Source organism: Labrus bergylta, chromosome 3 (genome assembly GCF_963930695.1).
Source record: "Labrus bergylta chromosome 3, fLabBer1.1, whole genome shotgun sequence".
Classification (NCBI taxonomy): Eukaryota; Metazoa; Chordata; class Actinopteri; order Labriformes; family Labridae; genus Labrus; species Labrus bergylta.
The window spans coordinates 2,699,967-2,844,145 of record NC_089197.1 but is presented as its reverse complement, the minus strand read 5'-3'; the positions used below and the strand labels follow the sequence as shown (position 1 = coordinate 2,844,145).

General features: G+C 42.5%; 5 protein-coding genes and 1 long non-coding RNA gene across 7 annotated transcripts; 5 read left to right on the top strand and 1 right to left on the bottom strand.

The window, feature by feature from the left end:
* Positions 1-31,837: 31,837 nt before the first annotated feature.
* On the top strand, positions 31,838-39,978 carry LOC136178615 (zinc finger protein ZFP2-like). Its single transcript, XM_065953250.1, has 6 exons — positions 31,838-32,133; positions 35,292-36,784; positions 37,976-38,220; positions 38,376-38,386; positions 39,770-39,867; positions 39,973-39,978. Exons 1-6 carry the CDS (start codon positions 31,965-31,967, stop codon positions 39,976-39,978), a joined length of 2,022 nt encoding a protein of 673 aa, XP_065809322.1. The 5' UTR covers positions 31,838-31,964.
* A 14,077-nt stretch (positions 39,979-54,055) lies between these two features.
* On the top strand, positions 54,056-55,590 carry LOC136178556 (gastrula zinc finger protein XlCGF57.1-like). The gene has a single exon (XM_065952485.1). It carries the CDS (start codon positions 54,204-54,206, stop codon positions 55,254-55,256), a length of 1,053 nt encoding a protein of 350 aa, XP_065808557.1. The 5' UTR covers positions 54,056-54,203; the 3' UTR covers positions 55,257-55,590.
* A 12,628-nt stretch (positions 55,591-68,218) lies between these two features.
* On the top strand, positions 68,219-72,745 carry LOC136178555 (gastrula zinc finger protein XlCGF57.1-like). The gene is made up of 2 exons (XM_065952484.1): positions 68,219-68,514; positions 70,807-72,745. The coding sequence occupies exons 1-2, from the start codon at positions 68,346-68,348 to the stop codon at positions 72,036-72,038; spliced, it is 1,401 nt and encodes a 466-aa protein (XP_065808556.1). The 5' UTR covers positions 68,219-68,345; the 3' UTR covers positions 72,039-72,745.
* Positions 72,746-77,807: 5,062 nt separating this feature from the next.
* LOC136178557 (uncharacterized) lies at positions 77,808-79,112 on the top strand. Its single transcript, XR_010665937.1, has 3 exons — positions 77,808-78,207; positions 78,402-78,507; positions 78,596-79,112. It is a non-coding gene; the product is annotated as an uncharacterized lncRNA (long non-coding RNA).
* A 628-nt stretch (positions 79,113-79,740) lies between these two features.
* LOC136178554 (adhesion G-protein coupled receptor G1-like) lies at positions 79,741-93,131 on the top strand. Of its 2 annotated transcripts, XM_065952482.1 has the most exons (14): positions 79,741-79,937; positions 81,979-82,121; positions 82,200-82,247; positions 82,341-82,395; positions 84,364-84,454; positions 85,467-85,595; positions 87,577-87,732; positions 87,811-87,865; positions 87,960-88,051; positions 89,387-89,505; positions 91,306-91,595; positions 92,291-92,393; positions 92,495-92,799; positions 92,890-93,131. In XM_065952482.1, exons 2-14 carry the CDS (start codon positions 82,067-82,069, stop codon positions 93,003-93,005), a joined length of 1,614 nt encoding a protein of 537 aa, XP_065808554.1. In that variant the 5' UTR covers positions 79,741-79,937; positions 81,979-82,066; the 3' UTR covers positions 93,006-93,131. The 2 variants fall into 2 exon arrangements, with proteins under 2 accessions (XP_065808554.1, XP_065808555.1); XM_065952483.1 differs by lacking the exon at positions 79,741-79,937 and having other exon boundaries at positions 81,678-82,121.
* A 27,815-nt stretch (positions 93,132-120,946) lies between these two features.
* LOC136178553 (gastrula zinc finger protein XlCGF57.1-like) lies at positions 120,947-122,801 on the bottom strand. Its single transcript, XM_065952481.1, has one exon. It carries the CDS (start codon positions 122,493-122,495, stop codon positions 121,275-121,277), a length of 1,221 nt encoding a protein of 406 aa, XP_065808553.1. The 5' UTR covers positions 122,496-122,801; the 3' UTR covers positions 120,947-121,274.
* Positions 122,802-144,179: the final 21,378 nt, after the last annotated feature.

Below are 144,179 nucleotides of genomic sequence, written 5' to 3'. Positions count from 1 at the left end.
TTTACTCTGATCATCTACTGTTACGTTAGCACCCTAACGATCATTAATAAACACACGGAGAATCACGTGTCTGCTCAGCAGGAACGTTTACTCTCAACTTGTGTTACACACTCAATGGTCCGGGTGGAAACAACCCGCTTTAGTTCCCTTTACAGAACACTACCCCTCCCTTTGACTTGCATTGTAACCGCGGTTGACCTTTTTCCCGCCACCATATTGCTGTATTTAAAACTCTGGAAACCTATCTTTGTCTGTTTATCCTCATTCACCTCATTGAATAGTGTATGTAACACAGATTATGTCCAATGGGTGGCGCTGCTGTACATAATTATCATTGTCTTAAAACTGTGGAAAATACCGGTAGTGACTCTGCGCTGCACAGCTCCTCAGAAGTCTCACAGAATAAGAGCAAATGTCTGGGTAAAAAAAATATATATATTCACATATCATTTATAGACCCTCTAACAATCATATTTTAGTTGAAGGAAATAAATTTGACAACAAAATATATATCTACGATTCCTCACAAAACATGGTTAACAGCTCGGTTGAGTTGCCAGTCTACGCAAACAGCCTGGCTCAAGTCACTCATTTCTTATTTTGTTCACCTTTTCTAACCATTGCTACTCATTTAATTTGTTGAATAAATTATAAGTTATTTTAACAAGTTCTACTCTCTGTGATGTTTACATATGAAAAAACTAAACATTTTGTTGCAGAAATGAAAGAAATCCATTCATATCCAAAGTAACCCTAAACAGTCAACCAGCTGGTTGACCTGCATATCTGCTTCCTGATTGAGTAATCCGAAAAATATAAACTGAAATGTTGCTTAATGAAGAGGCAGGAACACAATTTTACCAACAAATATTTTTTTGCAAATGGATTTCTTAGTGTGGAAGTCAAAGGGTTAAGTACGCATCCCCACCTGTGACATTTTCCAGCACTCACAGAGGTAGGATAGGATAGGATAGGATAATACTTTATTGATCCCCAGAGGGGAAATTCGGGCGTTGCAGCAGCACAGACAAGTAAGCTCAAAATACACATTAAACAGAATAGATAAGATAAATAAAAATAAAAACAGGGGATATATACAAGTACAAAATGAATGATGAAGTTAACTATGCATGGAAATTGAGACAGTATTTGAGAATGACAAGATAAAGTGACAAGTGATGATTAACGTGACTTGGTATGATAAATAGCAGCAAGTAATGTAAACAGCAGAGACGAGAGGCAGTGTTGTACCACAGTAATGCAGAGTGCAGTTATATAATGTAGTATAGCAGGTTATCCAACACACAATACAAAAAACACAATGTTAGCAAATCTAAACACAATATAATATTAACTACAAAGTAATTAAGTACTAAAAGATATAAAAAATAAGAATGTTCTATATTGGTTGCCAAGCATTTACATTTTGAACCAGACAATATCACATCTGATAAAAATGGGAGATTTATAATTGTCTCAGGGAAACTATTTAATACAAAAGTTATCCTTGCCAATGTCTACGCTCCGAATGCTGATGATGTTAGCTTTTTTGATAGTTTTTTCTCTCTTCTCAATGGCCTAGACACACATTATCTAATACTTGGTGGGGACTTCAACTGCTGGTTGGACCCGACCCTGGATCGCTCTTCCAGCAGACCAGGGGTAGTGAGTAGATCTGCCTCATGTATCCAGTCTTTAATCTCTGAGTTTGGGATTTCAGTTATATTCCTCAACCCTAGAGCGAGACAGTATTCCTTTTTTTCAAATGTCCATCACACTTACTCCAGAATAGACAATATTTTTGTTGACAACAGACTAATTCCTCAGGTCCATTCCTGCACATATCACAGTATCGTCATATCTGATCATGCCCCTGTTGTGATGTCAATGCTATTTCCCAACGCTCCACAGCCTACGAGGCACTGGCGTCTCAACCCAACCCTACTTTCAGACCCCCAGTTTGTTAAATATATAGAAGAACAGATTAGCTTTTTCTTTGAAACTAACTGTACCCCGGATGTCTCTGCTCTTGTGGTCTGGGACGCATTTAAGGCCTACTTGAGAGGACAAATAATAGCATTCACTGCAAATAAGAAAAGACAGTCTCAGAAGGACCAACTGGAATTGATATCTAAAATCCAAGAAACCGATCGACAATATGCACTTAACCGAACTCCAGAACTATATAACCAACGATTGGAACTGAAAACTAAGTTTAACCTTCTCACCACTTACCAAACGGAAAATCTCCGGTTAAAAAGTAAAAGCACCTACTATGAACATAGTGAAAAAACTGGGAAATTGCTGGCTAATCAACTAAAGGGACTAAGGGCTAAACAACTTATAACAAGTATTCACACAGACAGTGGTGATACCACTCTAGACCCCACTAAGATAAATGATACCTTTAAAGGTTTTTACTCTGTGGAATCTTATATTCTTTATACTTTTATGTTTGCTCATTAACTGATCCAATGCATTACACATAGCATTACACATATCACGTATACATGCACCGTGTCCTTATATGACCACTGCAACACACGAACCTTGCACGATACTCACCTCACCACAGGTGTTTTATCTCACGTACACAGACTCAACAACAGCTCCTTATAAGGACTATTTTTTAAACTCTCAAGGACAAGTTACTGCTACATTCACATATTTATACACTGACCACAAGGTGCTGACACAGATAAAGCTGCACCTGTTTCTTTGAGCCTCCTCTGTAAGTTTCGATCACACTATATGCTCAAGTATATAAAGATTGTACGCCCCAAGAGCGGGCAGAGAACTTACTTTGTGTATCCTGTACGCATAGCTGAACTTCTCTCCATGCTGCATGTAATAAACTGGGTGACTTAGCAACTCAACAGTTTCTGAAAGTCTCTTTTATTTGCTCTCGTCCCAAGGGTCGGAGGGTTTCCTCTTTCTGCTGATTTTCTGCAGGCCCAGTTCTACCACAATTACATGGCGACGAGGATGGGATTCCTAACATCAACCGGGTAGTTTCCTCCGAAACAACTTCTCCACCCAAGTCAACTGAGGAATAGGTAAGTCAAACACCTTTTCTAAAGTTTGACAGTTTAGGGGTGGAGAGTATAGAGTTGTGAGAAGGGAGCTCTCGGTTTGGTAACGGAATCCCTGATAAATTTTGGGTAAAGAACCAGAACTGTGTGAAACTACTCTGACCATCGGACGATAGTGAAAAAAATAAAAGAAGAAGAATAAAATAAGGTAAATAAAAGAAGAATAATAAAATCAAGTACCTAAATTTGTATAAAATAGTGGGAACGAATTTGTTAAACTAAAATTCTGGGTTTCATGAGGAAACCTCAGAGACGTTTGAGGGAGTACAGTGAAAACAGAATATTAAACTGAAATTCTGGGTTTCATGGGAAACCTCAGAGACGTCTGAGGGAGTACAGTGAAAACAGAATGTTAAACTAAAAATCTGGGTTTCATGGGAAACCTCAGAGACGTTTGAGGGAGTACAGTGAAAACAGAAATTAAGCAAAGGATTGCAAAAACAAAGATAAAGTAAAATGGCTATGCTAAAGTGATAAAATAAAACAAACAAATAAAAGGAACAATGGGAAAATCAACCAGTAAACTAAAGCCTGATGGCGAAGGTAATACTCCGGATAGATCAATCTTAATGCAAATGAAAACAGGGTACCCTGACATAGATTGGCTTAAAATTTTCAAACGTTGGAACAAAAAAAAAAATAATAAAAATAAAAAATAAAAAATTAAATAAATAAATAAATAAATAAATAAATAGAAATAAAAAATAAAAATAAAAAAAATGGCCGGTACTGGGCACTTGCAACCCAAAGAAATGTGCAAAAGTGGATAAAATGTTGAAAGAAAAGTGGTGGGGAAAAGATGGCAAAGGAAAAGCAGGACCAAAGAAGAGTGAAGACCTCCATTGGGGGCTTGTGAAAGGTCATGTTGAAAAGAAAGCAGCAGTAAGTAGGGAGAGAACAGTGCTGAAAACAGCGGCTGAAATGTCAGAAAAGGCACAGCAGGAAGGTGAAGCAAACGAGAAACTTAGATTAATGTTACATTCAGTTAATCAGCCAGGAGAGCCAAGCAAACCCCCAAAAACAGATAAAGCCAAAGTACAGCTTGGTCTCCGAATAATCCATTTGGTAAAAAGGGCTCAACTGTTAAGTTGTACCCCAGCCTGTTAACAAAAGAAGGCTCTCCCCCTGACTATAGCTCAGATGACGAATTGTACCTGTATAGAAATACACCACGAGCACCCGCACCCAGACAGGGCAGAAGCGGACAGGCTGCAGCTGCACCGCAACAACAGGATGAGCGAGCAGAGGGAGGGGGAGATAGCAGTAAGGAGCTTTCGGGCGGATCAGATGAAGAACAAAAAGCACCGAGACATTCTGAAAGACTTAAACAGCAAAAATTTAAAAAAGAACAAGACAAAAAGGAGCAGGGTCAGAAAGGAGCTAGCGGATCAGGACAGGGAGGCACACACGTGCTCGAAGCCCCTTTAAGAATATTTCCAGGAATAAATGGGGATGGGTCTCTTATCACTGCATACCGCCCCTGGACTAAAATGGAATTAAAACAACTGACTGACGATACCCCAGATCCTAAGAAGGACGTGACTCAGACTATAACATATCTAAAGAGACTGTCTGGATGTTTCCATCCCTGTCAGGGTGACTGGTACAGCTTTTGTATGGCGCGTTGGCCTAAGCTCGAGGATAGATGGAGAATACATCTTGATGCACAGAGCGCAGCTGCAAAAGATCAGACAGAAGAAAGGGGCGAACTTATGTTGGAAGAAATAATGAAGGATTTACAGACTAAATTCAAAGTCAACCCAGATTGGGGTAAACTGTCAGGACTACATAAAAGAAAAGAGGAACAGGTGGAAGATTTTGTGACTAGGTTGCAAAACACATTTAAGAAATACTCAGGCTTAACCTCAGAGCAGTTCGCCCCGCTTCTTCCGCGCGCATTCGTTGACGGATTAGAAAGACATTCCAGAGAAGTGATAAAACAAGACCTTGCGTGGGAGGTAAAAACTCTAGAACAATGTGTAGCTATAGCCAAACACTTGGAAAGAAATCGACGAAATGCTGAATCCTCTGATAGTTCTAGATCAGAGTCTGACACAGATTGTAAAAAAATAAATAAACTAAGACACAGCAATAAGGGAAAGAGAGACAAACGTAAACAATATTCTGGTGCTGTAAAACAAATGATTGTGCAACAGCCCCAGCAGGCTGCCCCTACCCAACCCTCCTCTCTCCCACAGACACAGTTTTTATCTCCAGCTCCCACACAGTGGCCAGTTTATCACCCCTTTCCAGCAGCTCAAGGAACCAACCCCTTTCACAGTCGAGAGCCACCCCAAGGTCAACAGGTAAGACCAGATCAATGTCTGTACTGTGGCCAAAGTGGACATTGGGCCAAAGACTGTAGATTGAAGGCCAGCCAACAAGGGCGTGGCCGAGGAGGAGCCCCAGGTTTAAACAAACCCGCCTACAGAAGTAACTGGGCTCCTCCTAGAGGAGGGGGCGGAGCTGGAGGCATGAATAGACAGCAAATGGGTCCCCCTGGTGGACCATTCCTGCACCCACAATAGGCCAGCGAGGCTCCACACCTAGGCTCACAGGGAAGTAAGCCACCCACACTTACACAAACACTAATTCCCCTTTTATTAGCTCCTCTTTCTGTTTCTCCAGATCCGAAGGCAGTGATGGAAATAAACAGGACCTCAACTGAGATGCTAGTAGACACTGGGGCTACTGTTTCTACCCTGACTCCCTCTGATGCAGCTGCTGCTAATGTTGCACCCACCACAGAAACCCTAAGTACCATAGGAGTGGCTGGAATTACGCAACAAAATTATGTCTCACAACCTGCTGCAGTGTCTTTTCAGGGTCAAAATCTGGAGCACTCTTTTCTACTTATGGGCGACAACTCACCAGTAAGTTTAATGGGAAGAGATTTATTAGGTAAGTTAAAAGCCACTTTGGTATGCCATGCTAATTCTGTTGAATTACAGCTCCCTCCAACTTCCCAGATGTCCATGACAGTTAACCAGCCTGGACTTTTCTACAGCCTAATGTATAATGACTTTCAGTCAGATATTATTATAAGAAGCATGGTGCCTTTTACATTTGATCTATTGCAGGAGTTTCTCTCAGACAGCCCAGACCTCCCTGATGTTTCCTCAGCTTGTGTCCCTCCACACCGCATGCACTGGACTTTGCACGTTGACCCTACAGGACGAGACCTTGAGTATTTCCATCATTTTTCTCCCTTCTTAGGACAGGCCTGTAGTGTTTTTGCGTGTACCATTTTGTTGTGTAAGCAGGGGAGTGCCCTATTGACACATCAATTGGGCCCAGTAGCCTCCAGCTTGTTCCAGCAACCTGACTCCGCCCCACACCTGACTCTCTACACCTGTGAAGGTTACGAGCCTAAAGACTTAGGTCCCATAGCAAAGACCTTACAGACTCTGACTCCAACCATCTCACATTTGTACCAAGGAATGGTGTACTCCCACTATGAGGGCGTGGCATGGACAGTGACAGTAGATGACTCATGGTTAGCTGATGACGAAGATCCTGTATGCACCATTTCACCTTTTAAGACCACTGACATGTCTCACCCTCTTTCTCTGTTCTCAGTTTCTGCTCCTCCTCAGTCCCCTGCCACAGCAGGAGTCCCAGACACATTGTGGTCTCAGTACTCTAATGAGTGTGGCCTAATGTTGTCTCACCCTCCTGTGTCAATTCCTGTAAAATCAGGTCCTGCTCCCAGAAAACAGCAGTACCCCCTCTCACAGGCCTCTCTGGAAGGCATTAAGCCTGTCATCGCTACCCTTTTAGACCAAGGAGTTTTGGTGCCGTGTCAGAGCCCCTGTAACACCCCTATTCTACCCGTTAAGAAACCTAACTCCCCTGACTGGCGGTTTGTTCAAGATCTCCGCCTGATAAATGACTATGTGGCTCCCATGACTCCTGTAGTACCCAGCCCCACCACCATCCTAACCTCTATTCCTCCCTCTACTCAGTGGTACTCTGTTGTTGACCTCTGTTCTGCTTTTTTCAGCATCCCTGTCTCCCCAGAGTCCCAGTACCTGTTTGCTTTCACCTACGGTGGGCATCAGTACACGTGGACTCGCCTCCCACAAGGTTTTATTCACAGCCCCACTCTTTTTGCCCGAGCCCTTCTTACAGATCTAGCTGACGTTCAACTCCCTGGAGGCAGTGCCTTGATCCAGTACGTGGACGACCTGTTGGTAGCCAGCCCCACCAAAGAGGCATGCGAAACGGACACAAGAGCTCTGTTGTTGTCATTGGCTGAGAAGGGACACAAGGCCAGCGCCACGAAAGCCCAGCTGGTGCAACAAGAAGTGATCTACCTGGGCCATGTTCTCAAAGGTAACACCCGCCAAGTCAGTAGTAAACGTGTTTCTGCTGTTTTGAACATTCCAAAACCCCACACCAAGAAGCAGCTGAAGTCGTTCCTAGGCATCCTCGGGTACTCCAGACCATGGATCATAGACTTTGCCCCTCGAGCCAGGCCCCTTCAAGACATGCTCCTGCAGGCAGCTCCTGAGCACCTCCAATGGACGGAGGATGCAGAGACAGCGTTTACTGACTTAAAACAAGCACTTTCACAGGCCCCGGCGCTGGGTCTCCCTGATTACAGCAAACCTTTCCAGCTGTACGTTCACGAACGCAATGGGTTTGCCTCTGGTGTTCTCACTCAACAACATGGCTCTAACAAACGCCCAGTAGGTTACTATTCCACTCGCCTTGACAACACTGAGCTGGGTTTGCCCCCGTGTCTCCGAGCTGTGGCGGCTGCTGCTTTCATGGTAAGAACCGTGTCTGACCTGGTATTGGACTCTCAGTGTAAACTTTATGTTCCCCATGCAGTGAGTGCTCTGCTTACCAGAGCCAGCACACAACACCTTTCCGCAGCCAGACAGAGTCATTATGAATTGTTGCTGCTGTCTATGCCTAATCTTACTATTCACAGATCTCCAACTCTCGATCCCTCTTCTCTCCTTCCTACTGCTGCTGACGGTGAGCCCCATGACTGCCAGGCGACGGTAACAATGACCTACACCATTCGTGAAGATCTCTTTGACACCACTTTGTCTAACCTTGACCTTACCCTGTTCACTGACGGCAGCTCTTCTAGAAACCTGCAGGGCACCCTTGATTCAGGTTGGGCTGTAGTTTCTCCCACTGGCACCATTCTTACAGGTAAACTTCCAGGCCACTTCTCTGCTCAACAGGCGGAGCTAGTGGCTCTCACTCAGGCATGTATCTATGCAAAGAATAAATCTGTTAACATCTACACTGACTCTCGGTATGCTTTAGGTGTCTGCCTTGATTTTGGTGGAATCTGGAGACATCGTGATTTCTTAACATCTGCAGGCACCCCTATTAAAAATGCTTCCCTAGTAGAGGCTCTCCTAAAAGCTCTCCTTCTTCCTTCTAAAGTTGCTATTCTCAAATGTGACGCCCATACATCTTCCAAAGATCCTGTGAGCCTCGGTAACGCAAGAGCTGATACTGCAGCAAAAGCCGCTGCGGTGTCAGGAGCCCTCGCTCCCGTGTTGGCGACCTCAACACTGGTTTCTCCCAGCCCGGATCCCTCCGTCCATGACGTAGCTGCCTTACAGTTAGCTGCCGAACCCTTGGAACGATCTCACTGGCAGACAAAATGTGTTCTTGTAAATAATGTATATTACTCTGTCGACGGGCGCCCGTGTTGCCCTCAGTCGCTCCTCCCCTACCTCTTACAGACTGTTCACGGTGTAGCACACGTGAACAAAGGGGGGATGGAAGCGATAATTAGACGTGTATGGTATGCAAATAATGTATCCCAGGCATGTGCTGATTTTGTACAAAGATGTGCCATTTGCCAACAACACAACGTTGGAAAGACAACAAAAGTGAAACAAGGTGCTCATCCTGCTCCACCAGGACCATTTTCAAATTTACAGATTGATTTTATCCAAATGCCAAAACACGGACGGTTTCAATACGTCCTGGTCATGGTGGACACATTCTCAGGATGGCCCGAAGCTTTTCCTACTGCAAAAGCAGACACAACAGCAGTATCAAAAGCCTTACTCAAAGAGTTCATTCCAAGGTTTGGTATCCCAGTATCCATTAATAGTGACAGAGGGACTCATTTTGCTGGACAAATAGTGCAAGATGTTGTTACAGCACTAGGAATCAAACACCACCTGCACACACCTTACCATCCACAAAGTGCAGGGAAAGTTGAAAGGTTGAACCAGACTCTGAAACTCAAACTAGCTAAAATATGTGCACAGACACAACTTAGCTGGCCGGAGGCTCTTCCTCTGGCCTTGATGAGTATCAGAGCTACTACTAGCAGACGTAATCATTTATCTCCATATGAGGTGATTACAGGACGAGCCATGAGCACCCCAGGATCTCTGGGCACTATGATAGTGCCTCAAGAAATGGCCCTGAGACATGATAGTGTACTAAACTATTGCAAAGCGTTGCACTATGTCTTCTCATCCATTCACAAACAGGTTCGTGAAGGACAACCACAACCCCTGAACGAACCAGGACATCCACTGCAACCAGGTGACTACGTGGCTATAAAGATCCACCAAAGGAAGACTGCACTGCAGCCCCGGTGGACCAAACCTTATCAGGTTCTACTCGTCACAAACACCGCAGTAAAGGTCGAAGGTCGACCTACATGGATCCACGCATCCCACTGTAAGAAGGTAACACCACCTGCTGCAACGGCTGACAAGACAGCATTAGAGCGTTGAGGAATTAGTCGACAGGAGTGTACGACGTGCTCTGCTCCTACAGCAGGCAACATGGCTCCAACTCCAACCCTCCTGCCATTGACTGAGAGGCAGCCACGCGGTCAGAAGAGAGACAGGCCCAGACCATGGCATCCTTTTAGAAATCATAAAGGCCTGTGTGGCCTCCGAGGCACGACATGTATCCTCCTAATTTTTGCTAGCATTGTGCTAGCACCTTGGTTATGGTATCAGCTGCAAGAAACTAACACTAAATCTGTAACCACTCCCACTAAACCCTCTCTCACCAACTCTACAGCACCCGATGTTAACACCACTTTTTCTCCGCAGCAACAACCACGTGAAAGACGGTCTGTATCCTCTACCACTGTCTCTTGTCTCACACCTTCTCCCAAACAAACTCATAAGACCATTCCTCAGATTTTCCTTCCTAGAAATCAGCATTGATGAGCAATTTGTTTGGTAAATGGAAAGGTCTAATTATGTCTGTCCTACTTTCAATTGCAGTCATGGCTGCGATTCTCATTCTCTGTGGTTGTTGCTGTATCCCATGTATTAGAGCTCTTATGACTCGCTTGATTGACCGTGCTATTTCACCCCCACATCCTGAAGATGCTGTGCAAAATTTCCCGCTGCTAGCGGTTAATGGTGATGCTAATGACGCTGATGATGAAAATGAAGGCTACCCCGATCTCAGTTTCTTCCCCTTTGATGAGTGATGTGTGAAGGATGTTTTATGTTTTATTTTGTTTTATTGTAGTTTGTTCTAAAGAACAAAAGGGGGGAATGTGGAATCTTATATTCTTTATACTTTTATGTTTGCTCATTAACTGATCCAATGCATTACACATAGTATTACACATATCACGTATACATGCACCGTGTCCTTATATGACCACTGCAACACACGAACCTTGCACGATACTCACCTCACCACAGGTGTTTTATCTCACGTACACAGACTCAACAACAGCTCCTTATAAGGACTATTTTTTAAACTCTCAAGGACAAGTTACTGCTACATTCACATATTTATACACTGACCACAAGGTGCTGACACAGATAAAGCTGCACCTGTTTCTTTGATCCTCCTCTGTAAGTTTCGATCACACTATATGCTCAAGTATATAAAGATTGTACGCCCCAAGAGCGGGAAGAGAACTTACTTTGTGTATCCTGTACGCATAGCTGAACTTCTCTCCATGCTGCATGTAATAAACTGGGTGACTTAGCAACTCAACAGTTTCTGAAAGTCTCTTTTATTTGCTCTCGTCCCAAGGGTCGGAGGGTTTCCTCTTTCTGCTGATTTTCTGCAGGCCCAGTTCTACCACAACTCCCAACTGTATACCTCACAATTTAATGGTGACGATGCAGCTATTAAGGCCTTTCTTGACCCTTTGTCCACCCCAACCATTCCGCCAGAGTTGGTGGAGAAAATGGAGGCTCCTCTGTCTCAGGCGGAGATAGCCCTGGCTATATCATCCATGCAATCCGGGAAATCCCCTGGCCCTGATGGCTTCCCAGCTGAATTTTTCAAGAAATTTTCAGCACTCCTCTCTCCACGCCTTGCTACTGTCTTTTTCGAGTCTCTTAGGCGAGGCTCACTTCCTCAGTCGATGAATGAGGCTCGTATAACTCTTATAGCTAAAAAGGGTAAGGATCCCACATACTGTGCCTCGTACAGGCCAATCTCCCTGCTCAACACAGATGCGAAAGTCCTCGCCAAGACACTAGCACACAGGTTGGAGGAAGTTACCCCCTTAATAATAGCGCAGGGTCAGACTGGCTTTATAAAGAACCGACACTCCTTCTTCAATGTCCGACATTTATTTAACATTCTATACTCAAGCTCTAGTAATGTCCCCGAATGTGTCATGACACTAGATGCAGAGAAGGCGTTTGATCGCGCTGAGTGGAAATATTTGTTTAAAGTTCTGGAAAATTTTGGATTAGGTCCGTTACCTATAGCCTCGATTAAATTATTGTATGCTTCTCCCATTGCTAAAGTTCAAACAAACAGCACAATCTCTCAGCCCTTCGCAATGGCTCTTCGGAACAGCCAGGGTGTCTCTGGTATTTGGAGAGGGGGTACAGAGCATAGGGTGTCTTTATATGCAGATGGTCTCCTATTATATATTTCAGACCCAAATACCTCGCTTCCAGCAGCTCTCTCCCTGCTTGAGCAATTTGGATCTATATCTGGATACAAGATCAATATGCAGAAGAGCGAACTGTTTCCAATTAACAGACAGGCGTTTGACTTAGACTACAGTGGCATTCCATTCCAAATTGAAGAGAGACAATTTACCTATTTGGGAGTGGTTGCTACCCGACAATTTAAGAACATTTTGAAAGACAATTCTATAACCTTGTTAAACCAGGTCAGAACATCACTATCAAAGTGGTCCCCCCTCACATTATCGCTCGCTGGGCGAATAAACTCCATAAAAATGAATGTTCTCCCAAAATTTACATATTTGTTTCAGTGTGTCCCAGTACTTGTTCCAAAATCGTTTTTGTTTCATTGGATTCCATTATCTCCTCATATATATGGCAGGGCAAGAGGCCTCGAATTAGCAAAGCTCTGCTTCAGAGACCCAAAAGGGATGGAGGTATGGGGCTCCCTGATTTCCGTCACTACTAGTGGGCTACCAATATTCGTTGTATTGCTTTTTGGACTCGCTTTTATCTCCAGTCCGACGGTCCAGACTGGACATCTCTGGAGCTAAATTCATGCCGAGACATCTCCCTCCCTGTACTCCTCGGTGCGCCGCTTGACTGCCCCTTACCAAAATCACTGGATAATCCAATGGTACGTCATACCCTTTGGGTGTGGACCCAATGTAGGAGATCCTTTCGATACGAATTCTTTTCCCTTCTGAGTCCGATTGCCTCAAACCATCTCTTCACCCCCTCGCGCTCTGACTCAACTTTTCGGACTTGGCATGAAAGGGGCATCAGATCGTTTGCGGACTTGTTTGAAGACGGTTGTTTTGTTTCCTTTAATCAATTGACTGAGAAATACAATTTACCCAAAACGCACTTCTTTCGGTATTTACAGGTCAGACAGTATGTTCGTTCGCACGTGCCTTGTTTCCCTTCAGTACCCATAGCTAACCCAATAGATACCTTTCTTTCCTTTGACCCACTGTCTAGAGGTGCGCTGTCCAAGTTACACAATATCATTTTGATGCTGATATGTTCACCACTGGACAAGATTAAGACGGCCTGGGAACAGGACTTGGGACACATCTCTGATGACCAATGGGACTCCATTCTTTTATCAATACATAAATCCTCAATCTGTGCTAGACACTGTCTACTTCAATTTAAGGTGGTCCACAGGGGTCACATGTCCAAGGTTAAGTTGTCCAGCATGTACCCCGATATAACTCCCACCTGTGACAAATGCAATTTGGGTGGCAGTAGCTCAGTCTGGGCGGCAGTAGCTCAGTCTGTAGGGACTTGGGTTGGGAACCGGAGGGTCGCCGGCTCAAGTCCCGGTGCGGACCAAATATGGAAGTTGGTCTGGCAGCTGGAGAGGTACCAGATCACTTCCTGACCACCTGTCACAGGTATATATGTACGTCACTTGTCAAGGTACGGGAGGTGTTTGACCCCGGAAGGGCTTATGGTTTTTGACCGCTGAGGCGGCAGGCGGCATGGAGAAACCGCAGCTGTATTGTTTGTTTGTTTGTTTAGTTCAAAAGAATGGAAACTGATGGACGCTGTATTCACTTCATGGTGCTGCAATAAATGGATTGTATTATGCTGCAAACCAAAGACACGACTGCAGAAATCTTCTTGATCGACAAACAGCAAACGGGATCGTATTGACCTACGACAGTACGGCGCGTCAGCCAGGTCACTCCTGGGAGTCAAAACAAAACGGCAGCTTTAGTATTAGACTAAGCTTCTATAGTGTCCCTCATGTATGTTTTGTTTCGAGTGGGCGTGAGCCGTCGGCAGGTTTCACCCATTCCTCCATCTCCAAGTTCTCCTCGATCGTCTTCAGGATGTCTAAACTGATCGCGGTGCTGTGGGGGACGCACTGAGGAGAAACACAGACGAGCTCTGATGGAACAAACACCACATGACTTCAAATAACACGTGAACTTTATCATTCATGTGGAGGCAGAGCAATAACATAGAACACCTTGTTCTGGCTTCTGGCCTTACAATAAACTACAAATACACCAGCTGGTACCAGGAGATACGTTTTAAATAATTCACTACACATGAAATAAAACAGCAACTTTGGTTTGAATTTCACTTCAGAGAACATGTGTCTCTGACACTATACGCACGCCGTGTGTTTGTCAGGAGACTTCTCAGAAAACATATTTATATTTTCATTTCATTGTACAGTGTTCACCTTTGTTATTTTTTGTATTATATCTTTGCTTTAATACAGTGTATAGCTTCTGTACAGTTTATTTAAGCAAATTTACCCTCTTTAATGAGTTGCATTTTGTACTTTTCAAGCTCTAGTTTTCTTTTTTGTTTCAAATGTTAAACCTGCATCAACAAAACGAGGTGTAATGCCTGCCCCTAAAAAAAATAGCTTTCATAGGATTGTTACTCATACACAGAAACCATTGTCAAAATCCCAAGTCAAGTCTACCACTGATTAAATACCAAGTTTAAAAACCAACTTAACCAAACGTCTCAGAAAATGTAATGTAACAAGGTAATCAGTCCAACAAACAAAGAAAATATGCTGCTTTACTTTACAAGCTTTATGGAGACACCCCAACAGCTACACTAATAACTAACTCACCTAAGCCTCACTTCTTCAATGGCTTGTCGAGCTCGAGGCGTCTCCCAAACTCGGACACCATCCCTGAAGACCACTGACCGAGTCACCTGAAACATACCGAATTTGGCACACCCCCTCCCCAGAGTTACCACTAAAAATAAAAATGGCAAAATAACCAAGTGGCAAGTCCTGCTTGCCCGGCGGCTTGCTGATCAGGGTGCTCAAAAATAAAACTCTTGATGGTCAAACTAACAAGTACAACTAATGCTCTGAAGAAAGTCAAATCGTTAAATCTTCAAACAAATTGTACCAGTAACAAGTCAGAGAGGTTACTTACCACTCTACACAGATCAAGTTCCAAACAAACTACACAAACAATCTGATACACAACTAATTAGATTTACAACTACCAAGTATCAAGCCAAATCCAAGTTCAGAAGTCAGACAAGCCCCCATTTTCTCACAACCCAGGCAAATCCTCCTAATCAAAGAATGTGCAAACTGTAAATCAGTGGTGATTGTAATGGTGAATGTGTGTAGTGTTGACGAGAGAGAGACAGAGGCTGTATCTGAATTGTCAAGTACATACTCAATCTTTCAGTAGACAGTACCTACTATCCATGCTGTATACTGTTTGTACCTACTATTCAGTAGGCGCGCACAGTAGGAAGATATTTGTTCCTACTTCTTCTGATTCATTCAGTAAAGAAGTGATGTCATTTACATTTCCCGAACCGGCCGCATTCACCCATTTTTTTTTTGTTTTTTGTTTAGCTTTATTCAAGAAGAGTAATGCACATATACAGTCAGGTAAACAAAAAACAATATTACAATGTAAATAAAGTAAAAGGCAGATTAAATAACTAAATAACATACAGTACATAAAGGAAAGTACAAATGAAAGACAGTAATATACAGAATATAAAATAAACCAATAAAGACGCATTTAAAGAGTTAAATCATTATTTAAATAGAGGGGGAAAGGTTTTATAATAATGCAGATATTTGTTATATTTTCTGTTGTTAATTAAAAGTAGTGATTTCAGACGGGACTTTAACTCTAGATTAAAAATTGATTAAATTAATCCACGCTCGTTTGTTTTGATCTGGAGGCAGACGTGAAGTGACGATTTATGTTTAGTTTCGCACTGCATTGTGGGTAAAATACAATTCATTTCCTGAAAGCACGCATCCGATCCATGTTGTATAAACCCCGGAAATTAGTATCCATACTGAAATGTTCAGTATACTGAAGTTAACCCAAACAATGCATACTGAATGACCACGAAAGTTCAGTATACTGAAACTCCTACTAAAAAGTACTGCCTACTGAACTGTGGCTATTCGGAAAGGGCCCAAGAATAAGAAGCCACTTTAAATACTGAGGCCCTGTGTGCCCAGGTGCACAAAATCAAATGAAGTGGCTCCGCCCCTCTTTACCTGAAGGCAACCTGAGTGGGGAGAAACACAAGGCAGCAGAAAGAGCACTGACTGGGTGTGTGGTTATGGTGCACCACAAAGAGTGCACAGTGATCTGGGTCGGAACTTCGAGTCCGAGGTGTTCTAGAAAATGGGCTCACTGTTATTGAGAAAATGCACAACACACCTTTTCGACCACAGTCTGATGGACCGGTAGAAACATTTAACTCCACCCTGCAGAAGATTCTGGCCACAACAGCCGAGCGCTGACACGGGGACCTTAGGATCCCCTACGCTGTCATGGCTTACAGAGCAACCAGGCACAGCGCTACCAGTTTCACACCCAACTTCATGATGTTCAGCTGTGAAGTTAGTGAACCGGGGGACCTGGTATCTGGCCTGCCCACCGACCCTTAAACAGCTCCTTCTTCCCCTGAGTATGTCCAGCAAACTCCGGGAGAGTCAGAGTGGAGTTGGATCATCGGATTGCCAGAGATGCACTGGGGGAGTCAGTGAAGCAGCAAAAAGGAAGCCAAAGAGAGAAATGATAACAGAACAAATATACACACAATTGAAGTGTTTTTTCCATATACCATTTAGTTATACACACTGAAGGCTATAATGCATTTCTATTGTTTCTTCTAACAATATGTTGAGTAAATCCAGATGACATCTACAAGTGTTGTCATTCAGTTTGGGATCAAAGGCTGCAGCAGTTAGGTGCCCAGTGGCCTCTGCACTCTTAATTAATCCTGTGCATGTTCAGGTGTCATTGAGATTTTCTTTATTTTGTATTCTGACAGCAGGATTCTTATTAAGGGTTAAAGGTTTTCAGTTAAATAAACATGGACCTGATCTGACTGTGGTCGCTCTGCATCAGGATCTGCTGAGTTCCTTTTCTTTAACAAAGAGAATTTAGGCACTCGACACAAAATAACACAAGTAGATGAAAGTCTTTCTCACTCTACATCAGTTTATTTATTACAAGGTGACACGTGAGCTGTCTGAAGAACTTCTGCTACCCAACCCAGAGGCATCCAAGGAAACAGAGTGACAGAAAGAAGAAGATATCAGGAGAGAAGAAGAATCCTTACACTGTAACTGTTTCATATAAACACTTTAAATTCAAACGTCATAGCTGATCCCAACTTACTGGTTCATATGTCAGCAAAACTTCAATGTCAAAAAAGTAGAGACAGATTTATGTCTTTTATCTCTTTTTTGTCTTATATACACAATAGTGATGTGAAGTTGGAATCCTTTGGATCAGTTTTACCATTGCACAGGATTAGCATTTCTCTCCTGCATGAACTAACATGTGTCTGGTCAGAATTTCTTTCCGGTTAAACCTTTTACCACACTCAGAGCAGCTGAAGGGTTTCTCTCCTGTATGAACTAACATGTGTGTGGTCAGACTTTGTCTAAGGGTAAAGCTTTTACTGCAAACAGAGCAGCTGAAGGCTTTCTCTCCTGTATGAAGTAACATGTGTCTGGTCAGAGACTCTTTCCGGTTAAACCTTTTACTACACTCAGAGCAGCTCAAGGGTTTCTCTCCTGTATGAACTAACATGTGTCTGGTCAGACTTTGTCTATGGGTAAAGCTTTTACTACACTCAGAGCAGCTGAAGGCTTTCTCTCCTGTATGAACTAACATGTGTGTGGTCAGACTTTGTCTATGGGTAAAGCTTTTACTGCAAACAGAGCAGCTGAAGGCTTTCTCTCCTGTATGAACTAACATGTGTCTGGTCAGATGCCCTATCTGGTTAAATCTTTTACCACACTCCGAGCAGCTGTGTTGTCTCTTACCAGTCTTTAGTTTCTTATTTTTCAAGTTTAATTCTGACAGATCTTCTCTTGTCTTTTTCCAATCATCACTGTCATCAGTCTCGACCTCAGTCTCTGGTTGTAAACGTCTCTCTGGATCTGAGTCTCTCTCTGGTTCTGCTCCTCCACAGTCCTCTCCATCAACTCCTGTTTCCATCTGTTCAGTTTGTCTCTGATGAAGCTGTGAGGACTGAGGTTTCTCTTCATCATCTTCACTCTTCATAGAGACAGGAGTGAAGGGGAACTTGGTGGTATCAGCCTCCTCCAGTCCTTGAAGGTGTTCTTCCTCCTGACTGATCCACAGTTCCTCATGTTCTTCTTTAATGTGTTGGGGCTTAGTGTCCTCCTTGTCCAGAATGTGGCTCCACTCCTGCTGCTCAGGTGGAAGCTCTTCTTTACTCACCAACAGCTGCTGGACATCTGCAGGACACAGTAAACAAACATTAACGGTACTTAAACTGCTTTTTAAATATTAATAAGGGCTGTCAAATGATTTCATTTTTAAAGGCTGAAAATCAATAGTTCACTAGAATTGATCACATTTTAATCATGTTTGGAATTCACTCATTTTGCATTTAAAAAACGTTTTTAATGCTTTTATTTTGTAATGCCTTAAGCTTAGGTTACTTTACTTCCTTTTTGGATACAAACCTACCTTTATTTTGAAAGAAAATAAGGAACTTGTCTAAGGCTGTGAAGATTGAGGTTTCTCATCATTAAGTCCTGGAGAGCGGGCAGCCAAGGTTCGAAACCGACCTGTGGCTCATTTCCAAAACGGCAACAGAAAGGCTGGCGTTATGTAAATGAGCCATGTGCTGCTGATCACTTCCTGATTATGTCAGATACTACCTCTTCACACACCAAAGTGCTGAGCTAGCTCAATCTTTAGGAAAGAATAAGATATGTGTCCAACAGAGAGTTTTTGCAATTAAATTGCAGAAATTGCAACAATTATTTGCATTTTTTTTTAATACAAAAAATCAAGACTTTTTTCATTAAACTATGTTCTTACACACACTTTGATGTAGGGATGTAATGATTCACGAGACTGGGTTCGCGATACGATTCTTTCACGATTTATTTTACAAATTGAGACTGAAGAAACATTTTGAAATAACTGAAAAAGATTCCTTTAATTTATTCATGAAAACACCATGGGGGGGGGGGGGGGCACAGACCCTTAAAGGGATCATGGTGTTCATGTGTTTCTTTGAATGACAGCAGTCAAAACAATTATTTAAACTTTTAACGGTCTGTCTAGCTTAGTTTTTGTTCCTGCAACTCCCTTTTCTGAGGGCACCTGAATGCATCTCTCATTGTCTGAGCACCCCTGAATGCAGCATGGTCACAGCGCATTTTCTGAGTAATGGCAGAGAGAGAGAGACATGCCCAGAAAAGTCTGAAGTAAGCTAAGCGGCCTACTTTATTTTCTGATGGTTCTTGAGGACTTTTTATTATTGTGCACACCCAGGCCTCCGCTGGTGAAAGTGTGCTCACCTGTGTGTGTGTGCAAGTGTCTGTGTGTGTGTACAGTGTAGTGTCTCAGCTACAGACATCACACCCCCAGTCTCTTATTCTCATCTCAGGAGACTTGAATCACGCTTCCCTGTCTGCCACTCTCCCTACTTTCACTCAGTATGTTGACTGCCATACCAGGGACAATAAAACTTTGGACTTACTGTATGCAAACACCAAGGATGCATACAGATCATCACCCCTCCCCCCACTGGGCCGCTCAGACCACAACCTGGTGAGACTGTAGCCCATTTACATACCTATGGTGAAAAAACAACCCCCCCACAACCAGGTATGTGAAGAAGTGGTCTAAGGAGGCCACTGAGGCGCTGCAGGACTGCTTCGACACCACTGACTGGGAGGTGCTGAGAAGCCCACATGGGGAGGACATCGACGGTTTAACCCACTGCATCACAGACTACATAAACTTCTGTGTTGAGAACACTGTACCCACCAAAAAAATACAGTGTTTCTCAAACAACAAACCCTGGGTGACCCCTGAGCTGAAAACCCTGCTCAAAAAAAGAAGAAGGTTTTAAGAGCTGGAGATAGAGAGGAGCTGAGGAGGGTGCAGAAGGAGCTCAAAAAAATCAAGGAGGGGAAAACCAGCTACCGGGAAAAGATGGAGGAGCATTTACAACAGAAAAATGCAAGAGACGTCTGGAGGGGTCTGAATAACATCTCAGGTCACAGCAGAAGGCGTGGGAGGGGCCCTGAAGCAGGAGACAGGGAGTGGGCAAATGAACTGAATCTGTTCTTCAATAGATTTGATTCTGCTCCCAACCCCACCTCCACCCTCCAGAACGCAGACCAACCCACTTTTTAGACACTCCATCTGACTACCCTGAGTACCCTGCCACCCCCCTCAACAACCCTCTCCTCCTCTTCTTCCTCCTCCACCGACGGCCTCTCCATAACAGCTGATCAGGTGAGAAGTCAGCTGAGGAAGATCAAGGCGAGGAAGGCCAAAAGGTCCCGACAGCATCAGCTCCAGACTCCTGAAGGACTGTGCAGACCAGCTCTGTGAGGTTCTTCTGCACTTCCAAATATTACATTTCTGTATTATTTAAAATTTAACTTAGAACAGTAGTATATATATTTTTTGTCTGTCCGTATGTTCACGTCAACTCTGTTACCTCTGTTATAAAACTGCATTAAATCTCCAAAGTGTTCCCATAAAACGCATTTGACCAGCGCACAGTGATGTCACTTCCTGTGGTGGGAAACCTCTGGAAGACAGTGAGGTATGTCCATGTTTCTTCTCTCATTATTTAGTAATATGTTGAGAAATCATCAACAGTAGATTAATTCTTCGTCAAATCTGTTGTGTTAATATTCAGTGATTATCTCAGTCAATTGAAAAAGTATATATACATGATAAAAATCTATTAAATTTGGTTTTAAGAAATGCTAGCTGATATCTGGTGTGAGGTTAGCATAAGGAGTAAAAGTACAAAATGGTGGAAAATGTCAACTCTGTTACTGTCAACTCTGTTTATGTTTTAAACAATTTGATCGTAACAGAGTTGACGATATGTAACAGAGTCACATATCACATTTAAGTATTTGGCAATAATTGATATTATTGATAATTATTATTGATTCTAGGTTATTTTACTGCAACAAGTACATCTGTGTTATACAATTTCAGGATAAGGAAGTCAGTCATTTATCTTCTAGGGAGATGAATCTTTCAGCAGCTGAAAGGCAGCAGCAGTACAGGGCCCGGCGAAATGCCGGAAAATAAAACGGGAGAACTCCAAATTACAAAGAGAAATCAAAAAATTTAAGATTTTGCTGAAAAAGAAAACAACTGCTGTCCGAAAATACCAGAAACGCATCCAGAGACTGACACCTGTGTCTGACTCCCCTCCATCAAAAACACAAAAACAAATAGGAAAACATAAAGTCCCTGCAGAAATTCAAAGAACTATCCTTTATCACAACGTGCTGATAGAAAATATAAGAAAGAAGTATCAAGACACAAAAGAAGAGAGAGTGTGTCAGATGATATCACGGATAAAAACCTACAAATTACAGAAAACAACACAGATCTCACTTGGTTTTTCAAGAAAGCGGTTTGGAAAGAAAAACCAAAGGGACCTGTCTTTTCAAAGAAGAAAATATAGATCCAGACAAAGCAAGCTCCAGAAGGAGGTAAAAGAATTCTTTTTGAGAGATGATGTCAGCCGCTTGACTGCAGGACAAAAGTCAAAAAATCACAAGAGGAAAAGCAAAAATGCAGAAAAGGTTTCTAAATGATACCATAAAGAACCTACATCACAAATTCATTCTTGAGAATCCATCAAGTCAGCCGTCATATGCACTTTTCTGTTTCATGCGACCTTTCTGGGTTGTCCACCCATCCATGTCTGACAGAGAAACATGTCTGTGTAAAATTCACGAGAACTTATTCTTCATTGTGCAGAAGCTTCATACTCTCCAGCTTCTTGGCACAACTGACTTCGAAATCATCTCCAACTCATTAAGTTGTGATGCTGCAAGCAAAGAATGTATGTATGGAGCATGTGACAAATGCAGAAGCAATGTCTATCAGTTCAGCAGTGACTATGACGCTGAAACACCGGTGAGGTTCACTCAGTTGACAACTGAACTGGCAGAAAGGAGGAAGAAAAACAAAGACAGTGAAAAAGAATCACAACCAGTCTGAATGACTGTAAAAAAGGAGATGGAAAGTTGTCTAGGAGACCTTAATGAGATGTTTCAAAACCAGCTGAGAGTTTTCATGAGACATCAATTCAACATCAAAACACAATACATTCACTACCGTGAGCTCAAGAAAAACATGAAATCTCATGAGTATTTGATCCACATTGATTTCTCAGAGAATTATGCATGTAAATTGTCAGCAGAGATTCAGGCAGTTCACTTTGCATCCTCTTAGAAGCAGGCAACTCTACACACTGGGATCCTTCATGTGGGTGAAGTGGACAAACATTTGTGCTTTACATCCATCTCAGCATCAAAAGAGAAAGGTCCACCTGCTATATGGACACACCTGTCCCCTGTTCTGGACCACATAAAAACCCATCACCCATCAGTAACTGTCGTTCATTTTTTTAGTGATGGACCGTGTACCCAATACGGCCAAAAGGGCAACTTCTACTTGTTGAGCACGGAGTTGTACAAGAAGGGCTTCAAGAAAGGAATATGGAACTTCTTTGAAGCAAGGCACGGAAAGGGAGCTCCAGATGGAGTGGGGGGGGTTTTGAAAAGAAGAGCAGACAGATTAGTTAGTGCAGGGAAAGACATTCCAAATGCCATGCAGCTGTATGAGTGTCTTCTGAGTTCCCAGACCTCTATAAAGCTGTTCTTTGTTGATGAGGAAGCTGTGGACAAAGCTGTGAAGAAGATGCCAAAAGTACTCCCAGTAGTTCCTTCGACAATGCGCCTTCATCAGCTGATCACTCTGACACCAGGAAAGGTCATCTACAGAGATGTCAGCTGTGTCTGTTCAACTAGGCAGATACTTGAGTGTGCATGTCACAACACACAAAGGTTTGAATTTCATGTCCAGCCCAGCCTTTATGTCCCCACTGAAGAGCAACAAGTGCAGGCAACACATGACATCATGTGGGACGGCAGAAATGTCATTGGCCAGTGGTGTGTCATCAAATATGATGATGACATTTATCCTGGGACCATTATCGAGGTCAACGGGACCCATGCAAAGGTCAAATGCATGCACAATGTGGGGAGGAATCGCTTCTTTTGGCCAAACCGCCACCATACCGAATCATTCCACAACCAACCGCCGTGACGGGACGTCATGTGGAGATAGACCCAGAAATATGGGCCGAAATTGCTGCCGACTAGCTCAAAATAGTGAAACATGGATGCCACGTTTCCTGAATGCATAATGGTCTTGGATGCAGGGTTCTAAATTAACTTTTTTTGATCACCAGCCAATCAGAATTGTGTTTTATTGTGATTGCCACTGGTTTTGGGCTTAGTTCTTGGCTGTCAGTATTGTACGAGACACACACCGTTATTATTCAGATTCCTGAAATATTTATATCCCAGATGTATTATTTAGGATTAAAAAATGTTTCTGTATATAAAATGTTGTTTAAATGTTCAAATTAAGCCGCAAGTTAAAGTGAATGTGTAATAGTTTTTTGGTCTTTTAACTATGAGTGGTCAACTCTGTTATGCTCGTCATCTCTGTTACCATCAATGTCAACTCTGTTTGTGTTATGTTTTGATTTAAAAATGATGATTCTGATTCTGAAGTGGAGGCTGGCTTGACCGCAGTCTGATGCAGAGGGTGGCCTGAAGTTTGTGTGCCCAAAGATACAATTGAATAGCATATTGTTAAGGTTTCTAAAACGTATCTCCAATAACCAGATCCGTTGCTGGATTCAATAGGTGAAGACTTAAAGAGTCTTTTAGTCCAGTAAACTCAATGATGTTGTTAGCAGGAGCTAGCTGCAGCTAACACTGTGCTGTGTGCGTCTGTGGAAGTTAGCTAAAGGCTCTGCTATCTGAAACATGAGCAGGAAACACGTTTCCAGCAGTGGAAAGAAAACCAACCTGTTCTCTGTAGCTTGATTTCAGGAGTTAAAATCACATCCAGCAGTTTTCTTTGTCGGTGGAGCTCCTCTTCGTATCCACTTGTTGTTCTTTCTTCTGTTATATCTCTGATAACCGCAGCGAGCAGCCGTCGACTGAATAACTCTTTAAGATCCTTAAACCCGGCCATCTTACACACATCCAAGAGTCACAGAGGGGAAACTCAACTCAGCGCTGACGTCTTTACAACTTTACTCTGATCATCTACTGTTACGTTAGCACCCTAACGATCATTAATAAACACACGGAGAATCACGTGTCTGCTCAGCAGGAACGTTTACGCACAACTTGTGTTACACACTCAATGGTCCGGGTGGAAACAACCCGCTTTAGTTCCCTTTACAGAACACCTCCCCTCCCTTTGACTTGCATTGTAACCGCGGTTGACCTTTTTCCCGCCACCATATTGCTGTATTTAAAACTCTGGAAACCTATCTTTGTCTGTTTATCCTCATTCACCTCATTGAATAGTGTATGTAACACAGATTATGTCCAATGGGTGGCGCTGCTGTACATAATTATCATTGTCTTAAAACTGTAGAAAATACCAGGAGTGACTCTGTGCTGCACAGCTCCTCAGAAGTCTCACAGAATAAGAGCAAATGTCCGGGTAAAAAAAAAAAATATATTCACATATCATTTATAGACCCTCTAACAATCATATTTTAGTTGAAGGAAATAAATTTGATAACAAAATATATATCTACGATTCCTCACAAAACATGGTTAACAGCTCGGTTGAGTTGCCAGTCTACGCAAACGGCCTGGCTCAAGTCACTCATTTCTTATTTTGTTCACCTTTTCTAACCATTGCTACTCGTTTAATTTGTTGAATAAATGATAAGTTATTAAGATCTTCCCTCTGTGATGTTTACATATGAAAAAACTAAACATTTTGTTGCAGAAATGAAAGAAATCCATTCATGTCCAAAGTAACCCTCAACAGTCAACCAGCTGGTTGACCTGCACATCTGCTTCCTGATTGGATAATCCAAAAAATATAAACTGAAATGTTGCTTAATGAAGAGGCAGGAACACAATTTTACCAACAAATAATTTTTTGCAAATGGATTTCTTAGTGTGGAAGTCAAAGGGTTAAGTAAGCATCCCCACCTGTGGCATTTTCCAGCACTCACAGAGGTAGGATAGGATAGGATAGGATAATACTTTATTGATCCCCAGAGGGGAAATTCGGGCGTTGCAGCAGCACAGACAAGTAAGCTCAAAATACACATTAAACAGAATAGATAAGATAAATAAAAATAAAAACAGGAGGTATATACAAGTACAAAATGAATGATGAAGTTAACTATGCAGGGAATTGAGACAGTATATAAATAAGTGATGATTAAAGTGACTTGGTATGATAAATAGCAGCAAGTAATGTAAACAGCAGAGAAGAGAGGCAGTGATGTACCACAGTAATGCAGAGTGCAGTTATATAATATAATGTTGTATAATATAATATAATATAGTGCAATATGAACAATATAGTGAAATATAATGAAATGTCATATAATATAGAATAATATAATAAATATATATTCCTTCATCCTCCTCTCAGCCATTGACTCCAAAGTGTCCAGATCCAGACCCACTACAGAGCGGGCCTTCCTCACCAGCTTGTTCAGCCTGTTTGCATCACCAGTCTTGATGCCACTCCACCAGTACACCACAGCAAAGAAGAGGGCGCTGGCCACCACAGACTGGTAGAAGGTCTTCAGGAGTCTGTCGCAGACACTGGATGATCTGAGTCTCCTCAGGAAGAACATCCTGCTCTGTCCCTTCCTGAAGAGGGCGTCAGAGTTGTGAGACCAGTCCAGTTTTATTGCTGATGTGGACCCCAAGGTACTTGTATGAGTCCACCCTCTCCCCTTCCTCCCCCTGGATGATGACTGGGGCAGGGGGCCTCTTCTTCTTCCGGTAGTCCACTACCACCTCCTTTGTTTTGCTGATGTTGAGCTTCAGGTGGTTGCTTTCGCACCATGTGACGAAGCTCTCTAACAGTCCTCTGTACTCCTTCTCGTCGTCATCAGTGATGCACCCAACAATGGAGGAGTCGTCGGAAAACTTTTGAGGTGGCAGGAACCAGAGTTAAACCTGAAGTATGATGTAAAGAGAGTGAAGAGAAAAGGTGCCAGAACAGTTCCTTGAGGTACTCCTGTGTTGCCCGCCACTAAATCAGAGACACAGCCGTTGACTCTGACATACTGTGGCCGGCCCGTGAGGTAGTTGAAGATCCAGGCTGAGTTGTCAGGGCGCAGCTGCATATCCAGCAGTTTGTCCCTCAGGAGGCAGGGCTGGATGGTATTGAAAGCACTGGAGAAGTCAAACAACATGACTCTCACAGTGCTTCCCTGCGTCTCCAGGTGTGACAGGGCTTTGTGGGTCAGGAAGATGATAGCGTCCTCCACACTAATGTGCCTCTGATATGCAAACTGCAACGGATCCTGGAAAGCAGTGAGCAGGGTCCTCAGGTGCTGGAGAACCAGCCTCTCAAATGTCTTCATGACATGTGACGTGAGTGTCACAGGTCTGTAGTCATTGAGAGCGCTGGGACGACCTTTCTTTGGAACTGGGACGATGCAGGAGGTCTTCCACAGGTCAGGCACCTTCATCAGCCTCAGGGAGAGGTTGAAGAGGTGCTGAAAGACTCCTGCAAGCTGCCCAGCACACACCTTGAGGATCCTGGGACTGATGTTGTCTGGTCCACTAGCTTTTCTGATGTGGAGTCTGGAGAGTTCTCTTTGTACCTGGCTGGTAGTAAGAGTGAGAGTGGGATAGTGAGCGGGGGAGGGGTGTAGAGAACTGTCTATTGTCATGCAGGTCCTGAAGGGAGGGAGCAGGGGGGTGAGGGGGGGCTGTCCTTTGAAGTTGCTGGTGAGGAGCTGAGAGGGGGGGGGGGAGGTGGTCAGTACCCTGATGGGAGGAAGAGCAGAGTCTCCAGCAGAGGTGTGAATGGGGGCTGAGGTGGTGGGGGGAGACCTAGACCCACTATTCGAGCTCACTGGGTCGGGGGATGTGTCAAACCTACTGAAAAAAAGGTTCAACTCAGCAGCAAATACTGGGTCTCCTTTAATTCTGGGTTCCGGCCTGCTGCAGCCCGTCATCTGCTTCATGCCATTCCACACCTCCTTTGAGTTGTTCATCTTGGCCTCAGTCTTGTCCTTGAAGTTGTTCTTGGCCTCTCTCAGCTTCTTCTTTAACTCCTTTTGGACAGCCTTGAGCTCCTCACGATCCCTAGTCATGAAGGCCCTCTTCTTTCTGTTGAGGAGAGCTTTAATGTCTTTATTGATCTATGGTTTGTTGTTTGAGAAGCAGCAAACCTTTTTGGTAGGGACTATGGTGTCCTCACAGAAACGGATGTAGTCTGTAATACAATGAGACAGACCTTCAATGTTATCACCATATTCCTCCTTAAACAGTTCCCAGTCTGTGACATTGAAGCACTCCTGCAGGGCCTCCTCTGTATCCTTAGACCAAACCTTCAAAGTCCTTGTGTTGGCCCCCTGCTGCTTCACCAGGGGCCTGTAGGTGGTCTCAAGGTGGATGAGGTTGTGGTCTGATTCCCCAAGAGGGGGGAGAGAAGAAGAGCTGTATGCTCCCTTCACGTTGGCATACAGGAGGTCCAGGGTTTTATTCCCTCTCACAGCACAGTGCACATACTGTTTAAAGTTCGTCAGGACAGGGGAGAGAGAGACATGATTAAAGTCCCTGTTGATCAGTATGAGGGCGCTGGGATGCTGGGTTTGTAGTCCCGCGATCATAGTGTGGATGACGTCACTCGCGCTAGCGGCTACAGCTGATGGTGGGACGTAAACAGCAACAGCAATAGCATGTGAGAACTCCCGTGGCAGATAGTACGGGCGTAATCCCACCGCCAGCATTTCAACGTCTGGGGTACAGACACAGTCCTTCACAGTTACATGTCCGGGATTACACCATTTAGAGTTAATAAAGACAGCAAGACCTCCTCCTCTCTTCTTACCGCTCTCTCTCCCCCTGTCCGCTCGTACCAGCGTGAAGCCGGCCAGATCGATGTGACTGTCCGGTATATTCCCATGTAGCCATGTCTCCATGAAGCAAAGTAAACTGCACTCCCTGTAGACACTCTGGCTGTTTACTAAAGCTGTGAGTTCGTCCGCTTTGTTGGCGAGTGACCTGATGTTCCCCATGATGACCGACGGTAGAAAGGGTTTAAATTTCCTGTCTCTCTCAATCCGCTCCCTGACTTTAGCGCCGGCTTTCTTCCCCCGGCGGACACCTCTCCATAACTCCTCAGGGATGTGTGTAGGAGGAACACCGGCTCCATGCATGAAGCTCAGTAGTTCCTCACGAGTGTACGTGATCATTCCAACAGTAGAAAAAAAAAGTCCCGAAAGAAAAACGTAATTCCACGAGTAATACCGCAACTAAAACGCTGCAGGAGTATCCAACAATAAACACCGAAACAGTGCAAAAATACTTAATAAAAGCAAGAAAATAGACGAAATAAAGAAAAAAGAGTCGGAGCTGCTGCAACAGGCTGCCGACTCTCAGCGCCTGTAGAGGTGTGTGTTATCAGTTATTTGTCAGAGCAGTTAGACTTTGTCAGTGTTAGCAGAGAAATACATTAACAAAGTTTTATCCATAAACTGTAAATAAATGAGACATCCAGAAGAAATCAATATTACAAAGCATACAGTTCATGTTCTGACAAAAAGAGGAATGTCTGTGTCTTATATTTACTGATGTCAACAGCGATGAGGTGAACATGACAATTGAAAAATGAAAAATTTAGTATTTATTATAAGACATTTGTTTTCTATAGAACCTGTGAAGTCATGGAGTCTGTGGACAGTGTCAGCTTCACACCAGAAACTTTAAGTATTAGAAAAAATTGTTTAAGACTGGCATCTATTATGATGAGTTGCAGCTACCTTGTTCAATATTATTCCTGCAGATGTGGCTCATAACAAAACAACAGCCTGAGCTGTCACATGTAGTTAACTGTACATTTTGTCTTGTCTGAGGCATTAATTGAACACCTTTGTATTTCTCCTATAGACACAGTGTGGATTATTGGTGACTGGTCCGTCAAGGTGCCCAGAGAGCTGCAGAGACAGAGGAAGAAACCTGAGCCTCAACAACATCTGTATTTGTTGGTTCTTCTGGGGTGGACTTCAGTTGCTTCTCTTCAACAGCTCGCTGTGAGGGAGGTCTCCCCCGGATGGACTGAGTGATGTCACCCACAGGCTGAGAGCTGAGGCGGGTTTTAAACCTCCTGACAAACCGTTACACCGCACCCACCTGTCAAGCTGGTCAGCTACACGCCTTATTGTGAATAACTCTTATCCTTCATCAAATCAAAACTGATGAGTCATCAAAACATTCCCCCCCCGTACAGTGTGTGTCCATGGAGACATGAGCTAATCACACCTATTTGTTTGTTTTGTACCAAGCTGTAAACATGTTCATCTCTGCTGTAAAAACAGACTTTTTTTAATGTTGTTTTTCATATTAAATAAATATTTCTATATAAATGCACTCCTTTATGTCTACTTATGAGTATACATTTCAGATTTGAAATGACAAGACTAAAATGTGCATTAATGCTCAACTCAATAGCTTAGGGAAGGAAGTCTACTTTTACACAACTTCTTATTCTTTCGACATTTGTTTTTACCAAAGACTAATGCAGTTCATTTCTGAAAATGGGATGGAACAGAGTCATTGCCACATTTGCCCTTAAACACAGCCCCATTCTTAAATCAAGATACATGGAGAGTAAATAAGATCAATAACTTGTGAATAAAAACACAGTTAAACATGATTTAGAAATGTAGTCTTCCCAGATCAATATCACATAATATCAACTTCTCTCATCTAAACTGGACAAAGGGTTTTAAAATGGGAAGAAAATGGTTTGATTGCAAGTTGTTTGGAGGAGATCTAGTTTTATTTGAACAGCATGAATACAGTCTTCCAAGGTGCAAACCCTCCTCCTCCTCCTGAAGCCTGTGGAGCTCCTTCATGTACTGCTGTCTTATCTGCTGGACATCTTCTCTCAGCAGAACGTCGACTGTTGAAAAGTCATTCAGAAGAAGCTCGAGCATGTGACATGGATCCAGGAGAACATGGACTTTTAGGTCGGGGTCTTCAGGATGACAAAGAAAGAGAGAAAATATCAGTTATTCATTAAATCATTTTTTTGTTCTCATATATTTTTCTGTATTCATCTGTGTGTAAGAGCACATTTATAAATTCAACAGTGTACTACCCAGACAACAAAGGTCCAGTATTCAGGTAATCAACATCTATTCAAAGTTAAGAAGATAAACATTATTGTAATCATGCTGTTTTCAGCTCTCTCACTCACACAATGATATTCTACATCAAACTGTCTCAGATTTTGGAAAAATTAAGCAGTTTATTGTGGATAGTACTTCATCTTAACATGAAACAAATATAACCTGAATTATTTAAATCATTAACAGGTCCCAACTCTCTGTGCTTTAGTACAGAACATACAGTAACTCATTTATTATTAACATGAGCTCAGTACATGGCTGTATTCTTCAAACTATTTCTTATACTTTATATCTATGTGCTTTATATCTTTTTTTCATTCCATATGTTATTTATATTTTATATTTCTACAGCTATATTCTGTGTATGAGTTCAGTGAAAATTAATATGGTTATTAATATAGTTCTTAATGGTTACAGATGCTCTTACAAAGTGAAGTTTTTTATTTGTTAACAGTTTGCTCAAATCTTAAGACACTACATCAACCATGTAACTTTAATGTCATCCTCTATAACCTACACAGCACATTAGGTTTAGTTCAGTTTATGTTACTGACGGATAATTACTACACAAAGTTTGTTTTTTAATGTCCACATTTAGGTGGAGTAAAACATTCATCATAACGTCAGATAACCACCGAGATGAACCTTTAGCTTCTAACATCACACAAACTCATTATTTTAAACAACAACATCTTAACAACAAACATTTCTAAAACATTGACCGTAAATAATGTAAATAATGAGCTACACTGAGTACAGTTAGCCGACTGGTTTAAAGCTAACTCTAAACAAGCTAGGTCCGTAAATATAAATACCGACACTGAGTAAGCAGTAAATATAACACTACTATATCACTTACCGAAGAAAACTGAAGCATCAACTTGTTGGATGGTTTGTTAACCGCACAGCAAGCCATGTATGTTGTCAGATATGTGTTAAACAAACTCTCCAAACGAAGTAAAAAAGAGGAGAAATCCGATGGATCAAGCTATTAGCCTCCTGACCTGCTGACCTGCTGACCTCCTGACCTGCTGACCTGCTGACCTGCTGACCTGCTGACCTCCTGACCTGCTGACCTGCTGACCTCCTGACCTGCTGACCTGCTGACCACGCAGAGTTGTCAATCAAATCTGCCACAACCCTTATATGGGCATAGTCGTTTTCCTTAAAAGAATAAAATCCGATGAGTTATAAAAAAATTCACCCCCCCCACAGTGTGAGGAGAAGGGGCCGTCAACTTCTCAGATATATCTCGTTTTTTGAACCAGGCTGTAAACATGTTGATTCCTGTGGTAAAAACGGGCTTTTTTGGCTGTGGGCTTATGGCACTTCCGGCGCTTCTGCAGCCAGCCTCAAGCGGAGCCTCGAGGAACTGCAGTTTTTTGTACTTCCGCATAGGCTTCATTTTTCGAGACCGGAGGTTGCCCCTTGGTATAAACAGACAAAGATAGGTTTCCAGAGTTTTAAATACAGCAATATGGTGGCGGGAAAAAGGTCAACCGCGTGGTTACAATGCAAGTCAAAGGGAGGGGAGGTGTTCTGTAAAGGGAACTAAAGCGGGTTGTTTCCACCCGGACCATTGAGTGTGTAACACAAGTAAACGTTCCTGCTGAGCAGACACGTGATTCTCCGTGTGTTTATTAATGATCGTTAGGGTGCTAACGTAACAGTAGATGATCAGAGTAAAGTTGTAAAGACGTCAGCGCTGAGTTGAGTTTCCCCTCTGTGACTCTTGGATGTGTGTAAGATGGCCGGGTTTAAGGATCTTAAAGAGTTATTCAGTCGACGGCTGCTCGCTGCGGTTATCAGAGATATAACAGAAGAAAGAACAACAAGTGGATACGAAGAGGAGCTCCACCGACAAAGAAAACTGCTGGATGTGATTTTAACTCCTGAAATCAAGCTACAGAGAACAGGTTGGTTTTCTTTCCACTGCTGGAAACGTGTTTCCTGCTCATGTTTCAGATAGCAGAGCCTTTAGCTAACTTCCACAGACGCACACAGCACAGTGTTAGCTGCAGCTAGCTCCTGCTAACAACATCATTGAGTTTACTGGACTAAAAGACTCTTTAAGTCTTCACCTATTGAATCCAGCAACGGATCTGGTTATTGGAGATACGTTTTAGAAACCTTAACAATATGCTATTCAATTGTATCTTTGGGCACACAAACTTCAGGCCACCCTCTGCATCAGACTGCGGTCAAGCCAGCCTCCACTTCAGAAACGATAGTTTATTCTATCTTCTTTACACGACGGCATCATGTCGTCTGTCTCTACATGGTCGTTTACCATTCTCCTCTGCTCTCTGTGTCGCGCACGATGCACATTCACATATACACACACACATTTTATTAAAATAAAAATAAAAGAAAAAGCCAATTTCAATATAATACACATTTGACTCGTTCAAAAAGGAATAGGAAGAAGCTTAGGCTTGTCAAGTCCTACCCCCATTCTTCACCATTAACAAATGCAAAATCCAATCAAATAAACTAAACAGACAATACAAAAAAAATACTCCAATCGAGTGATTAAGAAAAACAGAACAAAATGAACAGGCGCCATTAACAGCTGTGAGATTTACATTCTCCTTCCTCATTTCTGTACTTTTCAAAGATATATCTTTTGTACATTTAAAAAAAAAATTGCATTATATTCATACTTTGTTTAATTGTTTCGTCAAGACCATTCCACAAAACCACCTCACAAATGGAAATACACATACTTTTTAAATTGGTCCGAGCATAATGCTGTTTCAAGTTTAGTTTCCCTCTAAAGTTATAGCCCCCCTCTCTGTCTTTGAACACTTTTTGTATGTTTACAGGTAGCAGTTTATTTTTTGCTTTACACATTATTTGTGTAGTCTTAAATTCTACCAGATCCCCAAACTTTAAGGTGTGTAATATTAAAAGGTTGAAGATGTGCAGAAGAACTTCACAGAGCTGGTCTGCACAGTCCTTCAGGAGTCTGGAGCTGATGCCGTCGGGACCTTGTGGCCTTCCTCGCCTTGATCTTCCTCAACTCACTTCTCACCTGATCAGCTGTTATGGAGAGGCCATCGGTGGAGGAGGATGAGGGGTAGGAGAGGGTTGTTGAGGGGGGTGGCAGGGTACTCAGGGTAGTCAGATGGAGTGTCTAAAAAGCGGGTTGGTCTGCGTTCTGGAGGGTGGAGGTGGGGTTGGGAGCAGAATCAAATCTATTGAAGAACAGATTCAGTTCATTTGCCCACTCCCTGTCTCCTGCTTCAGGGCCCCTCCCACGCCTTCTGCTGTGACCTGAGATGTTATTCAGGCCCCTCCAGACATCTCTTGCATTTTTCTGTTCTAAATGCTCCTCCATCTTTGCCCGGTAGCTGGCTTTCCCCTCCTTCATTTTTTTGAGCTCCTTCTGCACCCTCCTCAGCTCCTCTCTATCTCCAGCTCTTAAAACCTTCTTCTTTTCATTGAGCAGGGTTTTCAGCTCAGGGGTCACCCAGGGTTTGTTGTTTGAGAAACACTGTATTTTTTTGGTGGGTACAGTGTTCTCAGCACAGAAGTTTATGTAGTCTGTGATGCAGTGGGTTAAACCGTCGATGTCCTCCCCATGTGGGCTTCTCAGCACCTCCCAGTCAGTGGTGTCGAAGCAGTCCTGCAGCGCCTCAGTGGCCTCCTTAGACCACTTCTTCACATACCTGGTTGTGGGGGGTTGTTTTTTCACCATAGGTATGTAAATGGAATGCAGTCTCACCAGGTTGTGGTCTGAGCGGCCCAGTGGGGGGGAGGGGTGATGATCTGTATGCATCCTTGGTGTTTGCATACAGTAAGTCCAAAGTTTTATTGTCCCTGGTATGGCAGTCAACATACTGAGTGAAAGTAGGGAGAGTGGCAGACAGGGAAACGTGATTCAAGTCTCCTGAGATGAGAATAAGAGACTGGGGGTGTGATGTCTGTAGCTGAGACACTACACTGTACACACACACAGACACTTGCACACACACACAGGTGAGCACACTTTCACCAGCGGAGGCCTGGGTGTGCACAATAATAAAAAGTCCTCAAGAACCATCAGAAAATAAAGTAGGCTGCTTAGCTTACTTCAGACTTTTCTGGGCATGTCTCTCTCTCTGCCATTACTCAGAAAATGTGCTGTGACCATGCTGCATTCAGGGGTGCTCAGATAATGAGAGATGCATTCATGTGCGCTCAGAAAAGGGAGTTGCAGGAACAAAAACTAAGCTAGACAGACCGTTAAAAGTTGAAATAATTGTTTTGACTGCTGTCATTCAAAGAAACACATGAACACCATGATCCCTTTAAGGGTCTGTGCCCCCACCCCCCCCATGGTGTTTTCATGAATAAATTAAAGGAATCTTTTTCAGTTATTTCAAAATGTTTCTTCAGTCTCAATTTGTAAAATAAATCGTGAAAGAATCGTATCGCGAACCCAGTCTCGTGAATCGTATCGTGAATCATTACATCCCTACATCAAAGTGTGTGAAAAAAGTCTTGATTTTTTTGTATTTAAAAAAAATGCAAATAATTGTTGCAATTTCTGCAATTTAATTGCAAAAACTCTCTGTTGGACACATATCTTATTCTTTCCTAAAGATTGAGCTAGCTCAGCACTTTGGTGTGTGAAGAGGTAGTATCTGACACAATCAGGAAGTGATCAGCAGCACATGGCTCATTTACATAACGCCAGCCTTTCTGTTCAACATACTGTCTGATCATAGTCCGTTTTGGAAAGGAGCCACAGGTCGGCTTCGAACCTTGGCTGCCCGCTCTCCAGGACTTAATGATGATGAGAAACCTCAATCTTCACAGCCTTAGACAAGTTCCTTATTTTCTTTCAAAATAAAGGTAGGTTTGTATCCGAAGAGGAAGTAAAGTAACCTCAGCTTAAGGCATTACAAAATAAAAGCATTAAAAACGTTTTTTAAATGCAAAATGAGTGAATTCCAAACATGATTTAAATGTGATCAATTCTAGTAAACTATTGATTTTCAGCCTTTAAAAATGAAATCATTTGACAGCCCTTATTAATATTTAAAAAGCAGTTTAAGTACCGTTAATGTTTGTTTACTGTGTCCTGCAGATGTCCAGCAGCTGTTGGTGAGTAAAGAAGAGCTTCCACCTGAGCAGCAGGAGTGGAGCCACATTCTGGACCAGGAGGACACTAAGCCCCAACACATTAAAGAAGAACATGAGGAACTGTGGCTCAGTCAGGAGGAAGAACAGCTTCAAGGACTGGAGGCGGCTGATACCACCAAGTTCCCCTTCACTCCTGTCTCTGTGAAGAGTGAAGATGATGAAGAGAAACCTCAGTCCTCACAGCTTCATCAGAGACAAACTGAACAGATGGAAACAGGAGTTGATGGAGAGGACTGTGGAGGAGCAGAACCAGATAGAGACTCAGATCCAGAGAGACGTTTACAACCAGAGACTGAGGTCGAGACTGAAGACTCTGGTGAACCTGAGACTGTTGACAGTGATGATTGGAAAGAGACAAGAGAAGATCTGTCAGAATTAAACTTGAAAAACAAGAAACTAAAGACTGGTAAGAGACAACACAGCTGCTCGGAGTGTGGTAAAAGATTTAACCAGAAAGGGAATCTGACCACACACATGTTAGTTCATACAGGAGAGAAAGTCTTCAGCTGCTCTGTTTGCAGTAAAAGTTTTACCCAAAGACAACATCTGACCAAACACATGTTAGTTCATACAAGAGAGAAACCCTTCAGCTGCTCTGTTTGCAGTAAAAGTTTTACCCAAAGACAACATCTGACCACACACATGTTAGTTCATACAGGAGAGAAAGCCTTCAGCTGCTCTGTTTGCAGTAAAAGTTTTACCCAAAGACAACATCTGACCAAACACATGTTAGTTCATACAAGGGAGAAACCCTTCAGCTGCTCTGTTTGCAGTAAAAGTTTTACCCAAAGTGGAAGTCTGACAAAACACATGTTAGTTCATACAGGAGAGAAAGCCTTCAGCTGCTCTGTTTGTAGTAAAAGCTTTACCCTAAGAGAAAATCTGACAAAACACATGTTAGTTCATACAGGAGAGAAACCCTTCAGCTGCTCTGTTTGTAGTAAAAGCTTTACCCAAAGTGGAAATCTGACAAAACACATGTTAGTTCATACAGGAGAGAAACCCTTCAGCTGCTCTGTCTGCAGTAAAAGCTTTACCCAAAGTGGAAGTCTGACAAAACACATGTTAGTTCATACAGGAGAGAAAGCCTTCATCTGCTCTGTTTGCAGTAAAAGCTTTACCCAAAGAGGAAGTTTGACAAAACACATGTTAGTTCATACAGGAGAGAAAGCCTTCATCTGCTCTGTTTGCAGTAAAAGCTTTACCCATAGACGAAGTCTGACTAGACACATGTTAGTTCATACAGGAGAGAAAGCCTTCAGCTGCTCTGAGTGTGGTAAAAAGTTTAACCGGAAAGAGACTCTGACCACACACATGTTAGTTCATACAGGAGAGAAAGCCTTCAGTTGCTCTGTTTGCAGTAAAAGCTTTACCCATAGACAAAGTCTGAACACACACATGTTAGTTCATACAGGAGAGAAAGCATTCAGCTGCTCTGTTTGTAGTAAAAGCTTTACCCAAAGTGGAAGTCTGACAAAACACATGTTAGTTCATACAGGAGAGAAACCCTTCAGCTGCTCTGAGTGTGGTAAAAGGTTTAACAGTAAAGAGACTCTGACCACACACATGTTAGTTCATACAGGAGAGAAACCCTTCAGCTGCTCTGTTTGCAGTAAAAGTTTTAACCTAGGAGGAAATCTGACAAAACACATGTTAGTTCATACAGGAGAGAAACCCTTCAGCTGCTCCGAGTGGGGTAAAAGGTTTAACCGGAAAGAGACTCTGACCACACACATGATGATTCACACAGGAGAGAAATGCTAATTCTGTGCAATGGTAAAACTGATCCAAAGGATTCCAACTTCACATCACTAATGTGTATATAAGACAAAAAAGAGATAAAATACATAAATCTGTCTCTACTTTTTTGACATTGATGTTTTGTTGCTGACATATGAACCAGTAAGTTGGGATCAGCTATGACGTTTGAATTTAAAGTGTTTATATGAAACAGTTACAGTGTAAGGATTCTTCTTCTCTGCTGATATCTTCTTCTTTCTGTCACTCTTTTTCCTTGGATTCCTCTGTGTTGGTTCGCAGAAGTTCTTCAGACAGCTCACGCGTCACCTTGTAATAAATAAACTGATGTAGAGTGAGAAAGACTTTCATCTACTTGTGTTATTTTGTGTCGAGTGCCTAAAGTCTCTTTGGTAAAGAAAAGGAACTCAGCAGATCCTGATGCAGAGCGACCACAGTCAGATCAGGTCCAGGTTTATTTAACTGAAAACCTTTAACCATTAATAAGAATCCTGCAGTCAGAATACAAAATAAAGAAAATCTCAATGACACCTGAACATGCACAGGATTAATTAAGAGTGCAGAGGCCACTGGGCACAAAACTGCTGCAGCCTTTGATCACAAAGTGAATGACAACACTTGTAGATGTCATCTGGCATTCTGGATTTACTCAACATACTGTTAGAAGAAACAATAGAAATGCATTACAGCCTTCAGTGTATAACTAAATGGTATATGGAAAAAACACTTCAATTGTGTGTATATTTGTTCTGTTATCATTTCTCTCTTTGGCTTCCTTTTCGCTGCTTCACTGACTCCCCCACTGCATCTCTGGCAATCCGATGAGCCAACTCCACTCTGACTCTCCCGGAGTTTGCTGGACATACTCAGGGGAAGAAGGAGCTGTTTAAGGGTCGGGGGCAGGCCAGTTACCAGGTCCCCCGGTTCACTAACTTCACGGCTGAACATCATGAAGTTGGGTGTGAAACTGGTAGCGCTGTGCCTGGTTGCTCTGTAAGCCATGACAGCGTAGGGGATCCTAAGGTCCCCGTGTCAGCGCTCGGCTGTTGTGGCCAGAATCTTCTGCAGGGTGGAGTTAAATCTTTCTACCGGTCCATCAGACTGTGGTCGAAAAGGTGTGTTGTGCATTTTCTCAATAACAGTGAGCCCATTTTCTGGAACACCTCGGACTCGAAGTTCCGACCCAGATCACTGTGCACTCTTTGTGGTGCACCATAACCACACACCCAGTCAGTGCTCTTTCTGCTGCCTTGTGTTTCTCCCCACTCAGGTTGCCTTCAGGTAAAGAGGGGCGGAGCCACTTCATTTGATTTTGTGCACCTGGGCACACAGGGCCTCAGTATTTAAAGTGGCTTCTTATTCTCTGTCTCTCTCTCGTCAACACTACACACATTCACCATTACAATCACCACTGATTTACAGTTTGCACATTTCTTTGATTAGGAGGCTTTTCCTGGGTTGTGAGAAAATGGGGCTGGTCTGACTTCTGAACTTGGATTTGGCTTGATACTTGGTAGTTGTAAATCTAATTAGTTGTGTATCAGATTGTTTGTGTAGTTTGTTTGGAACTTGATCTGTGCAGAGTGGTAAGTAACCTCTCTGACTTGTTACTGGTACAATTTGTTTGAAGATTTAAAGATTTGACTTTCTTCAGAGCATTAGTTGTACTTGTTAGTTTGACCGTCATTTTGATTAATTGATATTTCAAATTACAATGGTGTAACAAGGTTTGTTTGACAAGAGTTTTATTTTTGAGCACCCTGATCAGCAAGCCGCCAGGCAAGCAGGACTTGCCACTTTGTTATTTTGCCTTTTTTATTTTTGGTGGTAACTCTGGGGAGGGGGTGCACCAAATTCGGTGTGTTTCAGGTGACTAGGTCAGTGGTCTTCAGGGATGGTGTCCGAGTTTGGGAGACGCCTCGAGCTCGACAAGCCATTGAAGAAGTGAGGCTTAGGTGAGTTAGTTATTAGTGTAGGTGTTGGGGTGTCTCCATAAAGCTTGTAAAGTAAAGCAGCATATTTTCTTTGTTTGTTGGACTGATTACCTTGTTACATTACATTTTCTGAGACGTTTGGTTAAGTTGGTTTTTAAACTTGGTATTTAATCAGTGGCAGACTTGACTTGGGATTTTGACAATGGTTTCTGTGTATGAGTAACAATCCTATGAAAGCTAATTTTTTTTAGGGGCAGGCATTACACCTCGTTTTGTTGATGCAGGTTTAACATTTGAAACAAAAAAGAAAAAACTAGAGCTTGAAAAGTACGAAATGCAACTCATTAAAGAGGGTAAATTTGCTTAAATAAACTGTACAGAAGCTATACACTGTATTAAAGCAAAGATATAATACAAAAAATAACAAAGGGGAACACTGTACAATGAAATGAAAATATAAATATGTTTTCTGAGAAGTCTCCTGACAAACACACGGCGTGCGTATAGACTCAGAGACGCATGTTCTCTGAAGTGATGCTCAAACCACAGCTGCTGTTTTATTTCATGTGTAGTGAATTATTTGAAACGTATCTCCTGGTACCAGCTGGTGTATTTGTAGTTTATTGTAAGGTCAGAAGCCAGAACAAGGTGTTCTATGTTATTGCTCTGCCTCCACATGAATGATAAAGTTCACGTGTTATTTGAAGTCATGTGGTGTTTGTTCCATCAGAGCTCGTCTGTGTTTCTCCTCAGTGCGTCCCCCACAGCACCGCGATCAGTTTAGACATCCTGAAGACGATCGAGGAGAACTTGGAGATGGAGGAATGGGTGAAACCTGCCGACGGCTCGCGCCCACTCGAAACAAAACATACACGAGGGACACTATAGAAGCTTAGTCTAATACTAAAGCTGCCGTTTTGTTTTGACTCCCAGGAGTGACCTGGCTGACGCGCCGTACTGTCGTAGGTCAATACGATACCGTTTGCTGTTTGTCGATCAATAAGATTTCTGCAGTCGTGACTTTGGTTTGCAGCATAATACAATCCATTTATTGCAGCACCATGAAGTGAATACAGCGTCCATCAGTTTCCATTCTTTTGAACTAAACAAACAAACAAACAATACAGCTGCGGTTTCTCCATGCCGCCTGCCGCCTCAGCGGTCAAAAACCATAAACCCTTCCGGGGTCGAACACCTCCCGTACCTTGACAAGTGACATACATATATACCTGTGACTGAAACAATAGGACAGCGACACCCAGTGGCACAATCATGAAAATGATTTACAGCTTGACCCAAAAACATGAATATGGCTCTTACACTCCGGTCCCTAATTGTTAGTGACAAGTGGAGCTAACAATTCACAAAATACAAACAAAGAGCCACAAACAAAAACAATGCCATTAATGCATTATCAATAAACATCTTCAGCTGCATTCAATAGACAAAGTTTGGTGACTGGTCTTTCCAACACATTAGACTTTGTTTTAAGGCGAACAGACCGAACAACACCATGTTTGTCAGGAAATGTTTCGATCACTCGGCCGAGCAGCCAAGAGCCACGAGGGGCAGTTGAATCCATGACAATGACAATGTCTCCAGGCACAAGACTCCTCCTTTGTCTGTTCCACTTTTGCCGTTCTTGAAGCAGAGGGAGGCACTCCTGAACCCACCGCTTCCAGAACAGATCCCAGATGTATTGAACCTGTCTCCACCTTCTTTTTGCATACTGGTCCTGTTTCACAAACACAACCTGCAAATGATTCTTCCTGGGATGGTGAACACCATGATGGGGGATATACCAGACTTTTCCTTCTTCACAGTCCAACTGATGTTGAGGGATTTTCTCTGCATATATGTTTTTGCACAGTCATTCCTTTTCCATCCAAATCCTCACCTCTGGAACCTGGAGTATTCCCAACAACTCTGGATAGTCTTTGTTGCAGGGTCTATGGAGTGAGATCAGTCTCAATATTCACAAATGCACACAGAAGAATTCACAAATGTATTTCAATGCACACACAAATATTCTTCATTCTATATAAATTTAAAACAAATCCACAAATAAAAAAATAAGATTCACAAATGTATTTCTGATTCACACACAAATGTTTATAGTTTTGTATATGTGTAATAGAAATCCACAAATGTATAAACTGTTCAGTCTGCATTTACAAACTGTCACTTGTGAACCTCACTGCATTTGTGTGTGGGATTTTTGTGACTCCTCTGCCGTGGTTAGATTCACAAATGCATTTTGTTCAGCAGGGAAATTCTGTAGCCAATCAGATGTCTCCTTCCTATTCAGCCAATTACAGTAGAGTAGATTCAAGGGTATGATTTAATGTGATCACTTTAGCGTTGCATCTGCGCAGACAGCGATTAGCCTAGCTATCAGTCAATCTGATTAAGTCATCTAACTCCATAAGGGTCTTCCTCTCCACCAGTACACAAGTGTAAGTTTTTCTCTCCTTAACTCTAGAGGTGTCTCGTCAGCTTCTATTAAAATTGCATTAGTGGATGTTGTCTTAATAGCTGCTGTGCTCACATAGTGCTCTGTACCGTATTCTGGCCCTCGACCACGCTCGATTGTTGTCTCTTTGGTTGACTAGGACACAAGACAACAGATTGGCTTGGGGGAAAAGAGAAATCCTATTGCAGGGCACAAGAATCTTTTTTGAACAGGACTTCAAATCCAACAGGAACGAAACCGACTGCACCCAATCAGAAAACACTTGCAGGAAAGACAGGTGAAATCCCACATAATCTACCCAGAGAGCTCAGGGTGTTTGAAAAAGACCAAATAGACATCTATGAAGACGCATATGCAGCCGGTAAGGCCCTGGATATACAGATCCCAAGATCTCACAATGCTGACTTGGAGGAGAAGCTGCTTGAAGGAGACTTTTGGAAAACTCATGCGTCCAAGGGGGAACGGCAGCGAAGACACAAGGTGGAGAGGAGTTTCAGTTTCGGATTGTGCTATAGGTAGGAAATCCCTCATGTGGTGTAAACCTGGTAAATAATTAAAAAAGAAGAAGAATTAACTATAGATCTATTATGCATTACTTTAAGTTACTTAAACCTAAGAATGTCGTAAAGACTGAAATATGGCGTCGGACAGAGCCAAGATAGCAGAACACGGACGGAGACACAAGTGAGAAAACTGCTTTAATTATAGTCTGAAGAAGATAACTTCTAACTGTGTACTGTTTGGAAATTGAGAGAAATGCAAGCGATAGAGACTTCAAACCAAATACAATAGATGATACATTTAAAGAGCCCATATTCTGCCCTTTTTGGGGTTCGTATATTTAATCTATGTACCTACTTTTGTACGTTCACAATAGCTAAAGTCCGAAAAAAGTGTCTGTTTTCATGTACTGCTCCTCCTTGCTCCCTCTCCACTCTGAGAAGAGAGTGAAAAGTGTGACAACCGACCCCGGTCTCCCCTAAAGTTGCAGCTTCATCACACTGTCACTCGTTTGACCAAAACTCGTCCTGTCACCTCTAAAGGAATCATCCACACAAATGATTTGCAGATGTAGAAGAAGAAGAAGAAGAATTCCTACCTGTGTTTGAGAATCTCATCCTCGGTGCATGCGCGGACATCGCCTCATTCAAACCAAAGACACGAGAAATCAGTAAGAAGACGAATAAAGACAGTGGAGACATTTTCAGTCTCTCTGTGTGTCTGTCTGTGAGTGTTTGAGGTGTAAGTGTGTCTGTCTGTGAGTGTTTGAGGTGTAGGTGTGTCTGTCTGTGAGTGTTTGAGGTGTAAGTGTGTCTGTCTGTGAGTGTTTGAGGTGTAAGTGTGTCTGTCTGTGAGTGTTTGAGGTGTAGGTGTGTCTGTCTGTGAGTGTTTGAGGTGTAAGTGTGTCTGTCTGTGAGTGTTTGAGGTGTAAGTGTGTCTGTCCGTGAGTGTTTGAGGTGTAAGTGTGTCTGTCTGTGAGTGTTTGAGGTGTTCAGGCTGAACTTCTCACAGAGCAGACAGGAGAGAGGGCGGCTCTTCACGGAAAGAAACTTTTGTTGGAGTTGGAGACCAGCCTGCGTGAAAATGATGAAAGTAGAACTCTTAAAGTAGCCTACCTATTTTATTCGGAAAAGCCACAGTTTCTTTCTTTTCAGGGTGCTGATATTTTAAAGACAATGTGAAGATGATGATGCATGTGTAGTTTCATATCTGCATAAGTAAAGCCCCAAAACAACTATTTGTGTCTGTTATCGGTCTGCCTTGTTAAAGTGTCTCATGTGTAGAGACAGTTTGTGTCCTGTTCATCATTTTACAGATAAACAAGGTCTTGCAAGTTGAAGTGAAAACTTCTCTTGAACTGTTTTTACTGACTACACAAGGAAGTATCCTATTTCCTTATTATTGAAACATTTAGGACAAGATGATCCATGTTTGTCATCTGAGAACAGGATGCTCTTCTGATATAGATAAAATAATGACTTTATTCTTTAAAGACTTTAAGGGTTCTCCTCTCATCATTTTTGCGCAGGCTGGTCTCGAACTCGTTAATTTACGACTTTAATCTCGAAATTAAAAAAAAAAATGACGTGGCCCTAATCCTCCGTCGTACGCTTCGTATTTATCTAATTATCAGTTATTTTGAATTTGGACTGCAGTACCAGTTTTAAACACTAGGTGTAAGAGTTACATATTGCTCCTTTCAAGTTTCTTATGAAGGAAAATATAATTTGTAATGCGATAATAAGTCATGAACTAAGTTTGAAGCAAAATATTAATGTTTCAAAAGAAGCATCCCCAAACTTCACAGAAAGAATAACAAGTCATTCTACAAACTGACGCGTGCGCTAAAACGTGTAATTCATGTTCCGAGGTGGAGCAACAACAAACAACCCAAATTGGCTCCTTTGGCCACAGTAACCTTGTAATAAATAAACTGATGTAGAGTGAGAAAGACTTTCATCTACTTGTTATTTTGTGTCGACTGTCTAAAGTCTCTTTTGGTAAAGAAAAGGAACTCAGCAGATCCTGATGCAGAGCGACCACAGTCAGATCAGGTCCAGGTTTATTTAACTGAAAACCTTTAACCCTTAATAAGAATCCTGCAGTCAGAATTCAAAATAAAGAAAATCTCAATGACACCTGAACATGCACTGGATTAATTAAGAGTGCAGCAGGTGGCCAACACAAGGACTTTGAAGGTTTGGTCTAAGGATACAGAGGAGGCCCTGCAGGAGTGCTTCAATGTCACAGACTGGGAACTGTTTAAGGAGGAATATGGTGATGACATTGAAGGTCTGTCTCATTGTATTACAGACTACATCCGTTTCTGTGAGGACACCATAGTCCCTACCAAAAAGGTCTGCTGCTTCTCAAACAACAAACCATAGATCAATAAAGACATTAAAGCTCTCCTCAACAGAAAGAAGAGGGCCTTCATGACTAGGGATCGTGAGGAGCTCAAGGCTGTCCAAAAGGAGTTAAAGAAGAAGCTGAGAGAGGCCAAGAACAACTTCAAGGACAAGACTGAGGCCAAGATGAACAACTCAAAGGAGGTGTGGAATGGCATGAAGCAGATGACGGGCTGCAGCAGGCCGGAACCCAGAATTAAAGGAGACCCAGTATTTGCTGCTGAGTTGAACCTTTTTTTCAGTAGGTTTGACACATCCCCCGACCCAGTGAGCTCGAATAGTGGGTCTAGGTCTCCCCCCACCACCTCAGCCCCCATTCACACCTCTGCTGGAGACTCTGCTCTTCCTCCCATCAAGGTCCTAACCACCTCACCCCCCCCTCTCTCAGCTCCTCACCAGCAACTTCAAAGGACAGCCCACCCTCACCCTCAACCCCCTGCTCCCTCCCTTAAGGACCTGCATGACAATAGACAGTTCTCTACACCCCTCCCCCGCTCACTGTCCCACTCTAACTCTTACTACCAGCCAGGTACAAAGAGAACTCTCCAGACTCCACATCAGAAAAGCTAGTGGACCAGACAACATCAGTCCCAGGATCCTCAAGGTGTGTGCTGGGCAGCTTGCAGGAGTCTTTCAGCACCTCTTCAACCTCTCCCTGAGGCTGATGAAGGTGCCTGACCTGTGGAAGACCTCCTGCATCGTCCCAGTTCCAAAGAAAGGTCGTCCCAGCGCTCTCAATGACTACAGACCTGTGACACTCACGTCACATGTCATGAAGACATTTGAGAGGCTGGTTCTCCAGCACCTGAGGACCCTGCTCACTGCTTTCCAGGATCCGTTGCAGTTTGCATATCAGAGGCACATTGGTGTGGAGGACGCTATCATCTTCCTGACCCACAAAGCCCTGTCACTCCTGGAGACGCAGGGAAGCACTGTGAGAGTCATGTTGTTTGACTTCTCCAGTGCTTTCAATACCATCCAGCCCTGCCTCCTGAGGGACAAACTGCTGGATATGCAGCTGCGCCCTGACAACTCAGCCTGGATCTTCAACTACTTCACGGGCCGGCCACAGTATGTCAGAGTCGACGGCTGTGTCTCTGATGTAGTGACGGGCAACACAGGAGTACCTCAAGGAACTGTTCTGGCACCTTTTCTCTTCACTCTCTTCACATCAGACTTCAGGTTTAACTCTGGTTCCTGCCACCTCAAAAGTTTTCCGACGACTCCTCCATTGTTGGGTGCATCACTGATGACGACGAGAAGGAGTACAGAGGACTGTTCAGTGTCTGCAACAGACTCCTGAAGACCTTCTACCAGTCTGTGGTGGCTAGTGCCCTCTTTCTTGCTGTGGCGTGCTGGTGGGATGGCATCAAGACTGGTGATGCAAACAGGCTGAACAAGCTGGTGAGGAAGGCCCGCTCTGTAGTGGGTCTTGATCTGGACACTTTGGAGTCAGTGGGTGAGAGGAGGATGAAGGATAAAATCTTATCCACCCTGGATAACCCCTCTACATGGTGAGCTGTGGCAGATGGGCAGTTCCTTCAGCCAACGCCTCATCCCTCCAGGTGCAAAACAGAGCGCTTCAGGTGCTCCTTTGTGCCCACTGCCATAAGACTGTACAACAGCAGCCTATGACAACAATAACAATCCGTCCTGACACAAAACTTCACCCCCATAAAACACTACCCACATGACTTGCTTCATTATTATCATTACTAACATTGTATTATTGTATTATTATTATTTAGCATCAATATATATATATATATATATATATATATATATATATATATATATATATATATACTGTACATTCTATATATTTTTATTATATTAGTCTATATTTTATAACATTCTATTATATTACATTATATTGTTCATATTGCACTATATAATATTATATTATACTACATTATTGTCGTGGCACTCCGTCTCTTTCTTCGTCCTCTGTACCACTTTTTGGAGTCAACTCACAGTATTTGCAACGCGAGCGAAAAGACAGGACAACTTTCCTTCGTTTTAAAGGTTTACTGAAAAAACTTAAAAGTAAAATACAGGTTTAACGCACGGTCAAAAAACTGTGTAGCTTCTATCAATATCGGACTCCAAACTGCTTACGTCACCTCCGTCACAACTTTAACTACGCAGTGCTGTCATAACATAAACATCCAAAAATATAAACAATAACCTTTTTATCATTTATAAATGACTAAATTATGCCTATAAAACAATTTTAAACATTATGAATTTACATGAAATTACTGTTATGAGATTTTAATCATTTTTAACTAGATATTTAGTATTAATCAATAATTTGCATATTGGCTCTTACAATTATATTATATAACTGCACTCTGCATTACTGTGGTACAACACTGCCTCTCTTCTCTGCTGTTTACATTACTTGCTGCTATTTATCATACCAAGTCACTTTAATCACTTGTCACTTTATCTTGTCATTTTCTGCAAATACTGTCTCAATTCCCTGCATAGTTAACTTCATCATTCATTCTGTACTTGTATATACCCCCTGTTTTTATTTTTATTTATCTTATCTATTCTGTTTAATGTGTATTTTGAGCTTACTTGTCTGTGCTGCTGCAACGCCCGAATTTCCCCTCTGGGGATCAATAAAGTATTATCCTATCCTATCCTATCCTATCCTACCTCTGTGAGTGCTGGAAAATGCCACAGGTGGGGATGCTTACTTAACCCTTTGACTTCCACACTAAGAAATCCATTTGCAAAAAATTATTTGTTGGTAAAATTGTGTTCCTGCCTCTTCATTAAGCAACATTTCAGTTTATATTTTTTCGGATTACCCAATCAGGAAGCAGATGTGCAGGTCAACCAGCTGGTTGACTCTTGAGGGTTACTTTAGACATGAATGGATTTCTTTCATTTCTGCAACAAAATGTTCAGTTTTTTCATATGTAAACATCACAGAGAGAAGATCTTAATAACTTATAATTCATTCAACAAATTGAACGAGTAGCAATGGTTAGAAAAGGTGAACAAAATAAGAAATGAGTGACTTGAGCCAGGCCGTTTGCGTAGACTGGCAACTCAACCGAGCTGTTAACCATGTTTTGTGAGGAATCGTAGATATATATTTTGTTGTCAAATTTATTTCCTTCAACTAAAATATGATTGTTAGAGGGTCTATAAATGATATGTGAATATATATTTTTTGTTTTACCTGAACATTTGCTCTTATTCTGTGAGATTTCTGAGGAGCTGTGCAGCGCAGAGTCACTACCGGTATTTTCTACAGTTTTAAGACAATGATAATTATGTACAACAGCGCCACCCATTGGACATAATACACTATATACATACACTATTCAATGAGGTGAATGAGGATAAACAGACAAAGATAGGTTTCCAAAGTTTTAAATACAGCAATACGGTGGTGGGAAAAAGGTCTGTTTATCCCAAAACTCCATGTTGAAGTAGTGAAGAAAATGTCAGATTTCCTGAACGTGTACACAGTAGAGTTGTACGCCATTTTAGTTGCATTAGAATGTGTTGAGCAAATCAAAGGAAGGAAAGTGCTGATATGCAGTGATTCAGTCAGCGCTTTATACAGTATTCAATCAGGATCATCTCACAGTCGTCAAGATGTATTATATGAAATCATATTTACACATTCCCAGGTGGTTAAACAGGGGACAGATGTGATGTTCATGTGGGTTCCAGCACATTCAGGTATAGCAGGAAATGAAAAGGTGGACAGGTTGGCAAAGGAAGCTGTAAAGAAAGAGAGGATTGATATTAACATCAAATGATCTCAGTCAGAGGGGAAACGAGTCACATGGAATAAAATCAAACAGGAATGGCAACAATATTGGAACAATCAGACAAAGGGAAGACATTTATATTCAATTCAGAGGGAAATAGATAAAGTAAAATACAGAGGGAGCAACAGAAGAGAGGAGGTCGTAATGTCCAGGTTAAGAATCAGTCACAGTCATTTAAATAGCTCTCTACATATCACTGGAAAACATCCATCTGGTCTTTGTGAGATATGCAATCTAGCAGAAACAGTTGAACATGTAGTTATTAAATGTAGAAAGTATGTAGCACATAGACAGAACATGATGTCAGAAATGGAGAGAGAGGGACTCGTAAGAAGAGATGTAAAAAGTATTTTGGAGTTGAAGTGTCTGTTGTAACCAGGACAGAGATACTATAAGTTTACAACGGGCGCATCTGGAGATAGTATCTGAAGGAGATTTAGGAGCCCTCTCAGTGGAATGTGTACAATGGGGCCCCTGTGTCCAGAGAGTTGCCCAGGGACATCGGGACAAGAGATTGTATCTGTGACCTGTGTTGTCCTTTGAGTTTATGACATACATATATCTAAGACAGAAACCCCCGCAGTTGTAGTAAGAGGGGTGTCCTGAAAACAAACAGATGTCCCCATGTTGTTCTCCTGTGGGGTGTGTCCATAAATACCAGAGTTTCTGTGTGTTCGGGGGGAGATCACTTTTGGCTGTGTCTCTCCCAGGTCAAACCATGGCGAGCCTGGCGATGCTGTAACTTGTTTGTCAATAAAATGATCATTATGTAAGCAAGTCAGTGTCAACGGAGAATTTCTTCATCATCAAACATATCAACAACAAGGGAATCCACATCAGAGTGTGGGGAGAGGGAAAGGAGAAGATGCTTGTTTAAATCTCTCTTGAGAACAGGTTTATTGAGGAGGATATAGGAATGTGAGTGATAATTAAATCCAGCAGATGGCAGTAATGCAACTTTTTGGATGCCAGCTGCCAATAAAATCCAAAGAAGAAGAAGGAAAAACGGTCAACCGTGTGGTTACAATGCAAGTCAAAGGGAGGGGAGGTGTTCTGTAAAGGGAACTAAAGCGGGCTGTTTCCACCCGGACCATTGAGTGTGTAACACAAGTTGTGAGTCAACGTTCCTGCTGAGCAGACACGTGATTCTCCGTGTGTTTATTAATGATCGTTAGGGTGCTAACGTAACAGTAGATGATCAGAGTAAAGTTGTAAAGACGTCAGCGCTGAGTTGAGTTTCCCCTCTGTGACTCTTGGATGTGTGTAAGATGGCCGGGTTTAAGGATCTTAAAGAGTTATTCAGTCGACGGCTGCTCGCTGCGGTTATCAGAGATATAACAGAAGAAAGAACAACAAGTGGATACGAAGAGGAGCTCCACCGACAAAGAAAACTGCTGGATGTGATTTTAACTCCTGAAATCAAGCTACAGAGAACAGGTTGGTTTTCTTTCCACTGCTGGAAACGTGTTTCCTGCTCATGTTTCAGATAGCAGAGCCTTTAGCTAACTTCCACAGACGCACACAGCACAGTGTTAGCTGCAGCTAGCTCCTGCTAACAACATCATTGAGTTTACTGGACTAAAAGACTCTTTAAGTCTTCACCTATTGAATCCAGCAACGGATCTGGTTATTGGAGATACGTTTTAGAAACCTTAACAATATGCTATTCAATTGTATCTTTGGGCACACAAACTTCAGGCCACCCTCTGCATCAGACTGCGGTCAAGCCAGCCTCCACTTCAGAATCAGAATCATCATTTTTAAATCAAAACATAACACAAACAGAGTTGACATTGATGGTAACAGAGATGACGTGCATAACAGAGTTGACCACTCATAGTTAAAAGACCAAAAAACTATTACACATTCACTTTAACTTGCGGCTTAATTTGAACATTTAAACAACATTTTATATACAGAAACATTTTTTAATCCTAAATAATACATCTGGGATATAAATATTTCAGGAATCTGAATAATAACGGTGTGTGTCTCGTACAATACTGACAGCCAAGAACTAAGCCCAAAACCAGTGGCAAACACAATAAAACACAATTCTGATTGGCTGGTGATCAAAAAAGTTAATTTAGAACCCTGCATCCAAGACCATTATGCATTCAGGAAACGTGGCATCCATGTTTCACTATTTTGAGCTAGTCTGCAGCAATTTCGGCCCATATTTCTGGGTCTATCTCCACATGACGTCCCGTCACAGCGGTTGGTTGTGGAATGATTCTGAGGACATCGTCGAAGAGATACCACAAGGTATGGTCGCGGTTTGGCCAAAAGAAGCGATTCCTCCCCACATTGTGCATGCATTTGACCTTTGCATGGGTCCCGTTGACCTCGATAATGGTCCCAGGATAAATGTCATCATCATATTTGATGACACACCACTGGCCAATGACATTTCTGCCGTCCCACATGATGTCATGTGTTGCCTGCACTTGTTGCTCTTCAGTGGGGACATAAAGGCTGGGCTGGACATGAAATTCAAACCTTTGTGTGTTGTGACATGCACACTCAAGTATCTGCCTAGTTGAACAGACACAGCTGACATCTGTGTAGATGACCTTTCCTGGTGTCAGAGTGATCAGCTGATGAAGGCGCATTGTCGAAGGAACTACTGGGAGTACTTTTGGCATCTTCTTCACAGCTTTATCCACAGCTTCCTCATCAACAAAGAACAGCTTTCTAGAGGTCTGGGAACTCAGAAGACACTCATACAGCTGCATGGAATTTGGAATGTCTTTCCCTGCACTAACTAATCTGTCTGCTCTTCTTTTCAAAACCCCACCCACTCCATCTGGAGCTCCCTTTCCGTGCCTTGCTTCAAAGAAGTTCCATATTCCTTTCTTGAAGCCCTTCTTGTACAACTCCGTGCTCAACAAGTAGAAGTTGCCCTTTTGGCCGTATTGGGTACACGGTCCATCACTAAAAAAATGAACGACAGTTACTGATGGGTGATGGGTTTTTATGTGGTCCAGAACAGGGGACAGGTGTGTCCATATAGCAGGTGGACCTTTCTCTTTTGATGCTGAGATGGATGTAAAGCACAAATGTTTGTCCACTTCACCCACATGAAGGATCCCAGTGTGTAGAGTTGCCTGCTTCTAAGAGGATGCAAAGTGAACTGCCTGAATCTCTGCTGACAATTTACATGCATAATTCTCTGAGAAATCAATGTAGATCAAACACTCGTGAGATTTCATGTTTTTCTTGAGCTGACGGTAGTGAATGTATTGTGTTTTGATGTTGAATTGATGTCTCATGAAAACTCTCAGCTGGTTTTGAAACATCTCATTAAGGTCTCCTAGACAACTTTCCATCTCCTTTTTTACAGTCATTCAGACTGGTTGTGATTCTTTTTCACTGTCTTTGTTTTTCTTCCTCCTTTCTGCCAGTTCAGTTGTCAACTGAGTGAACCTCACCGGTGTTTCAGCATCATAGTCACTGCTGAACTGATAGACATTGCTTCTGCATTTGTCACATGCTCCATACATACATTCTTTGCTTGCAGCATCACAACTTAATGAGTTGGAGATGATTTCGAAGTCAGTTGTGCCAATAAGCTGGAGAGTATGAAGCTTCTGCACAATGAAGAATAAGTTCTCGTGAATTTTACACAGACATGTTTCTCTGTCAGACATGGATGGGTGGACAACCCAGAAAGGACGCATGAAACAGAAAAGTGCATATGACAGCTGACTTGATGGATTCTCAAGAATGAATTTGTGATGTAGGTTCTTTATGGTATCATTTAGAAACCTTTTCTGCATTTTTGCTTTTCCTGTTGTGATTTTTTGACTTTTTTCCTGCAGTCAAGCGGCTGAGATCATCTCTCAAAAAGAATTCTTTTACCTCCTTCTGGAGCTTGCTTTGTCTGGATCTATATTTTCTTCTTTGAAAAGACAGGTCCCTTTGGTTTTTCTTTCCAAACCGCTTTCTTGAAAAACCAAATGAGATCTGTGTTGTTTTCTGTAATTTGTAGGTTTTTATCCGTGATATCATCTGACACACTCTCTCTTCTTTTGTGTCTTGATACTTCTTTTTTATATTTTCTGTCAGCACGTTGTGATAAAGGATAGTTCTTTGAATTTCTGCAGGGACTTTATGTTTTCCTATTTGTTTTTGTGTTTTTGATGGAGGGGAGTCAGACACAGGTGTCAGTCTCTGGATGCGTTTCTGGTATTTTCGGACAGCAGTTGTTTTCTTTTTCAGCAAAACCTTTCATTGTTTGATTTCTCTTTGTAATTTGGAGTTCTCCCGTTTTATTTTCCGGCATTTCGCCGGGCCCTGTACTGCTGCTGCCTTTCAGCTGCTGAAAGATTCATCTCCCTAGAAGATAAATGACTGACTTCCTTATCCTGAAATTGTATAACACAGATGTACTTGTTGCAGTAAAATAACCTAGAATCAATAATAATTATCAATAATATCAATTATTGCCAAATACTTAAATGTGATATGTGACTCTGTTACGTATCGTCAACTCTGTTACGATCAAATTGTTTAAAACATAAACAGAGTTGACAGTAACAGAGTTGACATTTTCCACCATTTTGTACTTTTACTCCTTATGCTAACCTCACACCAGATATCAGCTAGCATTTCTTAAAACCAAATTTAATAGATTTTTATCATATATATACTTTTTCAATTGACTGAGATAATCACTGAATATTAACACAACAGATTTGACGAAGAATTAATCTACTGTTGATGATTTCTCAACATATTACTAAATAATGAGAGAAGAAACATGGACATACCTCACTGTCTTCCAGAGGTTTCCCACCACAGGAAGATTTAATGCAGTTTTATAACAGAGGTAACAGAGTTGACGTGAACATACGGACAGACAAAAAATATATATACTACTGTTCTAAGTTAAATTTTAAATAATACAGAAATGTAATATTTGGAAGTGCAGAAGAACCTCACAGAGCTGGTCTGCACAGTCCTTCAGGAGTCTGGAGCTGATGCTGTCGGGACCTTTTGGCCTTCCTCGCCTTGATCTTCCTCAGCTGACTTCTCACCTGATCAGCTGTTATGAGAGGCCGTCGGTGGAGGAGGAAGAAGAGGAGGAGAGGGTTGTTGAGGGGGGTGGCAGGGTACTCAGGGTAGTCAGATGGAGTTATATTAAAAAAAAATGCAACTAATTGTTGCAATTTCCGCTTGCTTCCGCAGTTTAATTGCAAAAACTCTCTGTTGGACACATATCTTATTCTTTCCTAAAGATTGAGCTAGCTCAGCACTTTGGTGTGTGAAGAGGTAGTATCTGACATAATCAGGAAGTGATCAGCAGCACATGGCTCATTTACATAACGCCAGCCTTTCTGTTCAACATACTGTCTGATCATAGTCCGTTTTGGAAAGGAGCCACAGGTCGGCTTCGAACCTTGGCTGCCCGCTCTCCAGGACTTAATGATGATGAGAAACCTCAATCTTCACAGCCTTAGACAAGTTCCTTATTTTCTTTCAAAATAAAGGTAGGTTTGTATCCGAAGAGGAAGTAAAGTAACCTAAACTTAAGGCATTACAAAATAAAAGCATTAAAAACGTTTTTTAAATGCAAAATGAGTGAATTCCAAACATGATTAAAATGTGATCAATTCTAGTGAACTATTGATTTTCAGCCTTTAAAAATGAAATCATTTGACAGCCCTTATTAATATTTAAAAAGCAGTTTAAGTACCGTTAATGTTTGTTTACTGTGTCCTGCAGATGTCCAGCAGCTGTTGGTGAGTAAAGAAGAGCTTCCACCTGAGCAGCAGGAGTGGAGTCCCCCAGGAGGACACTAAGCCCCAACACATTAAAGAAGAACATGAGGAATTGTGGCTCAGTCAGGAGGAAGAACAGCTTCAAGGACTGGAGGAGGCTGATACCACCAAGTTCCCCTTCACTCCTGTCTCTGTGAAGAGTGAAGATGATGAAGAGAAACCTCAGTCCTCACAGCTTCATCAGACACAAACTGAACAGATGGAAACAGGAGTTGATGGAGAGGACTGTGGAGGAGCAGAACCAGAGAGAGACTCAGATCCAGAGAGACGTTTACAACCAGAGACTGAGGTCGAGACTGAAGACTCTTATGAACCTGAGACTGTTGACAGTGATGATTGGAAAGAGACAAGAGAAGATCTGTCAGAATTAAACTTGAAAAATAAGAAACTAAAGACTGGTAAGAGACAACACAGCTGCTCGGAGTGTGGTAAAAGATTTAACCAGGAAGGGAATCTGACCAGACACATGTTAGTTCATACAGGAGAGAAAGCCTTCAGTTGCTCTGTTTGCAGTAAAAGCTTTACCCAAAGACAACATCTGACCAAACACATGTTAGTTCATACAGGAGAGAAAGCCTTCAGCTGCTCTGTTTGCAGTAAAAGCTTTACCCAAAGACAACATCTGACCAGACACATGTTAGTTCATACAGGAGAGAAAGCCTTCAGCTGCTCTGTTTGCAGTAAAAGCTTTACCCAAAGACAAAGTCTAACCAGACACATGTTAGTTCATACAGGAGAGAAAGCCTTCAGCTGCTCTGTTTGTAGTAAAAGCTTTACCCAAAGTGGAAGTCTGACAAAACACATGTTAGTTCATACAGGAGAGAAACCCTTCAGCTGCTCTGTTTGCAGTACAAGTTTTACCCAAAGTGCAAGTCTGACAATACACATGTTAGTTCATACAGGAGAGAAAGCCTTCAGCTGCTCTGAGTGTGGTAAAAGGTTTAGCCGGAAAGGGAATCTGACCAGACACATGTTAGTTCATACAGGAGAGAAACCCTTCAGCTGCTCTGAGTGTGGTAAAAGGTTTAACCGGAAAGAGACTCTGACCACACACATGTTAGTTCATACAGGAGAGAAACCCTTCAGCTGCTCTGTTTGCAGTACAAGCTTTACCCTAAGACAACATCTGACCACACACATGTTAGTTCATACAGGAGAGAAACCCTTCAGCTGTTCTGTTTGCAGTAAAAGCTTTACCCAAAGAGTAAATCTGACCACACACATGATGATTCACACAGGAGAGAAATGCTAATTCTGTGCAATGGTAAAACTGATCCAAAGGATTCCAACTTCACATCACTAATGTGTATATAAGACAAAAAAGAGATAAAATACATAAATCTGTATCTACTTTTTTGACATTGATGTTTTGTTGCTGACATATGAACCAGTAAGTTGGGATCAGCTATGACGTTTGAATTTAAAGTGTTTATATGAAACAGTTACAGTGTAAGGATTCTTCTTCTCTGCTGATATCTTCTTCTGTCACTCTGTTTCCTTGGATGCCTCTGTGTTGGTTAGCAGAAGTTCTTCAGACAGCTCACGCGTCACTTTGTAATAAATAAACTGATGTAGAGTGAGAAAGACTTTCATCTACTAGTGTTATTTTGTGTCGAGTGCCTAAAGTCTCTTTGGTAAAGAAAAGGAACTCAGCAGATCCTGATGCAGAGCGACCACAGTCAGATCAGGTCCAGGTTTATTTAACTGAAAACCTTTAACCATTAATAAGAATCCTGCAGTCAGAATACAAAACTCCAACTCCACTCTGACTCTCCCGGAGTTTGCTGGACATACTCAGGGGAAGAAGGAGCTGTTTAAGGGTCGGGGGCAGGCCAGTTACCAGGTCCCCCGGTTCACTAACTTCACGGCTGAACATCATGAAGTTGGGTGTGAAACTGGTAGCGCTGTGCCTGGTTGCTCTGTAAGCCATGACAGCGTAGGGGATCCTAAGGTCCCCGTGTCAGCGCTCGGCTGTTGTGGCCAGAATCTTCTGCGGGGTGGAGTTAAATGTTTCTACCGGTCCATCAGACTGTGGTCGAAAAGGTGTGTTGTGCATTTTCTCAATAACAGTGAGCCCATTTTCTGGAACACCTCGGACTCGAAGTTCCGACCCAGATCACTGTGCACTCTTTGTGGTGCACCATAACCACACACCCAGTCAGTGCTCTTTCTGCTGCCTTGTGTTTCTCCCCACTCAGGTTGCCTTCAGGTAAAGAGGGGCGGAGCCACTTCATTTGATTTTGTGCACCTGGGCACACAGGGCCTCAGTATTTAAAGTGGCTTCTTATTCTCGGGCCATTTCCCGAATAGCCACAGTTCAGTAGGCAGTACTTTTTAGTAGGAGTTTCAGTATACTGAACTTTTGTGGTCATTCAGTATGCATTGTTTGGGTCCACTTCAGCATACTGAACATTTCAGTATGGATACTAATTTCCGGGGTTTATACAATATGGATCGGATGCGTGCTTTCAGGAAATGAATTGTATTTTACCACCCACAATGCAGTGCGAAACTAAACGTAAATCGTCACTTCACGTCCGCCTCCAGGTCAAAATAAACGAACGTGGATTAATAGAATCCATTTTTAATCTAGAGTTAAAGTCCCGTCTGAAATCACTACTTTGAATTAACAACAGAAAATATAACAAATGTCTGCATTATTATAAAACCTTTCCCCCTCTATTTAAATAATGATTTAACTCTTTAAATGTGTTTTTATTGGTTTATTTTATATTCTGTATATTACTGTCTTTCATTTGTACTTTTCTTTATGTATTGTATGTTATTTAGTTATTTAATCTACCTTTTACTTGATTTACATTGTAATATTGTTTTTTGTTTACCTGACTGTATATGTGCATTACTCTTCTTGAATAAAGCTAAACACAAAAAAAAAAAAAAAACAGGTGAATGCGGCCGGTTCGGGAAATGTAAATGACATCACTTCTTTACTGAATGAATCAGAAGAAGTAGGAACAAATATCTTCCTACTGAATAGTAGGTACTAACAGTATACAGCATGGATAGTAGGTACTGTCTACTGAAAGATTGAGTATGTACTTGGCAATTCAGATACAGCCTCTGTCTCTCTCTCGTCAACACTACACACATTCACCATTACAATCACCACTGATTTACAGTTTGCACATTTCTTTGATTAGGAGGCTTTTCCTGGGTTGTGAGAAAATGGGGCTGGTCTGACTTCTGAACTTGGATTTGGCTTGATACTTGGTAGTTGTAAATCTAATTAGTTGTGTATCAGATTGTTTTTTGTAGTTTGTTTGGAACTTGATCTGTGCAGAGTGGTAAGTATCCTCTCTGACTTGTTACTGGTACAATTTGTTTGAAGATTTAAAGATTTGACTTTCTTCAGAGCATTAGTTGTACTTGTTAGTTTGACCGTCATTTTGATTAATTGATATTTCAAATTACAATGGTGTAACAAGGTTTGTTTGACAAGAGTTTTATTTTTGAGCACCCTGATCAGCAAGCCGCCAGGCAAGCAGGACTTGCCACTTTGTTATTTTGCCTTTTTTATTTTTGGTGGTAACTCTGGGGAGGGGGTGCACCAAATTCGGTGTGTTTCAGGTGACTAGGTCAGTGGTCTTCTGGGATGGTGTCCGAGTTTGGGAGACGCCTCGAGCTCGACAAGCCATTGAAGAAGTGAGGCTTAGGTGAGTTAGTTATTAGTGTAGGTGTTGGGGTGTCTCCATAAAGCTTGTAAAGTAAAGCAGCATATTTTCTTTGTTTGTTGGACTGATTACCTTGTTACATTACATTTTCTGAGACGTTTGGTTAAGTTGGTTTTTAAACTTGGTATTTAATCAGTGGCAGACTTGACTTGGAATTTTGACAATGGTTTCTGTGTATGAGTAACAATCCTATGAAAGCTAATTTTTTTAGGGGCAGGCATTACACCTCGTTTTGTTGATGCAGGTTTAACATTTGAAACAAAAAAAAAAAATAGAGCTTGAAAAGTACGAAATGCAACTCATTAAAGAGGGTAAATTTGCTTAAATAAACTGTACAGAAGCTATACACTGTATTAAAGCAAAGATATAATACAAAAAATAACAAAGGGGAACACTGTACAATGAAATGAAAATATAAATATGTTTTCTGAGAAGTCTCCTGACAAACACACGGCGTGCGTATAGACTCAGAGACGCATGTTCTCTGAAGTGATGCTCAAACCAAAGCTGCTGTTTTATTTCATGTGTAGTGAATTATTTAAAACGTATCTCCTGGTACCAGCTGGTGTATTTGTAGTTTATTGTAAGGCCAGAAGCCAGAACAAGGTGTTCTATGTTATTGCTCTGCCTCCACATGAATGATAAAGTTCACGTGTTATTTGAAGTCATGTGGTGTTTGTTCCATCAGAGCTCGTCTGTGTTTCTCCTCAGTGCGTCCCCCACAGCACCGCGATCAGTTTAGACGTCCTGAAGACAATCGAGGAGAACTTGGAGATGGAGGAATGGGTGAAACCTGCCGACGGCTCGCGCCCACTCGAAACAAAACATACACGAGGGACACTATAGAAGCTTAGTCTAATACTAAAGCTGCCGTTTTGTTTTGACTCCCAGGAGTGACCTGGCTGACGCGCCGTACTGTCGTAGGTCAATACGATCCCGTTTGCTGTTTGTCGATCAATAAGATTTCTGCAGTCGTGTCTTTGGTTTGCAGCATAATACAATCCATTTATTGCAGCACCATGAAGTGAATACAGCGTCCATCAGTTTCCATTCTTTTGAACTAAACAAACAAACAAACAATACAGCTGCGGTTTCTCCATGCCGCCTGCCGCCTCAGCGGTCAAAAACCATAAGCCCTTCCGGGGTCAAACACCTCCCGTACCTTGACAAGTGACGTACATATATACCTGTGACTTAAACAATAGGACAGCGACACCCAGTGGCACAATAGTGAAAATGATTTACAGCTTGACCCAAAAACATGAATATGGCTCTTACACTCCGGTCCCTAATTGTTAGTGACAAGTGGAGCTAACAATTCACAAAATACAAACAAAGAGCCACAAACAAAAACAATGCCATTAATGCATTATCATTAAACATCTTCAGCTGCATTCAATAGACAAAGTTTGGTGACTGGTCTTTCTAACACATTAGACTTTGTTTTAAGGCGAACAGACCGAACAACACCATGTTTGTCAGGAAATGTTTTTCGATCACTCGGCCGAGCAGCCAAGAGCCACGAGGGGCAGTTGAATCCATGACAATGACAATGTCTCCAGGCACAAGACTCCTCCTTTCTCTGTTCCACTTTTGCCGTTCTTGAAGCAGAGGGAGGCACTCCTGAACCCACCGCTTCCAGAACAGATCCCAGATGTATTGAACCTGTCTCCACCTTCTTTTTGCATACTGGTCCTGTTTCACTGGTCCCGCAAATTATTCTTCCTGGGATGGTAAACACCATGATGGGGGATATACCAGACTTTTCCTTCTTCACAGTCCATCTGATGTTGAGGGATTTTCTCTGCATATCTTTTACCAATGACGTCATTGAAGAAGTTTGCGTACTCCTGATGAAACTGTTCATCTTTCTCAAAACTTTTTGTGAGCCCAAGAATCCTTTGCTTGGCCACCAATAGATTATTTGGAAGCATGGGCTGCTCTTTCCTAAAAGGCATTTTCAGGCTGTAATGCCCGTCCACCTGCTTTGCTGAATGATTGACAATTTCTTCCGCTTCCGTCGCTGTGTGATGTGGCCGCCGGTTGTAGCAGCTCCCGTTGTCCGTGTCGTTATATCGTATTTTTTGATTAGTTATTATTTGTTTTTATTGTGTGTTTTTTGAGTATTAGTTTAACCTATTGTGTGGAAATGGCTACTTTTGCTCTTGGAACTTTTTGCACTGTTTTTCTGTTACTTTGGACACTCTATGTAACGGAGAGCAGCGCACAGCTGAGTGAGGGCATTGTGTACACACGTGATCAGCTGATGGCGCTCTCCAAGGTGCTACTGCCCGGAGCAAGGCCTGTATTTCCGGGGGAGCTGAGGAGGCGACGCCGGGGTTGTAGAGCTGGAGCTAAGAGATGAGCTAAGAAGAAAAAACATAAGCCTAGAACGGGAGGTCTTTGGGCAATAAGACGGACAAACTCGACGCGCTTGTTCAGCACCAGTGGGAATACTGCCAGTGCAGTATTATGTGCTTCACGGAGACATGGCAGCACTCGGACATCCCGGACCACAGCGTGGCGGTACCCGGCTTCAGGAGTTTTCGGGGGGACAGGGACGTTATTAAGAGCGGTAAGAAGAAAGGTGGAGGGATTGCACTGTATGTGAGTGAGAGATGGTGTAATCCTGGCCATGTTAGTGTGAAGGAACGTCTCTGCAGCCCGGACATTGAACTGTTAGCTGCTGGAATGCGCCCATATTACCTGCCCAAGGAACTCACGTACGCCATTGTTATAGCTGTTTACATCCCACCGTCAGCTGATGCCGAGTCTGCGAGTGATGCACTTCACTCTACTGTTTCACAGCTTCAAACTAAGCATGGGCAAATCAGACCACAACCTGGTCCTACTGACACCAGAGTATATCCCCCTGGTCCAAAGACAGCCTTTGACCACAAGGACTGATAGGAGGTGGACACAGGAGAGCAATGAGGCACTGCAGGACTGCTTTTAGTCCACATACTGGGATGTACTCTGCGAGCCACATGGACAGGACATTAACAGCATGACTGACTGCATCACAGAATACATTAAATTCTGTGAAAACACTGCTTTACCGGCCCGGACTGTACGCTGTTTTCCTAACAACTTCACACCTCACTGCACCCCCCCCCCCCCCCCACCCTGTATTTTCTCCCTCCCCCCAACCCACCTCAAACAACACCCCTGTACTTCACACCTTACAGCCTCCCTTTGTATTTTCTCCTTCCCCCCCAACTCCCCATGGTGAACTCTTTGGACTCTGGCCCCGCACCACAGGAATGCACTTCCCCCTCTGAGGTGAATTGCTCCAACTCCCCCTGACTCTTACAACTGGGCAGGTGAAGAGACAGCTGGAGAAACTAAACATTAGCAAGGCTCCAGGCCCGGACGGCATCAGCCCAAGGGTTCTGAAGACCTGCGCCAGCCAGCTGTCTGAGATTCTGCAACACCTCTTCAACCTGAGTCTGAGCCAGGAGAGGATACCGGTGCTGTGGAAAACGTCCTGCTTGGTCCCGGTCCCAAAGAAGACGACACCATCTGACCTCAGGGACTATCGACCAGTGGCTCTCACATCTCATGTGATGAAAGTGTTGGAGAGGCTCGTCTTGACCCACCTCAGGCCGCAGGTGAAACCATCCCTTGACCCTCAACAATTTGCCTCCCAGCCACACCCGGGAGTGGACGATGCCATCATCTACCTGCTGCAGCGTGCTCACTCACATCTGGAGGGAAACGGCTGCACTGTGAGAATCACCTTTTTTGATTTCTCCAGTGCATTAAACACCATCCAGCCACAACTGCTGGAAGAGAAGCTGCAGTTGATGGGTGTGGACTCGTCCATCACCTCCTGGATTACTGACTACCTGACAGACAGACCACAGTTTGTCCGACTTGGCAGTGTTCAGGCTGGAATGGTGGAGAGTAGTACAGGAGCTCCACAGGGACTGTGCTGTCTCCTTTCCTTTTCACCTTGTACACCTCTGACTTTCATTACAACTCCAGGTCTTGCCACTTGCAGAAGTTTTCTGATGACTCTGCGGTGGTGGGGTGTATAAGTGATGGGCAAGAGGGGGAGTACAGAGAGCTGGTGGATTACTTTGTGGAGTGGACAGGAAGAAATCACCTGATTCTGAACTTGGATAAGACCAGGGAGATGGTGATCGACTTCAGAAGGAAGAGGAGAGAGCTACCACCGCTGTGCATCCTGGGAGAGGATGTGTCTGTGGTGGAGGAGTACAAGTACCTGGGTGTCAACATAGACAACAAACTGAACTGGAAGGCCAACACTCAGGCTGTGTACAAGAACAGGGGATGAGCCGACTCTACTTTCTGAGGAAGCTGAGATCCTTCAACGTGTGCAGCAAGATGTTGGAGATCTTCTATCAGTCTGTTGTGGCCAGTGCACTGTTCTCTGCTGTGGTCTGCTGGGGGAGCAGCATTGGAGCTGGTGACACTAAGAGACTGGACAAACTTATTAAGAAGGTCTGCTCTGTGATAGGCTGCAAGCTGGACTCTTTTGTAGTGGTGACAGAGAGGAGGACTCTAAACAAACTGTTATCCATTATGGATAATCCTGATCACCCTCTGCACACCCTACTGGACAAACAGCGGAGCAGCTTCTCTAACAGACTGATCCAACTTCGCTGTCACAAGGACAGATACAAGAAATCTTTCTTACCGAAGGCCATAACTCTGTACAACAGTTCACCTCATGCGAGCAGAGAACTGTCATCATGATAATATCTGTCTCTCCATACTGTAATCTGTTCTGCACACTCATGCACTTTAACTTATGTCAATACTGTCCATTTCCAACTCTGTTTTTGCACATTTACATTTAATCTTTCATATTTAATTTACAACCATTTCCAACTCTGTTTTTGCACATTTACATTTAATCTTTCATATTTAATTTACAACCATTTCCGACTCTGTTTTTGCACATTTACATTCAATCTTCCATATTTAATCTTCCTATTTAAGACTAGTAATGCTTAGTTAAATCCTGGTTGTATATATTCACATTGTTATTTCTTATATTTCAAATATCTTGATTGAGTTTTCATCATATAAACACAAAATACAAAAATAATAATAATAATAATGAAACATAGAAAACACCAGGGTTGGCCAGTAATATTCCACAATGCCACAAATGGTATAGAAATGTGCAGAACAAGTAAGACTTGTCACTGTGGCAGTGACAGTAATACCTGATAAAGTGCAATAGCCCTTCCCACCCTCCCATCCCCAGCTGTCCTTAAAAAATGAAGGCTCACCACACAGAGTCAGATCTTATTTTTTATGTCAAGGGCCGGATCAAAGCTCATCTCATGATGATTTAGTTTGAGTGTTATGAAAGTAAGTTAAGAAAGGTTCCCATGTCTCATAGAATTTCTTCCTCAAGCTTCTGAGAGAAAAACGTAACATCTCAAGTTTGAGACAGGACATTACATCCTGACGCCACTGGTCAAGTGTGGACAGGGCAGCACTCTTCCATTTCAGCAGGATTGCACGTCTGGCCAAGAGCAAGGCAAAAGCGACCATGCGGTGTTCTGTAGAAGTCAGGTGGGGGTTATCTCCCCTAGCAACACCAAACAGGGCAAGGGTAGGGCTAAGGCTTATATTTTTCTTTAATATTGTAGATAAAGTATGAAAAATGTCATGCTAGAATTTCTGCAATTTGGGACATAGCCAATACATATGTATCAGGGTAGCATCAATATAATTAAGATTAAGATTTAAGATTTACTTTTATTGATCCCTGCAAAGGGAAATATTAGTTTTTACACTCTGTAGGTCATGAACACACACATGCAGAAACAGGATCCTATGGACATGCACTAATGGAGAGATGTCAGAGTGACGGAGCTGAGTGAAGTGATCTGGTACCTCTCCAGCTGCCAGACCAACTTCCATATTTGGTCCGCACCGGGACTTGAGCCGGCGACCCTCCGGTTCCCAACCCAAGTCCCTACAGACTGAGCTACTGCCGCCCAGACTGAGCTACTGCCACCCAAATTGCATTTGTCACAGGTGGGAGTTATATCGGGGTACATGCTGGACAGCTTAACCTTGGACGTGTGAGCCCTGTGGACCACCTTAAATTGAAGTAGACAGTGTCTAGCACAGATTGAGGATTTATGTATTGATAAAAGAATGGAATCCCATTGGTCATCAGAGATATGTCCCAAGTCCTGTTCCCAGGCCGTCTTAATCTTGTCCAGTGGTGAACATATCAGCATCAAAATGATATTGTGTAACTTGGACAGCGCACCTCTAGACAGTGGGTCAAAGGAAAGAAAGGTATCTATTGGGTTAGCTATGGGTACTGAAGGGAAACAAGGCACGTGCGAACGAACATACTGTCTGACCTGTAAATACCGAAAGAAGTGCGTTTTGGGTAAATTGTATTTCTCAGTCAATTGATTAAAGGAAACAAAACAACCGTCTTCAAACAAGTCCGCAAACGATCTGATGCCCCTTTCATGCCAAGTCCGAAAAGTTGAGTCAGAGCGCGAGGGGGTGAAGAGATGATTTGAGGCAATCGGACTCAGAAGGGAAAAGAATTCGTATCGAAAGGATCTCCTAAATTGGGTCCACACCCGAAGGGTATGACGTACCACTGGATTATCCAGTGATTTTGGTAAGGGGCAGTCAAGCGGCGCACCGAGGAGTACAGGGAGGGAGATGAATCGGCATGAATTTAGCTCCAGGGATGTCCAGTCTGGACCGTCGGACTGGAGATAAAAGCGAGTCCAAAAAGCAATACAACGAATATTGGTAGCCCACTAGTAGTGACGGAAATCAGGGAGCCCCATACCTCCATCCCTTTTGGGTCTCTGAAGCAGAGCTTTGCTAATTCGAGGCCTCTTGCCCTGCCATATATATGAGGAGATAATGGAATCCAATGAAACAAAAAACGATTTTGGAACAAGTACTGGGACACACTGAAACAAATATGTAAATTTTGGGAGAACATTCATTTTTATGGAGTTTATTCGCCCAGCGAGCGATAATGCGAGGGGGGACCACTTTGATAGTGATGTTCTGACCTGGTTTAACAAGGTTATAAAATTGTCTTTCAAAATGTTCTTAAATTGTCGGGTAGCAACCACTCCCAAATAGGTAAATTGTCTCTCTTCAATTTGGAATGGAATGCCACTGTAGTCTAAGTCAAACGCCTGTCTGTTAATTGGAAACAGTTCGCTCTTGTGCATATTGATCTTGTATCCAGATATAGATCCAAATTGCTCAAGCAGGGAGAGAGCTGCTGGAAGCGAGGTATTTGGGTCTGAAACATATAATAGGAGACCATCTGCATATAAAGACACCCTATGCTCTGTACCCCCTCTCCAAATACCAGAGACACCCTGGCTGTTCTGAAGAGCCATTGCGAGCGGTTCAATCGCTAGATCAAAGAGATTCGGGCTCAGTGGGCAACCCTGGCGGGTTCCACGACCCAGTGCGAAGGGCTGAGAGATTGTGCTGTTTGTTTGAACTTTAGCAATGGGAGAAGCATACAATAATTTAATCGAGGCTATAGGTAACGGACCTAATCCAAAATTTTCCAGAACTTTAAACAAATATTTCCACTCAGCGCGATCAAACGCCTTCTCTGCATCTAGTGTCACGACACATTCGGGGACATTACTAGAGCTTGAGTATAGAATGTTAAATAAATGTCGGACATTGAAGAAGGAGTGTCGGTTCTTTATAAAGCCAGTCTGACCCTGCGCTATTATTAAGGGGGTAACTTCCTCCAACCTGTGTGCTAGTGTCTTAGCGAGGACTTTTGCATCTGTGTTGAGCAGGGAGATTGGCCTGTACGAGGCACAGTATGTGGGATCCTTACCCTTTTTAGCTATAAGAGTTATACGAGCCTCATTCATCGACTGAGGAAGTGAGCCTCGCCTAAGAGACTCAAAAAAGACAGTAGCAAGGCGTGGAGAGAGGAGTGTTGAAAATTTCTTGAAAAATTCAGCTGGGAAGCCGTCAGGGCCAGGGGACTTCCCGGATTGCATGGATGATATAGCCAGGGCTATCTCCGCCTGAGACAGAGGAGCCTCCATTTTCTCCACCAACTCTGGCGGAATGGTTGGGGTGGACAAAGGGTCAAGAAAGGCCTTAATAGCGGCATCGTCACCATTAAATTGTGAGGTATACAGTTGGGAGTAAAAACCTTTAAAGGTATCATTTATCTTAGTGGGGTCTAGAGTGGTATCACCACTGTCTGTGTGAATACTTGTTATAAGTTGTTTAGCCCTTAGTCCCTTTAGTTGATTAGCCAGCAATTTCCCAGTTTTTTCACTATGTTCATAGTAGGTGCTTTTACTTTTTAACCAGAGATTTTCCGTTTGGTAAGTGGTGAGAAGGTTAAACTTAGTTTTCAGTTCCAATCGTTGGTTATATAGTTCTGGAGTTCGGTTAAGTGCATATTGTCGATCAGTTTCTTGGATTTTAGATATCAATTCCAGTTGGTCCTTCTGAGACTGTCTTTTCTTATTTGCAGTGAATGCTATTATTTGTCCTCTTAAGTAGGCCTTAAATGCGTCCCAGACCACAAGAGCAGAGACATCCGGGGTACAGTTAGTTTCAAAGAAAAAGCTAATCTGTTCTTCTATATATTTAACAAACTGGGGGTCTGAAAGTAGGGTTGGGTTGAGACGCCAGTCCCTCGTAGGCCGTGGAGCGTTGGGAAATAGCATTGACATCACAACAGGGGCATGATCAGATATGACGATACTGTGATATGTGCAGGAATGGACCTGAGGAATTAGTCTGTTGTCAACAAAAATATTGTCTATTCTGGAGTAAGTGTGATGGACATTTGAAAAAAAGGAATACTGTCTCGCTCTAGGGTTGAGGAATATAACTGAAATCCCAAACTCAGAGATTAAAGACTGGATACATGAGGCAGATCTACTCACTACCCCTGGTCTGCTGGAAGAGCGATCCAGGGTCGGGTCCAACCAGCAGTTGAAGTCCCCACCAAGTATTAGATAATGTGTGTCTAGGCCATTGAGAAGAGAGAAAAAACTATCAAAAAAGCTAACATCATCAGCATTCGGAGCGTAGACATTGGCAAGGATAACTTTTGTATTAAATAGTTTCCCTGAGACAATTATAAATCTCCCATTTTTATCAGATGTGATATTGTCTGGTTCAAAATGTAAATGCTTGGCAACCAATATAGAACATTCTTATTTTTTATATCTTTTAGTACTTAATTACTTTGTAGTTAATATTATATTGTGTTTAGATTTGCTAACATTGTGTTTTTTGTATTGTGTGTTGGATAACCTGCTATACTACATTATATAACTGCACTCTGCATTACTGTGGTACAACACTGCCTCTCGTCTCTGCTGTTTACATTACTTGCTGCTATTTATCATACCAAGTCACGTTATTCATCACTTGTCACTTTATCTTGTCATTCTCTGCAAATACTGTCTCAATTTCCATGCATAGTTAACTTCATCATTCATTTTGTACTTGTATATACCCCCTGTTTTTATTTTTATTTATCTTATCTATTCTGTTTAATGTGTATTTTGAGTTTACTTGTCTGTGCTGCTGCAACGCCCGAATTTCCCCTCTGGGGATCAATAAAGTATTATCCTATCCTATCCTATCCTACCTCTGTGAGTGCTGGAAAATGTCACAGGTGGGGATGCGTACTTAACCCTTTGACTTCCACACTAAGAAATCCATTTGCAAAAAAATATTTGTTGGTAAAATTGTGTTCCTGCCTCTTCATTAAGCAACATTTCAGTTTATATTTTTCGGATTACTCAATCAGGAAGCAGATATGCAGGTCAACCAGCTGGTTGACTGTTTAGGGTTACTTTGGATATGAATGGATTTCTTTCATTTCTGCAACAAAATGTTTAGTTTTTTCATATGTAAACATCACAGAGAGTAGAACTTGTTAAAATAACTTATAATTTATTCAACAAATGAAATGAGTAGCAATGGTTAGAAAAGGTGAACAAAATAAGAAATGAGTGACTTGAGCCAGGCCGTTTGCGTAGACTGGCAACTCAACCGAGCTGTTAACCATGTTTTGTGAGGAATCGTAGATATATATTTTGTTGTCAAATTTATTTCCTTCAACTAAAATATGATTGTTAGAGGGTCTATAAATGATATGTGAATATATATATTTTTATTTTTTACCCAGACATTTGCTCTTATTCTGTGAGACTTCTGAGGAGCTGTGCAGCGCAGAGTCACTACCGGTATTTTCCACAGTTTTAAGACAATGATAATTATGTACAGCAGCGCCACCCATTGGACATAATCTGTGTTACATACACTATTCAATGAGGTGAATGAGGATAAACAGACAAAGATAGGTTTCCAGAGTTTTAAATACAGCAATATGGTGGCGGGAAAAAGGTCAACCGCGTGGTTACAATGCAAGTCAAAGGGAGGGGAGGTGTTCTGTAAAGGGAACTAAAGCGGGTTGTTTCCACCCGGACCATTGAGTGTGTAACACAAGGTGTGAGTAAACGTTCCTGCTGAGCAGACACGTGATTCTCCGTGTGTTTATTAATGATCGTTAGGGTGCTAACGTAACAGTAGATGATCAGAGTAAAGTTGTAAAGACGTCAGCGCTGAGTTGAGTTTCCCCTCTGTGACTCTTGGATGTGTGTAAGATGGCCGGGTTTAAGGATCTTAAAGAGTTATTCAGTCGACGGCTGCTCGCTGCGGTTATCAGAGATATAACAGAAGAAAGAACAACAAGTGGATACGAAGAGGAGCTCCACCGACAAAGAAAACTGCTGGATGTGATTTTAACTCCTGAAATCAAGCTACAGAGAACAGGTTGGTTTTCTTTCCACTGCTGGAAACGTGTTTCCTGCTCATGTTTCAGATAGCAGAGCCTTTAGCTAACTTCCACAGACGCACACAGCACAGTGTTAGCTGCAGCTAGCTCCTGCTAACAACATCATTGAGTTTACTGGACTAAAAGACTCTTTAAGTCTTCACCTATTGAATCCAGCAACGGATCTGGTTATTGGAGATACGTTTTAGAAACCTTAACAATATGCTATTCAATTGTATCTTTGGGCACACAAACTTCAGGCCACCCTCTGCATCAGACTGCGGTCAAGCCAGCCTCCACTTCAGAAACGATAGTTTATTCTATCTTCTTTACACGACGGCATCATGTCATTTCTGTCTCTACATGGTCGTTTACAATTCTCCTCTGCTCTCTGTGTCACACACACACACACACATTTTATTAAAATAAAAATAAAATAAAAAGCCAATTTCAATATAATACACATTTGACTCGTTCAAAAAGGAATAAGAAGAAGCCTAGGCTTGTCAAGTCCTACCCCCATTCTTCACCATTAACAAATGCAAAATCCAATCAAATAAACTAAACAGACAATACAAAAAAAAATACTCCAATCGAGTGATTAAGAAAAACAAAACAAACCAAAAAAAAAGAACAAAATGAACAGGCGCCATTAACAGCTGTGAGATTTACATTCTCCTTCCTCATTTCTGAACTTTTCAAATTGGTCCGAGCATAATGCTGTTTCAAGTTTAGTTTCCCTCTAAAGTTATAACCCCCCTCTCTGTCTTTGAACACTTTTTGTCTGTTTACAGGTAGCAGCTTATTTTTTGCTTTACACATTATTTGTGTAGTCTTAAATTCTACCAGATCCCCAAACTTTAAGGTGTGTAAAGTCCTCCAGTCCTGCAGCGCCTCAGTGGCCTCCTTAGACCACTTCTTCACATACCTGGTTGTGGGGGGTTGTTTTTTCACCATAGGTATGTAAATGGGCTGCAGTCTCACCAGGTTGTGGTCTGAGCGGCCCAGAGGGGGGGAGGGGTGATGATCTGTATGCATCCTTGGTGTTTGCATACAGTAAGTCCAAAGTTTTATTGTCCCTGGTATGGCAGTCAACATACTGAGTGAAAGTAGGGAGAGTGGCAGACAGGGAAGCGTGATTCAAGTCTCCTGAGATGAGAATAAGAGACTGGGGGTGTGATGTCTGTAGCTGAGACACTACACACACACACACAGGTGAGCACACTTTCACCAGCGGAGGCCTGGGTGTGCACAATAATAAAAAGTCCTCAAGAACCATCAGAAAATAAAGTAGGCCGCTTAGCTTACTTCAGACTTTTCTGGGCATGTCTCTCTCTCTGCCATTACTCAGAAAATGCGCTGTGACCATGCTGCATTCAGGGGTGCTCAGACAATGAGAGATGCATTCAGGGGTGCTCAGAAAAGGGAGTTGCAGGAACAAAAACTAAGCTAGACAGACCGTTAAAAGTTGAAATAATTGTTTTGACTGCTGTTATTCAAAGAAACACATGAACACCATGATCCCTTTAAGGGTCTGTGCCCCCCACCCCCCATGGTGTTTTCATGAATAAATTAAAGGAATCTTTTTCAGTTATTTCAAAATGTTTCTTCAGTCTCAATTTGTAAAATAAATCGTGAAAGAATCGTATCGCGAACCCAGTCTCGTGAATCATTACATCCCTACATCAAAGTGTGTGTAAGAACGTAGTTTAATGAAAAAAGTCTTGATTTTTTGTATTAAAAAAAATGCAAATAATTGTTGCAATTTCTGCAATTTAATTGCAAAAACTCTCTGTTGGACACATATCTTATTCTTTCCTAAAGATTGAGCTAGCTCAGCACTTTGGTGTGTGAAGAGGTAGTATCTGACATAATCAGGAAGTGATCAGCAGCACATGGCTCATTTACATAACGCCAGCCTTTCTGTTGCCGTTTTGGAAATGAGCCACAGGTCGGTTTCGAACCTTGGCTGCCCGCTCTCCAGGACTTAATGATGATGAGAAACCTCAATCTTCACAGCCTTAGACAAGTTCCTTATTTTCTTTCAAAATAAAGGTAGGTTTGTATCCGAAGAGGAAGTAAAGTAACCTAAGCTTAAGGCATTACAAAATAAAAGCATTAAAAACGTTTTTTTAAATGCAAAATGAGTGAATTCCAAACATGATTAAAATGTGATCAATTCTAGTGAACTATTGATTTTCAGCCTTTAAAAATGAAATCATTTGACAGCCCTTATTAATATTTAAAAAGCAGTTTAAGTACCGTTAATGTTTGTTTACTGTGTCCTGCAGATGTCCAGCAGCTGTTGGTGAGTAAAGAAGAGCTTCCACCTGAGCAGCAGGAGTGGAGCCACATTCTGGACCAGGAGGACACTAAGCCCCAACACATTAAAGAAGAACATGAGGAACTGTGGATCAGTCAGGAGGAAGAACACCTTCAAGGACTGGAGGAGGCTGATACCACCAAGTTCCCCTTCACTCCTGTCTCTGTGAAGAGTGAAGATGATGAAGAGAAACCTCAGTCCTCACAGCTTCATCAGAGACAAACTGAACAGATGGAAACAGGAGTTGATGGAGAGGACTGTGGAGGAGCAGAACCAGAGAGAGACTCAGATCCAGAGAGACGTTTACAACCAGAGACTGAGGTCGAGACTGAAGACTCTTATGAACCTGAGACTGTTGACAGTGATGATTGGAAAGAGACAAGAGAAGATCTGTCAGAATTAAACTTGAAAAATAAGAAACTAAAGACTGGTAAGAGACAACACAGCTGCTCGGAGTGTGGTAAAAGATTTAACCAGATAGGGCATCTGACCAGACACATGTTAGTTCATACAGGAGAGAAAGCCTTCAGCTGCTCTGTTTGCAGTAAAAGCTTTACCCTAAGAGGAAATCTGACCACACACATGTTAGTTCATACAGGAGAGAAACCCTTCAGCTGCTCTCTTTGCAGTAAAAGCTTTAACTTAAGAGGAAATCTGACCAGACACATGTTAGTTCATACAGGAGAGAAACCCTTCAGCTGCTCTGTTTGCAGTAAAAGCTTTACCCGAATAGGAAATCTGACCACACACATGTTAGTTCATACAGGAGAGAAACCCTTCAGCTGCTCTGTTTGCAGTAAAAGCTTTACCCTTAGACAAAGTCTGACCACACACATGTTAGTTCATACAGGAGAGAAAGCCTTCAGCTGCTCTGAGTGTGGTAAAAGGTTTAACCGGAAAGAGACTCTGACCAGACACATGTTAGTTCATACAGGAGAGAAACCCTTCAGCTGCTCTGTTTGCAGTAAAAGTTTTACCCTAGGACAAAATCTGATCACACACATGTTAGTCCATACAGGAGAGAAACCCTTCAGCTGCTCTGTTTGCAGTAAAAGTTTTACCTTAAGAGGAAGTCTGACAAAACACATGTTAGTTCATACAGGAGAGAAACCCTTCAGCTGCTCCGAGTGTGGTAAAAGGTTTAACCAGAAAGAGACTCTGACCACACACATGATGATTCACACAGGAGAGAAATGCTAATTCTGTGCAATGGTAAAACTGATCCAAAGGATTCCAACTTCACATCACTAATGTGTATATAAGACAAAAAAGAGATAAAAGACATAAATCTGTCTCTACTTTTCTGACATTGATGTTTTGTTGCTGACATATGAACCAGTAAGTTGGGATCAGCTATGACGTTTGAATTTAAAGTGTTTATATGAAACAGTTACAGTGTAAGGATTCTTCTTCTCTCCTGATATCTTCTTCTTTCTGTCACTCTGTTTCCTTGGATGCCTCTGTGTTGGTTAGCAGAAGTTCTTCAGACAGCTCACGTGTCACCTTGTAATAAATAAACTGATGTAGAGTGAGAAAGACTTTCATCTACTTGTGTTATTTTGTGTCGAGTGCCTAAAGTCTCTTTGGTAAAGAAAAGGAACTCAGCAGATCCTGATGCAGAGCGACCACAGTCAGATCAGGTCCATGTTTATTTAACTGAAAACCTTTAACCCTTAATAAGAATCCTGCAGTCAGAATACAAAATAAAGAAAATCTCAATGACACCTGAACATGCACAGGATTAATTAAGAGTGCAGAGGCCACTGGGCACCTAACTGCTGCAGCCTTTGATCCCAAACTGAATGACAACACTTGTAGATGTCATCTGGCATTCTGGATTTACTCAACATATTGTTAGAAGAAACAATAGAAATGCATTATAGCCTTCAGTGTGTATAATTAAATGGTATGTGGAAAAAACACTTCAATTGTGTGTATATTTGTTCTGTTATCATTTCTCTCTTTGGCTTCCTTTTTGCTGCTTCACTGACTCCCCCAGTGCATCTCTGGCAATCCGATGATCCAACTCCACTCTGACTTTCCCGGAGTTTGCTGGACATACTCAGGGGAAGAAGGAGCTGTTTAAGGGTCGGTGGGCAGGCCAGATACCAGGTCCCCCGGTTCACTAACTTCACGGCTGAACATCATGAAGTTGGGTGTGAAACTGGTAGCGCTGTGCCTGGTTGCTCTGTAAGCCATGACAGCGTAGGGGATCCTAAGGTCCCCGTGTCAGCGCTCGGCTGTTTTGGCCAGAATCTTCTGCAGGGTGGAGTTAAATCTTTCTACCGGTCCATCAGACTGTGGTCGAAAAGGTGTGTTGTGCATTTTCTCAATAACAGTGAGCCCATTTTCTGGAACACCTCTGACTCAAAGTTCCGACCCAGATCACTGTGCACTCTTTGTGGTGCACCATAACCACACACCCAGTCAGTGCTCTTTCTGCTGCCTTGTGTTTCTCCCCACTCAGGTTGCCTTCAGGTAAAGAGGGGCAGAGCCACTTCATTTGATGTTGTGCACCTGGGCACACAGGGCCTCAGTATTTAAAGTGGCTTCTTATTCTCGGGCCCTTTCCGAATAGCCACAGTTCAGTAGGCAGTACTTTTTAGTAGGAGTTTCAGTATACTGAACTTTCGTGGTCATTCAGTATGCATTGTTTGGGTTAACTTCAGTATACTGAACATTTCAGTATGGATACTAATTTCCGGGGTTTATACAATATGGATCGGATGCGTGCTTTCAGGAAATGAATTGTATTTTACCCACAATGCTGTGCGAAACTAAACGTAAATCGTCACTTCACGTCTGCCTCCAAATCAAAACAAACGAGCGTGGATTAATTTAATCAATTTTTAATCTAGAGTTAAAGTCCCGTCTGAAATCACTACTTTTAATTAACAACAGAAAATATAACAAATGTCTGCATTATTATAAAACCTTTCCCCCTCTATTTAAATAATGATTTAACTCTTTAAATGCGTCTTTATTGGTTTATTTTATATTCTGTATATTACTGTCTTTCATTTGTTCTTTTCTTTATGTACTGTATGTTATTTAGTTATTTAATCTGCCTTTTACTTGATTTACATTGTAATATTGTTTTTTGTTTACCTGACTGTATATGTGCATTACTCTTCTTGAATAACGCTAAACAAAAAAATCAAAGAAAACAGGTGAATGCGGCCGGTTCGGGACACGTAAATGATGTCACTTCTTTACTGAATGAATCAGAAGAAGTAGGAACAAATATCTTCCTACTGTGCGCGCCTACTGAATAGTAGGTACTAACAGTATACAGCATGGATAGTAGGTACTGTCTACTGAAAGATTGAGTATGTACTTGGCAATTCAGATACAGCCTCTGTCTCTCTCTCGTCAACACTACACACATTCACCATTACAATCACCACTGATTTACAGTTTGCACATTCTTTGATTAGGAGGATTTTCCTGGGTTGTGAGAAAATGGGGGCTTGTCTGACTTCTGAACTTGGATTTGGCTTGATACTTGGTAGTTGTAAATCTAATTAGTTGTGTATCAGATTGTTTGTGTAGTTTGTTTGGAACTTGATCTGTGCAGAGTGGTAAGTAACCTCTCTGACTTGTTACTGGTACAATTTGTTTGAAGATTTAAAGATTTGACTTTCTTCAGAGCATTAGTTGTACTTGTTAGTTTGACCGTCATTTTGATTAATTGATATTTAAAATTACAATGGTGTAACAAGGTTTGTTTGACAAGAGTTTTATTTTTGAGCACCCTGATCAGCAAGCCGCCAGGCAAGCAGGACTTGCCACTTTGTTATTTTGCCATTTTTATTTTTGGTGGTAACTCTGGGGAGGGGGTGCACCAAATTCGGTGTGTTTCAGGTGACTCGGTCAGTGGTCTTCAGGGATGGTGTCCGAGTTTGGGAGACGCCTCGAGCTCGACAAGCCATTGAAGAAGTGAGGCTTAGGTGAGTTAGTTATTAGTGTAGGTGTTGGGGTGTCTCCATAAAGCTTGTAAAGTAAAGCAGCATATTTTCTTTGTTTGTTGGACTGATTACCTTGTTACATTACATTTTCTGAGACGTTTGGTTAAGTTGGTTTTTAAACTTGGTATTTAATCAGTGGCAGACTTGATTTGGGATTTTGACAATGGCTTCAGTGTATGAGTAACAATCCTATGAAAGCTATTTTTTTTAGGGGCAGGCATTACACCTCGTTTTGTTGATGCAGGTTTAACATTTGAAACAAAAAAAGAAAACTAGAGCTTGAAAAGTACAAAATGCAAATCATTAAAGAGAGTACATTTGCTTAAATAAACTGTACAGAAGCTATACACTGTATTAAAGCAAAGATATAATACAAAAAATAACAAAGGTGAACACTGTACAATGAAATGAAAATATAAATATGTTTTCTGAGAAGTCTCCTGACAAACACACGGCGTGCGTATAGACTCAGAGACACATGTTCTCTGAAGTGATATTCAAACCAAAGCTGCTGTTTTATTTCATGTGTAGTGAATTATTTAAAACGTATCTCCTGGTACCAGCTGGTGTATTTGTAGTTTATTGTAAGGCCAGAAGCCAGAACAAGGTGTTCTATGTTATTGCTCTGCCTCCACATGAATGATAAAGTTCACGTGTTATTTGAAGTCATGTGGTGTTTGTTCCATCAGAGCTCGTCTGTGTTTCTCCTCAGTGCGTCCCCCACAGCACCGCGATCAGTTTAGACATCCTGAAGACGATCGAGGAGAACTTGGAGATGGAGGAATGGGTGAAACCTGCCGACGGCTCGCGCCCACTCGAAACAAAACATACACGAGGGACACTATAGAAGCTTAGTCTAATACTAAAGCTGCCGTTTTGTTTTGACTCCCAGGAGTGACCTGGCTGACGCGCCGTACTGTCGTAGGTCAATACGATCCCGTTTGCTGTTTGTCGATCAATAAGATTTCTGCAGTCGTGTCTTTGGTTTGCAGCATAATACAATCCATTTATTGCAGCACCATGAAGTGAATACAGCGTCCATCAGTTTCCATTCTTTTGAACTAAACAAACAAACAAACAATACAGCTGTGGTTTCTCCATGCCGCCTGCCGCCTCAGCGGTCAAAAACCATAAGCCCTTCTGGGGTCAAACACCTCCCGTACCTTGACAAGTGACGTACATATATACCTGTGACTTAAACAATAGGACAGCGACACCCAGTGGCACAATCATGAAAATGATTTACAGCTTGACCCAAAAACATGAATATGGCTCTTACACTCCGGTCCCTAATTGTTAGTGACAAGTGGAGCTAACAATTCACAAAATACAAACAAAGAGCCACAAACAAAAACAATGCCATTAATGCATTATCATTAAACATCTTCAGCTGCATTCAATCGACAAAGTTTGGTGACTGGTCTTTCCAACACATTAGACTTTGTTTTAAGGCGAACAGACCGAACAACACCATGTTTGTCAGGAAATGTTTTTCAATCACTCGGCCGAGCAGCCAAGAGCCACGAGGGGCAGTTGAATCCATGACAATGACAATGTCTCCAGGCACAAGACTCCTCCTTTCTCTGTTCCACTTTTGCCGTTCTTGAAGCAGAGGGAGGCACTCCTGAACCCACCGCTTCCAGAACAGATCCCAGATGTATTGAACCTGTCTCCACCTTCTTTTTGCATACTGGTCCTGTTTCACAAACACAACCCGCAAATTATTCTTCCTGGGATGGTAAACACCATGATGGGGGATATACCAGACTTTTCCTTCTTCACAGTCCATCTGATGTTGAGGGATTTTCTCTGCATATCTTTTACCAATGACGTCATTGAAGAAGTTTGCGTACTCCTGATGAAACTGTTAATCTTTCTCAAACCTTTTCTTGAGCCCAAGAATCCTTTGCTTGGCCACCAATAGATTATTTGGAAGCATGGGCTGCTCTTTCCTAAAAGGCATTTTCAGGCTGTAATGCCCATCCACCTGCTTTGCTGAATGATTGACAATTTCCAAAAACCTAATGTCTTCTCTTGACCTTCATCCTCCACATTCTTGTCATTGAAGTCATGGTTATACTGGGCAGCCAACATCTCCTCCAGTTTACACACAGCGATCCTGTTTACCATTGCAGAGGGAAATTCTGCCTCAATGGCACCACCGTTTCCATTCAGTGGACCATTTACGGACCATCCCAGCACTGTCCTGACGGCATACGGGCCATTCCCGCAGCTGTTGACAACCTCCCATTGTTCCAATAACCTGGGAGCATTGGTGCCAATTAACAGGTCGACAGTTTTCTCGATACTTGGGATGCTTACTTTTTCTAAGTGTGGCCATTTATCCTGTGTCACTATGTCATCAGCATTCACAGGCATTTTCTCCTGTGTGAGAACATCTGGAAGCACATGAAAATCACTGCTTTCAAGACCAGCAACCTCTAAACCTGTCAAGGAGTATGCAGTCTTCACTGTTTCTTGCCCCACTGTCCGTAACAGAAAGCTGGTTCTTTTACCTGCAGCATTCAACTTCTTCATGAGATGTTCAGAGCAGAATGTGCCAGAGCTGCCAGGATCCAAGAAGGCATAAGTTGTTATTATGCGATTTCCATTTGAAACCTTCACCTTTACAGGAAGAATAGATAGAGCACACTGGTCCTTACCGGCCCCTGTATATGGAGGAGTGAGGAGTGGAGGAGTGGAGGAGTGGAGGAATGGATGAGTGGAGGCGTGAGGAGTTGAGGAGGGAGGAGTGAGGAGGGAGGAGTGAGGAGTGGAGAAGTACATAGCAGAACTCACAACTCTGCAGATGTCAATCACAATATTTATTTATTTATATTCTGGTTGCATTCATTCAGAAAAACTTCTGGTTGTGATGATGGCTTTCATCATCAGAGTTGATCGGACACAGGTTTCTAAACTTCTGTTTCCTCATTGATAAAAGTTCCTTTTCTCTGAAGATATCGATGACATGTTTGACACATTCTGCAACCATGAAAGATGTGTTTCATTCCAGGAAGGAACTTCAGAAATCCAAACCCTGCCTGTTGCTGCTCAATAACAATAACATCTCACAGCGATTAGCCAAGCCTCATGACATCCAAATGCTCTGTGCTCTAATAAAACAACTATGTGCTGTTACTTTAGAATCAAACAAACCAGTTGTTCAGCAAACTGTGGCGCGTGACGAGAAGTCATATGAGAGGGATCTTTGTTTTAGGGAGAGTCCTCTTTAAACAGCTTTTAGAAGGCATGCTATGTTCACAAGTAGGCGCGCACAGTAGGCAGATATTTGTTCCTACTTCATCTGATTCCACCTGGGCCATGAAGTTTGGGCACACACCCCCTTTTTTTGGATTTTTTCTGACTTTTTAAAATATTTTAACATGAACGAGTCGCAGGTACAATCCCACTTTAGTGTCTGTGCTGCAATTTTCAATCCTAAACCGCCGCAATAATGATGACACCCTTACTAAACTCTGACCTTAAGAAGAAGATGGTTCTTGTAGACGCGTGAAGTCGTTATGTGAGACTCTTTGAGGTATGCTTGCCCTCCTCGTATATCATTAAAGCCTCTTTTTCTCTCAATCAACAGATTCACCAACATCAACGTGGGGTGGGCTGGCAGTGTACGCGACGCCACCATGCTCCGGAACTCGTCGCTGTTCGATCTGGCTGAGAGCGCCGACCTTTTCCCACCGGTGAGGCGTTCTTGTTTGTTGCCTTACTTTCAGAGAAATCTTGAGGGTTGTTTGAAATGGTTAATTTGTTATCATGTTTACAAACCAGGACTCTAAAGATGTTGAAGGTGTGCAGGTGCCCGTGATGTTGTTGGGAGACCCTGTGTACCCTCTGCTCAGCTGGCTGATGAACGGTTACCCGGACGACGGGCATCTCACCGTCGAGCAGACGAACTTTAACTACAGACTGATTCATGCTCGGACGATGGTGGAGAGTACTTTAGGGCGGCTGAGGGAAGATGGCGGTGTCTGTTGAAGAGGATGCACGTCAGCACCTCGAGGGTCCCCACCGTCGTCAACAGCTGCTGTGTCTTGCACAACCTCTGCGCGTCACAAGGAGAAGCGTTTCTGGAGGAGTGGATGGAGGAGGTGGATGAGTCTGCAGAACCAGATACTGAAGAAGTGCCTCAGGAGTCGGAAAAGCAGCCACAGACTGTTTGATGGGCACTTGCTACGTTTTTTTTTACCGAGGACAGGAAGCCGTCGTTTTAGTTTTTGTGTGGTCAGTCTTTGATAACAACATTAGAAATCCTAAAGCCTGACTTCACCCAAAGTCACACCTCTTTACCAGTCGGCCCACTGGAGCCCTTCTCTGCCATCAGCACGTCTTTGTACGTTCATTGACTGAATCTTAATTTCCTCCCACAGCATGGGCCGTTCTAGACAGGGGCCAACGGGGGGCCAGTGCCCCTGTTACACTGAGCTGGCCACCCCTCCAACAGGAAGAGCCCCCCTCATAACACACACACAGAATTTGAGTCAACAACCGGATTCTTAATCTAGTATTAAATTCTGTCCCTGAAACAAATATTTAATGATGTGCGCTATTATTTGGCATAATATATATTTATTAAAGCGATCATCTTTGTCTATTTTTCACCTGGGTTTAATTTCCCCCTCTGAAGAAAAAACAACTGGTCCCAGTTTGGCCCCCTCACTAAAAGTGGTCTAGAACCGCCACTGTCCCAAAGCCCTTAATAAGCCACTTGTAGTGACTACTCTTATCTCCATTCTTCCGGGCTTCCCCTAGGAAACCCATGTTTTGCGTCACAATGCTTTAAACTATGGGCAATTCCCTCGCGCCAAATCTGCAGGTGCCCACTTGCGGACAGGGTGCATAAGAAGCTCATAAAATCAGCGAGAGATCACACACTTCATGGTCTGACAGCAGGACAGACCTGAACCCTCACAGACTTAGTGGGAACGCGCATCAAAGTCAGTCAGTGTGTGAGGGTGGACAAAGACATTCAGCATTTTAGAAAACCCGGAAGTTGGCATCCATGCAGTCTGCTGAAATCCCCTAGGGTAAAGTCCGCATTCCGTACTGAACTGTGGCTTTTCGGAAAAGGCTCACGTTTGTTTTTCTTTCTTCTTCATTTCTTCCATTACAGGTAAGAATACTGGTCGAAATTAAACTATGTACGAATGTTTTCTAAGTTTTAAGGAACAAGTTAGTGATGCGCTTTTTGCCGTGCGTAATTTGTAAACCCTGAGGTCCCGCGGCAACGAGAGCGCGGCAGGAGGAGACAGAAAAGTCACTGAATAAATCAAAAATACTCAGAACTCCTGATCCCCCGGGGCTTTCACAAAATAATGGCTCAAAATCAACTGGAGAGAAGGGCGTGGAATCACATACATCTGTCTCCGTCGTGCTCTGAGTTTTGTGTTGGCTGTTTTCAGTTGAGAAATGTCATTTTATATAATGATAAATTCACATTTTATTAATTAATTTGAATATTCTGGTTTATAATCACTTAGGCCTTTTAGTAATACTTAGTATTAAGTATCGATTTCAGAACATTTTACACTTCAGCAGACGGCAAACCTCACAGCCAAAGTTCTCTGTGACGTGTCCAATAACCAGTTTATAGTTTATAATGATTACAGCAGTGAAGGTGACGCGTTGACCTACGTTGGAGCTGTTTGGACAGCATCAGTCTGTTAACAGAGACTACAGTCTGCAGTGTAGATCCCAATAAACTGATTTACATTAGAAGTGATGATCGATTGAAGTTTCTGTATGAGCGCCCGCTCTTTCTTTCAGAGGTTGTTCTGCAGTTATTAAAATAGTAATCAACTAAAACTCCAACATCTAGGATAACATGATCTAGTTGCTGCTCTGTGTGACAGGATGATCAGACGTCTTTGGTTTCTTTGATTATGTTGAAAACCTCTCAGCGACACTTCAGTGCGTAACGATATAAACGCTCTCAGAGTTGTAGGCCTCTCACTCTGCAGAAACTATTACTTAGTTTAAATGTTTTAATAACCTGATAGTTTAAATGTGCTTCCCATGTCCCTGCACAAACATCAACAAGTGTCATCATCACACACTCTTCTATTATCAACATGACACAGCAGCACAGCAGAGAATAACATTAAAACCCTGTTCCTACTTTTTTTATTTGGACGAAACTAACAAAACAACCATTGATCCTTCGACTTTGGAAAAAATCGCTGAGCTCTCGTGAAGTGCACAAAACTCTCGACTCATGCGTCCCTACCTGACCGCGATCTGACCTCTCGCTCTGTCCCACTTTTTTCTTCATTTAAAAAAAATGCACACAAGCAGAAAAAAGGGATTCCTGGTAATTTATAAACAACAAAATATGTTTTGGCTGTGACACAAAAAATACAATTTTCACAAAAAAAAAAACGTCTGACACGCTACTGATGCACTAACGTGTCTCATGTAACACATTTCACCATACTACCTAAGAGAGTCTGACTTTCCTAGCTAACCGTAACTGCTGAACAGTGCAGATTCAGATCATTTATCTTCCTCTCAATCCAGATTTTACTCTCTGAGTCACAAACACCAGAGACACATTTGACCTCCAACAAGACCTGAACCCTAGAAAATTATAGAACTGCACAATTTGGAAAAGTATCAAATTTCAGTTCACTGAAACTTTAGATTCTGCTCCTGAATGCTCTGGAGTTTTAATGTCAGTGTGGCTTTTTGTTGACTTTTATTGGAGAGACAGGATGGTGGTGTGGGTGCAGTGTACAACCTCTGTACACCCTACATGGGGGCGCACAAACCACTCGACCACCGGCACCCCATGATCTCGGTTTCACTTCCTCTGCATGTCATGACCAGCAGACAACATGAAGAACATTGTGACTAGGAAAACTGTTACATTTGGAAACTTCCTCTTTTTTTCAAAGATTAGGGATTCAGTCATCGAGGTTAAATAGAATAAACTCCAAATCTGTTGCTGAAGAACCGATCGAAACCCACATGACAAAGTCCTGCCCAGTGAATCAAAACAGCAGACATGAAAAAACACTGTTAAATACATCATACAGAGTTTCTTTATCAGAGATTGGATCTCTTGTAGTCAAAGCAACACCTCTGAAAGCACAATTGTTATGAGTTACTTCCTGTTAATATGAGCTGCTCCTCCACCAACGTGTCGTTTTTTGTAGATGTGAAACTCGGTGATCACCTCATCAAGCAGACCTCAAACATGCAGAGCGATGTTTGACATAAGTGTGTAACGTCAGTGAAGAGAAGATGTGGATTGTTTTAATTGTCTCTCTCGTCTGCTTCTATGAGACTCTGGCTGGTGGTGAGTTGTTCGTTTGTGTTTGATTTTAAATATGACTCTGTGTTCATGAATTTAAAACTTTACTGTGAATACATGAAGGTCGAGGATCATTTCATCCTGGGGAAAAAACGAACAGCGTTTCCAACAGTAAGTGATGATCAGACAGAAATGTTTCCAGTGTGTGTTTAAATCACTTTTATGCACTTTGTTACCTCGATGACACTTTTGTTTTTTTGTTAGATTCCTGTGATGATGTCATCAGCTCCTGTCTTACTTACGGCCTCCCCTGGACCGGGTATACCAAATCATGAATACTGAATTCAAACTGTAGATCAGATCTGTTTTTTCACTGCGACAGAGAGTTGATATCTGGAAATGTTTTAAGCACAGCCCTGTAGAGATACAGATTCTAAAGCTCTCCTTTTAGCCAACTAGACAGGCAGGAATTATAACTGATGTTTCTTTATAACTTGAAAAAAAAAGCATGCAAGTATCAATTTGTCCACAGGGGGCGCACAAAATGACATCAACTGAAGGTTCCTTTATAGGCCCTTTAACATTTTAACATTTTATTACCAGGGGTTAATTACCAGTTGGAAGTCACGCCTTAAAAAGTGAGCCGAGTGCTTAGATTACTTTCTTGTAGTCAATAGTTACTTCATCCTAAAAGTAATCCTCTACTGAAAAGAAATTGCTGCATTTCCCCTCTTTCTCAAAAGAAAAGAAATCCCCGAAGTGTCTGCAGTTTCTGTTTCTTTTCCTGTAAAGTTCACAGCACATGAGCAGAAGGTTCAGCCTTCAGATGTGTCCGCGTCATGGACTGTAAATGTGAATGAACGAAGCCAAACCTCCGAAATCCTGCAGTTCCTCGAGTGTCCACTAGAGGCTGGCTCCAGGAACACCAGAGGTCACATACACACCCATTCTAAAAAAGTCTGTTTTTACAGCAGAGATTAACATGTTTACAGCCTGGTTCAAAAAAACAAATAGGTATTTTATTTTAACGGCTCTGTTTTAATTTCAAAAACGTATTATCAATACGTGTTATCAAAAGTTAGGCGTGTAGCTGACATGATTGACAGGTGGGCGCAGGTGTAACCAATTGTAAAGAGCCTTAAAACCTGCCTCAGCTCCAGCTCTCAGCCTGTCGATGGGACTCCAGAGCCCCCCTGCAGGAACAGATGGGTAACAACACTCAGGCTTCCTCCATTCATATTTACAGTGCATGATTAATACTGATGGACTAGAAAAGAACTTACAAGCTCAAGTCCATTTAAAAAGAAATGTAAAGTGACTGTCCCTGGGGGCGCTGGTGGTTAGTTTGCAAGCCGTATGAGGCTACAGTGCTCTAGCAGGCGTCCCGGGTTGAAATCCGAACCGGGTCTCCTATCCCACATGTCACTCCCAACTCTCTCTCTCTCGCTCTGATGTCGGACTCTAGCCACTGTCCTGTCTCTCTAATAATTGTACAAAAAACCCAGAAATTATCTTTAAAAAAAGTGACTGTCCTCTTTTAATGAGTGTGAGCTGCTTACACATGATTATTATTTCTAACAGTTTGTATTCAGATGAAGCAGCTCCTTAATTCTGCTCATATTTCAGTGAGAGCTGATGTCTCTGTAGGTCTGTGTGCACAAGTTTATAAATAATTTGAAGTCGACTTTGAGGAAGTCAAGGGGCCATATTTTGCCCGCATGCTGCCAGTTGAATTTCTCAGAAATCGTGGGGCAGTTCCAGCATGTTTGTGAGCAAACCCGGTTATCATCATTGTGTCGGAGGTTTGCTTTTCAGGAAACTAAAATTCACATGTCATTGCATTCCTGTGTTTTTTACCGCAGTGTGTCGAAATGTCTTCACTCCGGGGGAAATCACTCAAATGTCAAAGGTTTAGATGTGATAACCTAGAACCGGATGTGTTGACATCAAGAACCTCAGTCATCTGTGTGGTGAAGACATTTCAACACACTGTGATACAAAACACAGAAATGCCTCCACCGCACAGAAGACTTTGTGGAATAATCATTCAGGTGTCAAAGGTCTGTTTTTTTGTTTTTTTAACAAATGAGGACGTTGACACCAATAACAATATTAGTATCACGACACTGAATTGACTCAGTACTGGTTTGATGATTAATAGACCACAGACAGGAAGTCATGGTAACATTTAGTTTTAATATATTTACAATGATAAAGTTAAAAAAAAGAAAAGAAAAGTATCAAATTTCAGTTCACTGTGAGTTATAAATGTTGTTGTTGTTTGCAGTTGTTATGAGGACATGATTGCCACCTGTGAACGGCCCAAAAGCCGTTTGGACAACCGTTTCATTCGGATGAAAGTGAACTCCTTTCAGGAGGTGAGAACGTATTCTTCTCCAGCTGTCTGGTAAAATACACTGCAGGTTTATATAACATGCACAAAAAAATGAGGAAAGTAGTCGTCTTCATTGTACACACACACACACACACACACACACACACACACACACACACATATATATATGTACATTTGGGCTCGGGGTGTCACATGTTTTTGTCTATTATCTTTCCTTGGCTGTAAGTGGTATTTAATGAATGCTTTTTCTTGGTTTGGTGTTAAATTAGTAAATATAATTCATATATGTGTAGCCTCTAAATATGGAGAATTGTTATTAAAGGACCAATCAGTAAGATATCTATCCAATGAAATGATAAAGGTATCTTACTATCTGATCAGACATTAAGGAAACATGCTATGTTGAAGTGCTGGCTTCTCTGACAACAATGCAGCAGCCAGTATGTCCTCCTTCTAACTTTAGATTCTGCTCCTGAATGCTCTGGATTTGTTTGGACCACAGAAGGTAGGCGCTTTTAAGGCGACCCCCCCACACGGCTGTTTTGGACGCCCTCTGTTTGCCAGATATGAGAGCAGTTATCAGGTCAACAGGTGTTGCAGTGATGGAAGCGGTCAAGAGAAGTGGTTCAGATAGAAGTGATTGTACCCGACCTAAAAAGCCTCTGCATGTTTCTAATAAGCTCCACGAGCAGAAACGTGCTCAAACTAGGATCAATATTGGAGATGCTTTTGAAAAATGGAGAGAGGTTAGAACACAGAAAGGTTTACAGACCCATGCAGAGCTGGATAAACACTGAAGCTTCAGAGTCCACCACATGGTGACCTGTGTGAGCATCCACTCTGGAGAGGAGGGGGGAGACAGCTCTCTACAATGTTTAGAATTTAGACCGCAGTACCCATTTTAAACACTAGGTGTCAGAGTTACATATTGCACTCTGATCACCTTGATGTTATCTATCTTTGGAGGCTACATTAAAAACTGTATTATCAAACTAGACTTTAACTGGACTTTATGTGTGCGTTGTTTTTTAAAGATCGAAGAGGGCCTCACGCCTCAGCACCGGTTTTACATCCCATCCTCGGCGCTCCAAAGAAGCATGGGAGGAGCTGCGTCAGACGAGGTGCTGCTGGTGAGCACTGTGATCGAAAGCATTTACTTTAAGGTCAGTCACCCTGTAACCTCAACTTTGGAGACCTCATGGCGAGACAGGTTTACTTCCTTAGATCCCTGTTAGTACGAATTTTCATGAAATTCATTAATCTTGTAACTTCGTGAAATGTATTATTCAAGTCTGTCTACCACGTGTTAACACTCCTACCTTTAGGTGTCTGAAGCTGTAACCTTATATGAGCGAAGCACCTAAGTAGTAGCAGATCTATGTTTGGATAGGAGCCAAGCATATGTTGTCAGCAACTGTTTGCTAGACAGAGAGTCTACATTTTCTTTTTACCAGAATCCCACTGTGACATCACAAGGAGAGCACATTTGAAACTGAGCATTTTTCTCTGTGTTGTAAGACTTATGCAGACCACAAACAAAGGACTGGATGGGTTTATTTCACATTTTGTTGGTCAGTAGACACTCAGGTTACTCAAATAAATGTTCACAAACACTGTACAAGTGGATTTTTCATGATATGTCCTCTTTAAAGCCGCTTGTTGGCTGGCTTTCGAGCTCTGTGATTGGCCAGTGTAAGAGCCCCAGTTCATTGTCTAGTAATCATCCGGGGATTTCTCACATAAACAAAATTGCATACTATGATTTTGGATCATCCTACACACACTCACTGTGACGCCACGTTTAGTATGAAAAGGATGAAAGTCTGCAGTGAGCCTGCATTGAGATTGTACTGTCACAAGTGGCCTTACAGTGACAGTACAATCCGTTATTTCTTAAATATATGTGTTTGTATAGGTTTAGAACAAACTGACTCAAAAAAGTATTCAACAGCGTTGACTCGCAGACTTTATTAACACCATTGTTTGATGTTTTTTTTATGGACTTTTTATGGGCTGGATGTAGCCCCGGATTTCTGTTTATAAAAATCCCTGATAAATGCAGAGACATGTCTGCTGCTGAGAAGTTTGCAGACCACACTGTTAGTATGCCCACTTCCTAAAGAGCAGTGGTAAAGAAGGACAGGAGCAGCTTTGCAGACAGGTTGGTTTTCCAGAGTTCTGAGGGAGTATAGCCTCTTTGGTGCTATTTACCCTCTGTGTAAGCCATTTTTTAACCAGAGGGGAGGTGATTGTCGATGTGATGGGAATTCTGTGATTTGTGTCCTGAGGAATTTAAAACTCTTTCCACTTCTATGTTTCATGAAAAATCCCCAAAAGGACCCAACAACAAAAGAGAGAGGTTGAGATATAGGGCTTTCACACTTGCAGAAAACTCCTGAAAATCTCCTGATATTTCCAGGAGGAGCTGTAAGTAAGTAAGTAAAAGTTTATTTGTGTAGCACCTTTAAAGAGCAGACCTCACAAAGTGCTTCACAGAAAAACAAAAACAGAGTACAAACAGTCACATAAATGAAATACAGACTGATCAAACAAAGGCGAGTCTGAACAGATGGGTCTTTAGCTGCTTTTTAAAAAGTGTCCACAGAGGTCAAGGCTCTCAGTTCTGGGGGGAAGACAGTTCCAAAGTTTAGGTGCCACATCCTCAAAGGCACAGTCTCCTTTGGTTTTTTAGCCTTGTGCGAGGAACAACCAGCAGACCCTGGTCAGAGGAACCTCAGGGACCTGGTTTTATAAGGCCTCAGCTCAGACTTCACACACAGTTTCTCCTGCCGGGTATTTTTTCCGCAGCAAGTCCGAGTGGGCTGATGTGAGAACTCAGCAGGATATTCTCCGGAAAATTCAGCGCGAGCCAATAGGAAGGGTGGTTCTAAAATAATCTAGATATTTTCTGGAGTGCATGTATGAAAACAGCTTTAGTGACTAAATCAGCTGAGTTGATTTCAAACGTCAACAATATCCACCTGTCACTCAAAGCCACCTCTCCTCGTGACTTTACTTAATTTAAAGGCTTCTTATAAATACGGGTAAGTTATTTGGCTTTAGTTGACGTTGAAATAAGCTAACCTCAGCAGAAATTCATCATGCCCCCTCTGATAGCTCTGGTGTTTGTTTTTTTCATTACAGGTGAGTGAACCAAGAAGAAGTAAGAGCAGAGCAATCATGCCAACCCGCATAGACGGAGATGTCATGGGGGGGTTTGTGTTGGTGGTGAGGGCAGGGAGTCAGTCGGTCACAAACCTCCCACACCCCATCAGATTAACCTTTGTGCACAACAAACAGGTACAACAAGGACAGCTGATGTGCTGGCATGACACTTTAAACATGTAAAGATATGCTCTAATGTTGAACGTGTTTCAGGTGGACGCTGGGACGTGTGTGTTCTGGTACGAGTCTGCACACGGGAATGGAACAGGTTCACTTCACATGCCAGACATAAACAATATATTTTCTCTTGGATAAATACCTAAGTTTCATTTTATGATGAACCTGCTGTGTTTGTGTTTTAGTGTATTGGAGCCCAGACGGCTGTGAAACCAACAACACTGGAAGTGAAACAATCTGCAGCTGCAACCACATGAGCTTCTTTGCCGTACTTGTGGTAAATTTGTGGCGCTAAGCGTCTTTGGCAGGTGGCACAGATGTCTTTTCCTGTTTTCCTCCTGATGCAGTTTAACGCCCAGCGCTCACTTTGTTTAAAAAAGCAAATGAGCTAGCACTCCCATTAGCACCCGGGGGAGTATTTGTTTTGAGGTTTAGCTGCAGCTCATGACATCTGCCATTGAACATTTTTATTTCACTTGCCAAAAAAAAAACACGTTTAGACATGTAGATGCAGAGAGAGCTTAACGCACGGCTTCAGTTTGTCCGTGTAGGTTCTCAGTCATCCAGGTAAATTCAAAGCTTGATCCAAAGGTAACTGGACTAGAAGAAGAGGGATGCAGGGATTTATACATTGGGGGGACAGCTTGAGAGCCAGCTGAGGACAAGATGTTGGAGATGACGAGGTGCCCATCCTGGCCAGGGAAGACCGTTGGTTTGGAAGGGGGTGTTAAAGAAGTCATCCATGTAAAGGTGGACAAACCATCTCTTGACCGAGGTGGTGGTCTGAGACACCATCTTTCACCAACCTACAGTGCTGTTTTGAATTCTCCCTCAAAACTAAAGCCCCAGTCCCACATGTGACCCCGACGACCCACAGACGACGGATGAAGGCTTTATATGCGATTTTTCACACTTAAATGTAGAAATCAAGTATATCCTCTGAAAATAACTCTGTGAGTCATGACTGTCTACAATGGGTGTAACACCCGAGTCCCACTGTCTGTGATGTTCTCAGAGTTTTCAGAGTCCTATCTTCACTTTGTTTACATCGCCGGGACGGCCGGCCGGCTCCTCCCCTCTCGTATAAAAGTTGTTTAATTGAGGGACTAGAGAAAAGAAGAATAACATACTGTACTCACTGCTTAACTGTGTTTCTAGATCACGCTCATTTCAGGTAAATTTACATGCAGTGTGAAGATACCAGCATAATAAAGATCACTAGCATTAGCATGCTAATACAACAATGCAAGTTGTTTTGGTTTCATGCTGGTGCTCAAGGGCGACATCTGCTCGAAACGTTTTCAAGAGCTTCAAACGAGTCCAGTCGCCTTTGGATCAAGCTTTGAACAACTTAAATTTAGTCACAGATTCATCACACACTTGAAAGAGTTTTCTGAGTTGGAATAAAAATCTGTATTTATTGATACAACAATCTAACAACATTTGAATCCCTTTGGATGATATGTATGTATCGAAACATAATCCAAAGAATCATTTATTATATAATGAGATGAAAGCCGTGATCAGCATGCCTGCTTATTGTCGTCTCTGTGATTTTTACACTTAAAGATTGTGTTAAGTTGAACTTTGATCGTATGTTTCTCTGCTTCAGAACCCTGAACTCTCTGTGGATAAACGTCGCGCTGATAACTTGAGCTACATCACCTACGTGGGATCAGCTCTGTCCGTCTTCTTCACCACCATCAGTCTGATCATCTACATTTGTCAACAGTGATTGTTTGGATTCACTTCATATTCACAGTTTTCTGAGGTGAATTAGACCTTTTGGAAGCCAAATGCAGCACACTAAAAACCGGACTTTCACTTAATGCTCTTTACGATTATGTTGTTGACTTGATACAGAGTCACACAGGTCAATATCAGTTCAGTTCAAGCTTGAGGCTCAAAGCCGATAAAAGAGCTCTGGCTGCTCTGATCTGATCCAGAAACAGACAAAATAAAAAAAAGGGTCTATCATTTAATCACATGGGTTAGCTGGTTATCATAGATCCTGTCCCATCCTGTCGGCGTGTCTGGAGGTTTTAATAATGAGAGGACCAGGGGCACAATGAGAGGAGAGAAGGTAAATGAGCCGGTCAGAGTTCAGTGTGTTTAAAGGCCCAGACGTCGTCCTAGTTTTTGCAGTGTGTCCGGCTCCGTCGCTACCCGACCCGTTTTTTTTTTTACAAATCGCTGTAAGCTTCATTCTACACCTTCAAAAGAGAGCCCAAGGTGTTTCTTCCTGCACAAGTCCAACCACAAGATAATTTCTTAATATAAAGCCTGAGGTTTTAACACTGTTAATTTCTCACGCTGACTTAGTTTGACCGATGTGGCCGCAGCCCCCTTAAACTGCAATGTTTTGTGAGGACACAGCATGTTATGTTCGCACACTACTAATGAACTACTAATGAAAGAAAGCATGAACAGATCACACGGCCGCAACACAAAAAAACATCTCAGGCTTTCTAAAGCGACCTTTGCATGAGAACTTGTGTTCGCAAACTCTATTTAAGGTTCGAGTGTGAAACAGGAAAGAAAAATTGAACTTTATGTCAGTACAAATTGAATTAAGAGGACTTTTCTTGACCCCAACGTGACGAGAAAGCCAGACCGTAAAACTGTGTTCTGATGTGGAAACACCTTGAAGGAAGACTGTGCGACATTTTAGACATTAATATATCAGCTATACATCCTGTGTAAATGTGTCTCTGAGTCCTGACTGTCTACAATGAGGGAGAAGCTCGAGTCCCGCTGGCTGTGTTGTTGTCAGAGCCGTGTTTACATGGACGGGACGGCCGGCTCCTCCCCTTGTGTATAAAAGCTGTTTTAGTCAAGAACTAGAGAGAAGAAGAAGAACATACTCACTGATTATTTGGATGTTAGTAAGAGTTTTTAGATCACGCTCATTCTGTGTCAGTTTACATGAAATGTGAAGCTACGAGCTAACTAAAGAGCGCTAACATTAGCATGCTAACACAACAAAGTGAAGCTACGAGCTAACTAAAGAGCGCTAACATTAGCATGCTAACACAACAACGCAGGACACAGGTGATTGCAGCTCGAGCAAAGGACAAGTTTGTCCCCTGCTTGCTCTTAATGGTTTTTAATTATGGTGCATTCTAATTGATAACTCCTTTGGCCGAACGTGAGTGGAGGTGCTTCAGTATGGAGGAGGTGTGGCCAAACAGCAGTTTGTTTTGGTTTTTATGCTGGGGCTCAAAGGCGACATCTACTGGATCAAAAAGTCACACATTCTTCCTACAATGACTCAGGTTTATATACACAGTATATTATATAGATCTTTTTTTAAAGATTATTTTAAGGTTTGCAGTTCAAGGTTACAATAGTTTGATTTTTCATTATTTTGTTTTGACTTTCGATTTTCGTTTAGTTTATATTTTGTGAAAATGTTTCCTTTTTATTAATTTGAGTTTTTTGTGATATTGGATGCATGTCTCTGTACACGACTGTTCAGATGCAGCCCTTTATCTGCTCAGTGATCATGATAAACCGTTTCCTCCTCTCCAGGCGCCGGCGCCCTGAGAAGGCCATCAGTGTGCACATGCAGCTAACGGGAGCGCTGCTCTGCCTCCACCTCAGCTTCCTGCTGTGCTGCTTCTGGGTGTGGCAGCTGAAGGGCGAGAAGGAGGAGGAGGAGGGCTGGGTCTGTGGTGGTCTGGGTTTGTTTTTACACTGGTCCCTGCTGGCCACCTTCACCTGGACCGCTCTGGAAGGATTCCACCTGTACCTCCTGCTGGTCCGAATGTTTAACATCTACGTCAGGAGATACCTGCTCAAACTCAGCGTGGTGGGATGGGGTGAGTGAAGAGTATGATGACGTTTATTTGAATGGTTTAAGAAGAATTAAATTAATCTGTTTAATGTTGAATGAATGAATTAACTGATGAATTTAGACAAAAATCAAAGAAATAAAAAAAAACATCCTTTTGATACCACATGGGTCAGATTGAGAAAACAAGACGAGACACAAAGAAACTGTTGTTTATTACAGGTGTCTTCATGAGCTTGTGTTTTGTCTTTTTTTCATGTTTTCTCACCTTGTGGAAAAGTTTGGTTTTGTTATTTGTCTTTAATCCAAACTTTTGAATCCACTTGAAGAAATTGTCCCAGAGCAGTTGAAAAATATCGTTCTCATTCGACATCACTCACACAGGAGGAAGTAGAGGGTGTGTATTGGCAGAGGCGCTGCTTGTCAACAGGCCACTTAGGGGCCCCCGAGGGCTGACGTACTTTAAACCACAGCAGGAGCTCAAAAATGTGCAAATTTTGCAAAGACAGTAGGAAACCTCCCTAATGGGTCCCCATCTGACAGCGCTCACTCTCATTGCCCTGCTTAGCGTCTCATGTCTTTCTCCTGTGAAATCCAAAGTCCATCAGTGAAAATAACTGAATCCACTGTATCCACTGTAGTGACCAGTTTGCGTGAACATGTCGACTCCTCCACAGCTGTCACGTCATGTTGAAGTAACTTGAGTTTCTTGTCTTCATGCAGGACTTCCTACACTGACTGCAGTGGTTTGTGGGATTTCCGGCGTCTATGGTAAATACAAAGTGGAGCTGACGGATGAAAACAATCTTAACTCAACAGCAGCCATGTAAGAAATCAAGAGTTTGAATCTGTGCTCTGTTTCATGTCCAACTCAGCGGTTATTCAAACGTTCTTGGACTTTGTTGTTTTTTTGTTGCTAACCTGCAGATGCTGGATTAGCAGTGATTTCAAGCAGCGGCTTGTGGTCAGCTACATCACCACCGTGGCTCTCCCGTGTCTGGTGATCCTGTGTAACTCCTGCATGCTGGGGCTGGTGGTGTTCAAGATGTGGGGCCTGAGGAGGGGCGGTGAGAGGCAGAAGATGGACAGAGAGAAGGGATCCAGGTTGTGGAAGGACTGTGCCACGGTGATCGGGCTCAGCTGGGTGCTGGGTCTACCGTGGGGGTTAGCGAGCACCACCTACGTCTCCCTGCCGGGGATCTACGTGTTCACCATACTCAACTCCCTGCAGGGTCAGTGTGATGATCTTCATACAGGAAGTCTGCACTCCACCTTTACCCTTTTCTGAGAGAATTAAAACTCTTTTTTTTTTATCTCCTCAGGTGTTTTTGTGTTCCTGTGGTCTGTCGCTTTGACCTGCAAGTCTCGATCGGACATCTCCTCATCCAGAGACCCCTCCTCCTCCCAGAAAATTATGACAACAAGTTTTAATAACTGATTCTTCATTTTCATCTTCATGTATTATCCATTGCCTATATTAGGTGTTTACTGGAACCATAATAACTTAATTAGTCTGTGCTTTAAATAAAATCATTATAAACAATAAAAACCTTGGATTGATTGACTACTTCTAGAGTTATGTTCATGATCACTGAGGTAGTTCTTCTTGGAGCCAAGGAGGAGTCAGCACCACAGACTGTAAACATGAATGGACAAAGCCTAAGTGACATCACCCGTTTGTTCCTGCAGCGCCTTTGGAGTCCCATTGGTGGCGGTCTCCAGGCTGGAAATCCTCTCACCCTAACTTCCAGGAAACCTAACGACAGTGTCATGATTTGGTCTTGCTTAGTTTTGTGTTTTGAGTAATTCTTTATCTTGTTTTAGGTCTCATTCTTCCCTGGTGTTGCTTGTTTCCTTTGTGTGTTTTTATCTTATTTTTTCCAAGTTTAGTCTTTAGTGTTTCCTGATTTTATTTTGTAAAGTTTCTCTGTAAATTCTCAAGTTCTCTGTGTCTTTAGTGTTTCCTGATTTATATTGTAGTTTTTGTCCCCAGTGTTCACACTCTATAGCGGGGTGGCAAAAGTGCCTACACAATCGGACGCAGCTGATTTGGGTTTCCAGGGACTTTAACTACATGTCCTTTTAGTAATCCATTACCAGCCTTATCATATGGATCAGAGAGATGTGAGAACATGTACAGCTTTAAGGCCCTGACACATCAAGGAGATCGTTGCCCGTCGCTGCTAGTTCCTGCAGGAACTATGAACTATTTATGTTCCCAGAACCCCGTTTAGTGGAACCTTTTTAGCTCCTGCTTCAGAGTAGGTACCATGGTGGCATGGTACCATGAAGACAGAAAAAAGTCCCCATGTTGTGTAGTTGTCAGGCAACCTCCCGTCTTGAAAAATGAAGCCAATGCGGAAGTGCAAAATCCTGCAGGTTCATCGAGTGTCCACTAGAGGCCTGGCTCCAGGAACACCGGAAGTCACAAACACATGACTGGCAAAAAAACTGTTTTTACAGCATCAATAAACATGTTTACAGACTGGTACAAAAAACAAAATAGGTCTGATTAGTTATTGTCATCACTGACACACACCGTATGGGGGGTTCATTTCATTTAAACGGCTCTGTTTTGATTTTGAAAACGATACATGTTATCCATAGTTAGGCGTGTAGCTGACATGATTAACAGCTCCAGCTCTCAGCCTGTCGTTAGGTTGACTGAAAGTTAGACTGAGACAGCATTTCCAGCATGGCGGCTGCTGCTGATGAGCCTCCAGACCCCCCTGCAGGAACAGATGGATGACGTCACTCAGGCTTCAGACCACCTACTGTAGGTGTTTTCGGACCAAACAGTTCTGGGTGCTGTTTGTGAGAGTAATTTGATGGTGAGCAAAAGGCTCATAAAATTACACTAACACTATTAGTACAACAAAGTAATGATACAATCAGACAGGAAGGAAAATTCTACGTTTAATGAATAATACAAAACTCAACTCTCTCTCTCTCTCTCTCTGATGTCGGACTCTAGCCACTGTCCTGTCTCTCTAATAATCGTACAAAAAACCCAGAAATTATCTTTAAAAAAAGTGACTGTCCTCTTTTAATGAGTGTGAGCTGCTTACACATGATTATTATTTCTAACAGTTTGTATTCAGATGAAGCAGCTCCTTAATTCTGCTCATATTTCAGTGAGAGCTGATGTCTCTGTAGGTCTGTGTGCACAAGTTTATAAATAATTTGAAGTCGACTTTGAGGAAGTCAAGGGGCCATATTTTGCCCGCATGCTGCCAGTTGAATTTCTCAGAAATCGTGGGGCAGCTCCGGCATGTTTGTATATATATTAGTATCACGACACTGAATTGACTCAGTACTGGTTTGATGATTAATAGACCACAGACAGGAAGTCATGGTAACATTTAGTTTTAATATATTTACAATGATAAAGTTAAAAAAAAGAAAAGAAAAGTATCAAATTTCAGTTCACTGTGAGTTATAAATGTTGTTGTTGTTTGCAGTTGTTATGAGGACATGATTGTCACCTGTGAACGACCCAAAAACCGTTTGGACAACCGTTTCATTCGGATGAAAGTGAACTCCTCTCAGGAGGTGAGAACGTATTCTTCTCCAGCTGTCTGGTAAAATACACTGCAGGTTTATATAACATGCACAAAAAAATGAGGAAAGTAGTCGTCTTCATCGTACACACACACACACACACACACACACACACACACACACACACACACACACAAACACATTGTCATCTGTCTTGCTGATTAGCTCTTGCAAGGTTTCTTTTGTTTACACACTCTGTAAAGACCAGTAGCCTCCAGGGTGGTCCCTATAAATAGAGAAGAAAAGACTAACAATGTGCTGCTATCGGCTCAAGGGGGGGGGTCACATGACCTGCATAGGAGGCGGACTCTGGACTCTTTTCTCATTAAAGGACTCACATCCCCCCCAAACTGTTTCTTTAGTGACAGCACAAGAACCTGTTTGTTAGAGGAAACACTTCCACCCAGTCCACCTGGCATTTTTAAGTCCTCCTCACTCGGGGTAAGTTCAGGTTTTTCTCTGATTTAATCACAACTTTATGGAAATGTTATAGAATTGTTTTTGTTCACTGGAAGAGAGAGAAAAAAGAAATAGAGAAGGATGTTAGAATTAAAGCTCCTGTGAGCAGTTTTTAGCCGGTTATAAAGCAGACTCAAACCAATTCTGATGCCTCTGTGTGAAAAGCCAACAAAACCGTCAGAGAAGGACTGATTATTTCTACATTGTATTTCTGATGTTTTAAATGCTTGTAACCATTGCCACAGGGACGATGTCAGGTAGCATGAGTTGCAGTTTTCTCACAGGAGCTTTAACGTAAAGGGCTTTCACACTTTCAGAAAACTCCTGAAAAACTCGGGATAGCGCGATGGCAGTCCTCATCTAGATATTTTCAGAAGTGCAGATGTGAAAGTGGCTGTAGTGTGGTATGTTCACCGTATGCACTATTAACTAGTTGCTTATTAGCGTTCTAATTAGTGCTGCAATTACAATAAAACCATAAAAACAATAGCACTAGTCAGACAGGTCAAATCAGGCATTATGTGAAGCACATAATACTGCACTGGTGGTATTCCCACTGGTGCTGAACAAGCGCGTCGAGTTTGTCCGTCTTATTGCCCAAAGACCTCCCGTTCCCCATAATCACCGCTGGTACAGAAGGCTTATGTTTTTTCTTCTTAGCTCATCTCTTAGCTCCAGCTCTACAACCCCGGCGTCGCCTCCTCAGCTCCCCCGGAAATACAGGCCTTGCTCCGGGCAGTAGCACCTTGGAGAGCGCCATCAGATGATCACGTGTGTACACAATGCCCTCACTCAGCTGTGCGCTGCTCTCCGTTACATAGAGTGTCCAAAGTAACAGAAAAACAGTGCAAAAAGTTCCAAGAGCAAAAGTAGCCATTTCCACACAATAGGTTAAACTAATACTCAAAAAACACACAATAAAAACAAATAATAACTAATCAAAAAATACGATATAACGACACGGACAACGGGAGCTGCTACAACCGGTGGCCACATCACACAGCGACGGAAGCGGAAGAAATTGTCAATCATTCAGCAAAGCAGGTGGACGGGCATTACAGCCTGAAAATGCCTTTTAGGAAAGAGCAGCCCATGCTTCCAAATAATCTATTGGTGGCCAAGCAAATGATTCTTGGGCTCACAAAAAGGTTTGAGAAAGATGAACAGTTTCATCAGGAGTACGCAAACTTCTTCAATGACGTCATTGGTAAAAGATATGCAGAGAAAATCCCTCAACATCAGATGGACTGTGAAGAAGGAAAAGTCTGGTATATCCCCCATCATGGTGTTTACCATCCCAGGAAGAATAATTTGCGGGTTGTGTTTGTGAAACAGGACCAGTATGCCAAAAGAAGGTGGAGACAGGTTCAATACATCTGGGATCTGTTCTGGAAGCGGTGGGTTCAGGAGTGCCTCCCTCTGCTTCAAGAACGGCAAAAGTGGAACAGAGAAAGGAGGAGTCTTGTGCCTGGAGACATTGTCATTGTCATGGATTCAACTGCCCCTCGTGGCTCTTGGCTGCTCGGCCGAGTGATCGAAAAACATTTCCTGACAAACATGGTGTTGTTCGGTCTGTTCGCCTTAAAACAAAGTCTAATGTGTTGGAAAGACCAGTCACCAAACTTTGTCTATTGAATGCAGCTGAAGATGTTTAATGATAATGCATTAATGGCATTGTTTTTGTTTGTGGCTCTTTGTTTGTATTTTGTGAAATGTTAGCTCCACTTGTCACTAACAATTAGGGACCGGAGTGTAAGAGCCATATTCATGTTTTTGGGTCAAGCTGTAAATCATTTTCACTATTGTGCCACTGGGTGTCGCTGTCCTATTGTTTAAGTCACAGGTATATATGTACGTCACTTGTCAAGGTACGGGAGGTGTTTGACCCCAGAAGGGCTTATGGTTTTTGACCGCTGAGGCGGCAGGCGGCATGGAGAAACCACAGCTGTATTGTTTGTTTGTTTGTTTAGTTCAAAAGAATGGAAACTGATGGACGCTGTATTCACTTCATGGTGCTGCAATAAATGGATTGTATTATGCTGCAAACCAAAGACACGACTGCAGAAATCTTATTGATCGACAAACAGCAAACGGGATCGTATTGACCTACGACAGTACGGCGCGTCAGCCAGGTCACTCCTGGGAGTCAAAACAAAACGGCAGCTTTAGTATTAGACTAAGCTTCTATAGTGTCCCTCGTGTATGTTTTGTTTCGAGTGGGCGCGAGCCGTCGGCAGGTTTCACCCATTCCTCCATCTCCAAGTTCTCCTCGATCGTCTTCAGGATGTCTAAACTGATCGCGGTGCTGTGGGGGACGCACTGAGGAGAAACACAGACGAGCTCTGATGGAACAAACACCACATGACTTCAAATAACACGTGAACTTTATCATTCATGTGGAGGCAGAGCAATAACATAGAACACCTTGTTCTGGCTTCTGGCCTTACAATAAACTACAAATACACCAGCTGGTACCAGGAGATACGTTTCAAATAATTCACTACACATGAAATAAAACAGCTTTGGTTTGAATATCACTTCAGAGAACATGCGTCTCTGAGTCTATACGCACGCCGTGTGTTTGTCAGGAGACTTCTCAGAAAACATATTTATATTTTCATTTCATTGTACAGTGTTCACCTTTATTATTTTTTGTATTATATCTTTGCTTTAATACAGTGTATAGCTTCTGTACAGTTTATTTAAGCAAATGTACCCTCTTTAATGAGTTGCATTTTGTACTTTTCAAGCTCTAGTTTTTTATTTTTTGTTTCAAATGTTAAACCTGCATCAACAAAACGAGGTGTAATGCCTGCCCCTAAAAAAAATTAGCTTTCATAGGATTGTTACTCATACACAGAAACCATTGTCAAAATCCCAAGTCAAGTCTACCACTGATTAAATACCAAGTTTAAAAACCAACTTAACCAAACGTCTCAGAAAATGTAATGTAGCAAGGTAATCAGTCCAACAAACAAAGAAAATATGCTGCTTTACTTTACAAGCTTTATGGAGACACCCAACACCTACACTAATAACTAACTCACCTAAGCCTCACTTCTTCAATGGCTTGTCGAGCTCGAGGCGTCTCCCAAACTCGGACACCATCCCTGAAGACCACTGACCGAGTCACCTGAAACATACTGAATTTGGCGCACCCCCTCCCCAGAGTTACCACCAAAAATAAAAAAGGCAAAATAACAAAGTGGCAAGTCCTGCTTGCCCGGCGGCTTGCTGATCAGGGTGCTCAAAAATAAAACTCTCAAACAACAAACCTTGTTACACCATTGTAATTTTAAATATCAATTAATCAAAATGACGGTCAAACTAACAAGTACAACTAATGCTCTGAAGAAAGTCAAATCGTTAAATCTTCAAACAAATTGTACCAGTAACAAGTCAGAGAGGTTACTTACCACTCTACACAGATCAAGTTCCAAACAAACTACACAAACAATCTGATACACAACTAATTAGATTTACAACTACCAAGTATCAAGCCAAATCCAAGTTCAGAAGTCAGACAAACCCACATTTTCTCACAACCCAGGCAAATCCTCCTAATCAAAGAATGTGCAAACTGTAAATCAGTGGTGATTGTAATGGTGAATGTGTGTAGTGTTGACGAGAGACAGACAATAAGAAGCCACTTTAAATACTGAGGCCCTGTGTGCCCAGGTGCACAACATCAAATGAAGTGGCTCCGCCCCTCTTTACCTGAAGGCAACCTGAGTGGGGAGAAACACAAGGCAGCAGAAAGAGCACTGACTGGGTGTGTGGTTATGGTGCACCACAAAGAGTGCACAGTGATCTGGGTCGGAACTTTGAGTCCGAGGTGTTCTAGAAAATGGGCTCACTGTTATTGAGAAAATGCACAACACACCTTTTCGACCACAGTCTGATGGACCGGTAGAAACATTTAACTCCACCCTGCAGAAGATTCTGGCCACAACAGCCGAGCGCTGACACGGAGACCTTAGGATCCCCTACGCTGTCATGGCTTACAGAGCAACCAGGCACAGCGCTACCAGTTTCACACCCAACTTCATGATGTTCAGCCGTGAAGTTAGTGAACCGGGGGACCTGGTATCTGGCCTGCCCACCGACCCTTAAACAGCTCCTTCTTCCCCTGAGTATGTCCAGCAAACTCCGGGAGAGTCAGAGTGGAGTTGGATCATCGGATTGCCAGAGATGCACTGGGGGAGTCAGTGAAGCAGCAAAAAGGAAGCCAAAGAGAGAAATGATAACAGAACAAATATACACACAATTGAAGTGTTTTTTCCATATACCATTTAGTTATACACACTGAAGGCTATAATGCATTTCTATTGTTTCTTCTAACAATATGTTGAGTAAATGCAGAATGCCAGATGACATCTACAAGTGTTGTCATTCAGTTTGTGATCAAAGGCTGCAGCAGTTAGGTGCCCAGTGGCCTCTGCACTCTTAATTAATCCTGTGCATGTTCAGGTGTCATTGAGATTTTCTTTATTTTGTATTCTGACTGCAGGATTCTTATTAAGGGTTAAAGGTTTTCAGTTAAATAAACCTGGACCTGATCTGACTGTGGTCACTCTGCATCAGGATCTGCTGAGTTCCTTTTCTTTACCAAAGAGACTTTAGGCACTCGACACAAAATAACACAAGTAGATGAAAGTCTTTCTCACTCTACATCAGTTTATTTATTACAAGGTGACACGTGAGCTGTCTGAAGAACTTCTGCTAACCAACACAGAGGCCTCCAAGGAAACAGAGTGACAGAAAGAAGAAGATATCAGCAGAGAAGAAGAATCCTTACACTGTAACTGTTTCATATAAACACTTTCATAAACACACGTCATAGCTGATCCCAACTTACTGGTTCATATGTCAGCAAAACTTCAATGTCAAAAAAGTAGAGACAGATTTATGTCTTTTATCTCTTTTTTGTCTTATATACACAATAGTGATGTGAAGTTGGAATCCTTTAGATCAGTTTTACCATTGCACAGGATTAGCATTTCTCTCCTGCATGAACTAACATGTGTCTGGTCAGAATTTCTTTCCGGTTAAACCTTTTACCACACTCAGAGCAGCTGAAGGGTTTCTCTCCTGTATGAACTAACATGTGTGTGGTCAGACTTTGTCTAAGGGTAACGCTTTTACTGCAAACAGAGCAGCTGAAGGGTTTCTCTCCTGTATGAACTAACATGTGTTGGGTCAGATTTCCTCTTCAGGTAAAGCTTTTACTGCAAACAGAGCAGCTGAAGGCTTTCTGTCCTGTATGAACTAACATGTGTCTGGTCAGAGACTCTTTCCGGTTAAACCTTTTACTACACTCAGAGCAGCTGAAGGGTTTCTCTCCTGTATGAACTAACATGTGTGTGGTCAGATTTCCTCTTAGGGTAAAGCTTTTACTGCAAACAGAGCAGCTGAAGGGTTTCTGTCCTGTATGAACTAACATGTGTCTGGTCAGACTTTGTCTAAGGGTAACGCTTTTACTGCAAACAGAGCAGCTGAAGGGTTTCTCTCCTGTATGAACTAACATGTGTTGGGTCAGATGTTGTCTTTGGGTAAAGCTTTTACTGCAAACAGAGCAGCTGAAGGCTTTCTGTCCTGTATGAACTAACATGTGTGTGGTCAGATGTTGTCTTTGGGTAAAGCTTTTACTGCAAACAGAGCAGCTGAAGGCTTTCTGTCCTGCATGAACTAACATGTGTGTGGTCAGATGTTGTCTTTGGGTAAAGCTTTTACTGCAAACAGAGCAGCTGAAGGCTTTCTCTCCTGTATGAACTAACATGTGTGTGGTCAGACTTTGTCTAAGGGTAAAGCTTTTACTGCAAACAGAGCAGCTGAAGGCTTTCTCTCCTGTATGAACTAACATGTGTGTGGTCAGATGCCCTTTCTGGTTAAATCTTTTACCACACTCCGAGCAGCTGTGTTGTCTCTTACCAGTCTTTAGTTTCTTATTTTTCAAGTTTAATTCTGACAGATCTTCTCTTGTCTCTTTCCAATCATCACTGTCATCAGTCTCAGGTTCACCAGAGTCTTCAGTCTCGACCTCAGTCTCTGGTTGTAAACGTCTCTCTGGATCTGAGTCTCTCTCTGGTTCTGCTCCTCCACAGTCCTCTCCATCAACTCCTGTTTCCATCTGTTCAGTTTGTCTCTGATGAAGCTGTGAGGACTGAGGTTTCTCTTCATCATCTTCACTCTTCACAGAGACAGGAGTGAAGGGGAACTTGGTGGTATCAGCCTCCTCCAGTCCTTGAAGCTGTTCTTCCTCCTGACTGATCCACAGTTCCTCATGTTCTTCTTTAATGTGTTGGGGCTTAGTGTCCTCCTGGTCCAGAATGTGGCTCCACTCCTGCTGCTCAGGTGGAAGCTCTTCTTTACTCACCAACAGCTGCTGGACATCTGCAGGACACAGTAAACAAACATTAACGGTACTTAAACTGCTTTTTAAATATTAATAAGGGCTGTCAAATGATTTCATTTTTAAAGGCTGAAAATCAATAGTTCACTAGAATTGATCACATTTTAATCATGTTTGGAATTCACTCATTTTGCATTTAAAAAACGTTTTTAATGCTTTTATTTTGTAATGCCTTAAGCTTAGGTTACTTTACTTCCTTTTTGGATACAAACCTACCTTTATTTTGAAAGAAAATAAGGAACTTGTCTAAGGCTGTGAAGATTGAGGTTTCTCATCATTAAGTCCTGGAGAGCGGGCAGCCAAGGTTCGAAACCGACCTGTGGCTCATTTCCAAAACGGCAACAGAAAGGCTGGCGTTATGTAAATGAGCCATGTGCTGCTGATCACTTCCTGATTATGTCAGATACTACCTCTTCACACACCAAAGTGCTGAGCTAGCTCAATCTTTAGGAAAGAATAAGATATGTGTCCAACAGAGAGTTTTTGCAATTAAATTGCAGAAATTGCAACAATTATTTGCATTTTTTTTTAATACAAAAAATCAAGACTTTTTTCATTAAACTATGTTCTTACACACACTTTGATGTAGGGATGTAATGATTCACGAGACTGGGTTCGCGATACGATTCTTTCACGATTTATTTTACAAATTGAGACTGAAGAAACATTTTGAAATAACTGAAAAAGATTCCTTTAATTTATTCATGAAAACACCATGGGGGGTGGGGGGCACAGACCCTTAAAGGGATCATGGTGTTCATGTGTTTCTTTGAATAACAGCAGTCAAAACAATTATTTCAACTTTTAACGGTCTGTCTAGCTTAGTTTTTGTTCCTGCAACTCCCTTTTCTGAGCACCCCTGAATGCATCTCTCATTGTCTGAGCACCCCTGAATGCAGCATGGTCACAGCGCATTTTCTGAGTAATGGCAGAGAGAGAGACATGCCCAGAAAAGTCTGAAGTAAGCTAAGCGGCCTACTTTATTTTCTGATGGTTCTTGAGGACTTTTTATTATTGTGCACACCCAGGCCTCCGCTGGTGAAAGTGTGCTCACCTGTGTGTGTGTGCAAGTGTCTGTGTGTGTGTACAGTGTAGTGTCTCAGCTACAGACATCACACCCCCAGTCTCTTATTCTCATCTCAGGAGACTTGAATCACGCTTCCCTGTCTGCCACTCTCCCTACTTTCACTCAGTATGTTGACTGCCATACCAGGGACAATAAAACTTTGGACTTACTGTATGCAAACACCAAGGATGCATACAGATCATCACCCCTCCCCCCCTCTGGGCCGCTCAGACCACAACCTGGTGAGACTGCAGCCCATTTACATACCTATGGTGAAAAAACAACCCCCCACAACCAGGTATGTGAAGAAGTGGTCTAAGGAGGCCACTGAGGCGCTGCAGGACTGCTTCGACACCACTGACTGGGAGGTGCTGAGAAGCCCACATGGGGAGGACATCGACGGTTTAACCCACTGCATCACAGACTACATAAACTTCTGTGTTGAGAACACTACCCACCAAAAAAATACAGTGTTTCTCAAACAACAAACCCTGGGTGACCCCTGAGCTGAAAACCCTGCTCAAAAAAAGAAGAAGGTTTTAAGAGCTGGAGATAGAGAGGAGCTGAGGAGGGTGCAGAAGGAGCTCAAAAAAATCAAGGAGGGGAAAACCAGCTACCGGGAAAAGATGGAGGAGCATTTACAACAGAAAAATGCAAGAGACGTCTGGAGGGGTCTGAATAACATCTCAGGTCACAGCAGAAGGCGTGGGAGGGGCCCTGAAGCAGGAGACAGGGAGTGGGCAAATGAACTGAATCTGTTCTTCAATAGATTTGATTCTGCTCCCAACCCCACCTCCACCCTCCAGAACGCAGACCAACCCGCTTTTTAGACACTCCATCTGACTACCCTGAGTACCCTGCCACCCCCCTCAACAACCCTCTCCTCCTCTTCTTCCTCCTCCACCGACGGCCTCTCCATAACAGCTGATCAGGTGAGAAGTGAGTTGAGGAAGATCAAGGCGAGGAAGGCCAAAAGGTCCCGACAGCATCAGCTCCAGACTCCTGAAGGACTGTGCAGACCAGCTCTGTGAGGTTCTTCTGCACTTCCAAATATTACATTTCTGTATTATTTAAAATTTAACTTAGAACAGTAGTATATATATTTTTTGTCTGTCCGTATGTTCACGTCAACTCTGTTACCTCTGTTATAAAACTGCATTAAATCTCCAAAGTGTTCCCATAAAACGCATTTGACCAGCGCACAGTGATGTCACTTCCTGTGGTGGGAAACCTCTGGAAGACAGTGAGGTATGTCCATGTTTCTTCTCTCATTATTTAGTAATATGTTGAGAAATCATCAACAGTAGATTAATTCTTCGTCAAATCTGTTGTGTTAATATTCAGTGATTATCTCAGTCAATTGAAAAAGTATATATATGATAAAAATCTATTAAATTTGGTTTTAAGAAATGCTAGCTGATATCTGGTGTGAGGTTAGCATAAGGAGTAAAAGTACAAAATGGTGGAAAATGTCAACTCTGTTACTGTCAACTCTGTTTATGTTTTAAACAATTTGATCGTAACAGAGTTGACGATACGTAACAGAGTCACATATCACATTTAAGTATTTGGCAATAATTGATATTATTGATAATTATTATTGATTCTAGGTTATTTTACTGCAACAAGTACATCTGTGTTATACAATTTCAGGATAAGGAAGTCAGTCATTTATCTTCTAGGGAGATGAATCTTTCAGCAGCTGAAAGGCAGCAGCAGTACAGGGCCCGGCGAAATGCCGGAAAATAAAACGGGAGAACTCCAAATTACAAAGAGAAATCAAAAAATGAAAGGTTTTGCTGAAAAAGAAAACAACTGCTGTCCGAAAATACCAGAAACGCATCCAGAGACTGACACCTGTGTCTGACTCCCCTCCATCAAAAACAAATAGGAAAACAGAAAGTCCCTGCAGAAATTCAAAGAACTATCCTTTATCACAACGTGCTGACAGAAAATATAAGAAAGAAGTATCAAGACACAAAAGAAGAGAGAGTGTGTCAGATGATATCACGGATAAAAACCTACAAATTACAGAAAACAACACAGATCTCACTTGGTTTTTCAAGAAAGCGGTTTGGAAAGAAAAACCAAAGGGACCTGTCTTTTCAAAGAAGAAAATATAGATCCAGACAAAGCAAGCTCCAGAAGGAGGTAAAAGAATTCTTTTTGAGAGATGATGTCAGCCGCTTGACTGCAGGAAAAAAGTCAAAAAATCACAAGAGGAAAAGCAAAAATGCAGAAAAGGTTTCTAAATGATACCATAAAGAACCTACATCACAAATTCATTCTTGAGAATCCATCAAGTCAGCTGTCATATGCACTTTTCTGTTTCATGCGTCCTTTCTGGGTTGTCCACCCATCCATGTCTGACAGAGAAACATGTCTGTGTAAAATTCACGAGAACTTATTCTTCATTGTGCAGAAGCTTCATACTCTCCAGCTTCTTGGCACAACTGACTTCGAAATCATCTCCAACTCATTAAGTTGTGATGCTGCAAGCAAAGAATGTATGTATGGAGCATGTGACAAATGCAGAAGCAATGTCTATCAGTTCAGCAGTGACTATGATGCTGAAACACCGGTGAGGTTCACTCAGTTGACAACTGAACTGGCAGAAAGGAGGAAGAAAAACAAAGACAGTGAAAAAGAATCACAACCAGTCCGAATGACTGTAAAAAAGGAAATGAGATGTTTCAAAACCAGCTGAGAGTTTTCATGAGACATCAAAACAAAATACATTCACTACCGTGAGCTCAAGAAAAACATGAAATCTCACGAGTGTTTGATCCACATTGATTTCTCCGAGAATTATGCATGTAAATTGTCAGCAGAGATTCAGGCAGTTCACTTTGCATCCTCTTAGAAGCAGGCAACTCTACACACTGGGATCCTTCATGTGGGTGAAGTGGACAAACATTTGTGCTTTACATCCATCTCAGCATCAAAAGAGAAAGGTCCACCTGCTATATGGACACACCTGTCCCCTGTTCTGGACCACATAAAAACCCATCACCCATCAGTAACTGTCGTTCATTTTTTTAGTGATGGACCGTGTACCCAATACGGCCAAAAGGGCAACTTCTACTTGTTGAGCACGGAGTTGTACAAGAAGGGCTTCAAGAAAGGAATATGGAACTTCTTTGAAGCAAGGCACGGAAAGGGAGCTCCAGATGGAGTGGGTGGGGTTTTGAAAAGAAGAGCAGACAGATTAGTTAGTGCAGGGAAAGACATTCCAAATGCCATGCAGCTGTATGAGTGTCTTCTGAGTTCCCAGACCTCTATAAAGCTGTTCTTTGTTGATGAGGAAGCTGTGGACAAAGCTGTGAAGAAGATGCCAAAAGTACTCCCAGTAGTTCCTTCGACAATGCGCCTTCATCAGCTGATCACTCTGACACCAGGAAAGGTCATCTACACAGATGTCAGCTGTGTCTGTTCAACTAGGCAGATACTTGAGTGTGCATGTCACAACACACAAAGGTTTGAATTTCATGTCCAGCCCAGCCTTTATGTCCCCACTGAAGAGCAACAAGTGCAGGCAACACATGACATCATGTGGGACGGCAGAAATGTCATTGGCCAGTGGTGTGTCATCAAATATGATGATGACATTTATCCTGGGACCATTATCGAGGTCAACGGGACCCATGCAAAGGTCAAATGCATGCACAATGTGGGGAGGAATCGCTTCTTTTGGCCAAACCGCGACCATACCTTGTGGTATCTCTTCGACGATGTCTTCAGAATCATTCCACAACCAACCGCTGTGACGGGACGTCATGTGGAGATAGACCGAGAAATATGGGCCCAAATTGCTGCCGACTAGCTCAAAATAGTGAAACATGGATGCCACGTTTCCTGAATGCATAATGGTCTTGGATGCAGGGTTCTAAATTAACTTTTTTGATCACCAGCCAATCAGAATTGTGTTTTATTGTGTTTGCCACTGGTTTTGGGCTTAGTTCTTGGCTGTCAGTATTGTACGAGACACACACCGTTATTATTCAGATTCATGAAATATTTATATCCCAGATGTATTATTTAGGATTAAAAAATGTTTCTGTATATAAAATGTTGTTTAAATGTTCAATTTAAGCCGCAAGTTAAAGTGAATGTGTAATAGTTTTTTGGTCTTTTAACTATGAGTGGTCAACTCTGTTATGCACGTCATCTCTGTTACCATCAATGTCAACTCTGTTTGTGTTATGTTTTGATTTAAAAATGATGATTCTGATTCTGAAGTGGAGGCTGGCTTGACCCCAGTCTGATGCAGAGGGTGGCCTGAAGTTTGTGTGCCCAAAGATACAATTGAATAGCATATTGTTAAGGTTTCTAAAACGTATCTCCAATAACCAGATCCGTTGCTGGATTCAATAGGTGAAGACTTAAAGAGTCTTTTAGTCCAGTAAACTCAATGATGTTGTTAGCAGGAGCTAGCTGCAGCTAACACTGTGCTGTGTGCGTCTGTGGAAGTTAGCTAAAGGCTCTGCTATCTGAAACATGAGCAGGAAACACGTTTCCAGCAGTGGAAAGAAAACCAACCTGTTCTCTGTAGCTTGATTTCAGGAGTTAAAATCACATCCAGCAGTTTTCTTTGTCGGTGGAGCTCCTCTTCGTATCCACTTGTTGTTCTTTCTTCTGTTATATCTCTGATAACCGCAGCGAGCAGCCGTCGACTGAATAACTCTTTAAGATCCTTAAACCCGGCCATCTTACACACATCCAAGAGTCACAGAGGGGAAACTCAACTCAGCGCTGACGTCTTTACAACTTTACTCTGATCATCTACTGTTACGTTAGCACCCTAACGATCATTAATAAACACACGGAGAATCACGTGTCTGCTCAGCAGGAACGTTTACTCACAACTTGTGTTACACACTCAATGGTCCGGGTGGAAACAACCCGCTTTAGTTCCCTTTACAGAACACCTCCCCTCCCTTTGACTTGCATTGTAACCACGCGGTTGACCTTTTTCCCGCCACCATATTGCTGTATTTAAAACTCTGGAAACCTATCTTTGTCTGTTTATCCTCATTCACCTCATTGAATAGTGTATGTAACACAGATTATGTCCAATGGGTGGCGCTGCTGTACATAATTATCATTGTCTTAAAATTGTAGAAAATACCGGTAGTGACTCTGCGCTGCACAGCTCCTCAGAAGTCTCACAGAATAAGAGCAAATGTCCGAGTATAAATATATATATATTTTCACATATCATTTATAGACCCTCTAACAATCATATTTTAGTTGAAGGAAATAAATTTGACAACGAAATATATATCTACGATTCCTCACAAAACATGGTTAACAGCTCGGTTGAGTTGCCAGTCTACGCAAACGGCCTGGCTCAAGTCACTCATTTCTTATTTTGTTCACCTTTTCTAACCATTGCTACTCATTTCATTTACTAAATAAGTTATTTTAACAAGTTCTACTCTCTGTGATGTTTACATATGAAAAAACTAAACATTTTGTTGCAGAAATGAAAGAAATCCATTCATATCCAATGTAATCCTAAACAGTCAACCAGCTGGTTGACCTGCATATCTGCTTCCTGATTGAGTAATCCGAAAAATATAAACTGAAATGTTGCTTAATGAAGAGGCAGGAACACAATTTTACCAACAAATATTTTTTTGCAAATGGATTTCTTAGTGTGGAAGTCAAAGGGTTAAGTAAGCATCCCCACCTGTGACATTTTCCAGCACTCACAGAGGTAGGATAGGATAGGATAGGATAATACTTTATTGATCCCCAGAGGGGAAATTCGGGCGTTGCAGCAGCACAGACAAGTAAGCTCAAAATACACATTAAACAGAATAGATAAGATAAATAAAAATAAAAACAGGGGGTATATACAAGTACAAAATGAATGATGAAGTTAACTATGCATGGAAATTGAGACAGTATTTGCAGAGAATGACAAGATAAAGTGACAAGTGATGATTAACGTGACTTGGTATGATAAATAGCAGCAAGTAATGTAAACAGCAGAGACGAGAGGCAGTGTTGTACCACAGTAATGCAGAGTGCAGTTATATAATGTAGTATAGCAGGTTATCCAACACACAATACAAAAAACACAATGTTAGCAAATCTAAACACAATATAATATTAACTACAAAGTAATTAAGTACTAAAAGATATAAAAAATAAGAATGTTCTATATTGGTTGCCAAGCATTTACATTTTGAACCAGACAATATCACATCTGATAAAAATGGGAGATTTATAATTGTCTCAGGGAAACTATTTAATACAAAAGTTATCCTTGCCAATGTCTACGCTCCGAATGCTGATGATGTTAGCTTTTTTGATAGTTTTTTCTCTCTTCTCAATGGCCTAGACACACATTATCTAATACTTGGTGGGGACTTCAACTGCTGGTTGGACCCGACCCTGGATCGCTCTTCCAGCAGACCAGGGGTAGTGAGTAGATCTGCCTCATGTATCCAGTCTTTAATCTCTGAGTTTGGGATTTCAGTTATATTCCTCAACCCTAGAGCGAGACAGTATTCCTTTTTTTCAAATGTCCATCACACTTACTCCAGAATAGACAATATTTTTGTTGACAACAGACTAATTCCTCAGGTCCATTCCTGCACATATCACAGTATCGTCATATCTGATCATGCCCCTGTTGTGATGTCAATGCTATTTCCCAATGCTCCACGGCCTACGAGGCACTGGCGTCTCAACCCAACCCTACTTTCAGACCCCCAGTTTGTTAAATATATAGAAGAACAGATTAGCTTTTTCTTTGAAACTAACTGTACCCCGGATGTCTCTGCTCTTGTGGTCTGGGACGCATTTAAGGCCTACTTAAGAGGACAAATAATAGCATTCACTGCAAATAAGAAAAGACAGTCTCAGAAGGACCAACTGGAATTGATATCTAAAATCCAAGAAACTGATCGACAATATGCACTTAACCGAACTCCAGAACTATATAACCAACGATTGGAACTGAAAACTAAGTTTAACCTTCTCACCACTTACCAAACGGAAAATCTCTGGTTAAAAAGTAAAAGCACCTACTATGAACATAGTGAAAAAACTGGGAAATTGCTGGCTAATCAACTAAAGGGACTAAGGGCTAAACAACTTATAACAAGTATTCACACAGACAGTGGTGATACCACTCTAGACCCCACTAAGATAAATGATACCTTTAAAGGTTTTTACTCCCAACTGTATACCTCACAATTTAATGGTGACGATGCCGCTATTAAGGCCTTTCTTGACCCTTTGTCCACCCCAACCATTCCGCCAGAGTTGGTGGAGAAAATGGAGGCTCCTCTGTCTCAGGCGGAGATAGCCCTGGCTATATCATCCATGCAATCCGGGAAATCCCCTGGCCCTGACGGCTTCCCAGCTGAATTTTTCAAGAAATTTTCAACACTCCTCTCTCCACGCCTTGCTACTGTCTTTTTTGAGTCTCTTAGGCGAGGCTCACTTCCTCAGTCGATGAATGAGGCTCGTATAACTCTTATAGCTAAAAAGGGTAAGGATCCCACATACTGTGCCTCGTACAGGCCAATCTCCCTGCTCAACACAGATGCGAAAGTCCTCGCTAAGACACTAGCACACAGGTTGGAGGAAGTTACCCCCTTAATAATAGCGCAGGGTCAGACTGGCTTTATAAAGAACCGACACTCCTTCTTCAATGTCCGACATTTATTTAACATTCTATACTCAAGCTCTAGTAATGTCCCCGAATGTGTCGTGACACTAGATGCAGAGAAGGCGTTTGATCGCGCTGAGTGGAAATATTTGTTTAAAGTTCTGGAAAATTTTGGATTAGGTCCGTTACCTATAGCCTCGATTAAATTATTGTATGCTTCTCCCATTGCTAAAGTTCAAACAAACAGCACAATCTCTCAGCCCTTCGCACTGGGTCGTGGAACCCGCCAGGGTTGCCCACTGAGCCCGAATCTCTTTGATCTAGCGATTGAACCGCTCGCAATGGCTCTTCAGAACAGCCAGGGTGTCTCTGGTATTTGGAGAGGGGGTACAGAGCATAGGGTGTCTTTATATGCAGATGGTCTCCTATTATATGTTTCAGACCCAAATACCTCGCTTCCAGCAGCTCTCTTCCTGCTTGAGCAATTTGGATCTATATCTGGATACAAGATCAATATGCACAAGAGCGAACTGTTTCCAATTAACAGACAGGCGTTTGACTTAGACTACAGTGGTATTCCATTCCAAATTGAAGAGAGACAATTTACCTATTTGGGAGTGGTTGCTACCCGACAATTTAAGAACATTTTGAAAGACAATTTTATAACCTTGTTAAACCAGGTCAGAACATCACTATCAAAGTGGTCCCCCCTCGCATTATCGCTCGCTGGGCGAATAAACTCCATAAAAATGAATGTTCTCCCAAAATTTACATATTTGTTTCAGTGTGTCCCAGTACTTGTTCCAAAATCGTTTTTTGTTTCATTGGATTCCATTATCTCCTCATATATATGGCAGGGCAAGAGGCCTCGAATTAGCAAAGCTCTGCTTCAGAGACCCAAAAGGGATGGAGGTATGGGGCTCCCTGATTTCCGTCACTACTAGTGGGCTACCAATATTCGTTGTATTGCTTTTTGGACTCGCTTTTATCTCCAGTCCGACGGTCCAGACTGGACATCCCTGGAGCTAAATTCATGCCGATTCATCTCCCTCCCTGTACTCCTCGGTGCGCCGCTTGACTGCCCCTTACCAAAATCACTGGATAATCCAGTGGTACGTCATACCCTTCGGGTGTGGACCCAATTTAGGAGATCCTTTCGATATGAATTCTTTTCCCTTCTGAGTCCGATTGCCTCAAATCATCTCTTCACCCCCTCGCGCTCTGACTCAACTTTTCGGACTTGGCATGAAAGGGGCATCAGATCGTTTGCGGACTTGTTTGAAGACGGTTGTTTTGTTTCCTTTAATCAATTGACTGAGAAATACAATTTACCCAAAACGCACTTCTTTCGGTATTTACAGGTCAGACAGTATGTTCGTTCGCACGTGCCTTGTTTCCCTTCAGTACCCATAGCTAACCCAATAGATACCTTTCTTTCCTTTGACCCACTGTCTAGAGGTGCGCTGTCCAAGTTACACAATATCATTTTGATGCTGATATGTTCACCACTGGACAAGATTAAGACGGCCTGGGAACAGGACTTGGGACACATCTCTGATGACCAATGGGACTCCATTCTTTTATCAATACATAAATCCTCAATCTGTGCTAGACACTGTCTACTTCAATTTAAGGTGGTCCACAGGGCTCACACGTCCAAGGTTAAGCTGTCCAGCATGTACCCCGATATAACTCCCACCTGTGACAAATGCAATTTGGGTGGCAGTAGCTCAGTCTGGGCGGCAGTAGCTCAGTCTGTAGGGACTTGGGTTGGGAACCGGAGGGTCGCCGGCTCAAGTCCCGGTGCGGACCAAATATGGAAGTTGGTCTGGCAGCTGGAGAGGTACCAGATCACTTCACTCAGCTCCGTCACTCTGACATCTCTCCATTAGTGCATGTCCATAGGATCCTGTTTCTGCATGTGTGTGTTCATGACCTACAGAGTGTAAAAACTAATATTTCCCTTTGCAGGGATCAATAAAAGTAAATCTTAAATCTTAATCTTAATTATATTGATGCTACCCTGATACATATGTATTGGCTATGTCCCAAATTGCAGAAATTCTAGCATGGCATTTTTCATACTTTATCTACAATATTAAAGAAAAATATAAGCCTTAGCCCTACCCTTGCCCTGTTTGGTGTTGCTAGGGGAGATAACCCCCACCTGACTTCTACAGAACACCGCATGGTCGCTTTTGCCTTGCTCTTGGCCAGACGTGCAATCCTGCTGAAATGGAAGGGTGCTGCCCTGCCCACACTTGACCAGTGGCGTCAGGATGTAATGTCCTGTCTCAAACTTGAGATGTTACGTTTTTCTCTCAGAAGCTTGAGGAAGAAATTCTATGAGACATGGGAACCTTTCTTAACTTACTTTCATAACACTCAAACTAAATCATCATGAGATGAGCTTTGATCCGGCCCTTGACATAAAAAATAAGATCTGACTCTGTGTGGTGAGCCTTCATTTTGTAAGGACAGCTGGGGATGGGAGGGTGGGAAGGGCTATTGCACTTTATCAGGTATTACTGTCACTGCCACAGTGACTTGTTTGTCTTACTTGTTCTGCACATTTCTATACCATTTGTGGCATTGTGGAATATTACTGGCCAACCCTGGTGTTTTCTATGTTTCATTATTATTATTATTATTTTTGTATTTTGTGTTTATATGATGAAAACTCAATCAAGATATTTGAAATATAAGAAATAACAATGTGAATATATACAACCAGGATTTAACTAAGCATTACTAGTCTTAAATAGGAAGATTAAATATGGAAGATTGAATGTAAATGTGCAAAAACAGAGTCGGAAATGGTTGTAAATTAAATATGAAAGATTAAATGTAAATGTGCAAAAACAGAGTTGGAAATGGACAGTATTGACATAAGTTAAAGTGCATGAGTGTCCAGAACAGATTACAGTATGGAGAGACAGATATTATCATGATGACAGTTCTCTGCTCGCATGAGGTGAACTGTTGTACAGAGTTATGGCCTTCGGTAAGAAAGATTTCTTGTATCTGTCCTTGTGACAGCGAAGTTGGATCAGTCTGTTAGAGAAGCTGCTCCGCTGTTTGTCCAGTAGGGTGTGCAGAGGGTGATCAGGATTATCCATAATGGATAACAGTTTGTGTTTGAGTCCTCCTCTCTGTCACCACTACAAAAGAGTCCAGCTTGCAGCCTATCACAGAGCAGGCCTTCTTAATGAGTTTGTCCAGTCTCTTAGTGTCACCAGCTCCAATGCTGCTCCCCCAGCAGACCACAGCAGAGAACAGTGCACTGGCCACAACAGACTGATAGAAGATCTCCAACATCTTGCTGCACACGTTGAAGGATCTCAGCTTCCTCAGAAAGTAGAGTCGGCTCATCCTCTGTTCTTGTACACAGCCTGAGTATTGGCCTTCCAGTTCAGTTTGTTGTCTATGTTGACACCCAGGTACTTGTACTCCTCCACCACAGACACATCCTCTCCCAGGATGCACAGCGGTGGTAGCTCTCTCCTCTTCCTTCTGAAGTCGATCACCATCTCCCTGGTCTTATCCAAGTTCAGAATCAGGTGATTTCTTCCTGTCCACTCCACAAAGTAATCCACCAGCTCTCTGTACTCCCCCTCTTGCCCATCACTTATACACCCCACCACCGCAGAGTCATCAGAAAACTTCTGCAAGTGGCATGACCTGGAGTTGTAATGAAAGTCAGAGGTGTACAAGGTGAAAAGGAAAGGAGACAGCACAGTCCCTGTGGAGCTCCTGTACTGCTCTCCACCATTCCAGCCTGAACACTGCCAAGTCGGACAAACTGTGGTCTGTCTGTCAGGTAGTCAGTAATCCAGGAGGTGATGGACGAGTCCACACCCATCAACTGCAGCTTCTCTTCCAGCAGTTGTGGCTGGATGGTGTTTAATGCACTGGAGAAATCAAAAAAGGTGATTCTCACAGTGCAGCCGTTTCCCTCCAGATGTGAGTGAGCATGCTGCAGCAGGTAGATGATGGCATCGTCCACTCCCGGGTGTGGCTGGGAGGCAAATTGTTGAGGGTCAAGGGATGGTTTCACCTGCGGCCTGAGGTGGGTCAAGACGAGCCTCTCCAACACTTTCATCACATGAGATGCGAGAGCCACTGGTCGATAGTCCCTGAGGTCAGATGGTGTCGTCTTCTTTGGGACCGGGACCAAGCAGGACGTTTTCCACAGCACCGGTATCCTCTCCTGGCTCAGACTCAGGTTGAAGAGGTGTTGCAGAATCTCAGACAGCTGGCTGGCGCAGGTCTTCAGAACCCTTGGGCTGATGCCGTCCGGGCCTGGAGCCTTGCTAATGTTTAGTTTCTCCAGCTGTCTCTTCACCTGCCCAGTTGTAAGAGTCAGGGGGAGTTGGAGCAATTCACCTCAGAGGGGGAAGTGCATTCCTGTGGTGCGGGGCCAGAGTCCAAAGAGTTCACCATGGGGAGTTGGGGGGGAAGGAGAAAATACAAAGGGAGGCTGTAAGGTGTGAAGTACAGGGGTGTTGTTTGAGGTGGGTTGGGGGGAGGGAGAAAATACAAGGGGGGGGGGGGGGGGGGGGGTGCAGGGAGGTGTGAAGTACAGGGGTGTTGTTTGAGGTGGGAGAGGCAGATGAAGGCTGTGCACTAAACCTATTGAAGAACAGGTTTAGCTCATTCGCCCTCTCCAGGCTGCCAGAATGTTGTCTTTCTCTCCCTTTGAAACCAGTGATTTCCCTCATTCCAGTCCACACATCCCTCATGTTGTTCTGATGGAGTTTGGCCTCCAGCTTTCTCCTGTAAGAGTCTTTGCACACCCTCAGCTTTTCCCTCAGATCGTGCTGTATCCTTTTCAGCTCCTCCCTGTTTCCAGACCAGAAGACTTGTTTCAGGTCACTGGTGATCCAGGGTTTGTTGTTAGGAAAACAGCGTACAGTCCGGGCCGGTAAAGCAGTGTTTTCACAGAATTTAATGTATTCTGTGATGCAGTCAGTCATGCTGTTAATGTCCTCTCCATGTGGCTCGCAGAGTACATCCCAGTATGTGGACTAAAAGCAGTCCTGCAGTGCCTCATTGCTCTCCTGTGTCCACCTCCTATCAGTCCTTGTGGTCACAGGCTGTCTTTGGACCAGGGGGATATACTCTGGTGTCAGTAGGACCAGGTTGTGGTCTGATTTGCCCATGCTTAGTTTGAAGCTGTGAAACAGTAGAGTGAAGTGCATCACTCGCAGACTCGGCATCAGCTGACGGTGGGATGTAAACAGCTATAACAATGGCGTACGTGAGTTCCTTGGGCAGGTAATATGGGCGCATTCCAGCAGCTAACAGTTCAATGTCCGGGCTGCAGAGACGTTCCTTCACACTAACATGGCCAGGATTACACCATCTCTCACTCACATACAGTGCAATCCCTCCACCTTTCTTCTTACCGCTCTTAATAACGTCCCTGTCCGCCCGAAAACTCCGAGTTTGTCCGTCTTATTGCCCAAAGACCTCCCGTTCCCCATAATCACAGCTGGTACAGAAGGCTTATGTTTTTTCTTCTTAGCTTATCTCTTAGCTCCAGCTCTACAACCCCGGCGTCGCCTCCTCAGCTCCCCCGGAATTACAGGCCTTGCTCCGGGCAGTAGCACCTTGGAGAGCGCCATCAGCTGATCACGTGTGTAAACAATGCCCTCACTCAGCTGTGCGCTGCTCTCCGTTACATAGAGTGTCCAAAGTAACAGAAAAACAGTGCAAAAAGTTCCAAGAGCAAAAGTAGCCATTTCCACACAATAGGTTAAACTAATACTCAAAAAACACACAATAAAAACAAATAATAACTAACCAAAAAATACGATATAACGACACGGACAACGGGAGCTGCTACAACCGGCGGCCACATCACACAGCGACGGAAGCGGAAGAAATTGTCAATCATTCAGCAAAGCAGGTGGATGGGCATTACAGCCTGAAAATGCCTTTTAGGAAAGAGCAGCCCATGCTTCCAAATAATCTATTGGTGGCCAAGCAAAGGATTCTTGGGCTCACAAAAAGGTTTGAGAAAGATGAACAGTTTCATCAGGAGTACGCAAACTTCTTCAATGACGTCATTGGTAAAAGATATGCAGAGAAAATCCCTCAACATCAGATGGACTGTGAAGAAGGAAAAGTCTGGTATATCCCCCATCATGGTGTTTACCATCCCAGGAAGAAAAATTTGCGGGTTGTGTTTGTGAAACAGGACCAGTATGCAAAAAGAAGGTGGAGACAGGTTCAATACATCTGGGATCTGTTCTGGAAGCGGTGGGTTCAGGAGTGCCTCCCTCTGCTTCAAGAACGGCAAAAGTGGAACAGAGAAAGGAGGAGTCTTGTGCCTGGAGACATTGTCATTGTCATGGATTCAACTGCCCCTCGTGGCTCTTGGCTGCTCGGCCGAGTGATCGAAAAACATTTCCTGACAAACATAGTGTTGTTCGGTCTGTTCGCCTTAAAACAAAGTCTAATGTGTTGGAAAGACCAGTCACCAAACTTTGTGTATTGAATGCAGCTGAAAATGTTTAATGATAATGCATTAATGGCATTGTTTTTGTTTGTGGCTCTTTGTTTGTATTTTGTGAAATGTTAGCTCCACTTGTCACTAACAATTAGGGACCGGAGTGTAAGAGCCATATTCATGTTTTTGGGTCAAGCTGTAAATCATTTTCACGATTGTGCCACTGGGTGTCGCTGTCCTATTGTTTAAGTCACAGGTATATATGTACGTCACTTGTCAAGGTACGGGAGGTGTTTGACCCCGGAAGGGCTTATGGTTTTTGACCGCTGAGGCGGCAGGCGGCATGGAGAAACTGCAGCTGTATTGTTTGTTTGTTCGTTTAGTTCAAAAGAATGGAAACTGATGGACGCTGTATTCACTTCATGGTGCTGCAATAAATGGATTGTATTATGCTGCAAACCAAAGACACGACTGCAGAAATCTTATTGATCGACAAACAGCAAACGGGATCGTATTGACCTACGACAGTACGGCGCGTCAGCCAGGTCACTCCTGGGAGTCAAAACAAAACGGCAGCTTTAGTATTAGACGAAGCTTCTATAGTGTCCCTCGTGTATGTTTTGTTTCGAGTGGGCGCGAGCCGTCGGCAGGTTTCACCCATTCCTCCATCTCCAAGTTCTCCTCGATCGTCTTCAGGATGTCTAAACTGATCGCGGTGCTGTGGGGGACGCACTGAGGAGAAACACAGACGAGCTCTGATGGAACAAACACCACATGACTTCAAATAACACGTGAACTTTATCATTCATGTGGAGGCAGAGCAATAACATAGAACACCTTGTTCTGGCTTCTGGCCTTACAATAAACTACAAATACACCAGCTGGTACCAGGAGATACGTTTTAAATAATTCACTACACATGAAATAAAACAGCAGCTTTGGTTTGAATATCACTTCAGAGAACATGCGTCTCTGAGTCTATACGCACGCCGTGTGTTTGTCAGGAGACTTCTCAGAAAACATATTTATATTTTCATTTCATGTTACAGTGTTCACCTTTGTTATTTTTTGTATTATATCTTTGCTTTAATACAGTGTATAGCTTCTGTACAGTTTATTTAAGCAAATGTACCCTCTTTAATGAGTTGCATTTTGTACTTTTCAAGCTCTAGTTTTTTATTTTTTGTTTCAAATGTTAAACCTGCATCAACAAAACGAGGTGTAATGCCTGCCCCTAAAAAAATTAGCTTTCATAGGATTGTTACTCAAACACAGAAACCATTGTCAACCAAGTTTAAAAACCAACTTAACCAAACGTCTCAGAAAATGTAATGTAACAAGGTAATCAGTCCAACAAACAAAGAAAATATGCTGCTTTACTTTACAAGCTTTATGGAGACACCCCAACACCTACACTAATAACTAACTCACCTAAGCCTCACTTCTTCAATGGCTTGTCGAGCTCGAGGCGTCTCCCAAACTCGGACACCATCCCTGAAGACCACTGACCGAGTCACCTGAAACACACCGAATTTGGTGCACCCCCTCCCCAGAGTTACCACCAAAAATAAAAAAGGCAAAATAACAAAGTGGCAAGTCCTGCTTGCCCGGCGGCTTGCTGATCAGGGTGCTCAAAAACAACTAATGCTCTGAAGAAAGTCAAATCGTTAAATCTTCAAACAAATTGTACCAGTAACAAGTCAGAGAGGTTACTTACCACTCTACACAGATCAAGTTCCAAACAAACTACACAAACAATCTGATACACAACTAATTAGATTTACAACTACCAAGTATCAAGCCAAATCCAAGTTCAGAAGTCAGACAAGCCCCCATTTTCTCACAACCCAGGCAAATCCTCCTAATCAAAGAATGTGCAAACTGTAAATCAGTGGTGATTGTAATGGTGAATGTGTGTAGTGTTGACGAGAGAGAGACAGAGGCTGTATCTGAATTGCCAAGTACATACTCAATCTTTCAGTAGACAGTACCTACTATCCATGCTGTACACTGTTTGTACCTACTATTCAGTAGGCGCGCACAGTAGGAAGATATTTGTTCCTACTTCTTCTGATTCATTCAGTAAAGAAGTGACGTCATTTACGTGTCCCGAACCGGCCGCATTCACCCGTTTTTTTTGTTTTTTTGTTTAGCGTTATTCAAGAAGAGTAATGCACATATACAGTCAGGTAAACAAAAAACAATATTACAATGTAAATAAAGTAAAAGGCAGATTAAATAACTAAATAACATACAGTACATAAAGAACAAATGAAAGACAGTAATATACAGAATATAAAATAAACCAATAAAGACGCATTTAAAGAGTTAAATCATTATTTAAATAGAGGGGGAAAGGTTTTATAATAATGCAGACATTTGTTATATTTTCTGTTGTTAATTAAAAGTAGTGATTTCAGACGGGACTTTAACTCTAGATTAAAAATTGATTAAATTAATCCACGCTCGTTTGTTTTGATCTGGAGGCGGACGTGAAGTGACGATTTATGTTTAGTTTCGCACTGCATTGTGGGTAAAATACAATTCATTTCCTGAAAGCACGCATCCGATCCATATTGTATAAACACCGGAAATTAGTATCCATACTGAAATGTTCAGTATACTGAAGTTAACCCAAACAATGCATACTGAATGACCACGAAAGTTCAGTATACTGAAACTCCTACTAAAAAGTACTGCCTACTGAACTGTGGCTATTCGGAAAGGGCCCGAGAATAAGAAGCCACTTTAAATACTGAGGCCCTGTGTGCCCAGGTGCACAACATCAAATGAAGTGGCTCCGCCCCTCTTTACCTGAAGGCAACCTGAGTGGGGAGAAACACAAGGCAGCAGAAAGAGCACTGACTGGGTGTGTGGTTATGGTGCACCACAAAGAGTGCACAGTGATCTGGGTCGGAACTTTGAGTCCGAGGTGTTCTAGAAAATGGGCTCACTGTTATTGAGAAAATGCACAACACACCTTTTCGACCACAGTCTGATGGACCGGTAGAAACATTTAACTCCACCCTGCAGAAGATTCTGGCCACAACAGCCGAGCGCTGACACGGGGACCTTAGGATCCCCTACGCTGTCATGGCTTACAGAGCAACCAGGCACAGCGCTACCAGTTTCACACCCAACTTCATGATGTTCAGCCGTGAAGTTAGTGAACCGGGGGACCTGGTAACTGGCCTGCCCACCGACCCTTAAACAGCTCCTTCTTCCCCTGAGTATGTCCAGCAAACTCCGGGAGAGAACAGCTCCTTCTTCCCCTGAGTATGTCCAGCAAACTCCGGGAGAGTCAGAGTGGAGTTGGATCATCGGATTGCCAGAGATGCACTGGGGGAGTCAGTGAAGCAGCAAAAAGGAAGCCAAAGAGAGAAATGATAACAGAACAAATATACACACAAATTGAAGTGTTTTTTCCATATACCATTTAGTTATACACACTGAAGGCTATAATGCATTTCTATTGTTTCTTCTAACAATATGTTGAGTAAATCCAGATAACATCTACAAGTGTTGTCATTCAGTTTGTGATCAAAGGCTGCAGCAGTTAGGTGCCCAGTGGCCTCTGCACTCTTAATTAATCCTGTGCATGTTCAGGTGTCATTGAGATTTTCTTTATTTTGTATTCTGACTGCAGGATTCTTATTAAGGGTTAAAGGTTTTCAGTTAAATAAACCTGGACCTGATCTGACTGTGGTCGCTCTGCATCAGGATCTGATGAGTTCCTTTTCTTTACCAAAGAGACTTTAGGCACTCGACACAAAATAACACAAGTAGATGAAAGTCTTTCTCACTCTACATCAGTTTATTTATTACAAGGTGACGCGTGAGCTGTCTGAAGAACTTCTGCTAACCAACACAGAGGCCTCCAAGGAAACAGAGTGACAGAAAGAAGAAGATATCAGCAGAGAAGAAGAATCCTTACACTGTAACTGTTTCATATAAACACTTTAAATTCAAACGTCATAGCTGATCCCAACTTACTGGTTCATATGTCAGCAAAACTTCAATGTCAAAAAAGTAGAGACAGATTTATGTCTTATATCTCTTTTTTGTCTTATATACACAATAGTGATGTGAAGTTGGAATCCTTTAGATCAGTTTTTCCGTTGCACAGGATTAGCATTTCTCTCCTGCATGAACTAACATGTGTCTGGTCAGAATTTCTTTCCGGTTAAACCTTTTACCACACTCAGAGCAGCTGAAGGGTTTCTCTCCTGTATGAACTAACATGTGTCTGGTCAGATTTCCTCTTTGGGTAAAACTTTTACTGCAAACAGAGCAGCTGAAAGCTTTCTCTCCTGTATGAACTAACATGTGTTGGGTCAGATTTCCTCTTTGGGTAAAACTTTTACTGCAAACAGAGCAGCTGAAAGCTTTCTCTCCTGTATGAACTAACATGTGTCTGGTCAGATTTCCTTTTTGGGTAAAGCTTTTACTGCAAACAGTGTAGCTGTAAGGTTTCTCTCCTGTATGAACTAACATGTGTGTGGTCAGATTTCCTCTTAGGGTAAACCTTTTACCACACTCAGAGCAGCTGAAGGGTTTCTCTCCTGTATGAACTAACATGTGTCTGGTCAGATTTCCTCTTAGGGTAAACCTTTTACCACACTCAGAGCAGCTGAAGGGTTTCTCTCCTGTATGAACTGACATGTGTTTTGTCAGAGTTCCTCTTAGGGTAAAGCTTTTACTGCAAACAGAGCAGCTGAAGGCTTTCTCTCCTGTATGAACTAACATGTGTGTGGTCAGAGTCGCTTTCCGGTTAAACCTTTTACCACACTCAGAGCAGCTGAAGGGTTTCTCTCCTGCATGAACTAACATGTGTCTGGTCAGAATTTCTTTCCGGTTAATCCTTTTACCACACTCAGAGCAGCTGAAGGGTTTCTCTCCTGTATGAACTAACATGTGTTTTGTCAGACTTCCTCTTAGGGTAAAGCTTTTACTGCAAACAGAGCAGCTGAAGGCTTTCTCTCCTGTATGAACTAACATGTGTTGGGTCAGATTTCCTCTTCGGGTAAAGCTTTTACTGCAAACAGAGCAGCTGAAGGCTTTCTCTCCTGTATGAACTAACATGTGTCTGGTCAGAGTCACTTTCCGGTTAAATCTTTTACCACACTCCGAGCAGCTGTGTTGTCTCTTACCAGTCTTTAGTTTCTTATTTTTCAAGTTTAATTCTGACAGATCTTCTCTTGTCTCTTTCCAATCATCACTGTCATCAGTCTCAGGTTCATGAGAGTCTTCAGTCTCGACCTCAGTCTGTGGTTGTAAACGTCTCTCTGGATCTGAATCTCTCTCTGGTTCTGCTCCTCCACAGTCCTCTCCATCAACTCCTGTTTCCATCTGTTCAGTTTGTCTCTGATGAAGCTGTGAGGACTGAGGTTTCTCTTCATCATCTTCACTCTTCACAGAGACAGGAGTGAAGGGGAACTTGGTGGTATCAGCCTCCTCCAGTCCTTGAAGCTGTTCTTCCTCCTGACTGATCCACAGTTCCTCATGTTCTTCTTTAATGTGTTGGGGCTTAGTGTCCTCCTGGTCCAGAATGTGGCTCCACTCCTGCTGCTCAGGTGGAAGCTCTTCTTTACTCACCAACAGCTGCTGGACATCTGCAGGACACAGTAAACAAACATTAACGGTACTTAAACTGCTTTTTAAATATTAATAAGGGCTGTCAAATGATTTCATTTTTAAAGGCTGAAAATCAATAGTTCACTAGAATTGATCACATTTTAATCATGTTTGGAATTCACTCATTTTGCATTTAAAAAACGTTTTTAATGCTTTTATTTTGTAATGCCTTAAGCTTAGGTTACTTTACTTCCTTTTTGGATACAAACCTACCTTTATTTTGAAAGAAAATAAGGAACTTGTCTAAGGCTGTGAAGATTGAGGTTTCTCATCATCATTAAGTCCTGGAGAGCGGGCAGCCAAGGTTCGAAACCGACCTGTGGCTCATTTCCAAAACGGCAACAGAAAGGCTGGCGTTATGTAAATGAGCCATGTGCTGCTGATCACTTCCTGATTATGTCAGATACTACCTCTTCACACACCAAAGTGCTGAGCTAGCTCAATCTTTAGGAAAGAATAAGATATGTGTCCAACAGAGAGTTTTTTGCAATTAAATTGCAGAAATTGCAACAATTATTTGCATTTTTTTTTAAATACAAAAAATCAAGACTTTTTTCATTAAACTACGTTCTTACACACACTTTGATGTAGGGATGTAATGATTCACGAGACTGGGTTCGCGATACGATTCTTTCACGATTTATTTTACAAATTGAGACTCAAGAAACATTTTGAAATAACTGAAAAAGATTCCTTTAATTTATTCATGAAAACACCATGGGGGGTGGGGGGCACAGACCCTTAAAGGGATCATGGTGTTCATGTGTTTCTTTGAATAACAGCAGTCAAAACAATTATTTAAACTTTTAACGGTCTGTCTAGCTTAGTTTTTGTTCCTGCACTCCCTTTTCTGAGCACCCCTGAATGCAGCATGGTCACAGCGCATTTTCTGAGTAATGGCAGAGAGAGAGACATGCCCAGAAAAGTCTGAAGTAAGCTAAGCGGCCTACTTTATTTTCTGATGGTTCTTGAGGACTTTTTATTATTGTGCACACCCAGGCCTCCGCTGGTGAAAGTGTGCTCACCTGTGTGTGCGCTCAAGTGTCTGTGTGTGTGTACAGTGTAGTGTCTCAGCTACAGACATCACACCCCCAGTCTCTTATTCTCATCTCAGGAGACTTGAATCACGCTTCCCTGTCTGCCACTCTCCCTACTTTCACTCAGTATGTTGACTGCCATACCAGGGACAATAAAACTTTGGACTTACTGTATGCAAACACCAAGGATGCATACAGATCATCACCCCTCCCCCCCTCTGGGCCGCTCAGACCACAACCTGGTGAGACTGCAGCACATTTACATACCTATGGTGAAAAAACAACCCCCCACAACCAGGTATGTGAAGAAGTGGTCTAAGGAGGCCACTGAGGCGCTGCAGGACTGCTTCGACACCACTGACTGGGAGGTGCTGAGAAGCCCACATGGGGAGGACATCGACGGTTTAACCCACTGCATCACAGACTACATAAACTTCTGTGTTGAGAACACTACCCACCAAAAAAATACAGTGTTTCTCAAACAACAAACCCTGGGTGACCCCTGAGCTGAAAACCCTGCTCAAAAAAAGAAGAAGGTTTTAAGAGCTGGAGATAGAGAGGAGCTGAGGAGGGTGCAGAAGGAGCTCAAAAAAATCAAGGAGGGGAAAGCCAGCTACCGGGAAAAGATGGAGGAGCATATACAACAGAAAAATGCAAGAGACGTCTGGAGGGGCCTGAATAACATCTCAGGTCACAGCAGAAGGCGTGGGAGGGGCCCTGAAGCAGGAGACAGGGAGTGGGCAAATGAACTGAATCTGTTCTTCAATAGATTTGATTCTGCTCCCAACCCCACCTCCACCCTCCAGAACGCAGACCAACCCGCTTTTTAGACACTCCATCTGACTACCCTGAGTACCCTGCCACCCCCCTCAACAACCCTCTCCTCCTCTTCTTCCTCCTCCACCGACGGCCTCTCCATAACAGCTGATCAGGTGAGAAGTCAGCTGAGGAAGATCAAGGCGAGGAAGGCCAAAAGGTCCGACAGCATCAGCTCCAGACTCCTGAAGGACTGTGCAGACCAGCTCTGTGAGGTTCTTCTGCACTTCCAAATATTACATTTCTGTATTATTTAAAATTTAACTTAGAACAGTAGTATATATATTTTTTGTCTGTCCGTATGTTCACGTCAACTCTGTTACCTCTGTTATAAAACTGCATTAAATCTCCAAAGTGTTCCCATAAAATGCATTTGACCAGCGCACAGTGATGTCACTTCCTGTGGTGGGAAACCTCTGGAAGACAGTGAGGTATGTCCATGTTTCTTCTCTCATTATTTAGTAATATGTTGAGAAATCATCAACAGTAGATTAATTCTTCGTCAAATCTGTTGTGTTAATATTCAGTGATTATCTCAGTCAATTGAAAAAGTATATATATGATAGAAATCTATTAAATTTGGTTTTAAGAAATGCTAGCTGATATCTGGTGTGAGGTTAGCATAAGGAGTAAAAGTACAAAATGGTGGAAAATGTCAACTCTGTTACTGTCAACTCTGTTTATGTTTTAAACAATTTGATCGTAACAGAGTTGACGATACGTAACAGAGTCACATATCACATTTAAGTATTTGGCAATAATTGATATTATTGATAATTATTATTGATTCTAGGTTATTTTACTGCAACAAGTACATCTGTGTTATACAATTTCAGGATAAGGAAGTCAGTCATTTATCTTCTAGGGAGATGAATCTTTCAGCAGCTGAAAGGCAGCAGCAGTACAGGGCCCGGCGAAATGCCGGAAAATAAAACGGGAGAACTCCAAATTACAAAGAGAAATCAAAAAATTTAAGATTTTGCTGAAAAAGAAAACAACTGCTGTCCGAAAATACCAGAAACGCATCCAGAGACTGACACCTGTGTCTGACTCCCCTCGATCAAAAACACAAAAACAAATAGGAAAACATAAAGTCCCTGCAGAAATTCAAAGAACTATCCTTTATCACAACGTGCTGATAGAAAATATAAGAAAGAAGTATCAAGACACAAAAGAAGAGAGAGTGTGTCAGATGATATCACGGATAAAAACCTACAAATTACAGAAAACAACACAGATCTCACTTGGTTTTTCAAGAAAGCGGTTTGGAAAGAAAAACCAAAGGGACCTGTCTTTTCAAAGAAGAAAATATAGATCCAGGGAAAGCAAGCTCCAGAAGGAGGTAAAAGAATTATTTTTGAGAGATGATGTCAGCCGCTTGACTGCAGGAAAAAAGTCAAAAAATCACAAGAGGAAAAGCAAAAATGCAGAAAAGGTTTCTAAATGATACCATAAAGAACCTACATCACAAATTCATTCTTGAGAATCCATCAAGTCAGCTGTCATATGCACTTTTCTGTTTCATGCGTCCTTTCTGGGTTGTCCACCCATCCATGTCTGACAGAGAAACATGTCTGTGTAAAATTCACGAGAACTTATTCTTCACTGTGCAGAAGCTTCATACTCTCCAGCTTCTTGGCACAACTGACTTCGAAATCATCTCCAACTCATTAAGTTGTGATGCTGCAAGCAAAGAATGTATGTATGGAGCATGTGACAAATGCAGAAGCAATGTCTATCAGTTCAGCAGTAACTATGATGCTGAAACACCGGTGAGGTTCACTCAGTTGACAACTGAACTGGCAGAAAGGAGGAAGAAAAACAAAGACAGTGAAAAAGAATCACAACCAGTCCGAATGACTGTAAAAAAGGAAATGAGATGTTTCAAAACCAGCTGAGAGTTTTCATGAGACATCAATTCAACATCAAAACACAATACATTCACTACCGTGAGCTCAAGAAAAACATGAAATCTCACGAGTGTTTGATCCACATTGATTTCTCAGAGAATTATGCATGTAAATTGTCAGCAGAGATTCAGGCAGTTCACTTTGCATCCTCTTAGAAGCAGGCAACTCTACACACTGGGATCCTTCATGTGGGTGAAGTGGACAAACATTTGTGCTTTACATCCATCTCAGCATCAAAAGAGAAAGGTCCACCTGCTATATGGACACACCTGTCCCCTGTTCTGGACCACATAAAAACCCATCACCCATCAGTAACTGTCGTTCATTTTTTTAGTGATGGACCGTGTACCCAATACGGCCAAAAGGGCAACTTCTACTTGTTGAGCACAGAGTTGTACAAGAAGGGCTTCAAGAAAGGAATATGGAACTTCTTTGAAGCAAGGCACGGAAAGGGAGCTCCAGATGGAGTGGGTGGGGTTTTGAAAAGAAGAGCAGACAGATTAGTTAGTGCAGGGAAAGACATTCCAAATGCCATGCAGCTGTATGAGTGTCTTCTGAGTTCCCAGACCTCTATAAAGCTGTTCTTTGTTGATGAGGAAGCTGTGGATAAAGCTGTGAAGAAGATGCCAAAAGTACTCCCAGTAGTTCCTTCGACAATGCGCCTTCATCAGCTGATCACTCTGACACCAGGAAAGGTCATCTACACAGATGTCAGCTGTGTCTGTTCAACTAGGCAGATACTTGAGTGTGCATGTCACAACACACAAAGGTTTGAATTTCATGTCCAGCCCAGCCTTTATGTCCCCACTGAAGAGCAACAAGTGCAGGCAACACATGACATCATGTGGGACGGCAGAAATGTCATTGGCCAGTGGTGTGTCATCAAATATGATGATGACATTTATCCTGGGACCATTATCGAGGTCAACGGGACCCATGCAAAGGTCAAATGCATGCACAATGTGGGGAGGAATCGCTTCTTTTGGCCAAACCGCGACCATACCTTGTGGTATCTCTTCGACGATGTCCTCAGAATCATTCCACAACCAACCGCTGTGACGGGACGTCATGTGGAGATAGACCCAGAAATATGGGCCGAAATTGCTGCCGACTAGCTCAAAATAGTGAAACATGGATGCCACGTTTCCTGAATGCATAATGGTCTTGGATGCAGGGTTCTAAATTAACTTTTTTGATCACCAGCCAATCAGAATTGTGTTTTATTGTGTTTGCCACTGGTTTTGGGCTTAGTTCTTGGCTGTCAGTATTGTACGAGACACACACCATTATTATTCAGATTCATGAAATATTTATATCCCAGATGTATTATTTAGGATTAAAAAATGTTTCTGTATATAAAATGTTGTTTAAATGTTCAAATTAAGCCGCAAGTTAAAGTGAATGTGTAATAGTTTTTTGGTCTTTTAACTATGAGTGGTCAACTCTGTTATGCACGTCATCTCTGTTACCATCAATGTCAACTCTGTTTGTGTTATGTTTTGATTTAAAAATGATGATTCTGATTCTGAAGTGGAGGCTGGCTGGACCGCAGTCTGATGCAGAGGGTGGCCTGAAGTTTGTGTGCCCAAAGATACAATTGAATAGCATATTGTTAAGGTTTCTAAAACGTATCTCCAATAACCAGATCCGTTGCTGGATTCAATAGGTGAAGACTTAAAGAGTCTTTTAGTCCAGTAAACTCAATGATGTTGTTAGCAGGAGCTAGCTGCAGCTAACACTGTGCTGTGTGCGTCTGTGGAAGTTAGCTAAAGGCTCTGCTATCTGAAACATGAGCAGGAAACACGTTTCCAGCAGTGGAAAGAAAACCAACCTGTTCTCTGTAGCTTGATTTCAGGAGTTAAAATCACATCCAGCAGTTTTCTTTGTCGGTGGAGCTCCTCTTCGTATCCACTTGTTGTTCTTTCTTCTGTTATATCTCTGATAACCGCAGCGAGCAGCCGTCGACTGAATAACTCTTTAAGATCCTTAAACCCGGCCATCTTACACACATCCAAGAGTCACAGAGGGGAAACTCAACTCAGCGCTGACGTCTTTACAACTTTACTCTGATCATCTACTGTTACGTTAGCACCCTAACGATCATTAATAAACACACGGAGAATCACGTGTCTGCTCAGCAGGAACGTTTACTCACAACTTGTGTTACACACTCAATGGTCCGGGTGGAAACAACCCGCTATAGTTCCCTTTACAGAACACCTCCCCTCCCTTTGACTTGCATTGTAACCGCGGTTGACCTTTTTCCCGCCACCATATTGCTGTATTTAAAACTCTGGAAACCTATCTTTGTCTGTTTATCCTCATTCACCTCATTGAATAGTGTATGTAACACAGATTATGTCCAATGGGTGGCGCTGCTGTACATAATTATCATTGTCTTAAAACTGTGGAAAATACCGGTAGTGACTCTGCGCTGCACAGCTCCTCAGAAGTCTCACAGAATAAGAGCAAATGTCCGGGTAAAAAATATATATATATTCACATATCATTTATAGACCCTCTAACAATCATATTTTAGTTGAAGGAAATAAATTTGACAACAAAATATATATCTACGATTCCTCACAAAACATGGTTAACAGCTCGGTTGAGTTGCCAGTCTACGCAAACGGCCTGGCTCAAGTCACTCATTTCTTATTTTGTTCACCTTTTCTAACCATTGCTACTCATTTAATTTGTTGAATAAATTATAAGTTATTTTAACAAGTTCTACTCTCTGTGATGTTTACATATGAAAAAACTAAACATTTTGTTGCAGAAATGAAAGAAATCCATTCATATCCAAAGTAACCCTAAACAGTCAACCAGCTGGTTGACCTGCATATCTGCTTCCTGATTGAGTAATCCGAAAAATATAAACTGAAATGTTGCTTAATGAAGAGGCAGGAACACAATTTTACCAACAAATATTTTTTTGCAAATGGATTTCTTAGTGTGGAAGTCAAAGGGTTAAGTAGGCATCCCCACCTGTGACATTTTCCAGCACTCACAGAGGTAGGATAGGATAGGATAGGATAATACTTTATTGATCCCCAGAGGGGAAATTCGGGCGTTGCAGCAGCACAGACAAGTAAGCTCAAAATACACATTAAACAGAATAGATAAGATAAATAAAAATAAAAACAGGGGGTATATACAAGTACAAAATGAATGATGAAGTTAACTATGCATGGAAATTGAGACAGTATTTGCAGAGAATGACAAGATAAAGTGACAAGTGATGATTAACGTGACTTGGTATGATAAATAGCAGCAAGTAATGTAAACAGCAGAGACGAGAGGCAGTGTTGTACCACAGTAATGCAGAGTGCAGTTATATAATGTAGTATAGCAGGTTATCCAACACACAATACAAAAAACACAATGTTAGCAAATCTAAACACAATATAATATTAACTACAAAGTAATTAAGTACTAAAAGATATAAAAAATAAGAATGTTCTATATTGGTTGCCAAGCATTTACATTTTGAACCAGACAATATCACATCTGATAAAAATGGGAGATTTATAATTGTCTCAGGGAAACTATTTAATACAAAAGTTATCCTTGCCAATGTCTACGCTCCGAATGCTGATGATGTTAGCTTTTTTGATAGTTTTTTCTCTCTTCTCAATGGCCTAGACACACATTATCTAATACTTGGTGGGGACTTCAACTGCTGGTTGGACCCGACCCTGGATCGCTCTTCCAGCAGACCAGGGGTAGTGAGTAGATCTGCCTCATGTATCCAGTCTTTAATCTCTGAGTTTGGGATTTCAGTTATATTCCTCAACCCTAGAGCGAGACAGTATTCTTTTTTTTCAAATGTCCATCACACTTACTCCAGAATAGACAATATTTTTGTTGACAACAGACTAATTCCTCAGGTCCATTCCTGCACATATCACAGTATCGTCATATCTGATCATGCCCCTGTTGTGATGTCAATGCTATTTCCCAACGCTCCACAGCCTACGAAGAACAGATTAGCTTTTTCTTTGAAACTAACTGTACCCCGGATGTCTCTGCTCTTGTGGTCTGGGACGCATTTAAGGCCTACTTGAGAGGACAAATAATAGCATTCACTGCAAATAAGAAAAGACAGTCTCAGAAGGACCAACTGGAATTGATATCTAAAATCCAAGAAACTGATCGACAATATGCACTTAACCGAACTCCAGAACTATATAACCAACGATTGGAACTGAAAACTAAGTTTAACCTTCTCACCACTTACCAAACGGAAAATCTCCGGTTAAAAAGTAAAAGCACCTACTATGAACATAGTGAAAAAACTGGGAAATTGCTGGCTAATCAACTAAAGGGACTAAGGGCTAAACAACTTATAACAAGTATTCACACAGACAGTGGTGATACCACTCTAGACCCCACTAAGATAAATGATACCTTTAAAGGTTTTTACTCTGTGGAATCTTATATTCTTTATACTTTTATGTTTGCTCATTAACTGATCCAATGCATTACACATAGCATTACACATATCACGTATACATGCACCGTGTCCTTATATGACCACTGCAACACACGAACCTTGCACGATACTCACCTCACCACAGGTGTTTTATCTCACGTACACAGACTCAACAACAGCTCCTTATAAGGACTATTTTTTAAACTCTCAAGGACAAGTTACTGCTACATTCACATATTTATACACTGACCACAAGGTGCTGACACAGATAAAGCTGCACCTGTTTCTTTGATCCTCCTCTGTAAGTTTCGATCACACTATATGCTCAAGTATATAAAGATTGTACGCCCCAAGAGCGGGCAGAGAACTTACTTTGTGTATCCTGTACGCATAGCTGAACTTCTCTCCATGCTGCATGTAATAAACTGGGTGACTTAGCAACTCAACAGTTTCTGAAAGTCTCTTTTATTTGCTCTCGTCCCAAGGGTCGGAGGGTTTCCTCTTTCTGCTGATTTTCTGCAGGCCCAGTTCTACCACAATTACATGGCGACGAGGATGGGATTCCTAACATCAACCGGGTAGTTTCCTCCGAAACAACTTCTCCACCCAAGTCAACTGAGGAATAGGTAAGTCAAACACCTTTTCTAAAGTTTGACAGTTTAGGGGTGGAGAGTATAGAGTTGTGAGAAGGGAGCTCTAGGTTTGGTAACGGAATCCCTGATAAATTTTGGGTAAAGAACCAGAACTGTGTGAAACTACTCTGACCATCGGACGATAGTGAAAAAAATAAAAGAAGAAGAATAAAATAAGGTAAATAAAAGAAGAATAATAAAATCAAGTACCTAAATTTGTATAAAATAGTGGGAACGAATTTGTTAAACTAAAATTCTGGGTTTCATGAGGAAACCTCAGAGACGTTTGAGGGAGTACAGTGAAAACAGAATATTAAACTGAAATTCTGGGTTTCATGGGAAACCTCAGAGACGTCTGAGGGAGTACAGTGAAAACAGAATATTAAACTGAAATTCTGGGTTTCATGGGAAACCTCAGAGACGTTTGAGGGAGTACAGTGAAAACAGAAATTAAGCAAAGGATTGCAAAAACAAAGATAAAGTAAAATGGCTATGCTAAAGTGATAAAATAAAACAAACAAATAAAAGGAACAATGGGAAAATCAACCAGTAAACTAAAGCCTGATGGCGAAGGTAATACTCCGGATAGATCAATCTTAATGCAAATGAAAACAGGGTACCCTGACATAGATTGGCTTAAAATTTTCAAACGTTGGAACAAAACAAAAAAAAAATAATAAAAAAAAATAAAAAAAAAATAAAATAAATAAATAAATAAATAGAAATAAAAAAAATAAATAAAAAAAATGGCCGGTACTGGGCACTTGCGACCCAAAGAAATGCGCAAAAGTGGATAAAATGTTGAAAGAAAAGTGGTGGGGAAAAGATGGCAAAGGAAAAGCAGGACCAAAGAAGAGTGAAGACCTCCATTGGGGGCTTGTGAAAGGTCATGTTGAAAAGAAAGCAGCAGTAAGTAGGGAGAGAACAGCGCTGAAAACAGCGGCTGAAATGTCAGAAAAGGCACAGCAGGAAGGTGAAGCAAACGAGAAACTTAGATTAATGTTACATTCAGTTAATCAGCCAGGAGAGCCAAGCAAACCCCCAAAAACAGATAAAGCCAAAGTTACAGCTTGGTCTCCAAATAATCCATTTGGTAAAAAGGGCTCAACTGTTAAGTTGTACCCCAGCCTGTTAACAAAAGAAGGCTCTCCCCCTGACTATAGCTCAGATGACGAATTGTACCTGTATAGAAATACACCACAAGCACCCGCACCCAGACAGGGCAGAAGCGGACAGGCAGCTGCACCGCAACAACAGGATGAGCGAGCAGAGGGAGGGGGAGATAGCAGTAAGGAGCTTTCGGGCGGATCAGATGAAGAACAAAAAGCACCGAGACATTCTGAAAGACTTAAACAGCAAAAATTTAAAAAAGAACAAGACAAAAAGGAGCAGGGTCAGAAAGGAGCTAGCGGATCAGGACAGGGAGGCACACACGTGCTCGAAGCCCCTTTAAGAATATTTCCAGGAATAAATGGGGATGGGTCTCTTATCACTGCATACCGCCCCTGGACTAAAATGGAATTAAAACAACTGACTGACGATACCCCAGATCCTAAGAAGGACGTGACTCAGACTATAACATATCTAAAGAGACTGTCTGGATGTTTCCATCCCTGTCAGGGTGACTGGTACAGCTTTTGTATGGCGCGTTGGCCTAAGCTCGAGGATAGATGGAGAATACATCTTGATGCACAGAGCGCAGCTGCAAAAGATCAGACAGAAGAAAGGGGCGAACTTATGTTGGAAGAAATAATGAAGGATTTACAGACTAAATTCAAAGTCAACCCAGATTGGGGTAAACTGTCAGGACTACATAAAAGAAAAGAGGAACAGGTGGAAGATTTTGTGACTAGGTTGCAAAACACATTTAAGAAATACTCAGGCTTAACCTCAGAGCAGTTCGCCCCGCTTCTTCCGCACGCATTCGTTGACGGATTAGAAAGACATTCCAGAGAAGTGATAAAACAAGACCTCGCGTGGGAGGTAAAAACTCTAGAACAATGTGTAGCTATAGCCAAACACTTGGAAAGAAATCGACGAAATGCTGAATCCTCTGATAGTTCTAGATCAGAGTCTGACACCGATTGTAAAAAAATAAATAAACTAAGACACAGCAATAAGGGAAAGAGAGACAAACATAAACAATATTCTGGTGCTGTAAAACAAATGATTGTGCAACAACCCCAGCAGGCTGCCCCTACCCAACCCTCCTCTCTCCCACAGACACAGTTTTTATCTCCAGCTCCCACACAGTGGCCAGTTTATCACCCCTTTCCAGCAGCTCAAGGAACCAACCCCTTTCACAGTCGAGAGCCACCCCAAGGTCAACAGGTAAGACCAGATCAATGTCTGTACTGTGGCCAAAGTGGACATTGGGCCAAAGACTGTAGATTGAAGGCCAGCCAACAAGGGCGTGGCCGAGGAGGAGCCCCAGGTTTAAACAAACCCGCCTACAGAAGTAACTGGGCTCCTCCTAGAGGAGGGGGCGGAGCTGGAGGCATGAATAGACAGCAAATGGGTCCCCCTGGTGGACCATTCCTGCACCCACAATAGGCCAGCGAGGCTCCACACCTAGGCTCACAGGGAAGTAAGCCACCCACACTTACACAAACACTAATTCCCCTTTTATTAGCTCCTCTTTCTGTTTCTCCAGATCCGAAGGCAGTGATGGAAATAAACAGGACCTCAACTGAGATGCTAGTAGACACTGGGGCTACTGTTTCTACCCTGACTCCCTCTGATGCAGCTGCTGCTAATGTTGCACCCACCACAGAAACCCTAAGTACCATAGGAGTGGCTGGAATTACGCAACAAAATTATGTCTCACAACCTGCTGCAGTGTCTTTTCAGGGTCAAAATCTGGAGCACTCTTTTCTACTTATGGGCGACAACTCACCAGTAAGTTTAATGGGAAGAGATTTATTAGGTAAGTTAAAAGCCACTTTGGTATGCCATGCTAATTCTGTTGAATTACAGCTCCCTCCAACTTCCCAGATGTCCATGACAGTTAACCAGCCTGGACTTTTCTACAGCCTAATGTATAATGACTTTCAGTCAGATATTATTATAAGAAGCATGGTGCCTTTTACATTTGATCTATTGCAGGAGTTTCTCTCAGACAGCCCAGACCTCCCTGATGTTTCCTCAGCTTGTGTCCCTCCACACCGCATGCACTGGACTTTGCACGTTGACCCTACAGGACGAGACCTTGAGTATTTCCATCATTTTTCTCCCTTCTTAGGACAGGCCTGTAGTGTTTTTGCGTGTACCATTTTGTTGTGTAAGCAGGGGAGTGCCCTATTGACACATCAATTGGGCCCAGTAGCCTCCAGCTTGTTCCAGCAACCTGACTCCGCCCCACACCTGACTCTCTACACCTGTGAAGGTTACGAGCCTAAAGACTTAGGTCCCATAGCAAAGACCTTACAGACTCTGACTCCAACCATCTCACATTTGTACCAAGGAATGGTGTACTCCCACTATGAGGGCGTGGCATGGACAGTGACAGTAGATGACTCATGGTTAGCTGATGACGAAGATCCTGTATGCACCATTTCACCTTTTAAGACCACTGACATGTCTCACCCTCTTTCTCTGTTCTCAGTTTCTGTTCCTCCTCAGTCCCCTGCCACAGCAGGAGTCCCAGACACATTGTGGTCTCAGTACTCTAATGAGTGTGGCCTAATGTTGTCTCACCCTCCTGTGTCAATTCCTGTAAAATCAGGTCCTGCTCCCAGAAAACAGCAGTACCCCCTCTCACAGGCCTCTCTGGAAGGCATTAAGCCTGTCATCGCTACCCTTTTAGACCAAGGAGTTTTGGTGCCGTGTCAGAGCCCCTGTAACACCCCTATTCTACCCGTTAAGAAACCTAACTCCCCTGACTGGCGGTTTGTTCAAGATCTCCGCCTGATAAATGACTATGTGGCTCCCATGACTCCTGTAGTACCCAGCCCCACCACCATCCTAACCTCTATTCCTCCCTCTACTCAGTGGTACTCTGTTGTTGACCTCTGTTCTGCTTTTTTCAGCATCCCTGTCTCCCCAGAGTCCCAGTACCTGTTTGCTTTCACCTACGGTGGGCATCAGTACACGTGGACTCGCCTCCCACAAGGTTTTATTCACAGCCCCACTCTTTTTGCCCGAGCCCTTCTTACAGATCTAGCTGACGTTCAACTCCCTGGAGGCAGTGCCTTGATCCAGTACGTGGACGACCTGTTGGTAGCCAGCCCCACCAAAGAGGCATGCGAAACGGACACAAGAGCTCTGTTGTTGTCATTGGCTGAGAAGGGACACAAGGCCAGCGCCACGAAAGCCCAGCTGGTGCAACAAGAAGTGATCTACCTGGGCCATGTTCTCAAAGGTAACACCCGCCAAGTCAGTAGTAAACGTGTTTCTGCTGTTTTGAACATTCCAAAACCCCACACCAAGAAGCAGCTGAAGTCGTTCCTAGGCATCCTCGGGTACTCCAGACCATGGATCATAGACTTTGCCCCTCGAGCCAGGCCCCTTCAAGACATGCTCCTGCAGGCAGCTCCTGAGCACCTCCAATGGACGGAGGATGCAGAGACAGCGTTTACTGACTTAAAACAAGCACTTTCACAGGCCCCGGCGCTGGGTCTCCCTGATTACAGCAAACCTTTCCAGCTGTACGTTCACGAACGCAATGGGTTTGCCTCTGGTGTTCTCACTCAACAACATGGCTCTAACAAACGCCCAGTAGGTTACTATTCCACTCGCCTTGACAACACTGAGCTGGGTTTGCCCCCGTGTCTCCGAGCTGTGGCGGCTGCTGCTTTCATGGTAAGAACCATGTCTGACCTGGTATTGGACTCTCAGTGTAAACTTTATGTTCCCCATGCAGTGAGTGCTCTGCTTACCAGAGCCAGCACACAACACCTTTCCGCAGCCAGACAGTCATTGTTGCTGCTGTCTATGCCTAATCTTACTATTCACAGATCTCCAACTCTCGATCCCTCTTCTCTCCTTCCTACTGCTGCTGACGGTGAGCCCCATGACTGCCAGGCGACGGTAACAATGACCTACACCATTCGTGAAGATCTCTTTGACACCCCTTTGTCTAACCTTGACCTTACCCTGTTCACTGACGGCAGCTCTTCTAGAAACCTGCAGGGCACGCTTGATTCAGGTTGGGCTGTAGTTTCTCCCACTGGCACCATTCTTACAGGTAAACTTCCAGGCCACTTCTCTGCTCAACAGGCGGAGCTAGTGGCTCTCACTCAGGCATGTATCTATGCAAAGAATAAATCTGTTAACATCTACACTGACTCTCGGTATGCTTTAGGTGTCTGCCTTGATTTTGGTGGAATCTGGAGACATCGTGATTTCTTAACATCTGCAGGCACCCCTATTAAAAATGCTTCCCTAGTAGAGGCTCTCCTAAAAGCTCTCCTTCTTCCTTCTAAAGTTGCTATTCTCAAATGTGACGCCCAGTCAGGTGTCAGGAGCCCTCGCTCCCGTGTTGGCGACCTCAACACTGGTTTCTCCCAGCCCGGATCCCTCCGTCCATGACGTAGCTGCCTTACAGTTAGCTGCCGAACCCTTGGAACGATCTCACTGGCAGACAAAATGTGTTCTTGTAAATAATGTATATTACTCTGTCGACGGGCGCCCGTGTTGCCCTCAGTCGCTCCTCCCCTACCTCTTACAGACTGTTCACGGTGTAGCACACGTGAACAAAGGGGGGATGGAAGCGATAATTAGACGTGTATGGTATGCAAATAATGTATCCCAGGCATGTGCTGATTTTGTACAAAGATGTGCCATTTGCCAACAACACAACGTTGGAAAGACAACAAAAGTGAAACAAGGTGCTCATCCTGCTCCACCAGGACCATTTTCAAATTTACAGATTGATTTTATCCAAATGCCAAAACACGGACGGTTTCAATACGTCCTGGTCATGGTGGACACATTCTCAGGATGGCCCGAAGCTTTTCCTACTGCAAAAGCAGACACAACAGCAGTATCAAAAGCCTTACTCAAAGAGTTCATTCCAAGGTTTGGTATCCCAGTATCCATTAATAGTGACAGAGGGACTCATTTTGCTGGACAAATAGTGCAAGATGTTGTTACAGCACTAGGAATCAAACACCACCTGCACACACCTTACCATCCACAAAGTGCAGGGAAAGTTGAAAGGTTGAACCAGACTCTGAAACTCAAACTAGCTAAAATATGTGCACAGACACAACTTAGCTGGCCGGAGGCTCTTCCTCTGGCCTTGATGAGTATCAGAGCTACTACTAGCAGACGTAATCATTTATCTCCATATGAGGTGATTACAGGACGAGCCATGAGCACCCCAGGATCTCTGGGCACTATGATAGTCCCTCAAGAAATGGCCCTGAGACATGATAGTGTACTAAACTATTGCAAAGCGTTGCACTATGTCTTCTCATCCATTCACAAACAGGTTCGTGAAGGACAACCACAACCCCTGAACGAACCAGGACATCCACTGCAACCAGGTGACTACGTGGCTATAAAGATCCACCAAAGGAAGACTGCACTGCAGCCCCGGTGGACCAAACCTTATCAGGTTCTACTCGTCACAAACACCGCAGTAAAGGTCGAAGGTCGACCTACATGGATCCACGCATCCCACTGTAAGAAGGTAACACCACCTGCTGCAACGGCTGACAAGACAGCATTAGAGCGTTGAGGAATTAGTCGACAGGAGTGTACGACGTGCTCTGCTCCTACAGCAGGCAACATGGCTCCAACTCCAACCCTCCTGCCATTGACTGAGAGGCAGCCACGCGGTCAGAAGAGAGACAGGCCCAGACCATGGCATCCTTTTAGAAATCATAAAGGCCTGTGTGGCCTCCGAGGCACGACATGTATCCTCCTAATTTTTGCTAGCATTGTGCTAGCACCTTGGTTATGGTATCAGCTGCAAGAAACTAACACTAAATCTGTAACCACTCCCACTAAACCCTCTCTCACCAACTCTACAGCACCCGATGTTAACACCACTTTTTCTCCGCAGCAACAACCACGTGAAAGACGGTCTGTATCCTCTACCACTGTCTCTTGTCTCACACCTTCTCCCAAACAAACTCATAAGACCATTCCTCAGATTTTCCTTCCTAGAAATCAGCATTGATGAGCAATTTGTTTGGTAAATGGAAAGGTCTAATTATGTCTGTCCTACTTTCAATTGCAGTCATGGCTGCGATTCTCATTCTCTGTGGTTGTTGCTGTATCCCATGTATTAGAGCTCTTATGACTCGCTTGATTGACCGTGCTATTTCACCCCCACATCCTGAAGATGCTGTGCAAAATTTCCCGCTGCTAGCGGTTAATGGTGATGCTAATGACGCTGATGATGAAAATGAAGGCTACCCCGATCTCAGTTTCTTCCCCTTTGATGAGTGATGTGTGAAGGATGTTTTATGTTTTATTTTGTTTTATTGTAGTTTGTTCTAAAGAACAAAAGGGGGGAATGTGGAATCTTATATTCTTTATACTTTTATGTTTGCTCATTAACTGATCCAATGCATTACACATAGCATTACACATATCACGTATACATGCACCGTGTCCTTATATGACCACTGCAACACACGAACCTTGCACGATACTCACCTCACCACAGGTGTTTTATCTCACGTACACAGACTCAACAACAGCTCCTTATAAGGACTATTTTTTAAACTCTCAAGGACAAGTTACTGCTACATTCACATATTTATACACTGACCACAAGGTGCTGACACAGATAAAGCTGCACCTGTTTCTTTGATCCTCCTCTGTAAGTTTCGATCACACTATATGCTCAAGTATATAAAGATTGTACGCCCCAAGAGCGGGCAGAGAACTTACTTTGTGTATCCTGTACGCATAGCTGAACTTCTCTCCATGCTGCATGTAATAAACTGGGTGACTTAGCAACTCAACAGTTTCTGAAAGTCTCTTTTATTTGCTCTCGTCCCAAGGGTCGGAGGGTTTCCTCTTTCTGCTGATTTTCTGCAGGCCCAGTTCTACCACAACTCCCAACTGTATACCTCACAATTTAATGGTGACGATGCAGCTATTAAGGCCTTTCTTGACCCTTTGTCCACCCCAACCATTCCGCCAGAGTTGGTGGAGAAAATGGAGGCTCCTCTGTCTCAGGCGGAGATAGCCCTGGCTATATCATCCATGCAATCCGGGAAATCCCCTGGCCCTGATGGCTTCCCAGCTGAATTTTTCAAGAAATTTTCAGCACTCCTCTCTCCACGCCTTGCTACTGTCTTTTTCGAGTCTCTTAGGCGAGGCTCACTTCCTCAGTCGATGAATGAGGCTCGTATAACTCTTATAGCTAAAAAGGGTAAGGATCCCACATACTGTGCCTCGTACAGGCCAATCTCCCTGCTCAACACAGATGCGAAAGTCCTCGCCAAGACACTAGCACACAGGTTGGAGGAAGTTACCCCCTTAATAATAGCGCAGGGTCAGACTGGCTTTATAAAGAACCGACACTCCTTCTTCAATGTCCGACATTTATTTAACATTCTATACTCAAGCTCTAGTAATGTCCCCGAATGTGTCATGACACTAGATGCAGAGAAGGCGTTTGATCGCGCTGAGTGGAAATATTTGTTTAAAGTTCTGGAAAATTTTGGATTAGGTCCGTTACCTATAGCCTCGATTAAATTATTGTATGCTTCTCCCATTGCTAAAGTTCAAACAAACAGCACAATCTCTCAGCCCTTCGCAATGGCTCTTCGGAACAGCCAGGGTGTCTCTGGTATTTGGAGAGGGGGTACAGAGCATAGGGTGTCTTTATATGCAGATGGTCTCCTATTATATATTTCAGACCCAAATACCTCGCTTCCAGCAGCTCTCTCCCTGCTTGAGCAATTTGGATCTATATCTGGATACAAGATCAATATGCACAAGAGCGAACTGTTTCCAATTAACAGACAGGCGTTTGACTTAGACTACAGTGGCATTCCATTCCAAATTGAAGAGAGACAATTTACCTATTTGGGAGTGGTTGCTACCCGACAATTTAAGAACATTTTGAAAGACAATTCTATAACCTTGTTAAACCAGGTCAGAACATCACTATCAAAGTGGTCCCCCCTCACATTATCGCTCGCTGGGCGAATAAACTCCATAAAAATGAATGTTCTCCCAAAATTTACATATTTGTTTCAGTGTGTCCCAGTACTTGTTCCAAAATCGTTTTTGTTTCATTGGATTCCATTATCTCCTCATATATATGGCAGGGCAAGAGGCCTCGAATTAGCAAAGCTCTGCTTCAGAGACCCAAAAGGGATGGAGGTATGGGGCTCCCTGATTTCCGTCACTACTAGTGGGCTACCAATATTCGTTGTATTGCTTTTTGGACTCGCTTTTATCTCCAGTCCGACGGTCCAGACTGGACATCTCTGGAGCTAAATTCATGCCGAGACATCTCCCTCCCTGTACTCCTCGGTGCGCCGCTTGACTGCCCCTTACCAAAATCACTGGATAATCCAATGGTACGTCATACCCTTTGGGTGTGGACCCAATGTAGGAGATCCTTTCGATACGAATTCTTTTCCCTTCTGAGTCCGATTGCCTCAAACCATCTCTTCACCCCCTCGCGCTCTGACTCAACTTTTCGGACTTGGCATGAAAGGGGCATCAGATCGTTTGCGGACTTGTTTGAAGACGGTTGTTTTGTTTCCTTTAATCAATTGACTGAGAAATACAATTTACCCAAAACGCACTTCTTTCGGTATTTACAGGTCAGACAGTATGTTCGTTCGCACGTGCCTTGTTTCCCTTCAGTACCCATAGCTAACCCAATAGATACCTTTCTTTCCTTTGACCCACTGTCTAGAGGTGCGCTGTCCAAGTTACACAATATCATTTTGATGCTGATATGTTCACCACTGGACAAGATTAAGACGGCCTGGGAACAGGACTTGGGACACATCTCTGATGACCAATGGGACTCCATTCTTTTATCAATACATAAATCCTCAATCTGTGCTAGACACTGTCTACTTCAATTTAAGGTGGTCCACAGGGGTCACATGTCCAAGGTTAAGTTGTCCAGCATGTACCCCGATATAACTCCCACCTGTGACAAATGCAATTTGGGTGGCAGTAGCTCAGTCTGTAGGGACTTGGGTTGGGAACCGGAGGGTCGCCGGCTCAAGTCCCGGTGCGGACCAAATATGGAAGTTGGTCTGGCAGCTGGAGAGGTACCAGATCACTTCCTGACCACCTGTCACAGGTATATATGTACGTCACTTGTCAAGGTACGGGAGGTGTTTGACCCCGGAAGGGCTTATGGTTTTTGACCGCTGAGGCGGCAGGCGGCATGGAGAAACCGCAGCTGTATTGTTTGTTTGTTTGTTTAGTTCAAAAGAATGGAAACTGATGGACGCTGTATTCACTTCATGGTGCTGCAATAAATGGATTGTATTATGCTGCAAACCAAAGACACGACTGCAGAAATCTTATTGATCGACAAACAGCAAACGGGATCGTATTGACCTACGACAGTACGGCGCGTCAGCCAGGTCACTCCTGGGAGTCAAAACAAAACGGCAGCTTTAGTATTAGACTAAGCTTCTATAGTGTCCCTCGTGTATGTTTTGTTTCGAGTGGGCGCGAGCCGTCGGCAGGTTTCACCCATTCCTCCATCTCCAAGTTCTCCTCGATCGTCTTCAGGATGTCTAAACTGATCGCGGTGCTGTGGGGGACGCACTGAGGAGAAACACAGACGAGCTCTGATGGAACAAACACCACATGACTTCAAATAACACGTGAACTTTATCATTCATGTGGAGGCAGAGCAATAACATAGAACACCTTGTTCTGGCTTCTGGCCTTACAATAAACTACAAATACACCAGCTGGTACCAGGAGATACGTTTTAAATAATTCACTACACATGAAATAAAACAGCAACTTTGGTTTGAATATCACTTCAGAGAACATGTGTCTCTGAGTCTATACGCACGCCGTGTGTTTGTCAGGAGACTTCTCAGAAAACATATTTATATTTTCATTTCATTTTACAGTGTTCACCTTTGTTATTTTTTGTATTATATCTTTGCTTTAATACAGTGTATAGCTTCTGTACAGTTTATTTAAGCAAATTTACCCTCTTTAATGAGTTGCATTTTGTACTTTTCAAGCTCTAGTTTTCTTTTTTGTTTCAAATGTTAAACCTGCATCAACAAAACGAGGTGTAATGCCTGCCCCTAAAAAAAAATAGCTTTCATAGGATTGTTACTCATACACAGAAACCATTGTCAAAATCCCAAGTCAAGTCTACCACTGATTAAATACCAAGTTTAAAAACCAACTTAACCAAACGTCTCAGAAAATGTAATGTAACAAGGTAATCAGTCCAACAAACAAAGAAAATATGCTGCTTTACTTTACAAGCTTTATGGAGACACCCCAACACCTACACTAATAACTAACTCACCTAAGCCTCACTTCTTCAATGGCTTGTCGAGCTCGAGGCGTCTCCCAAACTCGGACACCATCCCTGAAGATCACTGACCGAGTCACCTGAAACATACCGAATTTGGCACACCCCCTCCCCAGAGTTACCACTAAAAATAAAAATGGCAAAATAACCAAGTGGCAAGTCCTGCTTGCCCGGCGGCTTGCTGATCAGGGTGCTCAAAAATAAAACTCTTGATGGTCAAACTAACAAGTACAACTAATGCTCTGAAGAAAGTCAAATCGTTAAATCTTCAAACAAATTGTACCAGTAACAAGTCAGAGAGGTTACTTACCACTCTACACAGATCAAGTTCCAAACAAACTACACAAACAATCTGATACACAACTAATTAGATTTACAACTACCAAGTATCAAGCCAAATCCAAGTTCAGAAGTCAGACAAGCCCCCATTTTCTCACAACCCAGGCAAATCCTCCTAATCAAAGAATGTGCAAACTGTAAATCAGTGGTGATTGTAATGGTGAATGTGTGTAGTGTTGACGAGAGAGAGACAGAGGCTGTATCTGAATTGCCAAGTACATACTCAATCTTTCAGTAGACAGTACCTACTATCCATGCTGTATACTGTTTGTACCTACTATTCAGTAGGCGCGCACAGTAGGAAGATATTTGTTCCTACTTCTTCTGATTCATTCAGTAAAGAAGTGATGTCATTTACATTTCCCGAACCGGCCGCATTCACCCATTTTTTTTTTGTTTTTTGTTTAGCTTTATTCAAGAAGAGTAATGCACATATACAGTCAGGTAATCAAAAAACAATATTACAATGTAAATCAAGTAAAAGGCAGATTAAATAACTAAATAACATACAGTACATAAAGGAAAGTACAAATGAAAGACAGTAATATACAGAATATAAAATAAACCAATAAAGACGCATTTAAAGAGTTAAATCATTATTTAAATAGAGGGGGAAAGGTTTTATAATAATGCAGATATTTGTTATATTTTCTGTTGTTAATTAAAAGTAGTGATTTCAGACGGGACTTTAACTCTAGATTAAAAATTGATTAAATTAATCCACGCTCGTTTGTTTTGATCTGGAGGCAGACGTGAAGTGACGATTTATGTTTAGTTTCGCACT

Bases quoted from the DNA above. Each gene is read 5' to 3' on its own strand.
- LOC136178615 (XM_065953250.1), top strand. From the start codon at position 31,965: ATGGCCGGGTTTAAGGATCTTAAAGAGTTATTCAGTCGACGGCTGCTC. The intron at 32,134-35,291 runs GTTGGTTTTCTT...TGTGTCCTGCAG, and splicing joins AATCAAGCTACAGAGAACAG to ATGTCCAGCAGCTGTTGGTG. The intron at 36,785-37,975 runs GTTTGTAGTAAA...GGACATACTCAG, and splicing joins AGAAAGCATTCAGCTGCTCT to GGGAAGAAGGAGCTGTTTAA.
- LOC136178556 (XM_065952485.1), top strand. From the start codon at position 54,204: ATGGAAACAGGAGTTGATGGAGAGGACTGTGGAGGAGCAGAACCAGAG.
- LOC136178555 (XM_065952484.1), top strand. From the start codon at position 68,346: ATGGCCGGGTTTAAGGATCTTAAAGAGTTATTCAGTCGACGGCTGCTC. The intron at 68,515-70,806 runs GTTGGTTTTCTT...TGTGTCCTGCAG, and splicing joins AATCAAGCTACAGAGAACAG to ATGTCCAGCAGCTGTTGGTG.
- LOC136178554 (XM_065952482.1), top strand. From the start codon at position 82,067: ATGTGGATTGTTTTAATTGTCTCTCTCGTCTGCTTCTATGAGACTCTG. The intron at 82,396-84,363 runs GTATACCAAATC...TGTTGTTTGCAG, and splicing joins TACGGCCTCCCCTGGACCGG to TTGTTATGAGGACATGATTG. The intron at 92,800-92,889 runs GTCAGTGTGATG...TTATCTCCTCAG, and splicing joins CATACTCAACTCCCTGCAGG to GTGTTTTTGTGTTCCTGTGG.
- LOC136178553 (XM_065952481.1), bottom strand. From the start codon at position 122,495: ATGGAAACAGGAGTTGATGGAGAGGACTGTGGAGGAGCAGAACCAGAG.